General features: G+C 39.8%; 1 protein-coding gene and 1 long non-coding RNA gene across 3 annotated transcripts; one reads left to right on the top strand and one right to left on the bottom strand.

The window, feature by feature from the left end:
* Window positions 1–13,278: 13,278 nt before the first annotated feature.
* ALDH18A1 (aldehyde dehydrogenase 18 family member A1) lies at window positions 13,279–59,168 on the top strand. Of its 2 annotated transcripts, none has more exons than XM_053692526.1 (18): window positions 13,279–13,415; window positions 21,178–21,294; window positions 22,959–23,176; window positions 23,278–23,427; window positions 23,519–23,623; window positions 25,522–25,674; window positions 26,125–26,215; window positions 27,176–27,300; window positions 28,423–28,567; window positions 37,740–37,813; window positions 38,004–38,103; window positions 53,528–53,748; window positions 55,002–55,139; window positions 55,672–55,867; window positions 56,023–56,144; window positions 57,294–57,480; window positions 57,560–57,655; window positions 57,982–59,168. In XM_053692526.1, the coding sequence occupies exons 2-18, from the start codon at window positions 21,198–21,200 to the stop codon at window positions 58,161–58,163; spliced, it is 2,400 nt and encodes a 799-aa protein (XP_053548501.1). In that variant the 5' UTR covers window positions 13,279–13,415; window positions 21,178–21,197; the 3' UTR covers window positions 58,164–59,168. The 2 variants fall into 2 exon arrangements, with proteins under 2 accessions (XP_053548501.1, XP_053548500.1); XM_053692525.1 differs by having other exon boundaries at window positions 25,522–25,680.
* Window positions 59,169–86,401: 27,233 nt separating this feature from the next.
* Window positions 86,402–100,761, bottom strand: LOC128639600 (uncharacterized). Its single transcript, XR_008399227.1, has 2 exons — window positions 100,714–100,761; window positions 86,402–86,853 (listed from the first exon to the last, which is right to left on the bottom strand). It is a non-coding gene; the product is annotated as an uncharacterized LOC128639600 (long non-coding RNA).
* Window positions 100,762–122,500: the final 21,739 nt, after the last annotated feature.

The following is a 122,500-nucleotide window of genomic DNA, read 5'->3' as shown; positions in this document are numbered from 1 at the left end:
GGTAGGCGAACGTAACGCAGTCAGGGAATAATATTTCCCTCATTTTGCTTAACGGGATAGTCTAGTCAAAATTAAACTTTCATGATTCAGATTTAGGGGCCGAATTATCAATGTGCGGGCGGACATTGATAAATGCTGAAAGTATATGCAGTCGGCATTTAATGAAATGCTTGTGCAATGCCGCCCCCTGCACATGGGGTGTCAATCTGACATATACGATCGGGCTGATTGCTATCCGCCGCCTCAGAGGTGGCGGACTGGCTAAGGAGCAGCGGTCTTAAAACAGAAACAGTCAATTCGGGGCATGATAAATCAGCCCCACAGCATACAATATTAAGCAACTTTCTAATTTACTCCTATTTTCAATTTCTTTGTTCTTATGGTGTCTTTATTTGAAAAAGCAAGAATGTAGGCTTAGGAGCCGGCTTATTTTTGGTTTAACACCTGGGTAGTACTTGATGATTGGTGGCTACATTTAGACGTTTAATGTGACATTTCGGGGGGACACTCACCTTCCTCAGACAAACAAACATTACAAACAGTGTTGCTTAAATACTCATAACCCCAACCCTAGTGAGAAAAAAGGCGCCAAACTGTTGTTATGGTAACTCTTAAGATGGTCAAAAGTCAAATGCATGTGTTGCATAAATATCAAAATTGTGTATATAGATCAACAAAATTCTCACATAATATGTGTCTAGTATTACCTTGAACAAATATATATATATATATATATATATATATATATATATATATATACATATATATATATGCACACAGTGTTTTCCCCAAGTCCTTTCTAATGGATGCACCACCCTAGTGATTTTACTGATCACAGCCACTAATAATTAAAATTAGTTAATATTACCATTTTCAATAGTTATCGCACAAAATATCATTAAAACTTTAATTAAATTATGCAATTATTTTTTGCTTTGGATAGCAGAATGTTATAATATTAGAATATATTACACTACACCCACCCGGCTATATATATATATATATATATATATATATATATATATATATATATATATATATATATATATATATATATATATATATATATATATATATATATAATAACAAAACTTAATTATTTTTTAGTTGTTTAGTGGTAGTATTTACTATTTATCAAATATTAAAGGGACAGTCTATGTCAAAAATTTAATTTTATAGCACTGATACTACCTAATTGCAGCTCCTTTTATACTTGGAAGCTGCAATGCTTAAAGGGACACTGAACCCATTTTTTTTTCTTTTCTTTTGTGATTCAGATAGAGCATACAATTTTAAGCAACTTTCTAATTTACTCCTATTATCAAATTTTCTTCGTTCTCTTGCTATCTTTATTTGAAAAAGAAGACATCTAAGTTTTTTGGTTTAGGACTATGGACAGCACTTTTTATTGGTGGGTGAATTTATCCACCAATCACCAAGGACAACTCAGGTTGTTCACCAAAAAAACTTACATTTTTGCATTTCAAATAAAGATAACAAGAAAATTAAGAAAATTTGAAAATAGGAGTAAATTAGAAAGTTGCTTAAAATTTCATGCTCTATCTGAATCATGAACGAAAAAAATTGGGTTCAGTGTCCCTTTAAGGTTCCCAGGTGTGACTTTACGTAGGTGTTTAACCCTTTGAAAAATTAAATGATCTATGAAGTTAGAATGTGTAATGGTAGCATTAGAATTATATTATGAGTCACATCCTTGCATGACATTCATGGTAACAATTACCTAACACTCTTGTCATGTGATCAGGAATAACAGAACATAACATAATGCCAAACGTATTCCCAGGATTTGATGATGCCACAGTATGCCAGGCACATTCAGTGTACAGAACGCACTAACATCTGAATGTCATCAGACCGCTGCTTCCCTACCCTGTGTGTGCTTCACCTCTTAGGTGGAGTATTTAAATCTCCCCAGTCTCGTCCGACCAGGATGATTGACAGCTCCTGCCCACATGTGATTGGCTGTGTGCAGGCAGGGGGCGGGGTTGCATGCGAGCACAAAGGAGTGCTCGTGTGCAATGTTAAATTCGTCCGAGGCCTGTGTTTAACAAATGCAGCCCATAATAGACTTCTATGGGGACACTCAGTAAAATTGATGTTGGATGGTCAATGGTGCCGCGCTAAGCCAAGGTGCGCTAAGATTATGGAGCTCAGTCAGGGGTGTTGCTCATATACAGGTATATTACGAGTTGTGCGTTCGTCTTTTAACGCTGAAAAGATGGTAATTTCAGTGTTAAAACAGCAACGCAGCCATTACGAGTCTTGTCGGTATAGCTGTACCGCAAGCCTTTTAGCCTGTAATGCAACGTCAGTCCTGCACACGTAAAAATTACGTTTTTTTCATGGGACTTCCATAGCGCAGCCATTACAAGTTTTGCAGTGAGGCTAAAAAGCTTGCGTTACACCCTATACCGACACGATCCGTACCGCAATCGGAGAGCAGTAGTTATGAGTTTTACGCAACAAAATTGTTATATAAAACTCATAATTAAACTGTCACAAAGTACACTAACATCCATAAACTATCTATTAACCCCGAAACCGAGGCCCTCCTGCATCGCAAATATTATATTAAAGTTATTACCCCTAATCTGCTGCTTCTGACATCGCTGCCACTAATAAAATGTATTTACCCCTATTCCGCCGCTCCTCGACATTGCCGCTACTATACTAAAGTTATTAACCCCTATTCCCCCGCACCCCAAAATCGCTCACACTATAATAAAGATATTAACCCCTATTCTGCTGCTCCCTGACACCGCCGCCACTATAATAAACCTATTAACCACTAAACCGCAAGCCCACCACATCGCAATAAACTAATTTAAACTAGTAACCCTTAAACCTAACGCCCGCTAACTTTTTATTAAAATTACAATTTCCCCTATCTTAAATTGAATTAAAACTTACCTGTCAAATTAAAAAAACTAAGTTTAAACTAACAATTAAACTAATATAACTATTAAACTAAAATTAAACTAACTACCAATTAAACTAAACTAAAATACTCATTAAAAAATCATAACACTACTATTGTTATGTTCCTGTCCCTTTAAATCAGGATGTTCAGGTATTCACATCCCTATATAAGGCCCCTCCTCCAGTCTACCTATGCTTGGTAATTTGTATTCACTTAGCTATAAGCTGAGCAACAACGAAGACACCTTGCTGATATTCCTATCCAAGGAATTTACTCATAATATTTACAACTGCTGTGTGCTTTTCAACTTTGGATCGACATATACCAGTTTCCCTCGTTCTGTCTGGAATCCTTAAAGTATCTCTTACTTAATAATTCTGATTCTCCCGGCTTCTACATTGAAGCCGTGTATCGGCGTCTGACGTCACCGTAAGTCTCTGGAGCTCTCTCTCACTCTGGCTGCAAACAACCAACTCCTGTGCTTAATAGCAACTCACCTTGAAGCTGCGGTAACCGTTACTATTCCTTACTCTCTGAAGTTGGTAACGTATTATACCTTAATTCACTTACTACTTTGAAGGACTTTCCTGCATGTTTTGCAGTGTGACGCTTATGCAAATACAGCTACTGTTAACTATCTGATTGCCTGTAATATCTATCGATTCAGCTTGATGAACTGTGCTTATTTATTCTATGTGCTTTATCAAATAATCATACTGTTGGTTGTGAAAGACTGCCTGCTGTTATATGAATACTAACAACGTTATAGACTAACTAAGGACTGCCTGTTAACTAAAAACAACATAACCTGTTATAGAGCTCTCCTGATTACTTTATATAGAAACACCTCCTGGTTGCAACCTGTGTTTACTGAGGCTGACATTCACCTACTAATACCTAATCTTATCTAATCTTTCATTTATCTACTATCTCTATAATTATCTGCATATTGCAACCTGGTTTTGCAATCGGGATAATATACCTTTAAATCTCATTTCTTTCTCTCTGCATAATTATCTGCATATTGCAACCTGGTTTTGCAATCGGGATAATATACCTTTAAATCTCATTTCTTTCACTCTGCATCCATGCAGCAGTGACCCTCAGATCTATGAGCAAAAATCTAGGTTCTTGATTACATCTAATGAACCTAAAGGTTTGGTGTGAGACTGAGTGGTCCTGCAGTTAAGGATATAAAATACTTGCACTTATCATAACATATTACCAAGCCTTAACATATATCCTACAGCATGGATATTACTGAACTTACAAATCGTGTTGGTTCCCTTGCACAAAGCATGGACCATATGCTACAAGGCCTCAGAGAAATTAAAATTGAAAATGATCACATTAGGAAGTTTATTAATGAGCACTTATCTGATAAACCTGCTCCTATTGAATTAACACCTGAACCAACTGTATCTCCACCTGAAAAATTCTTTGGTGACAGGACTCAGTTTAGAGAATTTAAAAACTCCTGTACACTGTACTTTTCTTTAAAACCCCGAACCTATACATCTGATCGGGTCAAGGTTCTAACGGTCATCTCATACCTCAGAGGAGAGGCTAAATCCTGGGCTAACGCCTTCTATGAGAACAATGACCCCATATTGGACTCCTTAGAAGCTTTTTTTTCTGCCATGTCCCTATTATATGAAGACCATCATAAGCAGAATACTGCTGAGACTGCTCTTAGGAGCCTACGACAAGGTAAAAGAGCAGTAGAAGAATATATCACGGACTTTAAAAGATGGGCACCAGACACCCAGTGGAATGAACCTGCTCTGAGAAATCAGTTCAGAACAGGTCTTTCTGAAACATTAAAAGATGAATTAGCCCGTGGTGCAGTTCCTGTGGAATTAGAGAATCTTATGACCTTATGTATCACTGTTGATAGAAGGATAAGAGAACGTAGATCTGAAAGGGCACTATCTGATCCTATTGCCAAGAAAATCCCGGTATACCATCCTGTGGCCACTGCACCATCTAAATCAAATGATGAACCTATGGAAGTTGCTGTCATGAGGGGTCCTCTAAAACCAGAGGAAAAAGCCAGAAGGAAGCTACATAACTTGTGTTTATATTGCGCAGCAAAGGACCATGCTGTTAGAGACTGTCCTGTGCTTATCAGACAGAAGAGGGGTAAGAATCTTCAGCACCAAAATTGCCTTAATAAATTGTCTACGCTTACCACTCATTTACCAATTTCTGTTCTTTTGCAGTGGCGTCTACAGAAGACAAAAACCCAGGCCGTTATTGACTCTGGTGCATCTGGGAATTTCATTGACCAAGCATTCGTAACAAAACATAAAATACCCACAATAAAAAAAGATAGTGCACAAGCCATAAGATTGGTTGATGGTTTTCTTATGAATACAGGGCCTATCACTCATCACACTACACCCTTACAAGTTATCACACAGAAAGGCCATACTGAGACATGTACTTTTGACATTTTGCCCTCTAGTTTATACCCATTAATTTTTGGTATCAATTGGTTGATAAAGCATGATCCTGATATATCTTGGAAGCAAGGTGTTGTGAATTTTAATTCCACTTACTGTAAGGAAGTCTGTTTTCCCAAAGCTTCTGTGTGTTGTATGACTGATCATGTTTTACCTGAATGTTATAAAGAATATTCCGATGTGTTTGACAAAGTAGAAGCTCAGAACTTACCCCCCCATAGGTCTTATGACTGTCCGATAGACTTACTACCGGGCAGTTCTATTCCCTTTGGTCATATATACCCTATGTCAGAACCTGAATTGGTTCATTTGAAACAGTACTTAGAGGATAACCTTAAGAAAGGTTTTATAAGACCTTCCACCTCGCCAGCGGGTGCTGCAATGTTTTTTGTTAAAAACAAGGACGGATCACTTTGTCCTATTATCGACTATAGACAACTTAACAAATGCACCAAGAAAAACAGGTACCCACTTCCACTTATCCCTGAACTTATAGAACGGTTGCAAGGAGCTAAAATTTACACAAAATTAGATCTTAGAGGAGCTTATAACTTGATAAGAATGAGGAAAGGCGATGAGTGGCTAACAGCTTTCCGCACACGTTATGGACTGTATGAATATACAGTAATGCCTTTTGGGCTGTGCAACGCTCCTGCAACGTTCCAGTGTTTTATAAATGACGTATTTCATGACTTACTTGATGTCTGTATGGTCATTTATTTAGATGACATTTTAATTTATTCTGACAATATAACAAACCATCACACCCATGTCAAGCTTGTTTTGTCCAGACTTCGTTCACACCATCTCTATGCCAAGTTAGAGAAATGCATTTTCAATACCACTACTATCTCCTTCTTAGGATACCATGTTTCCCCTTCTGGTATCGCCATGGAAGCAAACAAAGTGGAAGCTATTACTAACTGGAGCACCCCCCGTACAAAAAAGGATGTTCAGAGATTTCTTGGGTTTGCAAACTTCTATAGGAAGTTTATCAAGGGCTTTTCTGAGATTGCTAGACCCTTGACTAAATTAACTCAGAAAAAACCTGGTTTCTCTTGGAATATCCATGCTGAGAACGCATTTAATATATTAAAGGAGAGGTTTGTAACAGCACCGATACTCAAATTCCCAGATCCCAGTTTACAGTACACGCTTGAGGTTGATGCTTCTGAGTACGCTCTTGGAGCTGTACTCTCACAAAGAGTTTCACCCAAGGAAGCACTGCATCCAATATCATATTACTCTAGGGTAATGAGCTCAGCAGAGCTAAATTATGCTATTGGTGAAAAAGAGCTTCTCGCTATAAAATCAGCACTAGAGTTTTGGAGACACCTCCTTGAGGGTACTAAACATACTATTCTTATACTTACGGATCATAGAAACCTTGAATATTTAAAAACCAGCAAAACGTTAACATCTAGACAAGTTAGATGGAGCCTCTTCTTTTCAAGATTTGATTTTACCATCACTTACCGCCCGGGTTCCAAAAATACAAAAGCAGATGCGCTCTCAAGGAAGGATCCAAAACCTCAACATTATATACCTCCAGATTCTATCATTCCACAAAATAAGTTCATTGGATTAACTTCAATCACTGAAACCTCTATAAAAGAGTATCAGAGAGCAGATCCAAAACTCCCATTAGCAGATCTACAAAAACACAGTAGTAATCTGTATTACCATGGAAACCAGATATACATACCAGAACCTCTACGTAATGAATTGATGCATTCTGCACATGACTCTCTTCTTTCAGGACATCCTGGACTTCATAAAACACTACGCATACTTCAAAGAGACTATTGGTGGCCCAATATGAAAAGTTCTGTCTCATCTTACATTCGATCCTGTTCAGTCTGCGCTACTTGCAAACATACTAGAACTCGTCCTTATGGTCTTCTTCTTTCATTACCAGTTCCTGAAAGACCCTGGAAGGACATAGCAATGGACTATATAGTGGAGCTACCCCCATCCTCTAACCATAACACAATTCTAGTCATTGTTGATCTGTTTTCTAAAATGGCACATTTTATTCCACATATGGGTTTACCAACCGCATCCGAAACAGCCATACTGTTCTTGAATCATGTTGTAAAGTTACATGGACTACCCGACTCCATCACATCTGATAGAGGATCTCAATTCACCTCTAAGTTCTGGACTCAGTTATGTTCTATTCTCAAGATTACTAGGAGATTAAGTACTGCTTATCATCCCCAGACTAATGGTCAGTGCGAAAGGACTAACCAGTCTCTTGAACAGTATCTAAGATGCTATTGTACCAACCAACAGGATAACTGGTTCGCTCTGTTGCCTACTGCAGAATTTGCACATAATAACATGACCAACGCTTCCACAAAAACTTCGCCATTCTATATTAATTATGGTTTTCACCCTTCATATCATCTTTTCCACAGAACCGATTCCTTGCTACCTACGGTTGATCAGACTGTCAATACTATTGCTGAGGGTTTTTCTGTTCTCAAAACAACCTTACAAGAAGCTCAAGCTTCACAGAAACATCATTATGACTTAAGACGCTCAAAACCCCCTCTTTATAAACCTGGGGATAAGGTTTGGCTAAGTACCAAACACCTGAAACTCTGTATTCCGAGTAAAAAGCTTGGAAGTCTTTTCATAGGTCCCTATGACATAGTTAAGGTTGTTAATCCAAATGCTGTGACTCTTCAGCTGCCTCCTTCTCTTAGGATACATCCTACATTCCATGTGTCCCTCCTGAAACCTTTCTCTTCGATAAGGGATCCCCCTCATCCTTCGTTGACTAACCCTCCAGTTGTGGATGAAGTTGAGTATGAGGTGGAATCTATTTTGGATTCTCGTTTATACCGCAATCAACTCCAGTACCTGGTACGATGGAAAGGTTTTGGGGCTGATGAGGACTCCTGGGAACCATACTCTAATTTGTCGGCACCCCGTCTTCTTTCAATTTTTCATCGGAGACATCCCGACCGACCCAAGCCTTGATCCGCGGAGCGGCTCTTTTTAGGGGGGCGTCCTGTTATGTTCCTGTCCCTTTAAATCAGGATGTTCAGGTATTCACATCCCTATATAAGGCCCCTCCTCCAGTCTACCTATGCTTGGTAATTTGTATTCACTTAGCTATAAGCTGAGCAACAACGAAGACACCTTGCTGATATTCCTATCCAAGGAATTTACTCATAATATTTACAACTGCTGTGTGCTTTTCAACTTTGGATCGACATATACCAGTTTCCCTCGTTCTGTCTGGAATCCTTAAAGTATCTCTTACTTAATAATTCTGATTCTCCCGGCTTCTACATTGAAGCCGTGTATCGGCGTCTGACGTCACCGTAAGTCTCTGGAGCTCTCTCTCACTCTGGCTGCAAACAACCAACTCCTGTGCTTAATAGCAACTCACCTTGAAGCTGCGGTAACCGTTACTATTCCTTACTCTCTGAAGTTGGTAACGTATTATACCTTAATTCACTTACTACTTTGAAGGACTTTCCTGCATGTTTTACAGTGTGACGCTTATGCAAATACAGCTACTGTTAACTATCTGATTGCCTGTAATATCTATCGATTCAGCTTGATGAACTGTGCTTATTTATTCTATGTGCTTTATCAAATAATCATACTGTTGGTTGTGAAAGACTGCCTGCTGTTATATGAATACTAACAACGTTATAGACTAACTAAGGACTGCCTGTTAACTAAAAACAACATAACCTGTTATAGAGCTCTCCTGATTACTTTATATAGAAACACCTCCTGGTTGCAACCTGTGTTTACTGAGGCTGACATTCACCTACTAATACCTAATCTTATCTAATCTTTCATTTATCTACTATCTCTATAATTATCTGCATATTGCAACCTGGTTTTGCAATCGGGATAATATACCTTTAAATCTCATTTCTTTCTCTCTGCATAATTATCTGCATATTGCAACCTGGTTTTGCAATCGGGATATTATACCTTTAAATCTCATTTCTTTCACTCTGCATCCATGCAGCAGTGACCCTCAGATCTATGAGCAAAAATCTAGGTTCTTGATTACATCTAATGAACCTAAAGGTTTGGTGTGAGACTGAGTGGTCCTGCAGTTAAGGATATAAAATACTTGCACTTATCATAACAACTATAAAAATTACAAACTATCTAGTTACAAAAATAAAAAATACTAAATTACAAAAAATAACAAACATTAAACAACGAAAAATAACAAACGAAATTATCAAAAATAAAAAAGAATTACACCTAATTTAATAGCCCTATAAAAATAAAAAAAGCCCACCCAAAATAAAAATAAAAACCTAGCCTACAATAAACTACCAATAGCCCTTAAAAGGACCTTTTGTAGGGCATTGCCCTAAGTTAAACAGCTCTTTTACCTGTAAAAAAAACACAAAGACCCCCGAACAGTAAAACCCACCACCCAACCAACCCCACAAAATAAAAAAAACCTAACTCTAACAAAAACCTAAGCTACCCATTGCCCTGAAAATGGCATTTGTATGGGCATTGCCCTTAAAAGGGCATTTAGCTCTTTTGCATTGCCCTGAAAAGGGCATTTAGCTCTTTTAAGAAAAGCCCAAACCCTAAACTAAAAAAAAACCCACCATCTTCACCCATCGCGGGACCGGCATCTTCTTCATCCCTGCGGAGGCAGAGCGACAATGCGCGGAGGCAGAAGACCAGGGGAAGGTCCAAGGTGGAGGTCCAGGTGGAGGTCCATCGATCCGACGTGGAGGTCCTCTTCTTGCGATCGTCCGCCGCACACTGAGGTTTGACATGCAAGGTACCCCTTTTATACTGGGGGTACCATAGCATTCCTATTGGCTGAAAAAAATCGAATCAGCCAATAGAATGAGAGCTGCTTAAATTCTATTGGCTGATTTGAACAGCCAATATGATTTTAGCAGCCCTAATTCTTATTGGCTGATTCAATTTTTTCAGCCAATAGGAATGCAATGGTACCCCCAGTATAAAAGGGGTACCTTGCATTTCAATCCTCAGTGTGCGACGGATGATCGCATGAAGAGGACCTCCACGTCGGATCGATGGACCTCCACCTTGGACGTCTGCCTGGACCTCCGCCTTGGACCTTTACCTGGACCTCCGCATTGGACCTTTTGCCTGGACCTCCGCCTCCGAGCATCGTTGCTCCGCCTCCGCAGGGATGAAGAAGATGCCGGTCCCGCGATGGATGAAGATGGAGCCGCCTGGATGATGATGCCGCCTGGATGAAGATGGAGCCGCAGGGATGAAGATCCATCAAGCGGGACTTCATCAACTGTGAGTACCTAAAGAGGGGTTAGTGTTAGGTTTTTTTAAGGTTTTTTAGGTGGGTTTGGGCTTTTCTTAAAAGAGCTAAATGCCCTTTTCAGGGCAATGCAAAAGAGCTAAATGCTCTTTTAAGGGCAATGCCCATACAAATGCCCTTTTCAGGGCAAGGGGTAGATTAGGTTTCTTTAGATAGTTTTTTTTATTTTGTGGGTTTGAGGGGGGGGGGTTGTAATGTTAGTGGGTCTTTGTATTTTTTTCAGGTAATATAGCTGTTTAACTTAGGGCAATGCCCTTTTAAGGGCTATTGGTAGTTTATTATAGATTAGGTTTTTTTATTTTGGGGTGGATTTTTTTTAAAATGGGTGTTAGAATAGGAATAATTGTTATTATTTTTGAAAATTCATTTGTTATTTTATGTATTTTTTTTTTGTTTTGGGGTGAATTTTTCTTTTTAGAATAGCCATTTTTATTTTTAATGGGCAGCAAAAGAGCTGAATGCCCTTTTAAGGGCAATGCCCATACAAATGCCCTTTTCAGGACAATGGGTAGATTAGGGTTTACTTTATTTTTATTTTGTGGGTTTGGGGGGTGGGGGTTTATATACTGTTAGGGGGTGTTTGGTTTTCTTTTGTAGAAAAAGAGCTGATATCTTTAGGGCAATGCCCTACAAAAGACCCTTTTAATGGTCCTTGGTAGTTTATTATAGATTAGGCTTTTTTATTTTGGGGTGGGTTATTTTATTTTTATTTTTTAAAAAGGGTATTAGAATAGGAATAATTTTTATTGTTTTGGATAATTTTGTTTGTTATTTTTTGTAATGGTATGTTTTTTTTTGTTTTTTGTAATTTTAGTGTTTTTTATTTTTTGTAATGGTAGTTTTTTTATTTTTTGTAATGTTTTAGCGTAAGGCAGCTTAGGTTTTATTTCACAGGTAAGTTTGTATTTATTTTAATTAGGTAGTTAGTAAATAGTTAATAACTATTAACTAACTAGTCTACCTAGTTAAAATAAATACAAACTTGCCCGTGAAATAAAAATAAAACCTAAGCTAGCTACAATATAACTATTAGTTATATTGTAGCTAACTTAGGTTTTATTTCACAGGTAAGTTTGTATTTAGTTTTAAATAGGTATTATTTAGTTAATAATTGTAACTTTAATTTAGCTCTATTTTAATTATGTTAAAGTTAGGGGGTGTTAGGGTTAGGGTTATGGTTAGGTTTAGGGGTTAATATAGTTTAATTTAGGTTGTTGCGTTGTAAGGGGCTGGTGGTTTAGGGGTAAATAGGTTTATTTAGAGGCAGTGATGTGGGAGGCCAGAGGTTTAGGGGTTAATAGCTTTATTAAGTGGCGACGATGTCAGGGAGCGGTGGAATAGGGGTTAATAGATTTATTATAGTGTGGGTGATGTTGGGGTGCAGGGGAATAGGGGTTAATAACTTTAGTATAGTGGCAGCGATATCGGGAACAGCAGATTAGGGGTTAATAGTTTTATTTTGGTGGTGGCGATATCGTGAGCGGCAGATTAGGGGTTAATAACATTATGTAGGTGGCGGCAATGACGGGGGCAGCAGATTAGGGGTTAATAACATTATGTAGGTGGAGGCGATGACGGGGGCAGCAGATTAAGGGTGTTTAGGCTTTATGTTAGGTTTAAACGTTACTTTTTTCCCCCATAGACATCAATGAGGCTGCGTTACGGAGCTTTTCATTCCACGCTTCAGGTGTTTTTTTTAAACCCGCTCTCCCCATTGATGTCTATGGGGAAAGTGTGCATGAGCACGTCAAATAGCGCTTGTATTTTGTGCTGTATGGAGCTCATCGCAACCATATTGCACGCACAACCCGGCTGTTTCAAAACTTGTAATGGCTGCGCTATAGAGGGTTAAATAACGCAACCTTTGTTGTGTTTGTTAAAAACCCAGAAGGGCACAAAACTCGTAATCTACCTGATAGTTCTGTGCTATACTATTTTAATGTAAGTTAGGCATAAACAATTTACACATACATGCATACACACACACATATATATATATATATATATATATAATATAGAGAAAATAACTCATTGTGTAAACCATTTACAAATCTAAACAAGTCAGAAGTCTTCTTGGCTTGTCTTCTGACTTGTTTAGATTTGTAAATGGTTTACACAATGAGTTATTTTCTCTATATTTTGTATTTAGTGGAGGATTTTAAACTCTCCTTTCGCCTCCCCATAATTTTAATTGTTATATATATATATAACTACCTTTTATTAATTAAATAAATCTTTCTTTTCTATGTATTTTGTCTAAAATTAACGTAAAACATTTGGCAAGTTTATGTGTTTTGTAATGCCAACTAGAAAGTGATAAATGGTTACTTCTCTCACAAGCAGCAGAATTTTACAACAATGTTACTGATAACTGACTGACAAGTCGCTTCAGCAATCACGACACACACAGCTAAAATCTGATCCCGCCCAGGATGCGTGCAAATCAAACACGCCACGTGGATCCTTACGGGTATACTGAAAAATTACTACGTAAAATACGTAGGGTAGACACGGTCATTCTCTTGTTGGTACGTATATAATTTAGTAGCCGGTGTGGTACAGTCGTCTTTTAGATACGTCGTTGTGTGTGCGGAAGCGTAGCGCCACGTTCTTACTGGCGCTCTGTGAATTGCAGGTGCTGCCTTAACAAGACGTCAATTAAAGAAACAGGACGTAGACGGCCGTAGAGATAGTAAAGGTAAAACTAGATGAGAGTGGTTTCGGGATATGGTATGAAGTGCAGGTGATGGCTGATGCAGTAGGGAATTAAATATACGATGGCTGATGTAATAGAGAACAGGATTTATAGTTGCTGATGTGAAAGAGTGAGGGTTGAAAGATGGCTGAAATTAAGATTGCTGGGGAAAAAGAGTTGATGGGCGAGTACTGGGGCTAAAGAATAGTTGATGCTAGAGTGCAAGGATTAAGTGATGGTTGGTGCCAGATTGCTGGGGGGTGTAAGGGATGGTTGGTGCCAGAGTACTGGGGGGTGTAAGGGATGGTTGGTGCCAGAGTACTTGGGGGTGTAAGGGATGGTTGGTGCCAGAGTACTGGGGGGTGTAAGGGATGGTTGGTGCCAGAGTGCAGGGTGGGGGGTGTAAATGATGGCTGGTGCCAGTGTGCAGTGGGGGGGGGGGTGTAAATAATGGCTGGTGCCAGAGTGCAGGGTGGGGGGGGGGGGTGTAAATGATGGCTGGTGCCAGTGTGCAGAGTGGGGGGGGGGTGTGTAAATAATGGCTGGTGCCAGACTTAGAATGCAGGAGGGGGTGACAGAGTATCTGACCTCTCCTCTCACCTAGGCACACTACACTCTTTTCACTACCCTGTGATTATATTTATTTTGTATAAACTTAACCTGATATGAAACCCAAAAAAATGTATTTTGTGATTCAGACAAAACATGCCATTATAAAAAAGTTTCCAATTTACTTCTATTACCAAATTTGCTTTGTTCCCATGACATTCTGTGTTGAAGAGATACCTAGGTAGGCATCTGGCGCACTACATGGCAGGAAATCGTGCTGTCATCTGGTGCTCTTGCAAATGGATAACATTATTGCAAAACTGCTGCCATATAGTGCTCTAGAAAAAAGCCGGCTCCTAAGCATACGTCCCTTCTTTTCAACAAAAGATACAGAAGAAAACTTTATAATAGAAGTAAAATAGAATAAGCCTTTTTAACAGCTTTCTATCTGAAAGAAAAAATGTGTTTCATATCCCTTTAAAGGGACAGTCTAAGGTGTAATAATCCTTAAAGAGACATTAAACCCAATTTTTTTTCTTTCATGATTTAGAAAGAGCATGTAATTTTAAACAACTTTCTAATTTACTCCTATTATCTAATTTGGTTCATTCTCTTGATATCTTTTGCCGAAAAGCATATCTAAATAGGCTCAGCAGCTGCTGATTGGTTGCTGCACATAAATGCCTTGTGTGATAGGCTCACTCATGTGCATTGCTATTTCTCAAACAAAGGATCTAAAGAATGAAGGAAATAATAGAAGTAAACTGAAATTTTGTTTAAAATTGTATTCTCTATCTGAATGAGACATTTTTTGGGTTTAATGTCCCTTTAAGCATTACCTTAGGTTGAGTAACAAACAGCCTTTCCATATATTGCAGCAGGAACGGTAAAAATAGTTCTACCTCTTGTATTCATTCCTGCCTCACTATTCTCCTTTCAGATGATTTCTTAAAGGGACATTATCATTTTATATTACCATCTAAAAGTGTTTAAATTGTATATAATAATACAACTCTGCAATATACGTTCATTATTTATTTTGTCCTATTTGCCTGTAATTCCATTCTGAAATTGTGAGCTTTTCAGTTCCTGTTAGAAATGGAAGTGCAGAACACTGTTAAATCCAGCACAACCATTGGCTGCACACTCTGACCTATTTATAACTGAACTTAATTGGCCACAGCAAAGAAGGTAACACAAGTTACATCATGGCAGCTCCCAGTGTTTTATAGACACTAAAACTTTACACTTATTTTGTCACTTTTTAAACAACTAATGAAACTTTAAAAAATACATCTACATGTTAGTCATGGACTAATCTTTTCTTTAAATGTATCATTCTATCTAGCATTTATTTAGTGTTTAATGTCCCTTTTAAATAGGGAAGAGAGAGTAAGGAAACTCAGGATGAGATACAGTATTGGTAACATCTGCTGGTGAGGATGTATGATGAGTCTGTGGAGAGAAGAGCATAATATCAGATGGGGTTATATAGGATGACAAGACAGAGAGAGTGTTGCACATGTCCTGTTGCATGCGCAATACATGCCCATAGATAGGTAGATGGTTGATAACAAGAGGTGTGTGGGCTGAGAATAGTGTTGTGGCAAATGGAGCAGAGGTGGGGAGGCATTGTGTACCAGTTATAAGGAATAAATTAGCAATTTTTTTTTTTTTTGTTATCAATACCTTCAGTTTGTAATAATTTTATATTTCTGTTGCATTTAAACATTACATACGTTAGTAAGTACATTTAAAGAAAGCTGGTAGTAAATGAAATGCTATAATGCAGGGCTTGACAAGCCCAGTTGCCAGTGAGCCATTGGCTGCTAAAATTTTACCCCTGGCTCCTAACATTTTGGGTTATTATTATCCATATATTTATGTACCAATACCAGTGTCTGGTTTCTAAATATTCTTACTGGCTCCTTAAAGGGACATGAAACCCACATTTTTTCTTTCATGATTTAGAAAGAACATACAATTTTTTAAACAACTTTCTAATTTACTTCTATTATCTAATATGCTTCATTCCCTTGATATAATTTGCTGAAAAGCATATCTAGATAGGCTCAGTAGCTGCTGATTGGTAGCTGCGCATAGATGCCTTGTGTGATTGGCTCACCCATGTGCATTGCTAGTTCTTCAAAAAAGTATATCTGAAGAATGAAGCAAATCAGATAATATAAGTAAATTGGAAAGTTGTTTAAAATTGTACCCTCTATCTGAATCAATAAAGAAAATTTGGGGGTTTACTGTCCCTTTAAGTTTTAAATAGATTTGTCGCCCACAGCTATAACGCATTAAAGCTTTTTATTGTTTGTGCTTATGCTCTCCCTGGACTATATGTATAAACCCCACAAAGGGGTTAAACACGCACAGCAAAGTCCTGCAGGACTCATCAGTGACTGGTGGCTGCTTTGGTATTTTTTTTTGCTCTAGCATGTCCATTTAAGCAACATCAAGATTTTGTGTATTTGAACTGAAGTGTTGTTCCCTCCACAAAAACCAAAACAAACTCTAGTTTATAAATGATCTCTGGTGTGTATTGGATACACATTTTCTATCTTTGTCAAGTAGCACTTTTTTTCAAAATTATCAGTGTTCCAATGTAACTAGCGCTATCTTTCAGGAATCCCTGAATATCCATTGGGATGTCTTCTAAAAAAAAATATATATACATGTCAAAGTATTGATCTAGGCCCATTTTAGTATATTTCATGCCACCATTTCACCACCAAATGCGATCAAATAAAAAAAATTGTTCACTTTTTCACAAATTTTTTCACAAACTTTAGGTTTCTCACTGAAATTATTTACAAACAGCTTGTGCAATTATGGCATAAATGGTTGTTAATTTTTCTTTGGGATCCCCTTTGTTCAGAAATAGCAGACATATGGCTTTGGCGTTGCTTTTTGGTAATTAGAAGGCCGCTAAATGCCGCTGCGCCCCACACGTGTATTATGCTCAGCAGTGCAGGGGTTAATTAGGGAGCTTGTAGGGAGCTTTTTGGGTTAATTTTAGCTTTAGTGTAGTAGACAACCCAAAGTATTGATCTAGGTCCATTTTGGTATATTTCATGCCACCATTTCACCGCCAAATGCGATCAAATAAAAAAAAAAAAGTTACATTTTTCCAAATTTTAGGTTTCTCACTGAAATAATTTACAAACAGCTTGTGCAATTATGGCACAAATGGTTGTAAACGCTTCTCTGGCATCCCTTTGTTCAGAAATAGCAGACATATATGGCTTTGGTGTTGCTTTTTGGTAATTAGAAGACCGCTAAATGCCACTGCACACAACACGTGAATTATGCCCAGCAGTGAAGGGGTTAATTAGGTAGCTTGTAGCGTTAATTTTAGCTTTAGTGAAGAGATCAGCTTCCCGCCTGACACCTCAGACCCCCTGATCCCTCCCAAAGAGCTCTCTTCCCTCCCCCACCCCACAATTGTCCCCACCATCTTAAGTACTGGCAGAAAGTCTGCCAGTACTAAAATAAAAGGTATCTTTTTTAAAAAAAAAAAAAAAAAAAAAAAAATCTTTTTAGCATATTTACATATGCTGCTGTGTAGGATCCCCCCCCCCCCCAAAAAAAAAATAGCTCTCTAATCCTCCCCCTCTGCCTTATTGGGGGGCCATCTTGGGTACTGGCAGCTGTCTGCCAGTACCCAGTTTGCAAATAAAAAGGGTTTTATTTTTTTTATTTTCGTTTTTTCTGTAGTGTAGCTCCCCCCCCCCCCCCCAAGACCAATCCCCCACCCCTTCTCAGATCCCTTAGATTACTTTTTATAGGGATTTTATTCCCCCTTTCTCCCACTTATAAAAAAAAAATGTCTGTAGTGTAGCGGTTCCCACCCGTTCCCTCCCCGTGCACGCGCACGCCCCCGGCGATCCCAATCCCACCCCCCTCTCTGACTTAGAAGCCATCGATGGCCGCCTACCCGCCTCCCACTTCAGCTCCCACCCACCAACGAATGCGGCCATCGATGTCTGGTGCAGAAGAGGGCCACAGAGTGGCTCTCTCTGCACCGGAGGGGTAAAAATTGTTATTGCAGGATGCCTCGATATCGAGGCATCCTGCAATAACCGGAAAGCAGCTGGAAGTGATCAGTATCGCTTCCAGCTGCTTTCTAGACCGAGGACGTGCAGGGTACGTCCTTGGTCGTTAAGTGACTTTTATTTGATGTGTACCCTGCACGTCCTCAGTCGTTAAGGGGTTAAAGGATACCAAATTAATAATGAAGCACATTCAATAGTAAAAGTAAAGTTGTTTAAAAATGTTGGGTTTCATGTCCCTATAATGTTGCTTTACAGTAAATAGTTGGGTGTTTTTTGTTTTTTCAATTTTACTGCCATCTTAGAATACTTAGTCTGCTGAGTATAATTATAACTTTCAATAACCCAGATTAAGAGTTTGTAAAGAATTGCAGTCATCTCTGGCAAATCAGGGTTAATTGCATGTTTCATTGCTCTTTAAGGGACCGTCATCACTTAAAGGGACAGTAAATGTAATATGTTACGTAATTGTGCATTATTTTTAATGTAGATCATTAACAATTCAGTCCTAAAAGGGACATGAAACTCAAGTTTTCTTTTGTGATTTAGGTAGAACATAAAATTGTAAACTTTCCAGTTTATTTCTATTATCAAATTTGGTTCATTCTCTTGGTATTATTTGTTGAAGGAGCAGCAATGCACTGCTGGTTTCTAACTAAACACATGGGAGAACCAATGACAATTGGGATATATATATATATCCCCTAATCAGCAGCTAGAACCTAGGTTCTTTGCTGCTCCTGAGCTTTCTTAGATAAACCTCTCGGCAAAAGATAATAAGAGAAGGAAGCAAATTAAATAATAGAAGTAAATTGGAACGTTGTTTAAAATTGTATGCTCTGTCTAATTATGACTTTACTGTCCTTTTTAATTGCTGATATGTACTAAACACACACACATATATATATATATATATATATATATATATATATATATATATATATATATATATATATATATATATATATATATATATATATATAATGTGTGTGTTGTGTAATATAACTCGACGTTTTAGTGGCAAATAACTATATACTTCTATTTTATATAAATGATTGCTGCTTTTAGTGTGGTATTCTGCAATTCTGCCTGAGGTTTCATCAGCCTGTGTACGTTCATCCCATCTACTGCCAGCATTCCTCTAAAAAAAAAAAAAAATAGAAGCGCTCTTATTGGCTGATGCTTTCCATTGTAGGCAGCCAATATGAACTCTGTAGATTTTGATAGAAACTTTAGGGACGTTTCTTTACATCACTGTGAGAAAAGTAACCCAATCTCTCTTCTGCCTGCGACAAAGAAGATTAAAGTTTTCTCTGTGTAAGGTGGCTAAAATATAGAGTTTGGTTTTAGAGAGTGAAGAATGTTAAGTATTTATTTGTATGTTCTGCCTCTTTAATTAAATTATATCTGTTTAGTTGAAGATTATTATAGCTGTAAGATGAGATTTTATTTATTAAATGTGATAGGGGCAAGTAGTCGGTACTATGAAGCAGGGTGGATTTCATTAGATTTGAAGCATGATTTAAATCACTAGTTAGTAAGATCGATTTTTAAATCATTGTTTTCATTTTTAGAATAATGACTTTTCAGATTATTTTTCCAGCTATATCAGACAATTACTAATTTGGATATATATCATTTTATGAATAGATGGATCATTGAAATTATTGGCATTTGAACCACCTCCAATTTAATAGCTTAATCATTCATATTTGATCGACTTTTCAGCTGTACTTTATTGGAAGGAGAAAAATATTGATGACCTTAAAAACAATTTAAATTTTCTTTAGTTAAATAAAACTATTACCTTATAATAATTAGTTTTATTTAACTAAAGAAAAGTATCAAATGCCTTAATAACTATTTAAATAGTTTTATTTAACCCCTTAATGGCCAGGACGTACCCTGTACGTTGTGTGTCCCTGAGGAGTGTTTAGCCCTGTAATACCGCGATTCTTGCCAAAAGTGGCGAGACAATGCTATTACAACATGCCTCCCTCCTGAAGGCATCAGACTATAGCTCGGTCTCAGAGCCGCGCAATGAAACCTCAACATACAGTGGATAAACTATCGGTAATGTACATCAGTCCTTAAAGGGTTAACTAAAAAAATAACATTTCATTTTTAATGCATGCCCCTCCCATCTCTCACTTAGGTCCTTGTGCAGATCTATTCCACTCCAATCTTCTATTCATTGAGCTTCTTGAAACTTAGTACTGGTTGATTCTGTGTACATAGATTTGCAGGGAGCAATGGCATTAAAGGGACCGTAAAGTCAAAATGAAACTTTCATGATTAAGAAAGAACATGCAATTTTTAACAATGTACTATTATCTAATTTACTTTGTACTTTTGGTATAGATTGTTGAAAAGCATATATAGGTAGGCTCAGAAGCAATGCACTACTGTGAGCTAGCTGCTTGTCACTGTCTCACCCAATGTGTTCAGATAGGCCCCAGTAGAGCATTGCTCTCCTTCAACAAAAGATACCAAGAGAATAAAGCAAATTTGATAATAAAATAAAATCTGAAATTTGTTTGCTCTATTTGAAACCCCAAATTTTTCATGATTATGTCCATTAAGGTTGATTTTCTCAACTCTGTATGTTAATTGTATAACATTTTGCTGTTAAGTGTCATGTTATTTCTGCAGACACAAATTCACAGTTTTGAGAACTACAAAACCAATAATGTGTGATCATATCTTCAAGATAGAAAGTTTGCCCAAAATAATCCGACAGAAACTCTGGGAGAGCACGACATTGTGAGTCGATGAATGGAATTAATTTACCAAAAACATTACAGCCATGAATATTCAGCATCTTGCTATATAATTAAAACATCATCTATATTTCAGGGCGACTAACCTTTTAGATTATAATCTATTTTAAATAGAAACTATCTTTAGATAGATTTTTCTGCAAAAAACATGTTATTTAAAAAAAATTCCTATTTAAATAAAAAAGGAGTCATTGATTTTTATCCACCCAGTTGTGAAGACCCAATAAATTCTCATATTTATGTCTATAGTTGCAATAGCCTAAAGTTCATTGTGCGTTGATAATATTGTGCTGTTCTTCTTGTAAGTCACTGCCTCTGGTTTTATGTATATTTGTTCATTTTCCAGACTAAATGGTCACTTGCTTTACTTTTCTTTAGGAGCCCGTCATTACCACAAAATGTTGTGTCGAGCAACTCTGTGTTCCCGCGTGAGCAGCAATGGACGCTATATCACCTCACGTGTTCGAAATACAGCAGCAGCTTCTCGCCTGCAATGTAAGTGACAAAAAAGCAGATATTGATATTAAAGGGACACTGAACCCAAATTTTTTCTTTCGCGATTTAGATAGAAAGTTGCTTAAAATTAAATGCGCTAATTTACTCCTATTATCAAATTTTCTTCATTCTCTTGCTATCTTTATTTGAAATGCAAAAATGTAAGTTTAGACGCCGGCCCATTTTTGGTGAACAACCTGGGTTGTTCTTGCTGATTGGTGGATAAATTCATCCACCAATGAACAAGTGCTTTCCATGGTTCTGAACCAAACAAATAGCTTAGATGACTTCTTTTTCAAATAATATTAGCAAGAGAACGAAGAAAAATTGATAATAGGAGTAAATTAGAAAGTTGCCTAAAATTGCATCCTCTATCTGAATCACGAAAGAAAAAAATTGGGTTGTGTCCCTTTAAATACTTATTCAGACTAACTTTATTTTAAAGGGACATTCTAGTCAAAATTTAAATTCACATAGATTACTTACATCTTTGAATAGAAACATATTTGCAGTATACTTGTATTGGCAAAAATGCTTCTAGTAAAAGTTATCACTGTTTTTAGTGTGAACATTTTTCTCTGCATGTGAAGCATAGCTAAATATTCTCAGTGCACCAGCATTTTAAAAGTGCAGCTGTTCAGAGATTCAGTGGGGCTTTGATTATGTTAACAATTTGAGTCTTTACCAGATGATGCAAGCACCTTATGCTCTCTGAGCAAGTGCTGTGTTTAAAATGCTGGTGCACAGTGTATACCTAAATAAACTTTAGAAGCATTTTTGCTAATAAATGTATATTACATACATGCTTCTAATTAAAACTGAAATGTATTCATGTGGATTATAATTTTAGTTGGAATGTCCCTTTAACATTCTTAAAGAGACCCTGTTCTGTAAAAGTTGTTTCTGCTTAATGGGACAATGTACTCTGGCCTGGCAAGCAGCTAATAAGAGTTCATTGTTATCAAATTTTGCTTTAGGAATGCCCTTTTATATGGTTCGATATCTGCTTTTAACTCTTGTTTACCTAGCTTTTCTCTAGCCTGTACTGCAATGTTGATGTTTTCAATATTGGTGTCCGTTTCAACAGAAAAAGCAGTTATTTTAAATGACAAAGGTAAAGAAGCTTTTAGTAAACTATTTATTACACCCCTTTAGGTTAAAAAGAATAATTGGAAGCATATTAAAGGGAAGAACATTTTAGTACAATGTCTCTAAGGATTAAACAGCCCCTAACCCTCTCTCCCCACTGCCTGGTCTGTAGCTAAGTGGCCTTGCAACATGCACTGTGCGCATAGGTCGCTCCGTGGTCTCCCACCCCTGGCTTCCTGGCCAAGATGCTTTGTGTGCACAGGTCGCTCTGCGGCCTTCCTCTGCTTCCTGCCACTGGTCTCCAGCAGGTGATGTGGCCCACTGATCCTGAAAAGCTGGGCAGGTTGCGGACCCCTCTTACCTGCGGGCCCCTCAGCTTTGCAGGGTCTGCAGGGCCAGGATTTCTGCCACTGCCTGGGTATGCTATTTTATTTTAGATCATTTGTAGAGGCATGCTCATATCTATCAACTTGCATAGTAGCCAGTCCCAAGCTGGGTTTTTATACCAGTATAATTTTAAGCAGTTTTATTTGTTTGTTTCTAGTAAATAATGTAATATTTTTGTGCACACCAAGACTTTCCAGCCTCTGGTGAGGTTTATCAGAATGTCCGTCGTTGGAGCAATATTCCTTTTATAACCATGCCGCTTATGCGATCACATGGAAAACCATTTGCCCATCGCAGTGAACTTAAGCATGCAAAACGCATTGTGGTGAAGCTGGGAAGCGCGGTTGTAACAAGAGGCGATGAATGCGGTCTAGCCCTTGGGAGGTTGGCCTCTATTGTAGAACAGGTACCTGTTTTATTTATTTATTAATTATTTATTTAGACCAAATTGTTACATTTTAAATATGTTTAATGAAAGTCTGATTTGAAGCTTTTGTTCTCTCTAAGGTTTCTGTCCTACAAAATCAAGGGCGAGAAATGATGATTGTAACAAGTGGGGCGGTAGCCTTTGGGAAGCAGCGTCTTCGCCATGAAATTCTTTTATCACAGAGTGTGAGGCAGGCCTTGCATTCTGGTCAGAACCAGTTAAAAGATATGGTCAGTTTATTTGCCTGTACAAAACAGTTATATACTAAACCTTCATTACTTTAATTCAGTATAATTGTTTTTTTTTCCCCTCTGCTTTCAGCAAGTTCCGGTGTTGGAAGCGCGAGCCTGCGCAGCTGCCGGACAGAGTGGGCTTATGGCGCTTTATGAGGCCATGTTCACACAATACAGTATCTGTGCCGCTCAGGTATAAGTATTAATACACATAATCACAGGATATTATCCTAGTAGTAGTTTGAATGTGTAACTAGCACTCTACCAGGAATGAACAACAGCTCATTTAGCTAGTTCTATGGCGATTTACCACCCGGAAGCAGCCTCTTTTAGACCAGTGTGCTTTTCACAAAGGAAAACTTTCCTTAAGTATATCAGTCTGATCCCGCCAAGTAAGGTTAGTCCAGCCCCGAAATACCAGGCAATTCTCCTCTGAACAAGGAACATGACAACCTCAGATGATCGTTTCGGCCTCCTATGGGCCTCGTCAGTGAGGTGCAGACACATTCCTCTTAAGCACACTGGGCAAAGAGTCCATGTCTGGTTCCCCCATCACCCATAGGGAGACTTCCCCAGGGTCATACTAATTTGCATACAAATTTTGCATATAGGGAGAGTATATTCCAGCTTGAATGAAAAAAAAAAAAAAATATATATATATATATATATATATATATATATATATATATATATAATATATATATATAATATATATATATATACATACATACATACATACATACATACATACATACATACATACATGCTCTCATGTAGTTTTTGGGAAATATCAAATCTGCTGGTTATAAAGGGAAGGTAAAGTAAAAATTAAGCTTTCATAATTTTAATAAAGCATGCATTTTTAAACAACTTTACAATTTACTTCCATTATCTAATTTTGACTTTCTCATGGTATCTTTTGTGGAAAAGCATGTCGGGAGCAGCAGTGCACTGCTTGGAGCTAGCTGTTGATTAGTGGCTGCACATAAATGCTTTTGTCATGGCTGACATTGTGTTCAGCTAGCTCCCAGTAGTGCATTGCTGCTCCTTTAACAAAGGATACCAGGAGAATTAAGCAAATTTCATAATAGAAGAAAATTGGAATGTTTAAAATTGTATGCTTTATCTGTATCATGGGAAAAAAGGGGTTTCATGTCCCTTTAATAGTTTGACAACTGACTATTTTCTAGTTTAGACTGTAGCAGACGGAGTTACAGGGGTGCGGGCAGCATTGTTTCTTTCTTGGACCTAAGCAAGACAATGAATTGAGCTAGTCCTAGTTTTTGGCGACGTCTAACTGAACTGCGTTATAGAACTGTGCTCAGGAATCTCATACAATGCAGTGTTTCTCAGTTCCTGTCTTTGGGGCAAGCTAACATGTCAAGTGTTAACGATAGCTGAACTAAATCACTGGTGAAATAATTAGTAGGTATGTGCAATATTTTGGATATTCATTTGAGTGTGGCTGTGTGTAGCAGCATTTGGCAATTCTCTGTTCCCGGATATAGTAGGATGTTAAAGTGCAACACACACATCTGTGCAAAATATCAACACTAATATATCCACCACTGAAAATAGCCGAATGCTGCTACACTCGGCCATATTTGGAACCTGTTTGTCAAACAAATATCCGAAATATGAATATTGCACATAGCTAATAATTAGCTGATCAATAACCATGGTTATTGACCTGCTCTCATCCAAGATAATCCTGAAAAAAGTCCTGTTAGTGTGCCCACCAGAGGACCGTAATTGAGAAACATTAATCAATCTACTTGGTGCATAAAAAAAAACTCTACCTCATTAGTAATGCACATATAGTGTAAGCTGCTGTACGTATAGTGCAAGGAATCGCAGATTAGTCTTACAGCACCTAGCTTATTTCATGTATTTACTTTGCCTTTCTGTACAGCTGAGTTCACCTTAAAAGACTTAAGCAATTCTGCTGAAGTTCAGTTGGCTTGATGCTCATTCAGCTTTTGGCACAGAGCCAATGAAAACATGCTGCCCGAGAAGCTTTTCATTCACAGGCTCATCTCTAGGAATGTTGTGAGACCGCTGATGCTAACATTTTCTTTTTTCCTTCCCTAGATTTTAGTTACTAACCTGGATTTTCATGACGAGCAAAAGAGACGGAATTTAAATGGCACTTTACATGAACTTCTAAGGATGAACATTGTACCCATTATCAACACCAATGATGCCGTTGTCCCTCCGCCTGAACCGAACAGTGATCTGCAGGGGGTAAATGTGGGTGAAGTATTCTGTGGGCTTGTGGTGCATGTGACAGCCCGGCCACAGTAGCCCATAACTGCATGTGCAGCTTGCTTGGTGTGTGCTAAGGAATTCACTGCATTACATTGATGTCCTTTTTATGTAGTTTAATGTAGGACCATGATGTCTAATGAATGTCTCCATCAGCTTGTTTCATTAAGTCCTGCTTTTGTTTACTTTCATTATCTTCTAACTCTATATCCGACAGCTTTTGCGCCTTTGTTTTTTCACCTTTATTGCAGAAAGCTTTGCAGATTTAGGCCTAAACTTGCTTCATTCTCCCCAACTGACTGAGCCATTGTCTGACTAATCAAGCAGAGGTCTTGCTTCGCTAAAAAGCTACTGTAGCTCATGTTGAGCTGGCCAACCTGTGGTTTAATTTGTATTGGCTGATTTTTGGATGTCATTTTGTTTTTCCAGGTAATCAGCATTAAAGATAATGACAGCCTGGCAGCTCGGCTGGCTGTTGAAATGAAAGCAGATCTAATCATCGTTCTTTCTGATGTAGAAGGTATGCAGTGTACAGTTTGATGTGCAGGAGTTTGAGATTTGAGAACCCCTTTGTTTTTCGGGTATTTGAATTCTAATTAGTTTGAGTTTTATCGTCAGAGATAAAGTCAGTTTTAGAAATATTGGAGAGCACAAATAAATATCAGTTGGGAATCTTACTCAGTCTCTAATGCATAGCTTATGATCAGTGAGATTTACATTGTTTTGTAGAATTTTTCATGTAAACTTAAAGGGCACACACACATTTTGTATGACTCAAAATGCTTAAAGGGGCAGTGTACTGTAAAACACTTTATTGTGTTACCAATTATATATTTTACCTGCTGGAGTGCATGCCCCTAGCAATAGCTGTTTGTACTGAAAATGTCAATATTGTAGTATAAACTTTAGAAAGGCTATGTAAACATGGCAGACAACAGCTTAAAGGGGCACTGAACCCATATTTTTTCTTTCGTGATTCAGATAGAGCATGCAACTTTCTAATTTACTCCTATTATCATTTTTTCCTCGTTCTCTTGCTATCTTTATTTGAAAGAATGCATCTAAGCATTTTTTTGTTCAGTACTCTGGTCAGCACTTTTTATTGATGTATGAATTTATCCACCAATCAGCAAGAACAACCCAGGTTGCATTTCAAATAAAGATACTAAGAGAATGAAGAAAATTTAATAGGAGTAAATTAGAAAGTTGCTTAAAATGGCATGCTCTGTCTGAATCATTAAAGACAAAATTTGGGTTCAATGTCCCTTTAACCATGCAGGTGAGGGAAAGATACCAGACCATTTGAAATGGTCTTCCTGCTCCTGCATTGATTCCAATGGACTCATATATGCTGTTTGCCTCAGTTGCCCCTTTAAGGTATATGAGGCTTGTCCATGAATATGTATGTAAAATGCATGTGGACCTTTAAATTGTGGTTCATCTTGATGCATTTTGTGATTTATTATTATTTTTTTTTTAGGACTTTTTAATAGTCCACCTGGGTCAGATGATGCAAAACTGATAGATATTTTCTATCCTGGTGACCAACAGTCTGTGACATTTGGAACCAAATCAAGAGTTGGCATGGGAGGTATGGAGGCAAAGGTATGTATAAAACATAATCTATTTCACTGTTGTGCCAAATGTAACACTTTGTAGAAACTTCAGTTGTATTATTTTTTATGTATTTAGTTTGAAAACAAAGATATCGTTTTCTTGAAAACTAGTTATGAAAAAGCAATAAATATATATACTCTGCACAGTATTTTGAAGGGGTTTCTAGCCCCAAGCTGTCATGGTCGGTGCACACGGCATAGAGTGATAGCTAGAAGCACTTTTGGTAGTACTTGTGCAAAGCAAACATGCTGCTAAATAAAACTGGTGTTCTGATCTGAATTTCAGATTTGACTGTAATATTCCCTCTAAATGACCTTCTTTCATAGTTCATGTGTTCTGTGACTATTACATTCACTTTTGTTTTCTTCTTGCAAATGAGGGGTTCTGTGTCTGTCCAGCTGCTAAGTTGCCATCGTCATGACAGTTGCCTCTTCTTTTTTTTTTTTTTCTTTTTTTTTTTTTTTTTTTTTTTTTTTTTTGGACAACTCTTAAAGGGAGATTAAATAATAAATACAATTTATAAGCATAGTATAGTAGAGGTTTCTTCTGCCTCCCTCTAGTCTTGGGTGTTACCATGTTGAAATCTAGCTTTTACTGCATTTCAGTCCTCTTATGTGTAGCAACTCTCCTTCAGATACCTGCAGTGTAATCTAGTTTCCATAATGGTAGCACTCATGATTAGAGGGAGGAGCATGAAATGTATTTAGTGTTGTCCCTTTAAAAGCGAGTTTTCCCACCAATCAGATAAAGGGGCTCATCTTAAATGATGTGCGTGCAGAAGGATTTCTGGCTATAGTCTCTTATTAATACTCACTAATAGCAATAGTTTTCTTATACTCAAACTAATTAAAATCACTCTCGGATAATCAACTCATGGGCATCTTGAAGGGGGCAGGGCAAGAGGGACAAACGCTCCCTTACATGAAATTTTGTGCTGTTTATTTATTTTAAAGAAGGAAAACTGTCAAACACATTTTAGAATTTAATAGGATAAACATTTGTAATCCAAGTTTACATGATTTTGACTGTAGCCTTTTAAGATTTTAGCTGATTGGAAAGATGAAATTTTTAGCCTGTTTTATAGTGTTGCTAAATCTTTCATCTGTGCAGGTGAAAGCCGCTCTCTGGGCCCTTCAGGGTGGTACCTCTGTTGTAATTGCAAATGGAACTCATCCCAAGATATCAGGACATGTGATCGCAGATATTGTAGACGGGAAGAAAGTTGGTACATTTTTTTCAGAAGTAAAACCAGCTGGTGAGTTTTTATAAGGTGGTGCGTGGGTAGAACTGAGTGGAAGAAATATGTGCCAACTATTTGTTTACAATAGCAGTTTACTTTGGTCTGAGATTTTTTTTCTCTGCACTTAAATTTCCATTGTGGTACATTTGCATGTTCTTTTTATTGCAAATAAGGGATACAGCCAGCAACATAACACACAGAATCAACTCAACAGTTTTAAAGGGACATTTCTTTTTTGATTCAGACAGAACATAAAATGTACTTCTATTATGAAATTTGCTTCATTCTTATGGTATTCTTGGTTAAAGGGATACTAAACGCACTTTTTCTTTCATGATTTAGATAGACTCTCTAGCATGCAATTTGAACCCCTTAACGGCCAAGGACGTGCCTGGCACATCCTCTGGATTTTCAAGCGCTGGAAGAGATCGTGATTGCTTCTAGGCACTTTCAGGGTATTGCAGTTATGCCTCAATATTGAGGCATCCTGCAACACCCTTTTTTTAGCCTCCGATGCAGAGAGAGACACTCGTTGGAGGGACTTCCGGATCCTGTCACTACAGTGAGTGTGTGCGCGCACGGGGTAGGCGGGGGTGCACGCGCACACTTTTATTAGTTTGGGAGAGGGAAAGGATCAGAGGGTGGGATGTGTCAGGTGGGAGGCTGATCTCTACACTAAAGCTAAAATTAACCCTACAAGCTACCCAATTAACCCCTTACCTGCTGGGCATAATACAAGTGTGGTGCGCAGCGGCATTTAGCAACCTTTTACTTGCCAAAAAGCAATGCCAAAGCCATATATGTCTATTTCTGAACAAAGGGGATCCCAGAGAAGCATTGACAACCATTTGTGCCATAATTGCACAAGCTGTTTGTAAATAGTTTTCTCCAACATTGGTGTGTCCGGTCCACGGCGTCATCCTTACTTGTGGGATATTCTCTTCCCCAACAGGAAATGGCAAAGAGTCCCAGCAAAGCTGGTCACATGATCCCTCCTAGGCTCCGCCCACCCCAGTCATTCTCTTTGCCGTTGCACAGGCAACATCTCCACGGAGATGGTTAAGAGTTTTTTGGTGTTTAAATGTAGTTTTATTCTTCTATCAAGTGTTTGTTATTTTAAAATAGTGCTGGTATGTACTATTTACTCTGAAACAGAAAAGGATGAAGATTTCTGTTTGTAAGAGGAAGATGATTTTAGCAGACAGTAACTGAAATCAATTGCTGTTTCCACACAGGACTGTTGAGATGAAGTAACTTCAGTTGGGGGAAACAGTTAGCAGTCTTTTCTGCTTAAGGTATGACTAGCCATATTTCTAACAAGACCATGTAATGCTGGAAGGCTGTCATTTCCCCTCATGGGGACCAGTAAGCCATTTTCTTAGTTAAACATAAAAGAATAAAGGGCTTCAAAAAGGGCTTAAAAACTGGTAGACATTTTTCTGGGCTAAAACAGTTGCTTTACTAGGCATATTATGCAGATTCTAACTAATTATTGGTATTATAATCTTGGGGAACGTTTAGAAAAACGGCAGGCACTGTGTTGGACACCTTTTTCAGATGGGGGCCTTTCTAGTTATAGACAGAGCCTCATTCTGGGACTGTATAGGGGTTAAATGTAAAAACGGCTCTGGTTCCGTTAATTTAAGGGTTAAAGCTCTGAAATTTGGTGTGCAATACTTTTAATGCTTTAAGACACTGTGGTGAAATTTTGGTGAATTTTTAACAATTCCTTCATACTTTTTCACATATTCAGTAATAAAGTGTTTTCAGTTTGAAATTTAAAGTGACAGTAACGGTTTTATTTTAAAACGTTTTTTGTGCTTTGTTGACAAGTTTAAGCCTGTTTAACATGTCTGTACCATCAGATAAGCTATGTTCTATATGTATGAAAGCCAATGTGTCTCCCCATTTAAATTTATGTGATAATTGTGCCATAGTGTCCAAACAAAGTAAGGACAGTATTGCAACAGATAATGATATTGCCCAAGATGATTCCTCAAATGAGGGGAGTAAACATGATACTACATCATCCCCTACTGTGTCTACACCAGTTATGCCCACACAGGAGGCCCCTAGTACATCTAGTGCGCCAATACTTATTACCATGCAACAATTAACGGCTGTAATGGATAACTCCATAGCAAATCTTTTATCCAAAATGCCTACTTATCAGAGAAAGCGCGATTGCTCTGTTTTAAACACTGAAGAGCAAGAGGACGCTGATGATAACTGTTCTGACATACCCTCACACCAATCTCAAGGGGCCATGAGGGAGGTTTTGTCTGATGGAGAAATTTCAGATTCAGGAAAAATTTCTCATCAAGCTGAACCTGATGTTGTGACATTTAAATTTAAATTAGAACATCTCCGCGCACTGCTTAAGGAGGTGTTATCTACTCTGGATGATTGTGACAATTTGGTCATTCCAGAGAAATTATGTAAGATGGACAAGTTCCTAGAGGTTCCGGTGCCCCCCGGCGCTTTTCCTATACCCAAGCGGGTGGCGGACATAGTAAATAAAGAGTGGGAAAGGCCCGGCATACCTTTTGTCCCCCCCCCCTATATTTAAGAAATTATTTCCTATAGTCGACCCCAGAAAGGACTTATGGCAGACAGTCCCCAAGGTCGAGGGGGCGGTTTCTACTCTAAACAAACGCACTACTAGAGGGTTTGCTTAAAAAGATTTTTGTACAGCAAGGTTACCTTCTACAACCAATTTCATGCATTGTTCCTGTCACTACGGCAGCGTGTTTCTGGTTCGAGGAACTAGAAAAATCGCTCAGTAAAGAATCTTCGTATGAGGAGGTTATGGACAGAGTTCAAGCACTTAAATTGGCTAACTCTTTTGTTTTAGATGCCGCTTTGCAATTAGCTAGATTAGCGGCGAAAAATTCAGGGTTTGCTGTCGTGGCGCGCAGAGTGCTTTGGCTAAAGTCTTGGTCAGCGGATGTGTCTTCCAAGACAAAATTGCTTAACATTCCTTTCAAAGGTAAAACATTATTTGGACCTGATTTGAAAGAGATTATTTCAGACATCACTGGGGGAAAGGGCCACGCCCTCCCACAGGATAGGTCTTTTAAGGCTAATAATAAGCCTAATTTTCGTCCCTTTCGCAGAAACGGACCAGTCTCTAATTCTGTATCCTCTAAGCAAGAGGGTAATACTTCACAACCCAAACCAGCCTGGAAACCAATGCAAGGCTGGAACAAGGGTAAGCAGGCCAAGAAGCCTACCACTGCTACCAAAACAGCATGAAGGGATAGCCCCCGATCCGGGACCGGATCTAGTGGGGGGCAGATTTTCTCTCTTTGCTCAGGCTTGGGCAAGAGATGTTCAGGATCCTTGGGCGCTAGAAATAGTTTCTCAAGGTTATCTCCTGGAATTCAAGGAACTACCCCCAAGGGGAAGGTTCCACAGGTCTCAAAATCTTCAAACCAAATAAAGAGACAGGCATTCTTACATTGTGTAGAAGACCTGTTAAAGATGGGAGTGATACATCCAGTTCCAATAAGAGAACAAGGAATGGGATTTTATTCCAATCTGTTCATAGTTCCCAAAAAAGAGGGAACATTCAGACCAATTTTGGATCTAAAGATCCTAAACAAATTTCTCAGGGTACCATCGTTCAAAATGGAAACTATTCGAACGATCCTACCTACTATCCAGGAAAATCAATTTATGACTACCGTGGATTTAAAGGATGCATACCTACATATTCCTATCCACAAGGAACATCATCAGTTCCTAAGGTTCGCTTTTCTGGACAAGCATTACCAGTTTGTGGCACTTCCATTTGGATTAGCCACTGCTCCAAGGATTTTCACAAAGGTACTAGGGTCCCTTCTAGCGGTTCTAAGACCAAGGGGCATTGCAGTAGTACCTTACTTGGACGACATCCTGATTCAAGCGTCGTCCCTGTCAAAAGCAAAGGCTCATACGGACATCGTCCTAGCCTTTCTCAGATCTCACGGATGGAAGGTGAACAAAGAAAAAAGTTCTCTGTCCCCGTCAACAAGAGTTCCCTTCTTGGGAACAATAATAGATTCCTTAGAAATGAGGATTTTTCTGACAGAGGTCAGAAAATCAAAACTTCTAAGCTCTTGTCAAGTACTTCATTCTGTTCCTCGTCCTTCCATAGCGCAGTGCATGGAAGTAATAGGATTGATGGTTGCAACAATGGACATAGTTCCTTTTGCACGAATTCATCTAAGACCATTACAACTGTGCATGCTCAGACAGTGGAATGGGGATTATACAGACTTGTCTCCGACGATTCAAGTAGATCAAAAGACCAGAGATTCACTCCGTTGGTGGCTGACCCTGGACAATCTGTCACAGGGAATGAGCTTCCGCAGACCAGAGTGGGTCATTGTCACGACCGACGCCAGCCTAGTGGGCTGGGGCGCGGTCTGGGAATCCCTGAAAGCTCAGGGTCTATGGTCTCGGGAAGAGTCTCTTCTCCCGATAAACATTCTGGAACTGAGAGCGATATTCAATGCTCTCAGAGCTTGGCCTCCACTAGCAAAGGCCAAATTCATAAGGTTTCAGTCAGACAACATGACGACCGTTGCATATATCAATCATCAGGGGGGAACAAGGACTTCCCTGGCGATGAAAGAAGTGACCAAGATAATTCAATGGGCGGAGGATCACTCCTGCCACTTGTCTGCGATCCACATCCCAGGAGTGGAAAATTGGGAAGCGGATTTTCTGAGTCGTCAGACATTCCATCCGGGGGAGTGGGAACTCCATCCGGAAATCTTTGCCCAAATAACTCAATTATGGGGCATTCCAGACATCGATCTGATGGCGTCTCGTCAGAACTTCAAGGTTCCTTGCTACGGGTCCAGATCCAGGGATCCCAAGGCGACCCTAGTAGATGCACTAGTAGCACCTTGGACCTTCAACCTAGCTTATGTATTCCCACCGTTTCCTCTCATCACCAGGCTGGTAGCCAGGATCAATCAGGAGAGGGCCTCGGTGATCTTGATAGCTCCTGCGTGGCCACGCAGGACTTGGTATGCAGACCTGGTCAATATGTCATCGGCTCCACCATGGAAGCTACCTTTGAGACAGGACCTTCTTGTTCAGGGTCCATTCGAACATCCGAATCTGGTTTCCCTCCAACTGACGGCTTGGAGATTGAACGCTTGATTTTATCAAAGCGTGGGTTTTCAGATTCTGTAATAGATACTCTGATTCAGGCTAGAAAGCCTGTAACTAGAAAAATTTACCATAAAATATGGAAAAAATATATCTGTTGGTGTGAATCTAAAGGATTCCCATGGAACAAGATAAAAATTCCTAAGATTCTGTCCTTTCTACAAGAAGGTTTGGAGAAAGGATTATCTGCAAGTTCTCTGAAGGGACAGATCTCTGCTTTATCTGTTTTACTTCACAAAAGACCGGCAGCTGTGCCAGATGTTCAAGCATTTGTTCAGGCTCTGGTTAGGATCAAGCCTGTTTACAGACCTTTGACTCCTCCCTGGAGTCTAAATCTAGTTCTTTCAGTTCTTCAAGGGGTTCCGTTTGAACCCTTACATTCCGTAGATATTAAGTTATTATCTTTGAAAGTTTTGTTTTTGGTTGCAATTTCTTCTGCTAGAAGAGTTTCAGAGTTATCTGCTCTGCAGTGTTCTCCGCCCTATCTGGTGTTCCATGCAGATAAGGTGGTTTTGCGTACTAAGCCTGGTTTTCTTCCGAAAGTTGTTTCCAACAAAAATATTAACCAGGAGATAGTTGTACCTTCTTTGTGTCCGAATCCAGTTTCAAAGAAGGAACGTTTGTTACACAATTTGGACGTAGTCCGTGCTCTAATATTCTATTTAGAGGCTACTAAAGATTTCAGACAAACATCTTCCTTGTTTGTTGTTTATTCTGGTAAAAGGAGAGGTCAAAAAGCGACTTCTACCTCTCTTTCCTTTTGGCTTAAAAGCATTATCCGATTGGCTTATGAGACTGCCGGACGGCAGCCTCCTGAAAGAATCACAGCTCTCTCCACTAGGGCTGTGGCTTCCACATGGGCCTTCAAGAACGAGGCTTCTGTTGACCAGATATGTAAGGCAGCGACTTGGTCTTCACTGCACACTTTTGCCAAATTTTACAAATTTTATACTTTTGCTTCTTCGGAGGCTATTTTTGGGAGACAGGTTTTGCAAGCTGTGGTTCCTTCCGTTTAGGTGACCTGATTTGCTCCCTCCCTTCATCCGTGTCCTAAAGCTTTGGTATTGGTTCCCACAAGTAAGGATGATGCCGTGGACCGGACACACCAATGTTGGAGAAAACAGAATTTATGCTTACCTGATAAATTACTTTCTCCAACGGTGTGTCCGGTCCACGGCCCACCCTGGTTTTTTAATCAGGTCTGATGAATTATTTTCTCTAACTACAGTCACCACGGTATCATATGGTTTCTCCTATATATATTTTCTCCTGTCCGTCGGTCGAATGACTGGGGTGGGCGGAGCCTAGGAGGGATCATGTGACCAGCTTTGCTGGGACTCTTTGCCATTTCCTGTTGGGGAAGAGAATATCCCACAAGTAAGGATGACGCCGTGGACCGGACACACCGTTGGAGAAAGTAATTTATCAGGTAAGCATAAATTCTGTTTTTAATGAGAAACCTAAAGTTTGTGTAAAAAAAAAATTTTTTGATCGTATTTGGCGGTGAAATGGTGGCATGAAATATACCAAAATTGGCCTAGATCAATACTTAGGGTTGTCTCCTACACTAAAGCTAAAATTAACCCTTCAAGCTCACTACAATCTACCTAATTAACCACTTCACTTCTGGGCATAATACAAGTTTGGTGCGCAGCAGCATTTGGCGGCCTTCTAATTACCAAAAACCAATGCAAAAGCCATATGTCTAAAATTTCTGAACAAAGGGGATCCTAGAGAAGCATTTACAACCATTTGTGCCATAATTGCACAAGCTGTTTGTAATTTCAATGAGAAACCTAAAGTTTGTGGAAAAAAGTGAACAATTTGTTTTTATTTGATCGCATTTGGTGGTGAAATGGTGGCATGAAATATACCAAAATGGGCCTAGATCAATACTTTGGGTTGTCTACTAAAAAAAAATATACATGTGAAGGGTTATTCAGGGATTCCTGACGGATATCAGTGTTACAATGTAACTATTGCTAAAAATAGCAAAGTGCTACTTGTACTTATTGCCCTGTAACTTACAAAAAAAGCAAAGAACATGTAAACATTGGGTATTTCTAAGCTCAGGACAAGATTCAGAAACTATTTAGCATGGGTGTTTTTTGGTGGTTGTAGGTGTGTAACAGATTTTGGGGGTCAAAGTTAGAAAAAGTGTGTGTGGTTTTTTTTTTTTCCATTTTTTCATGATATTATATAAAAAAAAAATTATAGTAAATTTATATGATATGATGAAAATAATGGTATCTTTAGAAAGTCCATTTAATGGCGAGAAAAACGGTATATATTATGTGTGGGTACAGTAAATGAGTAAGAGGAAAATTACAGCTAAACACAAACACCGCAGAAATGTAAAAATAGTCCTGGTCCTTAATGGTAAGAAAATCGGTCTGTTCACTAAGGTGGAAAGCAACTTTATAAGTTACTCCTATTAATTTTTCTTTGTTCTCTTGCTATCTTTATTTAAAAAACAAGAATGTGAAGCGTAGGAGCCAGCATATTTTAAGTTCAGCACCCTGGATAGAGCTACATTCTGGCTAACCAATAAGCGAGTGTGTAACCCAGGTTTTGAATAAAAAATGGGCCAGCTCCTAGGCTTTACATACCTGCTTCTTAAATAAAGATAGCAAGAGAATGAATAAAAATTGATAATAGGAGTAAATTTAGAAAGCTGCTTAAAATTGCATGCTCTATCTGAATCATGAAGAAAAATGTGGGTTTAGTGTCCCTCTAAGCGATATCTAAGTAGGTAGTGTGCAAATGTCTGGAGCACTACATGGCAAGAAAAAGTGCTGTCTAGTGCTCTCGCAAATATACAACATACTTGCAGACACATGAGCTCATAACCCTGCTTTTCAACAAAGGATTACCAACAGAACAAGGAAAATTTGATAACAGAATTAAATTGAAAAGTTGTTTAAAATTACATCTATCTGAATCATGAAAAAATGGAGTTTCATGTCCCTTTAATTTTAAATTGGCTTTGGCTTGAATGGATGGTAGAGCCTTATATTTTCCATCATGTACTTTTAACGTCTTGAAGAGCAAATTTTAAATATTGCCGTGTTTTTGTGTGTTCGTCGGAATAAAAGAGAAAAGTTAGCTTAGAAAAAAAGATATGACTTAAGGTAGACCAGGGCTCAACAAACCCAGGAGCCAGGGAGCCACTAGCCCCTAGAGTTTTACCCCTGGTTCTTAACTTTTTGGGTTATTCTCTCTATCTATATGCCAAGGTCAAAAAATCTGTTTAAAATTTAGTAGCCAGACAGTGGTATTTGCATATAGATATATGGAGAATAACCCAAAAATTTAGGAGCAGGGGGTAAAATTCTAGTAGCCAGTGGCTCCCTGGGTTTGTGAAACCTGTTATATACAACTCCCTACATTTTAAACAGATTTGTCATCCACTGGGGTAGATGATTTTAAATAATATTAGAAATGATAACTGAGCATGTGCAGTAAATTAGAGAATATACTATATGCATTTGTGATTGGTTGGGGGGAGGGGAGTCATAGACATGACTTTGAAATTTGTCAGTAAACAATCTATTACTCATTTGAAGTTCAGACTAAGGGGTCGGTTTATGAAGCTGCGACGGGCAGGGGTGAACATACGCCCCTGTCCACAGCTTGCCTCTGGCAGGCTGAATTCCGCTGCCTGAATTCAGCATTGCACATAAACGCTATTTTGCAATCTTGCCCACGCACAGCCAATCACGCGCAGGCAGGAGCTGTCAATCTCCCTGGTCGGACGAGATCAAGGAGATAGAAATTCACCACCTAAGAGGTGGTGAAAGGATAGGGAAGCAGCGGTCTAATGACCGCTGCTTGTTAAATACGGTCTGTAGGTTCTCTTGTGAAAACCAGAGGCTGGTGAAAGCCTTTGATAAATTGACTCCTATGTGCTATTGCATTGTCTTTTTACCATGCATTTGTTGTTAATGCAAATCTACTGTATTTACTGGTCCTTTTAAGTTTTGTTCATTTTTGGAACAAGTTCTTTCTCAGTGTTTCTTTTTAGGTCCAACTGTGGAGCAACAGGCAGAAATGGCTCGAGCGGGAGGCAGAACCTTGGCAACATTGCAGCCTGAGCAGGTAAAAGACATCTGACATAGCCACCATAAGTTTATTTTTATTTATTTTTCTTCTTCCCTGAAGTGCAAGGATTTAGAAAAACCATAAGTCTTGTTTTTCGATTTCAAAATTAGAAATGATTTGTAACACTCCATTCTTCCATAAAGGCAAAATGTCAGTCATTTTTTATTTATTTATTTCTTCTTGATAGAGAGCAGAGATCATTTTTCATCTTGCTGACCTGCTTACTGATAACAGAGATGAGATCCTGTTTGCTAACAAGAAGGATATGGAAGAGGCAGAGGATAAAGGTGCGCATTTTACTTCCAAGTACAGCAGTTTCTGTTTTAAAAATGAAGAATAATTATGATGATTACTTTGGATGAATTCCTAATGTTTAGTCCTATTTTATAATTCTACTGATGTTACCTGTTTTATAACGAACACCACAATAAGAATATAAAATTTGCAACACATAGCATAATATTGTATATTGCAATTAAAACTACAAATGGAATAAAAACAAACTTCAAGAACAAATCACCTCCAGGGACTGTTAAAACTGGACTTTTCTAGCTAGACTCTGTTTACTGTTACTCCACACTATAGGTCAGGAATCCTAGCATAAGTCAGTCACCAGGTTGTAAAGACATAAAGTACTATAAAATCTAGTCAATTAAAACAAGATGTAATTAGATTTAAAAACAATGTAGTAAGGAATAGCGGTAGACCATGTCTAGATTGGGGCCGGAGATAGCCCAGTATACATTTACAAGCTGAAACTTCTCCACTGCTCTTGGGTCATTTGAGGCTGGACAGAGTTTATCAGCTTCCACAGGGAAAGCAAAAGACAGCCGCAGTAAACACTTAGGTTAAAATTTCACTTTTATTGAGAACAATTGAGAAAGCGTCAGTCTGTGAGTGGGAAACATTTTGCGCAGTTGTAGTTCAGCCACTTAAAGGGACAGTCTACACCATTCCCCATTCATAAGCAACACAGTTATATTAATATTTTTTACCTCTGAGTACCTTGTATCTAAGCCTCTGCAGACTGCCCCTTTTCTCAGTACTTTTGACAGACATGTAGTTTAGCCAATTAGTGCAGACTCCTAAATAACTCCACAGAAGTGAGCAAAATGTTATCTGACACACATGAACTAGTACTGTCTAACTGAAAATCTTTCAAAATGCTCTGACCTAAGATGCAGTTTTCAACGGTTTAGAAATCACTAGAGCCTAGCTAGGTTTAGCTTTTCAAAAATACCACCAAGGGAACAAAGTAAATTTAATGATAAAAGTCAATTGGAAAGTTGTTTAAAATCACATGCCCTATCTGAATCGTGACAGTTTAGTTTTGTCTAGATTGTCCCTTTTTTAAATTTGATCTCAATAAAAGTGTAAAAAGTTTTAGTAAATTCATTCCACTGCTGGAGAATTCTGACTTCAGTGGAGGAGAAGTTTGAGCGTTGCTGCTTAACAGGTTTGAGTGTTTCCTGTGCACTCAGAAAAGTAAACGGCACAGTCCGTCAGTGCTGAGCAGAAAAGGCAGTTAAGGCATTCACTACAAAGCATTTACAAGGAGGGACATGAATCCCAAAATATTTCTTTCATGATACAGATAGAGCATATCATTTTAAACAACTTTCTATTAAACTTCTATAATTTTTCATTGTTCTTTTGTTAAGAAGCAGGGTGTTAAGCTCAGGAGCATGCACGTGTCTGGAGCACTATATGGCAACAATATTATCTATTTCCAAGGGCCCTAGATGGCAACACTATTTCCTGCCATTTAGTGTTCTAGACACATACCTAGCTATCTCTTCAACAAAGAGTACAATGGGAACGAAGCAAATTTGATAATGGAAGTAAATTGGAAACTTTTTACAAATTGTATGCTCTGTCTGAATCACAAAAAATTTTTGGGATTTCATATCCCTTTTAATGTTTTCAGTAGCATCGGGCAAAGCTTTAGTGTGGTAACTTTTTTTTTTTTTTTTTTTTTTTTTTGAGGTTTTAGTTTGGATCTATAATATTACAACAATAGTGACTGTTCTATCACCCACCGTTTTGTGCTAGACGGTGAGCCTAGCCAGAGCATGGCGGCGACCTCCTTAGTGTCAAAAGATTTATAATCAAGTATTTCTTCTTAAAGACACAATGAGTCCACAGATCATCTTCATTACTTATGGGATATTCACCTCCTGGTCAGCAGGAGGAGGCAAAGAGCACCACAGCAGAGCTGTTAAATAGCTCCTCCCTTCCCTCCCACCCCAGTCATTCTCTTTGCCTACGTTAGTGATAGGAAGAGGTAAAGTGAGGTGTTAGATTAGATTCTTCAATTAAGAGTTTATTATTTTTAAAGTAGTGCCAGAGAGTGCTGCTTTGTTCTAGGGTGTAGCCGTAGTCCATATCGGTCTACAATAGAGCTTTTGGTGGCTTTAGAGCAATGGGAACTTGTGGGACATAATTCTCACTGCGCCTCCCATATTTAGATGCTGCCCTTACACTGAAAACCTGAGGGATATTTACTCAGGAATTTCTTGTTCTTTTCAGGTCCATGGGAGGGAGAGGACCTCCTAAACCTGGGAACTGCCTTGCTGCCAGGCAGAAGATGAGGTAAGTGCTAACTTTATTTCTGTGGAGTAGAAATCTCAGAATAAGTTGGGGATATATATATATATATATATATATATATATATATATATATATATATATATATATATATATATATATATATATATATATATATATATATTCTATCTATCTCATGCTAATAAGGGCTCCTTTTAGGGGTTTCGGACATAAATTCTCCTAGCGTTCTAGGGGTTATTATGGCAGTGTGGATGCAGGCACTTGGGCTAATTGTGACTCTCCTCTCCCTGCAGTTCTCAATAATAGCAGCCGACCGGGAGTTTTTTTGCATTGAGCTGTGTTGCATAGGGGGACTCACTACTGTTATTTAAGGTGCTTCACTGTTGCATTTTATTAACGGACTAAGCACGGGACAGATAGCTCAATGTACTGTTAGGCATAGGGGGCTTCACTGTTAGATTGTTTAATGAACTAAGCACCGGACAGATAGCTCAGATGTTTCAAATCTAAGCAAGTTGCTGTATGTACTGTAATACCAGAACGGTGTTTCATTACTTCTTTATTAAGGAAGCAACTGCCTAAGAGGAGTACCGAATGTGGTTCTAATAGATGGCCTAGTTGTTTTTTTCCCGGTAACTTAATTAAACTAAAAATGGCAACCGGGAGACTTTTTTTTTTTTTTTTTAAACGCCCACGAGGGGCGGGACTTGTGTGGCGCCAATTTCTTTGCACATCTCTGTACTAGGCTCCTGGTTATCGGGAGGGCCAGTTACGAGATGTGTTTTACAGTCACACTCCAGCTCAGGCAATAAACCTGTGTGACAACTTCTGTTAATGGCAAGCCACTGACGCACGGCTTTAAGCAAACCTTCATGTCATATCTGCAGGTGAAAGTCTTCACTGTGGTCCCTGAAGGAAACAGGGAAAGTAACTAAGCGCCTTTTTCTTAGTATTAACGCATATTAAGTTTGACAGTAAATGCGCTTAAAGGTCAGTGCTTCAGCTAAGTCAGTATTGAGCAGTTGGGCCGAGAGGCACCTCAGCTGGGTTAAACTGAAGTGCAGATGGGGTCTGTAGCATCTACTTTTTCTGTTCAGCCTTTTCTGTAAAATGAAATAAAGAAGTTTCTCTTTAAAATTTAAAGAGATGGTACCGGTTAAAAATTTTAACTTTTATCCATATGTGACTCACAAAACTATACAAGGTCTTTCATTATGGTGTAAAGAGGACTTCTATGGGGTTAGAGAATTTTTCTCTCAAGTATCCAAAAAATTCTTGGCCCACATGCAGTGCCTGCACTTCCTTTCAATCTCCGTCTGGAGTTGCTTTGCTAAACTTCGCTCTTATTAGGTATGGCGCTATCTGTTACATTGCATCCTTTTCTCGTGACATAGCAGGGAGTCCATTGGATGTAGGTATTTAATTATAAATGTTTCTTCCCTAAAGCCTGGAAGCATATGGGGGAAAATTTAAGTCTCTCTGGGTAACTCCTTTATCTGAAGTTACTCCAGGAGTATCAAATAAAGTTTTTCTCAGTCTCTGATGAAGTTATTTCTTTACCTGTTCCTGAGTTTCTTTTTCTCATATTCTAGCTCAAATTTTTTCGTTACTTCTTAGTGGAAATTTTAGCTGCTCTGGGTCACCTTGTCACCGGTAGGTTATACTATATTATAGTTATAGTATATTTCTGTACTAGATAGGGCTATAGGGTACCTCATGTTTCTCTGTAACTTAGAGGGAGATACTATCACATGAAGGGACCCTATGGTGAGAAGCTGGATATAGCTTCTTCTTCCAGTACGACGGCATACTGGTGTCATCGTTTTTCTGTTTTCTTTTGGACAGACACCCCTCTCCCAAGAATAGGAGAAGGGTTTTTAAGTGAATAAATAACGTAAAGGAAGGATGAGATCATTTCATTCCTTTTAAAGATTACAGGGAAAATTCTTCCACTCCTTTTCCTAGGTATAAGCAGTTTAAACCTTTTGGAGTCCCTATCTGGTTTAAGATAAGGGAGAATAGCCTAATTAGCTTGCTGTTGAGTTAAGGATACCATCCATGAAACCTGCTGTTGATTTAAGACATGACAGTCCTCCCCCCGACCCGGGACTGGATCTCGTAGGGGGCAGACTTCACTATTTTCACTTAGACTTGGCTCGACATGTTTTGGATACCTGTGCTATTGATAATGGTTTCCAGGGATACAACTTAGAGTTCAAAGGTTTTCCTTTCAGAGGCAGGTTCTGCTTCAGAAGAGCCGGAAAGATAGCTCAGCATACTAAGACACTGTGGCTGATCTCTGTAGCAACCCAAGGGTTGCAGGTTTGATCCCCGGGAGGTTCACTCAGCTTTTCATTCTTCCACGGTCGGTAAAAGGAGTAGCCCTTTGAGACACTTAAGGGTGATTAGCCACGCTTTCAAGTACCCAAGTCATACAGTCTATAGGAATGTTTCTTTAAACCAGATGAAGAGAGAGGCATCTCTTATACTGCGTAAGAGACCTTTCCAACCTGGGAGTGATTGTTCCTGTTCTGTACAGGAACAAGGCCTGGCATGTTCTTACAGTCTTTGGGGTTCGTTCAGACCAATTTTAGACCTAAAGAGTCTAAGCAATTTTCTCAGGGTACCGTCCTGCGGGTTGGAAACTCATTCCACTCTTCCTTTGATTTCAGAGGGTCATTTAATAACTGTGGTTTTAAAGGACACATGCCTACATGTTCCCATCCACTGGGATCATCTGTGTTTCCTAAGGTTTGCCTTTTTGGTCGAACACTTCCAATTGGTGGTTCTCCCTCTCGGTTTTTCAGCAGCTCAGAACTGAAGATTATCAATACTTGTCTAGTCCTTCTGTCCACTCCTCGGCCGTCAGTGGCCGAGTGCATGGAGTTAATCGGGCTGTTAGGGGCGACAAGGACCTCATTCTGTTTGCTCGATTCCATCTCAGACCTCTACAGTTAATCATTCTGAGGCAATGGTACGGAGATAATGCGGATGGTCTCCTCACTTATTTCTTAAGCATTGACAAGGGATTCTCTTCACTGGTGGTTGTCTTTGAATCTTTGCTTCCAAGGGACCTGCTTACGCAGACCTTTTGGGTGATTGTGACAACACTTGCCACCCTTCTAAGGTAGGGAGCAGTCTGGGGCTCTCTAAAGATTTAAATGTACTCGGTCGGATCTGTTCTCCCATAACCATTCTGGAGCTGAGAGCGATTGACAATGCTCTTCTGGCCTGATCCCAGTTTGTCTCAATACAGTTTATCAGGTTCCAGCCAGACAACATAACGTCAGTGGCTCACATCAATCATCAGGGAGGAACAAGGAGTTCCTTGGTGATGGCTAAGGTCTCCGAAATAATTCAGTGGGCGGAGACCTATTCTTGTAGTCTGTCGGCAATTCATATCCCAGGGGTGGACATCTGGGAGGCGGATTTTCTGAGCAGACAGACCTTTCATCCGGGGGAGTGGGAACTTCATCCGGATGTGTTCTCCAGTCTGATCCTCAAATGGGGTTAGTCGGAGTTGGACCTCATGGAATCCAGGCAGAATGCCAAGCTTCCAAGTTACGGGTCCAGATCCAGGGATCCTCAGATGGCGCTGATAGGTGCTCTGGTGGCCCCTTGGTCCTTCAATCTAGTGTATGTTTTCTCCTTTTACTCTCCTTCCTCAAGTGATTGCCCGAATCTCGTAGGTTTCGTAGGGACCTTCTGATTCAGGGTTCCTTCCATCATCCAAATCTAGAGTCTCTAAAACTGACTGCTTGGAGATTGAACGGTTGATTCTAGCCAAGCAAGGTTTTTCTGACTCAGTCATGGACTCTTTGATTCAGGCCCGTAAGCCCGTCACTAGAAAAGTTTATCAAAAGATTTGGTGTGAATCCAAGGGCTACTCCTGGAGTAGGATTAGGATTCCTAGAATTTTATCTTTTCTCCAGGAAGGATTGGAGAAGGGCTTATCAACAAGTTCCTTAACCCCTTAGTGACCAGAGCACTTTTCCATTTTCTGTCCGTTTGGGACCAAGGCTATTTTTACATTTTTGCAGTGTTTGTGTTTAGCTGTAATTTTCTTCTTACTCATTTACTGTACCCACACATATTATATACCGTTTTTCTCGCCATTAAATGGACTTTCTAAAGATACCATTATTTTCATCATATCTTATAATTTACTATAAAAAAAATTATAAAATATGAGGAAAAAATGGAAAAAAACACACTTTTTCTAACTTTGACCCCCAAAATCTGTTACATATCTAAAACCACCAAAAAACACCCATGCTAAATGGTTTCTAAATTTTGTCCTGAGTTTAGAAATACCCAATGTTTACATGTTCTTTGCTTTTTTTGCAAGTTATAGGGCCATAAATACAAGTAGCACTTTGCTATTTCCAAACCATTTTTTTCCAAAATTAGCGCTAGTTACATTAGAACACTGATATCTTTCAGGAATCCCTGAATATCCCTTGACATGTATATATTTTTTTTTAGTAGACATCCCAAAGTATTGATCTAGGCCAATTTTGGTATATTTCATACCACCATTTCACCGCCAAATGCGATCAAATACAAAAAATTGTTCACTTTTTCACGAATTTTTTCACAAACTTTAGGTTTCTCACTGAAATCATTTACAAACAGCTTGTGCAATTATGGCATAAATGGTTGTAAATTCTTCTCTGGGATCCCCTTTGTTCAGAAATAGCACACATATATGGCTTTGGCGTTGCTTTTTGGTAATTAGAAGGCCGCTAAATGCCACTGCGCACCACAAGTGTATCATGCCCAGCAGTTAAGGGGTTAATTAGGGAGCTTTTAGGGAGCTTGTAGGGTTAATTTTAGCTTTAGTGTAGTGTAGTAGACAACCCCAAGTATTGATCTAGGCACATTTTGGTATATTTCATGCCACCATTTCACCGCCAAATGCGATCAAATTAAAAAAAACGTAAAATTTTTCACAATTTTAGGTTTCTCACTGAAATCATTTACAAACAGCTTGTGCAATTATGGCACAAATGGTTGTAAATGCTTGTCTGGGATCCCCTTTGTTCAGAAATAGCAGACATATATGACTTTGGCGTTGCTTTCTGGTAATTAGAAGGCCACTAAATCCTGTTGCGCCTCACACGTGTATTATGGCTAGCAGTGAAAGGGTTAATTAGGGAGTTTGTAGTGAGCTTGCAGGGTTAATTTTAGCTTTAGTGTAGAGATCAGCCTCCCATCTGACACATCCCACCCCCTGATCCCTCCCAAACAGCTCCCTTCCCTCCCCCACCCCACAATTGTCCCCGCCATCTTAAGTACTGGCAGAAAGTCTGCCAGTACTAAAATAAAAGAGTTTTTAAAAAAAAATGAATTTTTTTTTTAGCATATTTACATATGCTACTGTGTAGGATCCCCCCCTTAGCCCCCAACCTCCCTGATCCCCCCCAAAACCGCTCTCTAACCCTCCCCTCTGCCTTATTGGGGGCCATCTTGGGTACTGGCAGCTGTCTGCCAGTACCCAGTTTACAATAAAAAGTGCTTTTTTTGGGGTTTTTTTGTTTTTTTCTGTAGTGTAGCTTCCCCCAACCCCCCACCCCCCACAAACAAACCCCCACCACCTTGCTCATTGTATATATTTTATTTTGATTATATTTTTTATTTCCCCATTTTCTGCAGTGTAGCGGTTCCCACCCGCTCCCTCCCCGTGCACGCGCCCGCCCCCACCCTCCCGTGCACGCGCGCACGGGCGCGCGCGCGTGCACGCCCCCAGCCCCCCCCGCCCACGATCCCGCCCCCCTTCAGATCCACATGGCCATCGATGGCCGCCACCCGCCTCCCGGTCCGGCTCCCACCCACCAACGCCGGTAGCCACCGATCTCCGGTGCAGAGAGGGCCACAGAGTGGCTCTCTCTGCACCGGATGGCTTACAAACGTTATTGCAGGATGCCTCCATATCGAGGCATCACTGCAATAACCGGAAAGCAGCTGGAAGCGAGCAGGATCGCTTCCAGCTGCTTTCCACACTGAGGACGTGCAGGGTACGTTCTCAGGCATTAACTGCCTTTTTTCTGAGGACGTACCCTGCACGTCCTCAGTCGTTAAGGGGTTAAAGGGTCAAATTTCAGCATTATCTATCCTTTTAAACAGGCGTCTAGCTGTTGTCTCTGATGTTCAGTCTTTTTGTCAGGCCTTAAGCAGAATTAGGCCTGTATTTAGACCAGTTACTCCTCCATGGAGTCTTAAATGGAAACTATACCCAAACATTTTCTTTCATGATTAAGGTAGATAATATAATTTTAAACAACATTCCAATTTACTTCTATTACCTAATTTGCTTCATTCTTTAGATATACTTTAGTGAAGAAATAGCAATGCACACGGTGAACCAATCACAGGAGGCATCTATGTGCAGCTACTAAGCATATCTAGATATGCTTTTCAGCAAAGAATATCAAGAGAATGAAGCAAAATAGATAATAGAAGTAAATTAGATAGTTGTTTATAATTGTATGCTCTTTCTAAATCGTGAAAGCAAAAAAATTGGATTTCACGTCCCTTTAATTTAGTTCTCGGGGTTCTTCAAGGGGTTCCGTTTGAACCTATGCATTCCTTAGATATCAAGTTGTTATCTTTCAAGGTTATATTTCTAGTAGCTCTTTCTTTTGCTCGCAGAGTGTGAGCTTTCAGCGTTACAATGTGAGCCCCCTTATCTTATTTTTCATTCGGATAAGGTCGTCTTACGTACGAAATTTGGATTTCTCCCCAAGGTTGTTTTTGATCAAAACATTAATCGGGAGATTGTTGTACCTTCCTTGGGTCCTAATCCTTCTAAGAAGGAGAGACTTTTGCAAAATGTTGATGTAGTTCGTGCTTTAAAGTTTTATTTACAGGCGACTAAAGTCTTTCGCCAGTTTTCCTCTTTGTTTGTGGTATTTTCTAGCAAACGTAGGGGACAGAAAGCTACGGCTGTTTATCTATCTTTCCTTTGGCTGAAGAGTATTATACGTTTGGCATACGAGACTGCTGGACAGCAGCCTTCTGAAAGGATTACGGCTCATTCCACTAGGGCTGTTGCTTCCTCATGGGCATTCAAACATTAAGCTTTTGTGGAACAGATTTGCAAGGCTGCAACTTGGTCTTTTCTTCACCCTTTTACAAAGTTTTACAAATTTGATACTTTTGCCTCGGCTGCTTTTGGGAGAAAGGTTCTTCATGCAGTGGTGCCTTCCGTTTAGGTATCCTGTCTTGTCCCTCCCATATCATCCGTGTACTCTAGCTTGGGTATTGGATCCCATAAGTAATGAAGATGATCTGTGGACTCATCGTGTCTTTAAGAAGAAAAGAAAATTTATGCTTACCTGATAAATTTATTTCTTCTTAGACACGATGAGTCCACGGCCCACCCTGTTCTGTTAAGACAGGTTGTTATTTTTTGTAAACTTCAGACACCCCTGCACCTTGACTTTTCCTTTCTCATCCTAACTTCGGTCTAATGACTGGAGTGGGAAGGAAGGGAGGAGCTATTTAACAGCTCTGTTGTGGTGCTCTTTGCCTCCTCCTGCTGACCAGGAGGTGAATATCCCATAAGTAATGAAGATGATCCGTGGACTCATCGTGTCTAAAAAGAAGTACATTTATCAGGTAAGCATAAATTTTCTTTTTATTGATTAATATTAAAATAAATGTTATTTATTTTATAATTTTTTTTTTTTTTTTTATTTCTAAATGATGTTTTTATTTTACAAATTTGTTTTTTAAAGTGGGATGTGCTTTTTTTTTTTGCTTTTTTTTTTTTTTCCACGTCCACAATGAATTCATTCAGCATATTCCAGTACACTTTTCATACTGTTAGTAGAAGTTTTATTAACTAGTAAAATATTAAACTTAAATATAGATCAATCTTTTTGGTTGACTTTGGTCTGGACATAAATTCTTAAAGAGGCATTAAACATACATTTTTTAAACTTAGTATTTAGGTTACTCCCATCTCCCTCTAGTCAGGTCTGCCGCCATTTTGAAATCTAGCTTTCACATTCTAGTGCTGATGTGTTTGCACATGTGCGGCAACTCTCATTCAGATACCTGCAGTGTAACCTAGGTGCCAAAATAGTGGCACCCATAATTAGAACATAAATCATGCTTACCAGATAATTTCCTTTCCTTCTGTATGAGAGTCCACGGCTTCATTCCTTACTTGTAGAAATTCAGAACCTGGCCACCAGGAGGAGGCAAAGACACCCCAGTCAAAGGCTCAAATACCTCCCCCACTCCCCTCATATCCCAGTCATTCTGCCAAGGGAACAAGGAACAGTAGAAGAAATATCAGGGTATAAATGGTGCCAGAAGAAAAAAAAAAAAAAATGTAGGTTCGCCCATCAAATACCTCATACCGAAGGAAAGGAAATTATCTGGTAAGCATAATTTATGTTTTCCTTTTTTAATATGAGGAGAGTCCACGGCTTCATTCCTTACTTGGGGGAAACATATATATACCAAAGCTCTAGAGGACACTGAATGAAAAATGGGAGGGTAAAAAGTGAGGTAGAACCTATTCTGAGGACACCACAGCCTGCAAAACCTTTCTCCCAAAAGCTGCTTCAGCCGAAGCAAAAACGTCAAACTTGTAAAAATTTTAAAAGGTATGTAAGGAGGACCAGGTAGCCGCCCTACAAATCTGATCTATAGAGTCCTCATTCTTGAAGGCCCAAGAGGTAGCCACAGCTCTAGTTGAATGAGCCTTAATCCTCTGAGGCGGCTTATGTCCTGCTGTCTCATATGCAAAGCGAGTAATGCTCCTCAACCAAAAAGATAAGGAAGTGGAAAAGGCCTTCTGCCCCCTACACTTCCCAGAATAGAAAACAAACAAAGAAGAAGTCTGTCTAAATTCCTTCATAGCCTGAAGATAGAACTTCAAGGCTTGAACCACATCCAAATTATGAAGTAACAGCTCCTTCGAAGGAGAAGGATTAGGACACAAGGAAGGAACCACAATCTTCTGATTTTGCGATCTGTAACTACCTTAGGAAGAAAAACTAACCCAATACAAAGAACAGCCTTATCAGTATGGAATACTGGGTATGGAGGCTCACATTGCAAGGCAGCCATCTTAGATACTCTGCGTGCCGAAGGAATAGCCAGTAGAAAAAGAACCTTCCAAACAGTAATTTAATGTCAACTACATGCATAGGCTCAAACGGAGCCCTCTGCAATACTTTAAGAACAATATTTAAACTCTAAGGAGGAGCAATAGTTATAAACACCGGCCTGATTCTAGTCAGAGCCCGAACAAAAGACTGAACATCTGGGAGCTCAGCATGCCTCTTGTGCAGTAAAACAGGGCTGAAATCTGTCCCTTAAGGGAACTAGCAGAAAGGCCCTTCTCCAGGCTGTCCTGGAGAAAGGAAAGAATCCTGGAGACCCTGGCCTTTATGAATCCACGTTCTTCACACCAGAATAAGTAGGTCCTCCACACCTTATGATAGATGCAATGAGTAACAGGCTTACGAGCTTGAATGAGTGTCAATAACACTCTCCGAGAAACCCCTCTTGGCAAGGACTAAGCGTTCAATCTCCACGCAGTCAGCCTCAGAGAATCTAGATTTTGATGAACAAAAGGACCTTGTTCCAGCAGATCCCTGTGACAAGGTAACCTCCATGGAGGAGATAAGGACATCTCCACCAGGTCCGCAAACCACATCCTTCACGGCCACAATGGAGCAATTCGAATCACTGATGCTTGCTCCTGCTTGATGCGGGCCACTACACGAGGTAGAAGTGGTAACGGCTGAAAAAAGTAAATCAGATTGAACTGCCAAAGCACTGCTAATGCATCTATTAGCTCCGCCTGAGGATCCCTGGACTGCGACCCATATCAGAGTAGCTTTGAATTGAGCGGGGACGCCATGAGATCGATCTCCGGCGTCCCCCATCTGTTGCAAATCTCCGCAAACACCACGGGATGGAGAGACCATTCCCCCGGATGAAAGGATTGTCAGCTGAGGTAATCTGCTTCCCAGTTGTCCACACCCGAAATGTGGATTGCTGACAGCGAGCAATTGTGGGCCTCCGCCCATTCCAGAATCCGAAATACTTCCCTCATTGCTAGGGAGCTCCTCGTTCCCCCTGATGGTTGATGTCAGCCAAACGACAGGATGGTGCATGAACCAGAATACCGTCCAAGTTTGGCGCTACTGTTATACCTCTGGTTCTGGCCACTGCAAGCAGCACCCCTAGAACCTTCGTAAAAACTCTTGGAGCAGTAGCTAGACAAAACGGAAGAGCAATAAACTGGAATTGCTGGTCCAGGAATGCAAACCTTAGGAACTTTAAGTGTTTCTTGTGTATTGGAACATGAAGGTAAGCATCCTTCAGATCTATTGTGGTCATGAACTGTCCTTCCTGAACAAAAGGAAGGATGGACCTTATTGTCTCCATCTTGAATGTGGGGACAGATAGGAATTTGTTTAAGCACTTTAGGTCCAGAATCGGGCGAAAAGTTCCCTCCTTCTTTAGGACCACAAAAAGGTAACCCAGACCCCTTTCTGCTAGAGGAACCGGTACAAGGACTCCCAAGGAGGAGAGATCCCTTATGCACCCTAGAAAAGCCTCTCTATTTTCTGGCCTTGAAGATAGATTTGACAAGAGGAATCTGCCTCTGGGTGGATAAGACTTGAAACCTATCCTGTATCTCTGAGCGATGACCTCCAGGATCCACGGGTCTTGCACGTCCCTAAACGAAGCTTCCGAAAAGAGTGACAGTCTGCCCCCTACAAGATTCATAGGCCGTCCCTTCATGCCGACTTTGGCTCTGCGGGCTTCTTGTTCTGCTTGGATTTATTCCAGGACTGAGCCGGCTTCCAAGTCCCCTTGGATTGCTCAGGCTTTGCGGAGGGTTGCTGATGTTGGGATTTATCCGAACGAAAGGAACGAAAATTAGGACCTCGTCCCTTAGGTTTGTTCTTCTTATCCTGCGGTAAGAAGGCACCTTTGCCTCCAGTAACCGTGGAGATAATTGAGTCCAGGACCCGACGAAAAAGAATCTTAAATCCCCCTTAAATGAGAGGGAAAGTCTCGACTTTGAAGTCATGTCCGCAGACCAAGATTCAGCCAGAGCGCCCTACGGGCTTGAACAGAAAAACCTGAAGCCTTGGCATTCAGGCGAATAATCTGCATATTTGCATCACAAATAAATAAAAGAATTAGCCACCCTTAAAGCCTTTAATTCTTTCTTGGATCACGTCGAGGGGACCCTCGACCTCTATCAACTCAGATGAGGAGTCGCACCAGTAGGTAGCCGCTCCAGCCGCTGCCGGTTGAAACAAATATCCTGTATGTTGAAACATCTTTAACAGAGTTTCTATCTTCTTATACATGGGCTCTTTAAACGACTAACTATCCTCAAGTGGGATAGTAGTGCGCTTAGCAAGCGTGGAGATAGCCTTGAGAATGGCACCCCACAACTCCAATTGAGAGTCCGGAACCAGGAATAATTTTTTAAAGGAAGAAGGGGAAAATGACTAACCAAGTCTTTCCCATTCATTCTTAATAATGTTCGCCATCTTTACGGGAACCGGGATACTTTGTGGTTCAACCCTGTCCTCGTAGACCTTATCTAATTTAGGTTCTGGAACCTCTAAAGTAGCCAAAACTTCCTTTAGCAGAAAGCGTAAATGTTCAATCCTAAACCTAAAGTCCAGTTCCTCCGCAGCTGGAGGTTTAGAATCGGCATATTCTGACCCAGAAAGAGCATCCTTTGAAGTATCAGAAGCGTCTTCATCAACGGATTAATCTTGTATCAGATAAATCCAATAAGCTAGTAGATGACCCCTTGGAAGGATAGCAATATTTGACCTTTCATTTGCGCTTAGCAGGGCGAGGTAAAGCACTGAAGGCCGCAGGCACAGCCGTTTGTAACTGTTCAGTGAAGTCTGGCGGTAAAAAGGCCCCTCCAGATGGAGGATTAGGAGTGCTACGGGAAGCTGCATGTGTATTAGGAGATGACTGTAAGTTGCGAACCTCACGGGACGGAGACTCCTCAGAGGTGGACGGCTCAGTGGTACTAAAGATATTGACTTTCCTTGACATGATTCCCTTGTCAAGGCATGTGGAACATAATTGAGCAGGGGGTATACCGTGGCCTCCTCACAATAAAGACAGGTATTAGACTTGGGAAAAGAGGGAGTACCCTTTAACGTATCAGAGTCCTCCATAGCTTGTGCAGAGAAACCGCTTCGTCTCCGGTAAACTGCATGGTCAGGAAAAAGGAAATCAGTGTGATCACACCTAAATTATGTGATTAATCTCCCCCCCCCCCCCCCCCCCCCCCCGTTCAATAATCCTCTTCCGGAGATATTAACCCTTGATTCCACTGTGACCCTGTCTTCTTGCGTTATTTGTAAAAAAATGAAACGATCTTACCGGAATCCATGCCAAGGAACAGGAACACAGTCTCTCAAGTTTGACAGTCTTGAAGCATCGCTCCTGACATGGACTTGAGTGATGGAAGCAGGCAGTGAAACTTGTAAACACTGCTTAGGAGCTGTTAAGAGTCTGGATGGATTTGCAGAAAGACTCTCCCTGCATCTCCAGACTCTCTAACATTCGTCAATGCTCTCACTGAGAGGCTGACAAGACTACTTAAAACTCCTGTCCCATTCTGAAGGGTAGATACCCTCCATAAGGAACTACTCCCGTATCTTCTGACACTTCTCTGCCAACTTCCTGTGACGAAAGGCAAATAATGACTGGGATATGAGGGAGGTATTTGAGCCTTTAGCTGGGGTGTCTTTGCCTCCTCCTGGTGGCCAGGTTCTAAATTCACACAAGTAAGGAATTAAGCCGTAGACTCTCCTCATATTAAAAAGGAAAGGGAGGTTATAAAATGTATTTAGTGTTTTAATGTCTCTTGTAAGCTTTCTATATGAATGGAACTTTGAACTTGTCTACCCACTACAGTCCCTCGGGTGTAAAAATTACTTTTTAACCTGTTCACGCTTAATAACGGATAATACTAATTATTGTGGGACCCCCACATATTCTCCCCCTTATTTCTACTGCTTAAAAAATAGCATAGAAGTAAATTAAAATAGGGTTTTATTAGTAGGTCTAAAAAGGTTTAACCAATATTCATATTTAAATGTTAGTCATTCATTTCATCTTTTCTAGGAAGATTGGCTTCCCCTTTGTTGAAACGCTTAAGTTTATCAACAGCGAAGCTAAACAGCTTGGCTATTGGGCTTCGTCAGATTGCAGCATCATCTCAAGATAGCGTGGGACGTGTTATCCGCAGAACACAAGTAGCCAAAGATTTAGAGCTGGAACAGGTGACTGTACCAATTGGAGTGTTATTGGTGATCTTTGAATCACGACCAGACTGCCTACCCCAAGTAAGTTTTACAAAACATTCATATTCTCAATACATTATTGTAAATGTTGTTGTCTTTTTATATGTAAAATGAAAATATATATATATTAAAGGGAAAAGCACACAGAATATAGTCTATTAGGAGTGAACTTGTATAGTAGTCCCAGATGCAGTTAGGGGTAGGGTCAACCTTCACCTTTTATTCAAGTGCAGATATATCCCATTCAAAAAATGGCTGTAAGCTTACCAAATATTACCTCAATCTCATGAGGTAAGGCAAATGCTCAAAGAGAGGGAAATGACACCACCCTTCGTCAGCCAACCAGCAGTGTCCGGCTCAGATTAATTATCTCCCCCACAGATCTTCTGCTAGTTCTCTGGCTGTCTTCAACCTTCTGGGGACACTATTACTGCCCCTCTATTCTTGCAGCTGCTTCTCTGCTCATGCTCCACCTCCTCATAGCACAAGGAACGTTACCGGAGAGTAAGAGAGAGAGCAGGAGGCGGAGCATGAGCAACTACAAGAAGAGAGGGAGCAGTAATAGTGTGCCCAGAAGGTTGAAGACAGCCAGAGAACTAGCGGGAGATAATTCATCTGAGCTGGACACTGTCATTTACCTCATGAGATTGAGGTAATATCTGGTAAGCTTACAGCCATTTTTTGATTGGGATATATCTGCACTCAGGGGTCAAGTCGTACAAAAAAGTGTGAGAACTCACCAAGACTTTCACCCCCACCCCCCTCACAATTGTTTTATATACACACTGTATTTTTATGTATATAATCTATACACTTTGGTTAATGAAAGTAAATTAAATCAAATGAAGGGTTGAATGGTTGCCTTTGGGCCTGAGAATCCTCCTCTGTCAGTGTAGGGTGATCACACAGCAGGACCGCTGACAGGCTTGCATTTAGTGTACTGTAGGAAGTGTTACTGCCCATTACTAGATAATTATGAGTTTTTCTATGAATATTTGTATGTATTTTTGCATAGGAAATTTGCAGACTTTTATCTCCACCATAATAAATAAATATATATTTTTTTATATATATATATATATATGTGTGTGTGTGTGTGTGTATATATATATATATATATATATATATATATATATATATATATATATATATATATATATATATATATATATATATATATATATATATATATATAGAGAGAGAGAGATATATAGAGATATATAGATAGATAGATATCCATCTATCTATCTCATCACATGTTCTGCTGGCGACTTATATACTCACTTGTTGTGCAGGTTTCTGCTCTGGCTATTGCAAGTGGCAATGGATTGCTGCTGAAAGGAGGAAAGGAGGCATCAAATAGCAATCAGACGCTCTACCGCTTGACCCAGGAAGCTCTCTCCCTCCATGGTGTTAAGGATGCAGTGCAGCTTGTAAGTATTACTAGAATAAGATGCTTGGCTATTTTATTGTAATCTGTGCTACAAAAAAAATATTGCTGATAGATTTTATAGAGAGGAATAGATTTAACCAACTGAAAAGTGCACTTTTAATTTAAAGGTACATTAATCTATCAATTCTTTTTGTAAATGTTATAACTTTTAGTTTTCTTGCATCCCTCAGATTTCAGAAGTGACTATGCAACATTCTACACAGTGTCTTTTTGATCTTTGATGGTGCTTTATATGTCCCTAACTTGCCACAGCAAATCAGATTAGATAAACATAAAATTCTGGAGTATGCCCCTGGACTGCAACGCAATGTGAAATTTGCTAACAAAATTACATTTCTAAATTATTTAAAAAGATCAAATATATAGACTTAAAATCTAATAAAAACCTGGGCAGTCTCACTGCTGATGCTAGATTACGGTTTTATAGACAGTGTACAGATATTGTATTTCAGTATTAATAAGATTTGTCTGCACAAGTTTTTGAATTTGAAAATAAAAATATATTTTTGCAGGTGAACACTCGAGAAGAAGTAGAGGACCTGTGCCGTTTAAATAAGCTTATTGATCTGATCATTCCACGCGGCTCCTCCGAGCTAGTGAGGGACATCCAGAAAGCAGCTAAAGGAATCCCAGTCATGGGGCACAGTGAAGGCATTTGTCATGTCTATGTGGATTCTGAGGCCAGTGTTGAGAAGGTCACTAGAATTGGTAAGCTGAGATTTATGGCCATAATATAAAGGTCACTGTCGCTGATATTGGTAGTTAGAGTAAAGGCATTTTAATATATGGGTGGATGTATTCGTAACTTATGTTTCTGACACTTTAAACCATTTTTTTTTTTCTTTCATTCTTTGATTAAAAAGTGCGAGACTCAAAGTGTGACTATCCTGCTGCCTGCAACGCAATGGAAACCCTGCTAATACATCGAGATGTTCTTAGAACACCACTTTTTGACCAGATTATTGATATGCTGAGAGTTGAACAGGTTAGTTATGGGGTGTTATTCATATAACTACACTTGTGCCTATATTCTAGCTTGTACTGAAAATCTAGTGTAAGATATGTATTGCTCTCCACTGTAAATTTTACCAGCCAGGTGGCATTATGAAGTAGCCAGGTGGGGGCAGTTTAATACTTTGTAATATTATATTTTCTGTTATTTATAAATGTTAACCTATCCAAAGTACTTATTAATTGCATAATTTAACATAAATGTATTTAATGATGATTTGTGCAACAAACATTGAAACCATTTAATTAGCTAATTTTAGCTTAATATTGGCTTAAATTTTAGCCTGCTTAGTATAAAAAAGGAGCTAAAATGAGCTAATTAAATGGTTTCAATGTTTGTTGCACAAATCATCATTAAATACATTTATGTTAAAAAAAAAGTCTCAGCGAGCCCATTAAATAGATCCTGGGGAGAACACACTTTAATGGTGCAGATGCACTAAATATTGTATTAAAGGGATAGGAAAGTCAAACTTAAACTTGCCTTATTCAGATAGAGCATGTCATTTTAAGACATTATGAAAATCACTTCTATTTTTAAATGTGCTTCATTCATATCTTACACTAGTGGGAGCTAGCTGCTGATTGGTGCCTGCACACATTTCTTTCTTGTGATTGGCTAACTAGATGTGTTCAGCTAGCTGCCAGTAGTGCAATACTGTTTATTCAGCAAAAGATAACAATATAATGAAGCAAATTTGATAATAGAAGTACATTGGAAAGTTGTTTAAAATTGTATGTTCTATCCAAATCATGAAAGGAAATGTTGCGGTTTCCTGTCCCTTTTTAAATGTTATTATGGGCACTAATAATGAAATATTCAGGCTATTGCTGTGCAGAATAAGGATCTATGCCTCCCCTCACACACTGTGTTTATGCTACCTATGCTCTTTTTGCAATGACTTCTCACCTGTTTTTTTTTAATTCTATCTCCTCACAGCTTTCAGTGCCTTATATTTTAACTATTCTGTGTAATTTTGATGTTAACACAGAAACGCAGAATCCATATTTTTTTTTTGTATAGAAATATATAATATGTAAAACAATTAGTCATTAACATGTCTTGTTAATTATTTATTAAAAATAGACTGCAAATTTTTTTTTAATTTTTTTTTTTTTGTAGGTGAAAATTCATGCAGGTCCCAGATTTGCCTCCTATTTGACGTTTAGCCCCTCAGAAGTGAAATCCCTCCGTACAGAATATGGGGATCTTGAATGTTGCATTGAAGTGGTTGATAGTGTTCAGGATGCAATTGATCACATTCACAAATATGGCAGCTCGCACACAGATGTGGTTATCACAGAGAATGGTTAGTCCTCCTCACATACTGAGCCCTTTATATTGCTACACGAATGGCTAATTTATCTACTTATTATTTTGTTTTCTAGAAAAAACAGCAGAATATTTTCTACAGCACGTGGACAGCGCTTGTGTATTCTGGAATGCCAGTACCAGATTTTCTGATGGATATCGTTTTGGACTTGGTTTGTTTCTTTAAACTAAATTACTTATTACATTTATAACAGTATAGACTAAATACTGGAAAGTAAACATTTACCATAAGCATAGCTGCAGAATCTGTTGGCACTCTACAAATGAATGATAACGGCATTGCTCATTTTTTGTCTGTTTATGAAATGCAAATTTTCTTAAATCAGGTGGTCAATATAAATGGAAAATACGCTTATTGCCGTTATTGTGACTTTTTGCCAGGCTAATTATAAAGATAAAATTTGACTGTATATAGATTGAATCACATTTTTGTCTAGTGATGATTAATGTAAGATGTATTTATATATTTTATCTTTAGGAGCAGAGGTTGGCATTAGCACTTCTAGGATCCATGCCCGTGGGCCTGTAGGAATCGAGGGATTACTTACTACAAAGTGGTTACTACGAGGCGAAAATCATACAGTCTCTGACTTTTCGGAGCAAGGGACTATGAAGTACATACATGAGAACCTTCCTATCCCTCATAGAATAACCAACTAACTTTACTGGCTCACTAATTTATGATCCTAGAAAATGCTTTATCTTCAGACACACACAGACCTCTTCAAGTGGCAGAATTTATCAAATACTGGAAACTGAAAAAAACAAACTGTTGCTTGTTTCCAGATTGCATGTGACAACAGATTATTTGGAATTAATCAGACATTTTTGAAGGACATCTAGATATGCACTTAATATTAAATTACACACAATTCTAAAGCTGGCTATGTAGCTACCATATACAGAGGGATTTAGCAACTGTTCCATGCAGTATTTTAATCATGTTACTGGATAAAAAAAAACTAATTGTAGCACTTGCACTGGTTACTAATTCCTCTGTTTATAATTTGAGTCAGAAACTTGTACAGTTACGAGATGTGAGGCTTTGTGAGATTTCAATCTGTTTTATACATTTGGGACTAACATGTTTTCCTAGCTATGAAAAAAAAGTTTTTCCTTTATTTTTGAATCCAATTATTTATTCTCTTCAACAGTCTTTGAGTGTAAAGCTACAAATAGTTGTATTAAAATTATTACAATTGTACTTGTATGAGATTCGATCAGCACTTGTTTGTTAAGAATACTATAAAAAAATTCAAGTAAATTGCTGATATTGCCTAAATATACCTCTCTTATTTAGTTATTTTTTTATTTTTATCATTTTGGGTCCTGCAGATTAATAAAATGCAATTAGAGATTACATGTATGTGTAAGCTTTCTCAGGCAAGGAGAGTAGGAGATTCTCCTGGTTTTTATTGTAATGTGTCCCTTTCTTAAAAAATGAGATTGCTGTTTATGCATTTCCAATATTTTTGGTACTTGTTTCTTTTCATTTCTATATATTTGTAGTGGGATAGCCATACTTAAAGTTATTAAAGAAAGATATTGATATTTCAACTTGTCAATTTCCATTCAATAAATTTGTGAAACACTTGTTCTTAAACTATTATATCCCAGGATGTAAATTTAAAACTTTTTTGTTAAATAAAATAAACTTTAATTTTATTTTGTTTTGTTTATTGGAATGTTTAAACAATGCTTACATGCACACAGCGGTTAACTTTTCAAAACCTCATTGAGAGAAAATAAACTGAAATAAAATGTATTTTTAATTCTCCTACAAAATATTAGTATAACACACATTTAAGTTGTGTTTAACAAATCCCTTTTTATTTATTTTTAAAAAAAAAATCTGATTCTTGCTATGTCTTATGGAAGATGTATGACAACCAATTGCCTGCATCTTATATGTATAAAGGTATGACTTTGTTAGTCCTGTTTTATGCTACAGATATGGCTGCTGGATATTTTGAAAGGAAAATGGGGGGAAAAACAGTAATCGGGGAAGGTGACACAAGATTACTTGATGAGTTTTGGAGTAGAATGGAAAAAGATGAAGATGGTAATCTGGGGGAGGACTGTCAAATTTCCGACTGGGTTTTAATCACATATCAGCACATGGGGATATAGCACTAGCACAGTAAAATTATTTGTTTAACTAGCCAGACCTCCTATAATGGGGAAAATAGATGTAGAAATATGATGGGGAGGAGTTCGTTTTAAGTGGCTGAGGGAGAACAAAGCATTTAAATTGTGAGAAAGATGGAAGGTCAAGGGAATGAAGACAGAAGGCCCAGGAGCATATTAGATGGGTTTCAGAACACTGACTTAAAGGGACATTAAACCCTTTCAGATGGTAATCTAAAATAAATATAACTGTCCCTATTTGGCCACAGCAGAGAAGGTAACCCAAGTTACAACATGGCAGTTCCCATAGTTTTATAGACACTAAAACTTTACTTATTTTGTCAATATAAACAGCTAATGTAACTTTACAAAGTACATCTACATGTTATTCTCTGACTAATCCTTTTCTTAGAATGCATCATTCTATCTAGCAATTATTTAGTGTTTAATGTCCCTTTAATGAGTAGTAAGCAAATTTTTTTTTTTTTTTTTACTTTAAACTGTATATGAGGAATATTTGAGCAATGAAGGTCACCCATTATCTTTCACAAGGGTATGTATAAATCCCTGAGTCCTCAAAATAGATTAGACTCTATATAGGATCCAAATCAAAAGTGTTTAAAGAAGAGTGGAGTCCCGAGGAAAAATAAAGGAAATTTTTTTTCTGTTGGTAAAAATTAGGAGGCTGCAGGGAAAGACTATGGCAAACCTGCAGCCCCTATGTTGCTGTTTGGTACAAGAGTCTTTTTTTTATATTATTAGAACAATCCACTTAAATGTACAGTGTATTGTAATATTGTTCCTTAATGGGTTTTCAAAGCTGCAGAGTATACAATTATGAAAAGTTGCTTCTTTGGGTTTATTTTTTTATAGGAAATAGCTGGCTTTGAAACCACAACAAATTAAAATAGGTTGAGCTCGTAGGGGAATTGGATCCGCTTATTTTATTTTCTGTACAAACATGCTTCTTTACATTATCTCTGTCTGCATACCATAGTTCCATCCAATAGTTTCCAACAGATTTATTTGTGCAGTTTGCACAATGTGGAAGCCAGACCAACAAGCAGCAACGTTTCGGACCTAGTCCTTAATCATGCATGCATAAGCACTAGGTCCGAAACGTTGCTGCTTGTTGGTCTGGCTTCCACATTGTGCAAACTGCACAAATAAATCTGTTGGAAACTATTGGATGGTGCTGCTTCTTTTTTGTGATTTTCCATATTGTGGGATACAGTGCAGTATCCTTGAAGCTTGCACACCTTGTTACTTTCAGGTGCTGGATTCTTTGTTTGTTTCATTGCATACCATAGTTCAATACTTAGAGAAAATAGTTGAAATCTTATCGAATCTTTTAATCCCCACGAGAGTGTAATTTTGTCTGCTAGGTATGTTTAAACAGCTTTTCTATAGATAATACTTAAAGTGATGGTAAATTTTAGAGTATAAGAATGTTGCAATGAAAAATATATTAGTTTGCAAGTAAAACCACATTATTATTTTTTAATCTTTAATAATAGTTGAATATCATTTTAAAACAAGTTACATGATACATCTCTTGCGTTTTACATTACATTGCATATAACCGTAATTAGAACATCTATATGATTATCAGTTTGTTTTCACCATTTTCCAGATAAGGTTAGGCTTATATGTTGTATAAGTTCTTATCTTTCTACCCTTAAATCTAATACAAGCTATCAGGATAATTTAGGTGATATTACTCCCAGAATTTGTAGTTCTATGTGGGAATATCACTCCTGGCCAGCAGGAGGAAGCAAAGAGCACCACAGCAAAGCTGTTAAGTGTCACTCCCCTTCCCATAATCCCCAGTCATTCTCTTTGCCTCTGTCAATGGAGGAGGTGAAGTTTTGGTGTTTTGGTGTCTGAAGAAAATTGGATTTATTTTCGCTACAAGCAAGATATTTGGGTATAGCTGTAGTCCACGTCAATCTTCTCTGCAGTAGGGTAGTGGTGGCTTTAAAGCAGTAAGGGACTTGTGAGGTGGGCCTTACTGCATTTTCCTAACATATTTGCTGCCTATGTAGGTTTACTCTGTTCTTTCTCTTTCTACAGGTCTCTGTGAGGAGTGGCGTCCTCTCACACAGTGTAAGCGGTCGTCCTGCCTCAAGGCTAGATTGCAGGTAAGTGCCTTGTCTTCTAGGTTAGGAGATGGGCACTTAAGAAAATAACTGATTGAACTGTAACATTATTGGGACACATTAATCCTTTGGGAAGGATTTTATTTAGGCAGTGGCAGGCACTTTGTGTGAGACATGGAGGTTTTATTTCTTGTATTTTTGAAACTATCCCCTGAGGCTGTGTTTCTGTTTCAATTGCACTTTTTTGTATGATCTGCAGCTGTGGAAGTTTACTTCTACATGTGCATATCACCCCATTAGACTCTCTTTGCTAGTATATGGGGTAGCGTCCACCGTAGTGCAGGGAAGTGTTTGTTTGTTTTTTTTAGTTTGGGGAGTGGGAGATCCGGAACTCACTGGGTTCCCTATTTTTGTCAAGCTTGTTCTTTTACAAAGTGTGGGCTGTCGGTTGTGTACAACACAGATAAGGTCTTGGCAAACATAAATGTTCTGGGCAGTTTTAAAAAGTGTGCTGCTAATTCTAGCTACGCACTTGATTTCTTGCTGCCTTGTGTCTCCGCCTCCTTCTCTAGCTGAGAACGGAGAGGCACCATTTCTGGTCTTAGTTAAAAGCTCCATTATGCTAAGGTATTAGATCCCGTGTCCTTTCTCAGACTGAGGAGTAGTTCTATGTCTCTGAGTTTAAGAGACTTGTTGAAGGAATTGTTTGCTGTTTATGTACTTTGTTTTATCTCATTCATAAGGACTGTCAGAGCAATTTGCTGTGCTTTTGGCTGTATACTGCACTCGCAAGCAGGCACAATAACGGCGTGTTAACTCGTTTCTTTCTATGCCATGTTAATTTATATTACATATAAAGCCTATAATGTTATATCTTTACAATAGCCCCTATTACATTTATTTTTTTATTGTATTTTTGGAACAGGGTTCCCTTCCTATGAAGTAATGCTTTCATGTCAATTCTGTTTTTATTTAAAGTGACAGCTCTTTAAAAAAAAAAAAAAAAAGCATTTTGTGCTTTTTGTTTGGTTATGGGGCATGGGTCCTGCTCCTATAGACAAATGTCTGTTGTCCATTGATTTTAATTTGTGTTACTATGTTTTTTTTTGTTTCTCTTGTTAAAGAGAACTTTGAATTTTATTTTCTAAGCCTCATGTCTCTCATGATGATGCTGTTTAGGCATGACCACAGCTTTCTCCTCAAACGTCCCCGGCCTTAATGGCTACACATATAGTGCCCTGCTTTTCCTCTGTCACCTGGAGGAGCTTATTTTGTCAGCAGATTTTGCTGCACATGTATCTTCTGCGGCATTATCTGTTTTTCCTATGTTAAAGGGAAAATGCAAGAGGAATTTAGAGATTCAGATAGTAAGGTTTCTGTTCCGCCTACTGCTACACTGGTTGCCTTTCCTCATAAGTCTGATGAGGAGGATTTGCCGGTAGCCTCTAAGGTGAGATCTCAGATTCAGACAGTATAATTCCTTCATCTGATGCTGAAGTAGTAACCTTCAGATTTAAGCCTGAACACCTTTGTGTATTGTTAAAGGAGGTTTTGGCTTCTTAGGACGACTCTGATTCGCCTATTGTTGTCAACCCTAGGAAATCTAGTAAACTTAATAAATACTATGATGTTCCTTCCACTGTGGAAGTGTTTCCTGTTCTAGGCCATGCAACAGAGTTTTTTTTTTTTATATACAGGAATGGGAGAAGCCAGGGATTCCTTTTTCCCCGTCTCCTGTCTTTTTAAAAAGATGTTTCCTGTTGCTTACTCCATTAAAGATTCAGGTGCATGGTGCCTACAGTAGAAAGGACCATTTCTATGCTGGATAAGAGAACTACTATCCCTATAGAGGACAGCTGCTCTTTTAAGGACAAAAGCTGGAGGCTTATTTGAAGATCAATGGCAACCTGCAGTTTCTATTGCCCCTGTGTCAAGTACGGCATCTTATTGGTACAACGCCTTGTCTAATTCAATTTTGGTAGAGATTCCTTTGGAAGAGAACCAAGACAGAATTAAGGCTCTAGAGCTAACCAATTCCTTTATTTCTTGGGAGGATAGCTGTCTTCGCTGTGCTAGCCGCAAGGCTTTGTGGCTAAAATCTTGGTCAGCTAATGTTAACGCTATGTCCAAGCTTCTGGCGCTCTCTTGTAAGGGTGACTTTGGGCCTTGTATGACAGAAATAAGTTCGGATATTAAGGGTCTTTTCTACCTCAAGACTAGAAGAACAGGTCTAAAGGATGTCAAATTGGATACGGGATGTCCCAGATATTTTAGCTGGGGACATAGTATCTCAGGGTTTCAAATAGAATTCAAATATTTTCCTCCCAGGGGCAGGTACCATCTCATAATTATCTGTAGTCCAGATAAAGAGAGAGGCATTCTTGAAATGTGTTCATGATCTTTTCCCCCTGGGAGTGATAGTTCCAGTTCCTGTAAAGGAAACAGGTCCTAGGATTCTAGTCAAATCTGTTCGTAGTTACCATAAAAAGAGGGAACTTTTCGACTTATTCTAGACTTGAAGTGTTTCAAAAAGTTTCTCAGAGTACCATCCTTCAAAATGGAATCCATTCGTTCCTTTCTTCCTTTGGTCCAAGAGGGTCAGTTCATGATGACCATAGACCTGAAGGATGCATATCTTCATGTTCCCATCCACCGGGATCATCACAAGTTCCTGAGATTTGCCTTAGTTTATGGCTCTTCCATTTTGGCCTTGCCACAGCTCCTGTAATTCTTGTTGGATACTCCTCAATCAGACCGAACTTGGCCAGTAGCCTTGTTATCCCGGCGTCAAGCCGAAATGATAGGGAATATCCCAGAGCAGAGAAAGTTAGTAAGATGAGGAAGATGGCACTTACCACGGGTAGGACAGTTCCCAGTGGCAACGGATGGAATGGTCAGGCAGGCAGGATTTGGCAACAGTAAAGCAGTCCAAGGGCACACCACTAGAATGGTCAGGCAGGCAGGGTTTGGCAACAAAGAGGCAATCCAGAACAACAGGGGTTAATAAGCAGAGTAGTCAGACAGGCAGGGTTCAGCAACAATATATCAAGGCAGTAGTTAAGGGGTTTAGCAGGCTGAGTAGTCAGACAGGCAGGGATCATACACAAATTAATTCAACTGTCACACCCAGGAGCACACAAAGTAACACCTATACTTGGGCAGTGACAGATCATTGTGGGAAACTTACATAGGCGCAGGATTTGCGCCACAAAGGTCTGAACGGCATCCGGAGTGTGCAGCGACGACGTCAGCACCACACGTATCCAGACCTGACACAACCCCTGGCAACGAGCAGGGAAGGAGAAGCAAGGAGACCCGCCCCTAGCAACGGCTACAGCAACGCTGCGTGACAGGTCCCAGAATTCTCTCAAAGAGTTATGGGGGCTCTCTTGGCAGTGATCAGGTTTCTGGGAATTGCTATAGCGCCTTACCTGGACGACATATTGGATCAGGAGCTTTCTTTTCATCAAGCAAACTATCATTCAGAGATCTTGTTGTCTTTTCTATGTTCCCACAGATGGAAAGTGAATCTGGAAAAAGAGTTCCTTTGTTCCAGCTACAAAGGTAGTTTTCTTAGGGACCATAATAGATTCCCTATCTATGAAAATATTTCTGACAGAGGTCAGAAAATTAAAGATTCTTTCCTTTTGCCTCTCTCTCTGCAGTCTTCTGTTCGGCCATCAGTGGCTCAATGTATGGAGGTATTTGGTCTGATGGCCGCTTACATGGACATCATTCCCTTTACTTGATTCCATTTGAGAGCTCTGCAGTTATGCATGCTCGGACAATGGAACAGAGATCATGTGGATCTGCCTCAGAGGATAGATCTAGATCAGTTGACAAGACTCTCTCCCGTGGTGGCTTTCTCAGGAGCATCTGTCTCAAGGCACATGCTTCTGGAGACCTTCCTTCATATTGGATTTGATTGCGATTTATAATACTCTGATGGCTTGGCCTCAGAGCTATCCTTAGCCCGGTTTATCAGATTCTAGTCTGACAATATCTCCTCTGTGGCTTACATCAACAACTAGGGAGGAACTCGGAGTTCCTTAGCCATGAAGGAGGTGGCTCGGATTGTTCAGTCGGCAGAATCTCACAATTGTGATCTATTTGCCATCCTCATTCCAAGGGCGGACAACTGGGAAGCGGATTTCCTGAGCAGACAGACATTTCATCCTGGGAAGTGGGCTTTCCATTCGGAGGTGTTCTCCAGGTTTAACCCTCAAATGGGGGGTGCCGGAGTTGGATCTGATGGCGTTTTGGCAGAATGCCAAGTTTTCAAGGTACGGTTCAAGGTCAAGAGATCCGCAAGCCGCCCTGGTAGGCACTTTAGTGGTTCCTTGGGATTTCAGTCTGACTTTCCTGTTTCCTCCGTTTTCTCTCCTTCCACGAGCTCCTGCATGGCCTCGCAGGATTTGGTATGCAGACCTAGTGAAGATATATCTGCCACCTTGGAGGTTGCCTTGTAGGAAGGATCTAAATCAGGGTCCATTCCTTCATCCAAATTTCGTTTCTCTGAAGCTGACTGCTTGGAGATTGAACGCTTAGTTCTGTTTAAGTGTGGTTTTTCTGAGTCGGTCGTTGAGAACCTGATTCAGGCTCACAAGTCGTTTTCTAGAAAGATTTACCATAACATATGGTGTAAATTCCTTATTGGTGTGACTCCAAGGGCTACTCTTGGAGTGGGTTTAGGATTTCCTAGGATTTTGTTATTTCTCCAGGAAGGTCTGGAGAAGGGATTGTCGGTCAGTACTGTTGCTGTGGTGCTGTTTGCCGCCTCCTGCTGGCCAGGAGTGATATTCCGACTCTCCATATCCGGAAAGAAAGAAATTTATCAGGTAAGCATAATTTTTTTTTTTTTAAACATTTAAAATATCTTTTTGATTAACTTCAGGCAAGGTTTTTATATATAGAGACCATTTTTCCAAGAAAACTTCAATTCCATTATTAATATCCATTAACGCATCCATTTTTTCAATATTTATCTGGTGCCATATATTTCCCTTGAGTATACTAATCGTGGACTTTTCTTTTTCTATCCATAATTTAAATATATGTTTTTAGGCCAATAAGATAGTCGTTATAATCTTTTTTCATGACTTCTCTCGGTAGATCAAAGAGCATAATATTGCTAAAGTCCAGATGTAACTTAGCATCGTAATTTTTTATATCAAAGAGGATACCTGGCACCAGAATTGCTGTATTTTTGGACAAGACCATATGTAGTGTATGTCAGGAGCTAATTTACTACATTTCACACATAATGTTAATAATTTCACCCTTCTTGTAGGGGTTATATAGTCAGACTGAAAAAGTCTCATATTGGATTCCCTTAGTCCCATATCCAAGGTCGTATACTTTACGTTTTTAATACAACTGAGGACCATGTCTTCAGTTATTTGTGTTTCTATAGCTTTAACCCATCCCTCTGCTATTCCCCTTAAACATGTTTTGGATTCTTTTTTATTTGTTGTTTATATAATACTGCTAATTTATATTTCACTTTTTGACTTTCAATAATATTTAGCATTATATGTTCTGATTGATAATGCTTGATCGGTAGATATGGTAAAATCTGTCCTTGAAAAGTTTTGTACTGGCTAGATAGTTCAATTTTTTTATTTTATTTTAGCTTTTCCTATATTAATTGCATCTTTTTATATATTTAATCATTTTGTTTACTTCTCGTGAGAGAAAGGGGAATTCATTCCCTGGCATAAAGTTGGGGTTGCCTTGTATAGGCATATAAAGCTTAAGATCTGATCCGGTTTTTAACTTTTTATATACAGTACTTTTTTCCATGCCCATATGGTGTTATTTATAAGGACATTATTTTTTTGAACTATAGTTAACTCCTTTTTGTCTGCATATCGGAGATAAGACAAATCTACCTGATCTGCCATTTTCTGTTTTAGCTCTTGCCAAAGTGTCCACTTCCTGTAATCCATTCTGTTACATAACGTGTCAATAATGCCCAGTTGTAGTATTAGATATTCGGTAGTCCTAAACCACCCTGTTCTTGAAAGGCTTGCAGTTTATTTATTTTTATTCTGGGGTTTTTATCTCTCCAAATAAAATTCCTTATTATCCTATTCATATTCTGTAGGTCTATTTTATTCAGCAGGAAAGGTAACATTTGCATAGGATATAATAATTTAGCTAGTACAACCATTTTTATTAATTGAATTCTTCCCATTAAGTTTAAGTAAAGTTTACTCCAGATCTTCAAATCTCTTTCAATTTGTCTTATTACGGGGTGATAGTTTAGCTTGTATGTTTTAATTAGATCGTTATTTATCCTTATGCCTAAATATTTTATATATTCATCTTCTACTTCAAATGGGTATTTAAAACTTTCAATTTCTTTATATAGCCAGTAAATTTTTTATTTTATATCCTAATATCTCTCTGAACCTTAAAATATTTGTAATTATATCTTTTTGTGGGTTTGCCACAAACAATAGCAGGTCATCTGTGTATAAGGCTGCTTTAAATTCTAATTTCTCTATTTTAATACTGAATGATATTTGTTTCAGTAAGTGAACTAGAGGTTCTAATGAGAAGTTAAACAATATAGGTGACGGGGGGCAACCTTGACGGGTACTTCAATGTAAAGAAATAGGTTTGGATATTTCACCATTTATAATTATATGTTTCCGCTTTAGAATATAATTTTTTAATACATTTCAGAAAAGGTCCATTGAAATTCAATTTATCTAGTGTAGTTAGGATATGGGAACATTTGACTCTATCAAAGTCCTTCTCTGCGTCCAAGGACAACAGGAAGGCCTCCGGTAGTGTCTCACCATTCTCCGTCCACTTGTTCAGTCTATACTTTTCTAATATTTGTATTATAGTTCTCATGTGTGTTGTCGATGATCTTTCCTAGACAAATCCTACCTGTTCTCTGCCTATTATATCAGGTATAATTTTGTTAAAGGGATAGTAAAGTCCAAATTAAACTTTCATTATTCAGATAGGGCAAGTAATTTTAAACAACTTTCTAATTTACTTATCATCAAATTTGCTTTGTTCTCTTGTTATTCTTAGCTAAAAGCTAAACCTAGGTAGTCTCATATGCTAATTTCTAAGCCCTTGAAGGCCGCCTCTTATCTAAATGCATTTGACCTTTGTTTCACAGCTAGAGGGTGTTAGTTAATGTGTTTCATATAGATAAAACTGTGCTCATGCACGTGAAGTTATTTAAGAGTCAGCACTAATTGCCTGTAATACAAGTCTGTCAAAAGATCTGAGATAAGGAGGCAGTCAGCAGAAGCTTAGATACAAAGTAATTACAACGGTAACAAGTATATTTCTATAACAGTGTTGGTTATTCAAAACTGGGGAATGGTAAATAAAGGGGTTTTCTTTATTTTCAAACAATAACATTTCTTTCATGTAATTAGCAAGAGTCCATGAGCTAGTGACGTATGGGATATACATTCCTACCAGGAGGGGCAAAGTTTCCCAAACCTCAAATGCCTATAAATACACCCCTCACCACACCCACAAATCAGTTTTACAAACTTTGCCTCCCATGGAGGTGGTGAAGTAAGTTTGTGCTAGATTCTTCGTTGATATGCGCTTCGCAGCAGGCTGGAGCCCGGTTTTCCTCTCAGTGTGCAGTGAATGTCAGAGGGATGTGAAGAGAGTATTGCCTATTTGAATTCAATGATCTCCTTCTACGGGGTCTATTTCATAGGTTCTCTGTTATCGGTCGTAGAGATTCATCTCTTTACCTCCCTTTTCAGATCGACGATATACTCTTATGTACCATTACCTCTACTGATTCTCGTTTCAGTACTGGTTTGGCTTTCTACTACATGTAGATGAGTGTCCTGGGGTAAGTAAGTCTTATTTTTGTGACACTCTAAGCTATGGTTGGGCACTTTTTTATAAAGTTCTAAATATATGTTTAAACATTTATTTGCCTTGATTCAGGATGTTCAACATTCCTTATTTCAGACAGTCAGTTTCATTATTTGACTTACCTTAAAATTTGACTTTCTCCTGAGGGCTGTTAGGCTCGCGGGGGCTGAAAATGCTTCATTTTATTGCGTCATTCTTGGCGCAGATTTTTTTGGCGCAAAAATTTTCTTTGTCATTTCCGGCGTCATACTTGTCGCCGGAAGTTGCGTCATTTTTTTGACGTTTTTGCGCCAAAAATGTCAGCGTTACCGGATGTGGCGTCATTTTTGGCGCTTAAAGCATTTAGGCGCCAAATAATGTGGGCGTCTTTTTTGGCGCTAAAAAATATGGGCGTCATTATTGTCTCCACATTATTTAATTCTCATTGTTTATTTGCTTCTGGTTGCTAGAAGCTTGCTCATTGGCATTTTTTCCCATTCCTGAAACTGTCTTTTAAGGAATTTGATCAATTTTGCTTTATATGTTGTTTTTTCTATTACATATTGCAAGATGTCTCAGATTGACCCTGAATCAGAAGATACTTCTGGAAAATTGCTGCCTGATGCTGGATCTACCAAAGTTAAGTGTATTTGTTGTAAACTTGTGGTATCTGTTCCTCCGGCTGTTGTTTGTAATGAATGTCATGACAAACTTGTTAATGCAGATAATGTTTCCTTTAGTAATGTTCCATTACCTGTTGCTGTTCCATCAACATCTAATATTCAGGGTGTTCCTGTTAACATAAGAGATTTTGTTTCTAAATCTATTAAGAAGGCTATGTCTGTTATTCCTCCTTCTAGTAAACGTAAAAGGTCTTTTAAAACTTCTCATTTTTCAGATGAATTTTTAAATGAACATCATCATTCTGATTCTGATAATGATTCCTCTGGTTCAGAGGATTCTGTTTCAGAGGTTGATACTGATAAATCTTCATATTTATTTAAAATGGAATTTATTCGTTCTTTGCTTAAAGAAGTCTTAATTGCATTAGAAATAGAGGAATCTGGTCCTCTTGATACTAAATCTAAACGTTTGAATACGGTTTTTAAACCTCCTGTAGTTATTCCAGAAGTTTTTCCCGTCCCTGATGCTATTTCTGAAGTAATTTCTAGGGAATGGAATAATTTGGGTAATTCATTTACTCCTTCTAAACGGTTTAAGCAATTATATCCTGTGCCATCTGACAGATTAGAGTTTTGGGACAAAATCCCTAAGGTTGATGGGGCTATCTCTACTCTTGCTAAACGTACTACTATTCCTACGGCAGATAGTACTTCCTTTAAGGATCCTTTAGATAGGAAAATTGAATCCTTTCTAAGAAAAGCTTACTTATGTTCAGGTAATCTTCTTAGGCCTGCTATATCTTTGGCGGATGTTGCTGCAGCTTCAACTTTCTGGTTGGAGGCTTTAGCACAACAAGTAACAGATCATAATACTCATAGCATTGTTAATCTTCTTCAACATGCTAATAACTTTATTTGTGATGCCATCTTTGATATCATTAGGGTTGATGTCAGGTATATGTCTTTAGCTATTTTAGCTAGAAGAGCTTTATGGCTTAAAACTTGGAATACTGATATGTCTTCTAAGTCTACTTTGCTTTCCCTTTCTTTCCAGGGTAATAAATTGTTTGGTTCACAGTTGGATTCTATTATTTCAACTGTTACTGGGGGGGAAATGAACTTTTTTTCCACAGGATAAACAATCTAAAGGTAAATTTAGGTCTGCAAATCGTTTTCGTTCCTTTCATCACAATAAGGAACAAAAGCCTGATCCTTCCCCTACAGGAGCGGTATCAGTTTGGAAACCATCTCCAGTCTGGAATAAATCCAAGCCTTTTAGAAAGCCAAAGCCAGCTCCCAAGTCCACATGAAGGTGCGGCCCTCATTCCAGCCCAGCAAAGAAATTTGGATCAATTCGATTCACAATCTTTGGATCCAGAACATTGTTTCACAAGGGTACAGAATAGGCTTCAAGATAAGGCCTCCTGCAAAAAGATTTTTTCTTTCCCGTGTCCCAATAAATCCAGTGAAGGCTCAAGCATTTCTGAAATGTGTTTCAGATCTAGAGTTGGCTGGAGTAATTATGCCAGTTCCAGTTCTGGAACAGGGGCTGGGGTTTTACTCAAATCTCTTCATTGTTCCAAAGAAGGAGAATTCCTTCAGGCCAGTTCTGGATTTAAAAATATTGAATCGTTATGTAAGGATACCAACATTCAAAATGGTAACTATAAGGACTATTCTGCCTTTTGTTCAGCAAGAGCATTATATGTCCACAATAGATTTACAAGATGCATATCTGCATATTCCGATTCATCCAGATCACTATCAGTTTCTGAGATTCTCTTTCCTAGACAAGCATTACCAGTTTGTGGCTCTGCCGTTTGGCCTAGCAACAGCTCCAAGGATTTTTACAAAGGTTCTCGGTGCCCTTCTATCTGTAATCAGAGAACAGGGTATTGTGGTATTTCCTTATTTGGACGATATCTTGGTACTTGCTCAGTCTTCACATTTAGCAGAATTTCATACGAATCGACTTGTATCATTTCTTCAAGAACATGGTTGGAGGATCAATTTACCAAAGAGTTCGTTGATTCCTCAGACAAGGGTAACCTTTTTAGGTTTCCAGATAGATTCAGTGTCCATGACTCTGTCTCTGACGGACAAGAGACTTCGGAAATTGGTTTCAGCTTGTCGAAACCTTCAGTCTCAATCATTCCCTTCGGTAGCCTTATGCATGGAAATTCTAGGTCTTATGACTGCTGCATCGGACGCGATCCCCTTTGCTCGTTTTCACATGCGACCTCTTCAGCTCTGTATGCTGAACCAATGGTGCAGGGATTATACAAAGATATCTCAATTAATATCTTTAAAACCGATTGTACGACACTCTCTGACGTGGTGGACAGACCACCATCGTTTAGTTCAGGGGGCTTCTTTTGTTCTTCCGACCTGGACTGTGATCTCAACAGATGCAAGTCTGACAGGTTGGGGAGCTGTTTGGGGGTCTCTGACAGCACAAGGGGTTTGGGAATCTCAGGAGGCGAGATTACCAATCAACATTTTGGAACTCCGTGCAATTTTCAGAGCTCTTCAGTCGTGGCGTCTTCTAAAGAGAGAGTCGTTCATTTGTTTTCAGACGGACAATGTCACAACTGTGGCATATGTCAATCATCAAGGAGGGACTCACAGTCCTCTGGCTATGAAAGAAGTATCTCGAATACTGGTATGGGCGGAATCCAGCTCCTGTCTAATTTCTGCGGTTCATATCCCAGGTATAGACAATTGGGAAGCGGATTATCTCAGTCGCCAAACGTTACATCCGGGCGAATGGTCTCTTCACCCAGAGGTATTTCTTCAGATTGTTCAAATGTGGGGACTTCCAGAAATAAATCTGATGGCTTCTCATCTAAACAAGAAGCTTCCCAGGTTTCTGTCCAGATCCAGGGATCCTCAGGCGGAAGCAGTGGATGCATTGTCACTTCCTTGGAAGTATCATCCTGCCTATATCTTTCCGCCTCTAGTTCTTCTTCCAAGAGTGATTTCCAAGATTCTAAAGGAGCGTTCGTTTGTTCTGCTGGTGGCTCCAGCATGGCCTCACAGGTTTTGGTATGCAGATCTTGTCCGGATGGCTGCTTGCCAACCGTGGACTCTTCCGTTAAGACCAGACCTTCTATCGCAAGGTCCTTTTTTCCATCAGGATCTCAAATCCTTAAATTTGAAGGTATGGAGATTGAACGCTTGATTCTCAGTCATAGAGGTTTCTCTGACTCCTTAATTAATACTATGTTACAGGCTCGTAAATCTGTATCTAGAAAGATATATTATCGAATCTGGAAGACTTACATTTCTTGGTGTTCTTCTCATCATTTTTCTTGGCATTCTTTTAGAATTCCGAGAATTTTACATTTTCCTCAGGATGGTTTGGATAAAGGTTTGTCTGCAAGTTCCTTGAAGGGACAAATCTCTGCTTTTTCTGTTCTCTTTCACAGAAAGATTGCTAGTCTTCCTGATATTCATTGTTTTGTACAGGCTTTGGTTCGTATAAAACCTGTTATTAAGTCAATTTCTCCTCCTTGGAGTTTGAATTTGGTTCTGGGGGCTCTTCAAGCTCCTCTGTTTGAACCTATGCATTCGCTGGATATTAAATTACTTTCTTGGAAAGTTTTGTTTCTTTTGGCCATCTCTTCTGCTAGAAGAGTTTCTGAATTATCTGCTCTTTCTTGTGAGTCTCCTTTTCTGATTTTTCATCAGGATAAGGCGGTGTTTCGAACTTCATTTAAATTTTTTCCTAAGGTTGTGAATTCTAACAACATTAGTAGAGAAATTGTGGTTCCTTCATTGTGTCCTAATCCTAAGAATTCTAAGGAAAGATCGTTGCATTCTTTGGATGTGGTTAGAGCTATGGAAATATGTTGAAGCTACTAAAGATTTCAGAAAGACTTCTAGTCTATTTGTTCTTTTTTCTGGTTCTAGGAAAGGTCAGAAGGCTTCTGCCATTTCCTTGGCATCTTGGTTAAAGTCTTTGATTCATCATGCTTATGTTGAGTTGGGTAGATCTCCGCCTCAAAGGATTACAGCTCATTCGACTAGGTCAGTCTCTACTTCCTGGGCATTTAAGAATGAAGCTTCGGTTGATCAGATTTGCAAAGCAGCAACTTGGTCTTCTTTGCATACTTTTACTAAATTCTACCATTTTGATGTGTTTTCTTCTTCTGAAGCAGTTTTTGGTAGAAAAGTACTTCAGGCAGCTGTTTCAGTTTGATTCTTCTGCTTATAATTTCATTTTTTTTCATTATAAGATTTAAACTTGGTTTTGGGTGTGGATTATTTTTCAGCGGAATTGGCTGTCTTTATTTTATCCCTCCCTCTCTAGTGACTCTTGCGTGGAAGATCCACATCTTGGGTATTCATTATCCCATACGTCACTAGCTCATGGACTCTTGCTAATTACATGAAAGAAAACATAATTTATATAAGAACTTACCTGATAAATTCATTTCTTTCATATTAGCAAGAGTCCATGAGGCCCACCCTTTTTGTGGTGGTTATGATTTTTTTGTATAAAGCACAATTATTCCAATTCCTTATTTTTTATGCTTTCGCACTTTTTTCTTATCACCCCACTTCTTGGCTATTCGTTAAACTGATTTGTGGGTGTGGTGAGGGGTGTATTTATAGGCATTTGAGGTTTGGGATACTTTGCCCCTCCTGGTAGGAATGTATATCCCATACGTCACTAGCTCATGGACTCTTGCTAATATGAAAGAAATGAATTTATCAGGTAAGTTCTTACATAAATTATGTTTTTTGGTGTTTACTATCCCTTTAAGCCTATTAGTTATTATTGTCATTAATATTTTGTAATCTGTGTTAATCAGGGACAGCAGTCTATATGACTGGGGCAGTGTTGGATCTTTTCCTTCTTTTGGGATAACTACTGTATCAGCTGCTTTGAATAGTTGTGATATTTCTTCCCCGTTATAGATGTTTGTGTATATGTTATGAAGGGGTTCTGTTAACCTACTTTTTAATATCTTATAAAAATCTGATGGTAGCCCATCTGGTCCTTCAGCTTTGGCAGATAAAAAAAATAAAATAAAAAACACACCTTGCACCTCAGTGGCAACAAAACTATTTTCCATTAATGCCTATTATCATCATCTTTTCTTTCCGTTAAGACACTTAAGCTATGGATTCTGTGTCAGTCCATAGCAAATTTCTAAATCGGCATAACAGAAACATAGACATATCTAACAATCATATGTGTATGACTAAATTATTTGTCTTTTGTGAACATATATAAAAACATTTTATCAAAATTCTGTGACAGTCTATAGCAGACTTCTAATATCAGCAAATCATAAGCATTGTCATACAAAACAATCATCTGTGTATAACAAACATTATTTGCCTTTTGTGTCAAAACATTCTAAATATAAAAAAAAAAGTGAAATCTGTGACAAGCCTCTGAACTTAATATTACAGAGGCCTTGGCATTCACAGCAATATTAATGTCATCCACAGCCTTGATTTTCGCAACAGCTGTGTAAAATTAAAAAATAAATAAATAAAAATCGCCCTACACCCCTGTAACAACAAAATTATTTTAAATGTTTACCCATTATCCAGTATACTGTAAAATAGTGTTTCCCTTAATGTGTTTACAATTGCTTTTTTTTACCAACTGCAGAGTAAACATGTATGAAAATTAGCTTTTTAAGCCCACAGAAGGCCGAAAAGATCGTTTGGGGTTGTTGTTTCTCTTGTTCAGAGAAGAATTGCCTGGTATTTTGGTGCTTGACTGTCATTGGGCAGGGTCAGACTGATATGCTACAGGATATTTTTTTCTCTGTGAAGGGGCATAGTGTGCTAAAAGAGTATGCACCCTGAGTGGCACCCTAAAATGAACAGGCACAGAAGTTTTTCTAGCTTTTGTTCTGTCTCAGCTGAGTGCATCTCTCTCTCTTTTTATATCAATTCCTATTTCAGTCAATTCATCATATTTTGATCCATGTTTATCAGCAAAGTGTCTACCTATGGGGCTGTGTCTATGTTTGCATACTTAATATCATATCTAGACTTCCTTATTCTTTCTTTTATCTCTCTCTTCGTTTTTCCAACATAGAACAGGGGACATAAGCAATACAGAAGGTAGATCACCTCTGTGTAATTGCAGAAACTGGAGTTCACAAGTGTTTTGTGACTCATGTGTTGTTTCCCTTTAAGGTTCAGCTTAGGTGGTGTGTTACCTGGGCCGTATTAGATTGTTTGCCTTATGCATTTGTTATGGTTTTCTATTCAATTGATTCTATGCAGACAAGATGCTATAATAACGATAAGTAATATTGCCTTCTCATCTATTTGTATATATAGGTTAAGGTAGAGATGTATATAAAATATGTGCACTAACAATGTTTTTCTCACTCAGTAATGCTATGCTGTTTACATAACAGAGTGAGGTAATTATCACAATGAAACCCAGCAATAAATGTGTTTTAAAAGGGCTATTTAAGCTCTAAGATTGTGTGTGGATGGCATCTGACAAAGCCCCTAAAGATGGCCCACAAAGGGGAGGGGCGAAACGCGTCATCAATCCTGCAGTTGAGTCCAACCTGTATGCTGTTCAGTCAGATGTGAACCGGGCCCTCCACTTCTTGCCTTAGTTTGTTTGGCAGTACGATCCAGCTTGAATGAGGCTTTTTAGGAGGTGAAACTAATCACAGCAGAAAAGGATGCACAGCCTTTGAGCCCTTGATGCACAGCACCATTAGCAATTTTGTGACCCGGACAGGGAACCTGGATACAAGGCCTCTGGAAGTGAGGTATCAGGAAGTTTCTCCCATTACAGAGGATCAGTAAGTGAATGGTTTAAGTGTGTGAAATGAGGACATTCTGTTTCTGTTACTTTCTAGCCAAGTTTAGAGCGTGCGGATGCACTAAGTGCTCTTTGTACAGGCTATGATCATCTACCTCTGCATGTTAACATTGGGAAAATTTCAAGGGAGTGTGCCGGAGCACTAAGAGCCCCTTAGAACTTCTTCAGTGACTGGTTACTCAGTTTCTTTTTTTCCCTGGCTAAGCATGCTATGAATATGTTTGTTTTTTTGTAAATATATATATATATATATATATATATATATATATATATATATATATATATATATATATATATATATATATATATATATATATATATATATATATATATATAGCAAAACAGGAAACAGCACTCTCTGGACTTAAGTTTTAAACAGATAGTTTAATCGGTAACGTTTCGGGGAATGCTCCCCTTCATCAGACCAACAACATACAAGTGAATCAAACATTTAAGCATACATAAACCCCTCCCCTATGTGCAAAAACCGCCAAAAACTGATTGCCATGGCAACCAAACATACAGTGCAAAGTAAATAATGTGAATCAAGCAACAATCACATCAAAGAATCCAATTAGGAATCTATTCATGATTATTAAGTTCATGGTTAATTAGCAAATGGCCATCTAATCACAACATTTGGTCCATATATCGCATATCAGTGAATCCAGACAAATATCTAGTAACAATGTGTCATATACATGGTAACAACACAAACTAATAAACAAAGTCAGAAACATCAGATCAAGTGAACTTCCGCAGTTAACTACTTTTAGATGCGCTTATTATCGTATTTCAAAGCTTATAGTCAAAGTATTTCATTATAATATACCATCCGCAACGTTTGTGTAAACATCAGCTATCACAAATCACACAGGTTAGCTACAATGTGGAAATCGTTCTAGTGAATAACTAAGGGCCCTAATCCCCTAGTGAGGGGGTCCTCAGTATCCCTATGTGTACCCCACGGGCTAAGTCTAACATGACCTATACGGAGTGTATGTAATACAGGAGCAGTAGTGCAGTAGCCTATTCAAAACTTGTCATACCGTGTGTCTGTGTCTGGCCGTGGACCGCACTTGCGCTTACACCTTGCAGTGTCCATAGCGTAATATCAGAGGTTGTGCGCATGCGTATCTGCCCAGAGCGGCCCGCCCCTATTGAGCCCAGCTAAGATTCTAATAGGCTGTAGGAAACAAGCCCCTACATCGGTGTTGGAAAAATGTAAATATTGGGCAATATGTAACGTCTAGGGGACCCTGTATTGATATGCATGTATCTGGGCAACCATAAGTCTGGGTAATAAGCTAGCACACCGGGGCCATAACGGAGGTTCAGTGCTACATGTGGGCGGCCAGAAACTTATAAACCATATCTAACCCGCTACAATAATCAGGGACCCGTACCCTCATGTGCAAAGTTTGTAACTCAGTACACAAGGTAACACAACGACTAGTAGTTAAGCTTGAATGAAAAAAAGAAAACAAAGGCAAAAAGACTGTTACTGCCAAAGTAGTGTAAGCGCTAAGCCCAGGAGATAATTTAGATTGGCCCAATAGGACAGGCCCTACTCCAAATCTAAGTAGCGTATAGAAGTATAAATATAAGCAAATATAGCCCAATGTTTCGCAGACCTCTGGCTACTACAACTAAGTCACAAAAGAGTGGATCAAATATCGTGTGTACCATATACATGAAATATAAACCATATAAACCAGACCCACGGAACGAATTGATTCCCCCTAGACACTCCACATAAAGGGTAACCAAGGGATAGGTGCCTGTATAAGGACAATATGTGGTTTTAACCTGCACATAAACCTCAAGTACTAAGGATGTAAAACACAGTACATTCAGACAAATAAATAATAGAAAAATAAAAAATATATACAGTCAAATTAAATCATAAAAAACAATGCCAGTCTATTCCCATATTCAAACCTCTGGGGTGAATAGTGTCCAGTTTGAAGATCCACTCAGCCTCTTTCTGTAGGAGACGGGTGTCCCTATCCCCTCCCCGAGGAAGAGGGGGTACGTGATCAATTAGCTTGAATCTTAGGTCAACCACAGAGTGACCCTTCTCCATGAAATGCCTGGCCACCGGCTGATCACTCTTCCCTTTATCAATTGCCGTCCGAATGGCACTCCTATGGTTAGCCATCCTTTTCTTGATGTCATCTGAGGTTTTACCTATGTAAAATAGGCCACAGCTGCAATTCAACATGTATACTACAAATTTTGTGGTACACGTAAGGTAGTGCTTAATCTTGTAGCTTGTATTATTGTGTGGATGTCTGAACTGCTTGCATTGCAGCATGGAGTTGCACGTGACACAGCTTGGACATTTGTAGGAACCTCTTTTGGTAATTGGTGTGGCCTTGTTGTAGCTGTCAGTCGGATCAGTTTTCATTAGAATGTCCTTAGATCAAGGAAATCCACTTCATTGTAACTGGAAACTTCTTTAAGTTGAACCTGTCCCCCCATTTCATTCAGGGATTTGACCCACTCACCAAAGGACTCAATTGTTCCTCGCCAGACTACAATGATATCATCTATGTAGCGCTTGTAAAAATGTACTTGTTGGTTGTCATATACCTTGAATGTGTTTTCTTCAACATGCTCCATAAACAGATTTGCAAATGCAGGTGCCATATTCGAGCCCATGGCTGTTCCCATTAGCTTGATCTTCGAATTTATAAAGTTGACAACAGACTTGGCACAACTTTATTCAAGAAGACCACCGATAGGAATACACTGTTGCACACTTCTAGTTACCATCCCAGATCACTCATAAAAGCAATCCCCAAGGCACAGATGCTGAGAGTCTACCGCAACAATACATCGGACGAGAACCGTGAGTTGCAACTAAAAGAAATGGAATTAAGATTCTACAACAGAGGATACAATGGCAGCATTATAAGGGACGCAAGGTCCCAGGTGAACATGGAGACGACTAAAGGAGACCACCAGAAGAGGATGAATTTCATCACGACATACACTCCTAGCACAAGAACACTGGGAGTAACTTTAAAAGAAAAATGGGATATTGTTCAGACAGACCCATCATTGCCTTACCAGAGCTATGGACCACCCAGAATTGGGTACAAAAGAGGAAGAAACCTAAAGGAAATTCTAATGAAAACTGATCCGACTGACAGCTACAACAAGGCCACACCAATTACCAAAAGAGGTTCCTACAAATGTCCAAGCTGTGTCACGTGCAACTCCATGCTGCAATGCAAGCAGTTCAGACATCCACACAATAATACAAGCTACAAGATTAAGCACTACCTTACGTGTACCACAAAATTTGTAGTATACATGTTGAATTGCAGCTGTGGCCTATTTTACATAGGTAAAACCTCAGATGACATCAAGAAAAGGATGGCTAACCATAGGAGTGCCATTCGGATGGCAATTGATAAAGGGAAGAGTGATCAGCCGGTGGCCAGGCATTTCATGGAGAAGGGTCACTCTGTGGCTGACCTAAGATTCAAGCTAATTGATCACGTACCCCCTCTTCCTCGGGGAGGGGATAGGGACACCCGTCTCCTACAGAAAGAGGCTGAGTGGATCTTCAAACTGAACACTATTCACCCCAGAGGTTTGAATATGGGAATAGACTGGCATTGTTTTTTATGATTTAATTTGACTGTATATATTTTTTATTTTTCTATTATTTATTTGTCTGAATGTACTGTGTTTTTCATCCTTTGTACTTGAGGTTTATGTGCAGGTTAACACCACATATTGTCCTTATACAGGCACCTATCCCTTGGTTACCCTTTATGTGGAGTGTCTAGGGGGAATCAATTCGTTCCGTGGGTCTGGTTTATATGGTTTATATTTCATGTATATGGTACACACGATATTTGATCCACTCTTTTGTGACTTAGTTGTAGTAGCCAGAGGTCTGCGAAACATTGGGCTATATTTGCTTATATTTATACTTCTATACGCTACTTAGATTTGGAGTAGGGCCTGTCCTATTGGGCCAATCTAAATTATCTCCTGGGCTTAGCGCTTACACTACTTTGGCAGTAACAGTCTTTTTGCCTTTGTTTTTTTTTTTTTCATTCAAGCTTAACTACTAGTCGTTGTGTCACCTTGTGTACTGAGTTACAAACTTTGCACATGAGGGTACGGGTCCCTGATTATTGTAGCGGGTTAGATATGGTTTATAAGTTTCTGGCCGCCCACATGTAGCACTGAACCTCCGTTATGGCCCCGGTGTGCTAGCTTATTACCCAGACTTATGGTTGCCCAGATACATGCATATCGATACAGGGTCCCCTAGACGTTACATATTGCCCAATATTTACATTTTTCCAACACCGATGTAGGGGCTTGTTTCCTACAGCCTATTAGAATCTTAGCTGGGCTCAATAGGGGCGGGCCGCTCTGGGCAGATACGCATGTGCACAACCTCTGATATTACGCTATGGAAACTGCAAGGTGTAAGCGCAAGTGCGGTCCACGGCCAGACACAGACACACGGTATGACAAGTTTTGAATAGGCTACTGCACTACTGCTCCTGTATTACATACATGCCGTATAGGTCATGTTAGACTTAGCCTGTGGGGTACACATAGGGATACTGAGGACCCCCTCACTAGGGGATTAGGGCCCTTAGTTATTCCCTAGAACGATTTCCACATTGTAGCTAACTTGTGTGATTTGTGATAGCTGATGTTTACACAAACGTTGCGGATGGTATATTATAATGAAATACTTTGACTATATGCTTTGAAATACGATAATAAGCGCATCTAAAAGTAGTTAACTGCGGAAGTTCACTTGATCTGATGTTTCTGACTTTGTTTATTAGTTTGTGTTGTTACCATGTATATGACACATTGTTACTAGATATTTGTCTGGATTCACTGATATGCGATATATGGACCAAATGTTGTGATTAGATGGCCATTTGCTAATTAACCATGAACTTAATAATCATGAATAGATTCCTAATTGGATTCTTTGATGTGATTGTTGCTTGATTCACATTATTTACTTTGCACTGTATGTTTGGTTGCCATGGCAATCAGTTTTTGGCGGTTTTTGCACATAGGGGAGGGGTTTATGTATGCTTAAATGTTTGATTCACTTGTATGTTGTTGGTCTGATGAAGGGGAGCATTCCCCGAAACGTTACCGATTAAACTATCTGTTTAAAACTTAAGTCCAGAGAGTGCTGTTTCCTGTTTTGCTACATTTCATATACTCTAGCACCCTGGCCCTTGGAGAACTGTTTGTGAGAGTGCAACTGACTCTTTTTGCCTATATATATATATATATATGTATATATTTTACCAAAAAAAACCCATCAGATATATATACAAATATGTATTTAAATATAAACAGAACATATTATGCTGTTTGAAGAACATTGGAATGTTAAATATTGATATTTTATGTCGGGTTAGGGCACTCTGGAAAATGCGATTGGGCTTGCGCAACTTGTAGGGTTTAGTTTTTTTGAGCTCCATTAAAGTCTATGGTGGAATACGTTAACGCGGTTGGGATATTCTAGGTTTGGCTCTTTTGTGTGTGCCGGGTTAGCGCTCGTTTGAAATTTTTTTACTTTCAACTTGTAATATACACGCTACACGACACGCAAAAAGCTTACTTCTAGCAGAGTTAACGGGAGAGATAAATAGCGCTCCACTCGTAATCTAGCCCAAAGTATGTTTATGTATTGAGATCTAATAGAAAGTTCATCCTCTTTTAATTTTTTGTTATCATATCCATTCCCACAATTTCTTTACTGATTAATATTAATGTGTAAGAGCCCTGCTATAAGGTATATTTGATTACTTGGGGGAAGAATTTCTTTAGTTGCTTTTTAAATATGTCTAAGCATGGGGCATCTCAGATTGTACTATGAAGAACATTCCATATGACAGTGATGCTAATAGAAAGGTTCTGCCCTATACGTAGATCAATATATTCTTGTGGTTAAAACACATTTTCATCTTGTGATCTAAGTGTACAGGTGAAACGCGAAAAATTTGAATATCGTGCAAAAGTTCATTTATTTCACTAATGCAACTTAAAAGGTGAAGCTAATATATGAGATAGATTCATTACATGCAAAGCAAGATAGTTCAAGCCGTGATTTGTCATAATTGTGATGATTATGGCTTACAGCTCATGAAAACCCCAAATCCACAATCTCAGAAAATTATAATATTACATGCAATCAATAAAACAAGGATTGTACATACCTGTAGAACAATATCGGACCTCTGAAAAGTATAAGCATGCATACTGTATGTACTCAGTACTTGGTTTGGGCCCCTTTTGCAGCAATTACTGCCTCAATGTGGTGTGGCATGGAAGCTATCAGCCTGTGGCACTTCTGAGGTGTTATGGAAGACCAGGATGCTTCAATAGCGGCCTTCAGCTCTTCTGCATTGTTCTGTCTCATGTCTCATCTTTCTCTTGGCAATGCCCCATAGATTCTCTATGGGGTTCAGGTCAGGCGAGTTTGCTGGCCAATCAAGCACAGTAATCCCACGGTCATTGAACCAGGTTTTGGTGCTTTTGGCAATGTGGGCAGGTGCCAAGTCCTGATGGAAAATGAAGTCTGCATCCCCATAGAGCTCATCTGCGGAAGGAAGCATGAACTGCTCCAAAATCTCCTGGTAGACGGCTGCGTTGACCCTGGACTTAATGAAGCACAGTGGACCAACACCAGCAGATGACATGGCTCCCCAAGTCAACACAGACTGTGGAAACATCACACGGGACTTCAAGCAATTTGCAGTGTGTGCCTCTCCATTCTTCCTCCATACTCTGGGTCCTTGGTTTCCAAATGAGATGCAAAATTTTCTCTCATCAGAAAAGAGGACTTTGGACCACTGAGCAACAAACCAGGTCTGTTTTTCTTTAGCCCAAGTAAGACGCTTCTGACGTTGTTTGTTGTTCAGGAGTAGCTTAACAAGAGGAATATGACATTTGAAGCCCATGTCCAGGATCCGTCTGTGTGTGGTGGCTCTTGTGAAAGTCCCCAACACTTTTGAATGGCCTTTTCCTGATAATCCTCTCCAGGCTGCGGTCATCCCTGCTGCTTGTGCACCTTTTTCTTCCACACTTTTCCCTTCCACATAACTTTCTATTATTGTGCTTTGATACAGCACTTTGGGAACATCCAACTTCTTTTGCAATTATTTTTTAGGCTTTCCCTCCTTATGGAGGGTGTCAATGATGGTTTTCTGCACAACTGTCAGGTCAGCAGTCTTTCCCATTATTGGGATTCCTACTGAACCAGACTGAGAGATCATTTAAAGGCTCAGGAACCCTTTGCAGGTGTTATGGCTTAATTAGCTGATTAGAGTGGGTCACTTTGAGCCTAGAATATTGCACCTTTTCATAATATTCTAATTTTCTGAGATTGTGGATTTGGGGTTTTCATGAGCTGTAAGCCATAATCATCACAATTATGACAAATCCCGGCTTGAACTATCTTGCTTTGCATGTAATTAGTCTATCTCATATATTAGTTTCACCTTTTAAGTTGCATTAGTGAAATAAATTAACTTTGGCACGATATTCTAATTTTTCGAGTTTCACCTGTATATTTAGTATATAGGCTAAATGGTACCCTGATCACACAGAGCTTTGTACATCAGCACTGTATGCTTGAGCTAAATACAGTAGTTAATGGGAAACCAGTGAAGGCCATGTTCGTATGGTAGCAGGAATATGGAAGGTTTGTTAGTTTTCTGGCTGCAGAATCATGCACCATATGCCAATGGTGTAGCTCTGTATTTGATAGAACTAGATAGGGAATCTGCAGTAGTTCAGTTGTGAGGGCACAAAACAATCAAAACAATATTTATATGCCTTTTTATTGTACCTGGTGCTTTATCTGGGCTATGGGGCCGATTTATCATGCCCCAAATTGACTAGGAGTTAAGAAGCAGCGGTATTAAGACCGCTGCTCCTTAACTCGTTCGCCACCTCTGAGGCGACGGACAGCAATCAGCCCGATCAGATACGATTGGGTTAATTGACACCCCCTTCTAGCAGCCGATTGGCAGAGAATGTGCAGGGGGCGGCATTGCACAAGCATTTAAGAAGAAATGCTTGTGCAATGATAAATGCCGACAGTATATGCTGTCTGCATTTATCGATGTGCGGCGGACATGATCCGCTATAGTGGATCATGTCCGCCCGCACATTGATAATTCTGTCCCTATGTCTTCAGGTGAAGAAATAACATTTGATTACAACTGGCACCTGACTATACATTGTCAGACCACTCTCTGGAACTAGTCTACGGTTCAGATTTTTTTTTAGTGTGATAAATTCAAATTCAAAATAATAAATATTAAAATGTGCCTTGGTACATATAATAACAATATAAAAATATAAAAAAGGAAAGAAAAAATAAAGGAATAAAATGAAAATTGCCAGAAAGCTACAAATGCCTATGCAAAAACATTGGTCGTGTATAAAATTTCATCTAAAGTAGTCCACAACCGTGAACACGAACAAGGCAGGGAACAGCAACCTAATGGAAAGGCACCGAGTAAAGGGTGAGCCAACCCCTCAGTATAAATCAAATGTAGAAAAGTTCACTCCGGCCTCAAAATTAAATAAAACAGACCATAATTGCTTCATGGTCCAAAGTACAAACAACGTTTCAGACCTATTACAGGTCCTTAATCATGTCTCCACAACCGTATCATATTAAAAAGAAAGGTTATCAATAAGTACAACAGGGATGTAAGTTGCTGAAATAATCAAGTTATGATGTGGTTATATCAGGTGAGGTTGCCCTAACTCCATTCCAATAGAATTGTAGGGAGGGGGAATCTAATTTTGTCCGCTTTAATATAATAAGGTTTTTCCAATTGGAGCACTCGTGTGACTGAGCATTTCCAATCAGAGATGGATGGGCATATTGTCTGCTTCCAATAAAGAGAATTAAGGCGCTTGGTGCAGTTTAGCATCATTTTAAATGAGGTTGTTTTATATTTACATGTTATTAAAGGAGGATAATTTAAAAAGGTAATTAATGGGAAAGATCCCACTAAATTGATTAACCTCTGCAAATGAGTTACACACATAGTTAAATTACTGCTCAGGATCTGCAGACCACTGCTGGTTCAGAGCGGAAATCTGGTCACCCAATCAGCAGTGGTAGTCACACAGCTGGGTCGAGTGACTACTTCTGCTAATTGGGTCAGCGGCCATGATCACTCGTGACTTGCAGTTCCTGAACAGTACTTTAACTATGTGTGTAACATGCAGGGTCACTAGTGTTAAAATGACTTGCCCTAATGTTTCCACTATAATACTCCTTTGAATATTATGTTGATGCATAAAAAGTATTTCACACTAATCAAATGCCCAAATTGAATTTTTGAGACTTTGCAATTCTGTTTTTACCACTTTATTTCTTAGTTTGAAAACATTCTAAAGCTGAAACAATTGAAGCTAAGATCATACAAAATGTTAATAGCCTGAATAAACATTTATACCTTAGGCATGAAGAACAGACTATGCCACTATAATAGTTCTAACTTATAAAATGAAATGCATTTGGCAGATACAAATTAGAGCATACTGGGAAGCAATAGTGGATAGTCTTCAATTTATGTGTAGGGCGCTGGTTCGATCTTCATGCGGTTTGACTTCTCAAGGTGATGTTTTGGGAATCTTCTGTATAATGAAGGCACCGTACACTGATGCCCAATGTAAGAAACTTGATAATTTGTTAAACCATCCAAGTAGTTAAGAGGATTCGCCAACGGTTCATGGTATAAAACTCTGACGTTTTTAGAACTTTGCAGATTTTTTTCATTTAGTACTTTTTTGCGACCAAATCCCTAAAACAGGATAAAAAAAAAAAGTCCTATAATTTATCTTTTATCTACAATATACAAATTTGTATCATGATGATAACTATTTATTTTCAGTTAAAGAAGAAGTTTCACCCAAACCTAAATAAAATCAGGAGTGATGCTCAGAAACTTATGTATATTGTAAACAAGATAGAGAGATGATAGTTCATTTTTACTTTTTATACTATAGAAACAGAAACATTTTAGGCTCAATTTGACCGGTTTACAGCATTAAAATTCCATTCCAATAAATCTGTGATTGAAATGTGTAATTTCCTGAATAGTTCACAACTAACATCATCAAGCAGAAATCTTAGAGCAGGGGTCAGCAACCTTGGCACCCCAGATGTTTTGGAACTACATTTCCCATGATGCTCACTCTTTAGGCTAGCTGAGTATCATGGGAAATGTAGTTCCAAAACACCTGGGGTGCCGAAGTAGCTGACCTCTGTCTTAGAGGAATGACAGGGTACCAATTTGCATAGTTAGGTACAACTTATCCTAATAAATTTAAAGGGACGAACATCTCTCAAAAAGATAATGCTCTAATTTCTTACAGTTTTAATACTGCGCTGTTGCCTGCATTTTACTATATGTTTAACCCCTGCAACAGTAACGTCAGCGTAGAAATTTACTATTGGGAGCTAGCTTGCTCATGATTGGTAGCTATACATACATATGCCTCTTGTCATTGGCTCATCAGAGGTGTTCAGCAAGGACCCAGTAGTGCATTGCTGCTCTGAAGCTGACATTAACACTGTGTTTAATCCCATTAAAGGTGTAAAACAAATAGTTATAAGCATTCAACAGTGCAGTGACACATCACAACACATTAGAGTGTTCCTTTTGCACTTGTATGTATGTCCCTTTAAGTTCAAAACTGAATTTATTTAAATGTTCAATAGGACATGAAATTCAAAATAAAACTTCAGATAGAGCATGAAGTTAAAATGGACTTTTCAATTTATTTATTATCAAAATAATTTCTTGGTTTCCTTTGTTGAAAAGAATATCTAGGTATGCTCAGGAGCAGGACTGCACTACTGGGAGCTAGCTGCTGAATGGTGGCTACACACATTTGTCTCTTGTCAATGGCTCACCAGATGTGGTTAACTTTAGTGCATTGCAACTCTAGAGTGGACCTTCATTTTGCATAGATTACACACAGCTAGATTACAAGTTTTGAGCGCTATAGGGAAATTAACAACTGCCACAAAAGCGGCTGTATTTCACCTCCCTATAGCGCTGCTATTACAGGTTTTAAAAAACCCGGCTTGCGCGGGCGATATGGTGGCGTTGAGCTCCATACCTCACCCAAATACAAGCGCTGCTTTGACGTGCTTGTGCACGATTTCCCCATAGACATCACTGGGTAAAGCCGGCAAAAAAAAAAGCCTAACACCTGTTGTGACGAACCAAGGTTATCCAACCCTACGCCAGTCACTTATTTGGCACAGAAAGGGTTATCAGCCCCCTTTTCTGTCACCAAAAGGTCACAATCTAGCCACACCAGGCAAGCTTGTGATTCAGTTTAGTGGGTGCAAGGGTTAATCCCACTCCCTAGTCCAGTGCTTTCCAAACTGTGTGTCATGACACATTAGTGTGTCAGTGGCAGTGTGTAGGTGTGTCCCTGCTTCAGCATAATTTTTTGTTAATTTAAAATTCTTTATTTTAAAAAAAAATTTTGGTTTCCGACTTTCCCCCTGCCTGCTACACATATCACGTGGTTGACACGTGATTGATACCTAGTGGGTCACAGATCATCTTACCCTATTGGCGCAGCTTAACGGGAACTGAAACTATTCCCATTGGTGACACATTGGCTCCTGACTGCACGTGTAGTCTCCTCAATCGGCTCGTGACTGCACGTGTAGTCAGTGAATGGTACAGCAGTGTGTTTGCAGCATGGGCAATAGTCAGTTGGACTCGCAGAATTCTGAGGGCAGCAGCTTAAATACTGAGCTGAAGTCAGAAGTCAAAGTGTTTTTTTTTTTGCAGCTAGCTCCCAGTAGTGCATTGCTGCTCCTGCTCTTGATATATGGATACGAAGTGGAAGCTTAAAAATGCTTGATGATGAAATGCAAGTGTCTTCTCATACATCTAATTAAAATAGTAAGTAACTATTGGTGTTATTAAACTTTTTTTTTGATTCTTGCACATACATACTGTTACTTGTAAATACATTTCGTTATTAAATAATTTATGTTTCTGTCAGTATATCTTAATCAGAAATATTAAAAAGTCCTACACACCATAAACAAAACTTTTGTGACTCGATAGGCCTACTCACTGTGTCCGGTCCTTGGGGGTGATCTGTTCCCGTTCTGGCTTCTGGACTTCTGAGGAGGGTGTGGTCTGTACAATGACGTGTAGCTGGCAGAACCGAGGAGTTCCTGGGCACCACGGGTGACAAGGCATCGCAGGATAGAGAAAAGGTCCCAGAGGAGCAAGGACCGTCAGCATCCTAGCTGTTTGGCACCTTCTATCACCACTTTGGACAACCAGCTGCTGTCAGTGTCTATCGAGCACAGCTTAGAACAGCTTATATTTATAACCAACGTAATTTGTGCTATATTATACTTAGCGTTATTGTGGAAAATAAACGCTATTATTTCATCTACCGGTGCTCCTGTCTCCTATACTTTGTTTCTATTGTCAATTGGATTCCCTCACAGTGAGCACGGACGCAGGCTTTCCCTACAGTGAAGCGCCTCCTCCCCTCCCCCTCTCCCGGATTGGACCAGCGATATACCAAGCAGTGACGTCCAGGGTTGTCGACCAATCAAGTGAGCCGCACGTGTCTGAGGAGGGTGTGGTCTGTACAGTGACGTGTAGCTGGCAGAACCGAGGAGTTCCTGGGCACCACGGGTGACAAGGCATCGCAGGATAGAGAAAAGGTCCCCGAGGAGCAAGGACCGTCAGCATCCTAGCTGTTTGGCACCTTCCATCACCACTTTGGACAACCAGCTGCTGTCAGTGTCTATCGAGCACAGCTTAGAACAGCTTATATTTATAACCAACGTAATTTGTGCCATATTATACTTAGCGTTATTGTGGAAAATAAACTCTATTATTTCATCTACCGGCGGTGCTCCTGTCTCCTATACTTTGTTTCTATTGTCAGTATATCTTAAAACAAGTTTGTTTAACCTCCTGTTTGCTAGTACAACTGAATTACTGTGTCACAAAATTATGTAGGTCTAAAAAGTGTGTCACTAACATGAAAAGTTTGGAAAGCTCTGCCCTAGTCTGTACTAGACGTAAGAGAAATGCCCTAAACTCCCTTTTAATGCCACCCACACTAAACCAACAATCCTATAGCTCAAATACTGCCACCACTTAAAATTTATTAAAAGGAAAATCCTAAGGAAAAACCCAGACTTTACACATTAACTCTAGAAATACAATTTAGCAGAAAATAACCTAAATTATACAGTTCTAATATTCCAGTCTCTTTCAGTAACGTGGTTCAATTATTAGACAAAGGCCAAACTTAATAAAGGAATTATTTATTATGCCAAAAATATTATGCACAATGCATTATTAATAAAAAGTTGTTACAAATAAAATTACACACGCAAACAGTGTTTTAAAATAAAAAGGAGAAAAATAACAGACCTAATACTTCACTAGCTTATGAGTCTGCCCCCAGGGAGATGGGCAAGAAGAAAAGTTGTCACTCACGCTGTAGCACGCAGCCTCCCATGTAGAATGAACAACTTCAGTGTTAACACCCAAGACCCTTATACCTTTTTTCCCCTAGATCAAATTCCTGACCACACCCTCCTGGGCAGGCTAAGACACCCCCCTGTCTTTAAACACATATAGGCATTAGACCAATGTCCTTTTATTGGCCTCATCAGGATGTGGGGGAGAAGCACTGTGGTATCTCTGGAGCTGACAGATTGACTCAATGCATACCCAATAACATTTGGAGGAAGGTTTTTTTTTTTTTTTTTTTAGAACTATTTATGATGGGTTCTGGCACTTCAAAGAAAACACAAACAAACCCAGTGCACAGCTATTTCTAAAAAACAAACAACGGTTCTTAGTTCACCACTACACAGAATTAACCCCTTTCTCAGCTAACTCCTGAGGTATTCGTGACACCTCCCCCAATAAGAGACGCAAAAGGGGGTGGCTACAAGCCACTCCAGCTGCGTATCAAAGAGGACACTCCTCCTGGCGTGAAAGACCATCAGCGTTACCATGCATACTGCCCTTTTTATGGTAAACTCATGTTGTTGTAGAGCTAGGCTCCACCTGAGGAGTTTACCATTTGAGCCAGCTACCCTATGTAACCAGTGTAAGGGGTTGTGGTCAGTTATCACTGTAAACTGGCGTCCATACAGATAAGGCTGTAGCTTTTACAAGGCCCAAACTATAACAAGGCACTCTTTTTCCACAGTGGCATATGCCACTTCTCGTGGAAGCAATTTCCTGCTGAGGTACACAATGGGGTGCTCCTCACCTTTCTTATCCACTTGACTCAGCACAGCCCCTAGCCCATAGTTAGAAGCATCCGTTTGCACTATGAATCTCCTGTGGAAATCAGGGGCCTGTAGTACAGGGGAGTCCGTAAGGGCAATTTTCAATAAATTAAAAGCCCTGTCACACTCAGGGGTCCATTTGACTGTGAGAGGTAGGCTTTTTTTTTGTAAGGTCTGTTAGGAGTTTGGCTATGGTACTATAGTGTGGCACAAACTTTCTATAGTACCCTGCGGTACCCAGGAAGGACATAACCTGTTTCTTTGTCTTAGGGGTGGGCCAGGCCATTATGGCTTCAGTTTTACTTGGCTCAGGGCGCAGTACCCCTCCTCCCACCAGGTGACCCAAGTACTGGACCTCCCCCATGCCCAGCTGACACTTATCTGGTTTTATAGTTAGCCCAGCAGTGGCTATTCGGTCCAATACACTGGCTAAATGTGTGAGGTGTTCCTCCCAGGTATCACTGAACACTGCAATATCATCCAGGTATGCAACAGCTTGCCCCTCTAGCCCCTCCAATAAGTGGTTAACTAGCCGTTGGAATGTGGCAAGGGCATTTTTCATCCCAAAGGGCATCACTTGGAATTCATACAACCCAAAAGGAGTGATAAAGGCAGACCTCTCTTGTGCTTCTGGGGTCATAGGGATCTGCCAGTATCCCCTGCTGAGATCCATGATACTCAGAAACTTGGCCCCTGCTAGCCTGTCCAGTAGCTCATCTATGCGAGGCATAGGATAAGCATCAAATTCAGTCACCAAGTTTAGCTTTCTGTAATCTACACAGAACCTAGTGGTTTTGTCCTTTTTGGGGACTAGTACCACTGGGGAGGCCCAGGGGCTGTGGGACTTACAAATCACTCCAAGCTCTAGCATCTCCTCTATCTCCCTTTTTATGTCAGCACTGACCTGCAAGGATACCCTGTAAGCCATTTGTCTGAGGGGATGGTGATTCCCAGTATCTACATGATGTGTGACTAGGTGTGTCCTGCCAGGCTTCCCTGTGAACACGCTGTAGTAAGGCCTAAGCACCTCAGACAGCTGATGCAGATGATCCCCAGTTAAGTGGGCACTAATCTGGGCAGCTTCTAGGGTGTTGTTTTTCCTGGTGGGGGCCAGTAAATCAACAAGAGGGTCAGTCTCATGCTCTTCCCCAGGCAAACTACACACAGTTAACACGGTGGGTTCTCTGTCATAATAAGCTTTTATCATATTTATATGATAGATTTTTTGCCTTTTACCCTCCTCATCCAGAGACACCACATAGTTCACATCATTCATCCTCTTTAGGATAGTAAATGGACCCTCCCAGGCAGCCTGTAGTTTGTTCTGTCTCATGGGTATTAAAACAAGCACTTTCTGTCCCACATCATACACTCTCTCTCTGGCATTCCGGTCATACCACTGCTTCTGCTTAGACTGGGCAGCCTTTAGGTTTTCCTGTACCTCCCCCACTAGGCTATGCATTCTGTCCCTGAACCTTATCACATAGTCTACTACTGAGGTCTCTTGAGCACCCAATTTCCCTTCCCATCCCTCCCTGATCAGATCAAGGGGGCCACGCACTCTGCGTCCATATAGGAGTTCAAAGGGGGAGAAACCAGTGGATTCCTGGGGCACCTCTCTATAAGCAAATAGGAGGTGTGGTAGGTAACGCTCCCAGTCCTTTCCCTGTGACTCCACAAAGGTTTTAAGCATCTGCTTCAGCGTTCCATTAAACCTTTCACACAAGCCATTGGTCTGGGGTTGGTATGGGCTAGTCACTAAGTGTTCTACCTGCACCTTTTTACATAGACTCTGCATCAGGCCAGACATAAATTGCGTGCCCTGATCAGTTAGCATTTCCTTAGGGAAACCTACCCTTGCAAAGATACCCAATAAATCATCAGCCACTTTATCAGCCCTGATAGATGACAGGGCCACTGCCTCTGGGTAGCGGGTCGCATAATCCACTACTGTCAGAATGAATTCTTTCCCTGAACTGTTTGGGATAGCTAGAGGCCCTACTATATCCACAGCCACCCTCTCAAAGGGCTCAGTCACTATGGGGAGGGGAATTAAAGGGGCACGTCCCACCTCTCCAGGTTTCCCCACTTTCTGACATGCAGGACAGGAGCGACAATAATTAGCAACATCAGTACCCATCCCCGGCCAATAAAAGTGATGGGACAACCGGGCTTTGGTTCTCTGTACCCCTAGATGTCCTGCCATAGGAATTTCATGGGCCACTCCCAACAGTTGCGCTCTAAACCGTTTAGATACCACTAACTGTCTCTCACCTAGCCAGGGATCCTGTCCCTCCACTGGAATGGACTCCCGGTACAACCTCCCTTTATCCCAGTACACTCTCTCTTTATCAGAGTCAGCAGGCAGCTGCCTAGCTAGGTCCCTGATCTTCTCTAGTGTGGGATCGGTCCCCTAGGCCTGCTGAAAATCCTGACTCTGGCCAATTATTAGTGACTGTGCTGTTTGAGGCCCCCACCTTCCTCATCAGTGTTCTCCCCTGGGTCCTCAGGCTGAAGCACCCCCTGCTCCCTAATCTGGGCAGACTGCTGTCGGGTCACCACTGATACAGAGGGGCCCTCCCCCTCTGGCACTACTTCTACACACTTTTGGTACTTAGGGATGATTGGTTCACACACCAACAGACTGTCATTCTCATTCAGCTCTCTCTCTCTCTCTCTCTCTCTCTGTCAGTGCATCCTCCCATATTTTCACAGGGCCCTACAGACATGTCTGGTTCAGGTAAAGGCTGCGTCACACAACACCCTGCCCCCCCTCCCCTTCAGCACATATCTGAGCATAGTTACACATGGTCTCTTGTACATTAGGACCCTTATCTTGTTTACCTAGGTCACAGGTATCATGATCAGGTATATACTGTGACAATAATCTACCCAAATCAGTACCAAGCAATACATTTGTAGGAATATTATCTGACACTCCCACATCTCTTAACCCTCTTCCTGCTCCCCAATCTAGATATACTTGTGCCATAGGCACTGCAGGTTGTACTCCCCCAATCCCTTTTACTGCTAGAGTCTTTCCAGGGATAATGTCCTCCGAGCTAACTAGCTCTGGACACACAATAGTCACTTCTGCACCCGTGTCTCTGAGCCCTAATGTTACCTTATCTCTAACAGTCACAGGTTGTTGGTTCTCATTGGTAATTTCCTATGGCCGGGTTACAAACAAAACAGAAGATGATAATCCTGAGGAGCGGCCTCCTCCTGCTGATGCTGAAGGTTTCTTCCTCTCTGGGCAGTTAGTGCTGATGTGACCCATTTTTTGACAAGCAAAACACTTGCGAGTATCTCCCTGCCCAGATGCAGCACCCGCCCCTCCTTTCCCAGAGGGAGCAGACACACTAGATAAAGGCACAGCAGGTTTTGTGAAGGGGGTCGTGCAGCAGCTCCATTCCAGGTGGATCCCCCCTTGGAAAAGGTTTTTCTCCCATTCCCTGGTGACCTGTTGGCTGTGTAAAAATCAGCCAGCTCACCAGCTTCCAATGCTGTTATGGGCTTCCGATCCAACACCCATTCTTGAACTCCGGCTGGGCACAGCTGCATAAATTGCTCCTTCACCATCAAATCTTCCAGCTCCTCCATAGTGGCAACTTTTAATCCTCTGACCCACTGTTTAAAGGCTGTCATCAAGTTCCCAACAGCTGTAATATAGCTCTCTGACAAACCTTTCTGCAGAGAATGGAATTTCTTTCGGTAAACTTTAGGAGTAAGATTGTATCTCCTCTGCAGTGCAGCTTTAATGGAATCATAGTCCTGATCAAACTCTGGGGGTAGTTCAGCAAACGCCTCCAGTGCAGGACCTTTCAGGCCAGGGGTAAGGTACTTGGCCCACTGCTCCCTTGGCAACTGGAACTGTCTGCAAACTTTCTCAAAGCTACGCAGGAATACATCCACATCTCCATCTTTCTCCAGGGTGGGAAAATTCTCTGCACGCACTCTGGGAGCAGGGGGGTCTCTAGGTTCACTAACAACAGGTGAGACCATCCCTCTCTCCAACCGTGCAAGCTGTAGCTGATACTCTCTCTCCGCCTGTCATTCAGCAGCCTGTCTTTCAGCTGCCAGAGCCTCTCTCTCAGCTGCCAGAGACGCCTGTCTCTCAGCCACAGCAGCCTGTCGTTCAGCAGCCTGTCTCTCAGCTGCCAGAGTAGCCTGTCGTTCAGCAGCCTGTCTTTCATAAAACTTTGTAATCAGTTCCATGCGCAAACTTGCATCCACTGAGCCCATATGTTTAAGAACAGTTTGCAAATAACAGTCCAATGGATCCCCAGATCCTGATGAATCACCGCCAACAGCTGCAGACATCTCTCCTGAGACTTCAACTGGTGTGATTTGGCTGTTATCATATTCAACAAGAGCTTGTATTAGTAAATCTTTGTTCTTTGAACGTATTGGAATATCCCGCTCCTGGCATAGGAGTATAAGTGCCTCTCTAGATCGCTGCTCGTATGCCTCCATAGCAAAAATAAAATAGAAAAGAAAACAGAGAATAGGGAAGGGGACTGTTTGCAATGTGTGACTATATATTGCACTGAGTTTTAGCCTTTGGAAATTGTAAGAAACAATTTCTTTTAGTACTGGGATTTTCACACTAGCAAATCCACAAGCACTAAAATCTAATAATAAAAAGAATTATCTACACCGCTGCCCACCAATTTGTGACGAACCAAGGTTATCCAACCCTGCGCCAGTCACTTATTTGGCACAGAAAGGGTTATCAGCCCCCTTTTCTGTCACCAAAAGGTCACAATCTAGCCACATCAGACAAGCTTGTGATTCAGTTTAGTGGGTGCAAGGGTTAATCCCACTCCCTAGTCTGTACTAGACATAAGAGAAATGCCCTAAACTCCCTTTTAATGCCACCCACACTAAACCAACAATCCTATAGCTCAAATACTGCCACCACTTAAAATTTATTAAAAGGAAAATCCTAAGGAAAAACCCAGACTTTACACATTAACTCTAGAAATACAATTTAGCAGAAAATAACCTAAATTATACAGTTCTAATATTCCAGTCTCTTTCAGTAACGTGGTTCAATTATTAGACAAAGGCCAAACTTAATAAAGGAATTATTTATTATGCCAAAAATATTATGCACAATGCATTATTAATAAAAAGTTGTTATAAATAAAATTACACACGCAAACAGTGTTTTAAAATAAAAAGGAGAAAAATAACAGACTTCACTAGCTTATGAGTCTGCCCCCAGGGAGATGGGCAAGAAGAAAAGTTGTCATTCACGCTGTAGCACGCAGCCTCCCATGTAGAATTAACAACTTCAGTGTTAACACCCAAGACCCTTATACCTTTTTTTCCCCTAGATCAAATTCCTGACCACACCCTCCTGGGCAGGCTAAGACACCCCCCTGTCTTTAAACACATATAGGCATTAGACCAATGTCCTTTTATTGGCCTCATCAGGATGTGGGGGAGAAGCACTGTGGTATCTCTGGAGTTGACAGATTGACTCAATGCATACCCAATAACATTTGGAGGAAGGGTTTTTTTTTTTTTTAGAACTATTTATGATGGGTTCTGGCACTTCAAAGAAAACACAAACAAACCCAGTGCACAGCTATTTCTAAAAAACAAACAATGGTTCTTAGTTCACCACTACACAGAATTAACCCCTTTCTCAGCTAACTCCTGAGGTATTCGTGACACCTGCGATCGCGGAAACAAAAGCTCTGTAACGCAGCCCCATTGATGTCTATGGGGAAAGAAAAAGTTATGTTTAAACTAACATAAAAAACATGTCTAAACACCCCTAATCTGCCGCCCCCGACATCGCCGCAACCTACATAATGTTATTAAACCCTAATCTGCCGCCCCTAACATTGCCACTACCTACATAATGTTATTAACCCCTAATCTGCCGCCCCTAACATCGCCGCCACCTACATTACAGTTATTAACCTCTAATATGCTGCCCCTAACATAGCCGCCACCTACAATACAGTTATTAACCCTTAATCTTGCCGCCCCCAACATCACCGCCACCTACATAAATTTATTAACCCCTAATCTGCTGGCCCTAACATCGCCGCCACCTACCTACACATATTAGCCCCTAATCTGCAGCCCCCAATGTCGCCGCCACTATACTAAAGTTATTAACCCTTAAACCTCTGGCCTCCCACATCACTAACACTACAGAAATATATTAACCCCTAAATCTAACCCTAATGTAACCCTAACACCCCCTAACTTAAATATAATTAAAATAAATCTAAATAAACGTTACAATTATTACCTAAATAATTCCTATTTAAAACTAAATACATACTTACCTATAAAATCAAACCTAAGCTAGCTACAAAATAACTAATTAGTTATATTGTAGCTATCTTAGGTTTTATTTTTATTTCACAGGTAAGTTTGTATTTCTTTTGCAAGATGTACCGAGTCCACGGATTCATCCTAACTTGTGGGATATTGTATTTCCTGACAGGAAGTAGCAAAGAGAGCACCACAGCAGAGCTGTCTATATAGCTCCCCCTTAACTCCACCCCCCAGTCATTCTCTTTGCTGGCTCTAAGCAGGAAGGGTAAAGAGAAGAGGTGTTAAACTGTTAGTTTTATTTTATCTTCGATCAAGTGTTTGTTATTTTTAAATGGTACCGGTGTTGTACTATTTACTCTCAGGCAGGACACAGATGAAGATTTCTGCCTGGAGGATGATGATCTTAGCATTTGTAACTAAGGTCCACTGCTGTTCCCACAGAAGCTGAGGAGTACAGGAAAACTTCAGTGTGAGGAACGGTTTCTTGCTATACAGCAATGAGGTATGTTCAGTCATATTTTCTGCAGGGACTGTGTTAACTCAGAAAGGCTGACAGTGTCCCCATTAGGGGAAGGGGAAGCAGTAATCCTAGTGTTATCAGAGGTTTTTACTAGCTTGCATAAAGGGTTAATTTTTTGTGGGCACTCAGTTTGTTATGTGAATTTGGGACAAACGTTTTTGTGTCTGGGAGTAACATTTTCTGTTTTATGGGACATTTGCTTGAGGGTTCTTTGGGGTTGTTTATAACCCACATGGCTTTCAGGCAGGGTTTGTTAGTTTTGTGTAGGCCCCAGCAACATCGAGTGAGGTGGGCGGGGCCTACATTTACAAGCAGCAAGCAACTTCTCCTGAGGTCCTTATAGTCTTCTGAGGGACTAATTGAAGCTTTAAACCCTATATTATCGCTTCCTAAGGGCAGGTAGGGCAACAGCAGAGCTGTGGCAAGGTGCTTTAGGGGTTTTTAACCGGTTTTAGACAATTATCAATCCGTTTTTTTAATTTGGGGGTCTATTGCTTTTTTACTTGTGGTGCAGTCCTTCTAAAGCTTAGTGGGTACACTGTTAAAATTTCGTAATTTTTTAAGCAATTTTAACCTGTTTTGCAGTTTGTGTATGCCTTTTTTTCTCTTAAAGGTACAGTACCGTTTTTGCAAATTGTGTTTTTTTCATTAACCCTTTCGTGACAGGGTTAAAGTGCCTACATCGGAACAACTGTTCCGATGTAGACAAATTGAAACTACGCGATCGTGCATACGATCGCGAGATTTCAATTATTGGATCGCATCTGGGGGGCGTCCCTACAATCCTAGGAACGCCCTCCAGACCGCGATTAAATCCCTGAAGCACAGAAGGCTTCAGGACAGCCGTTAGTTATGACGTTCCATTCCGTCATAACGGCTTTAAAGCCCAGTCTAATTATGACGGAATGGAACGGCATAACGGCTTTAAAAGGTTAAATAAAGTGTTTTCCAAGCTTGCTTGCTTCATTTCTAGCCTGTTAAACATGTCTGACACTGAGGAAGCTCATTGTTTAATTTGTTTAGAAGCCATTGTGGAACCCCCTCTAAGAATGTGTCCCAATTGTACTGATATGTCTATAAATTGCAAACAGCATATTTTGACTTATAAGAATTTGGCATTAAATGATTCTCAGACAGAAGTAAATCAGGTTTCGCCATCTAGTTCTCCCCAAGTGTCACAACCAGTTACGCCCGCACAAGCGACGCCAAGTATTTCTAGTGCGTCTAATTCTTTCACCTTGCAAGATATGGCTTCAGTTATGAATACTACCCTCACAGAGGTTTTATCTAAACTGCCAGGGTTGCAAGGGAAGCGCAGTAGCTCTGGGTTAAGAACAAATGCTGAGCCTTCTGACGCTTTAGTAGCCGTATCCGATATTCCCTCACAATGTTCTGAGGTAGGGATGAGGGATTTGCTGTCTAAGGGAGAGATTTCTGATTCAGGAAAGATGTTCCCTCAGACAGATTCAGATATGACAGCATTTAAATTTAAGCTAGAGCACCTCCGTTTATTGCTCAGGGAGGTTTTAGCTACTCTGGATGATTGTGACCCTATTGTCGTTCCCCTTTGTTCAGAAATAGCAGACATATATGGCTTTGGCATTGCTTTTTGGCAATTAGAAGGCCGCTAAATGCAGCTGCACACCACACTTGTATTATGCCCCAGCAGTGAAGGGGTTCATTAGGTAGCTTGTAGGGATATTTTTAGCTTTAGTGTATAGATTACCCTCTCACCTGACACATCCCACCCATTGATCCCTCCCTAATCCCTCTAAAACAGCTCTCTTCCCTCCTCCACCCCACAAGCTAAGGCTTTTTTTTATTATACATATTTTGCAGTGTAGGATCCCCCCTTAGTCCCCAACCTCCCTGATCCTCCCAAACAGCTCTCTAACTCTCCCCCTCTACCTATTTGCCGCCATCTTAGGTACTGGCAGCTGTTTGCCAGTACCCAGTTTGCTGAAAATTAGTTTTTATTTAAAAAAACAAATTTTTTTCTGTAGTGTAGCTGCCCCCCTCAATACCCTCCCCCCCTCCCAGATCCCTTTCCCAACACTTATCCCCTCTCTCCCTCCTTCCCATGCATTAAAACATTTGCCGTAGTGTAGTGGTCCCACCCGCTTCTGCCCCCTCCTGCTCGCTCCCGCCCTCTCACGGACCTCCACGATCGGCACCATTGCTGGCTGAGGCAGAGAGGGCCACAGAGTGGCTCTCTCTGCATCGGTTGCTTACTAGAGGGTATTGCACGATGCCTCAATATCGAGGCATTGCTGCAATACCCTGAAAGCAGCTGGAATCAATCACAATCGCTTTCAGCGCTTAAAACCCCTGAGGACGTGCCAGGCACGTCCTTGGTCGTTAACAACCTTTTATTGTAGTATGTGCCTTGCACGTCCTTGGTCGTTAAGGGGTTCAATAAGACTTTATTATCAAACAATTGGACAATCATCTGGTATATTTGTGTCATGCTTATTTATTAAATAAATACATACTAATCAATATAATGTCAATTGGTTATTTTGCATTACTTACAATATCAAGGCATTCTCCTGCTCTCTCCAACGAATACCTGTTGTCATGCAATGAAAATGGGAAGCAATTTCTTCCACCCGTCTAAAAAAAATTAAATAAAGTATAATTTTACTTATGTGTGTGTATGTGTGCATGTATGTGAGTGTATGTGTGTATGTGAGTGTGTGTCTATGGATATGTGTGTATATGTATATGTGTAAGTGTATGTGTGCATGAGTGCGTGTGTATGCGGGTTTGTGTGTATGCGGGTGTTCTTACAAGAATATTAGAAGAATGTTACAGGGAAGTCAGAATTAAACTTGAAGGGACAGTAAAGTACAAATTAAACTTTCATGATTCAGATAGGGCATTCAATTGTAAACAACTTTCCAATTTACATCTATCATCTGATTTGCTTTGTTCTCTTGATATTCTTTTTTGAAAGCTAAATCTAGGTAGGGTCATATTTTTATTTTTAAGCCCTTGAAGGATAAAACTGCATTTTGACAGTGTTTCACAGTTAGACACTGCTAGTGCATGTGTGCAATATAGATAACATTGTGCTCACTCCCATGGAGGTGTTTGAGTCAACACTAATTGGCTAAAATGCTTTAGTCTAAAATGTAAGTCTGTCAAAAGAACTGAAGTAAGGGGGTAGTCTGCAGAGGCTCAGATACAAGGTAATCACACAGAGGTAAAACGTATATTAATATTACAGTGTTGGTTATGTAAAACTGGGGAATGGACAATAAAGGGATTATCTATCATTTTAAACAATATAACAGATTTATTTCTCTTGGTATTTTTTTGTTAAAACACAGCTCCTTTGCATAAGAGTATACTAAGGTAGGCTTTAGGAGTGTGCATGTGTCTTGAGTCCTATATGACAGCAGTGTTTGCAACAACGTTTGTAACAATGTTACTGTATACATATAGTGCTCAAGACATGTGCATGTTCCTCAGGCTATCTCAGTATGCTCCCAAGGAAAGCAGCTAGGTTTGAACAAAGAAAGATTTACATTTGATAATAAGTAAATTGGACATGAAACCAAAAACGTTTCTTTCATGATTCAGATGAAGCGCTCAATTACACAAAAAAAAAGTTTCCAATTTACTTCTATTAACAAATTAACAAATTAGTTTTGTTCTTGTGGTATTCTTTGTTGAAGAGGATACCAAAGTAGGTAGCGTCCTTGTGTCGGGAGAACTATATTTTAGCAATTTTTGCCACATGGTGCTGCAGACACATATATAGTTCTAAACCTACCTACTTGCTTTTCAACAAATGATACTGAAAAAATTAAGTAAATTTGCTAATAGAAATATATTGGAAAGTTTTTAAAATGTTCTCCTGTATCTGAATCATGAAAGAAAATGTTGAGTTTCATGTCCAGTTAACTCCCATGCCCCTTTATAGTAGGTTACCTGCAGTGCCAGATTGGCCCACTGGGACACCGGGAGATTTCCCGGTGGGCTGCAGCACTGGGCCGGCTCTCCATAATTTAGGGATTGTTTCCTGCTGTGCTTGGATGTGGATGTGTATGTGTGTGTGTGTGTGTGTGTGTATATATGTATGTATGTATATATATATATATATATATATATATATATATATATATATATATATATATATATATATATATATAAGTTTTTAGCCTCTAAATTCCAATGACGGAGTTATGGAACCATTGAACAAACTGAAGCTGTGTCATAAAGGGGTTAATTCTTCCAGGGCTGCTTTTTATTCTAAATCTGGCCTTGGTTACCTGTCGTGTCACACGTATGGGAGGCAGTCTTAGTTCTCTAGTTGCTATTTTTGATTGCTGAAACATTTCTTGAGTACATGTCATGGGCAGTGTTTTTGTCTCGCCAGTGTGTGTGAACTAAAAGAAAAATACAAAAATAAATAAATAATTATAACTAAAATCAACAAAACATTTTTCCTACTAACAACAATCAAAAATAAATAAATATATATATACAGTATGTATTTCAACAATATTAAAGAAGATTTAGTGATTTTTAATTGAAACCACTACAAAGACTGGGGATTCAGCACTCTCTTAAACATATCACAAAAAACTAAGCAATACTTGCTACATTTTAAACAGAGTTAGGTTTATTCCTACACTGTGCCAAGTGCAGGCTCGTCAAAAATGACAGCATCCAATTCTATTGGATAACGTGAATGTCGTGGTTAAAAATGACATATACAAAACCAACAATTCAAGATATATTGTACATATACTTAAAATTATTATTAGGACCGGTCCTGGTGAAGTGACATGCAGTTTGAAAGACCTAGATACTTCCTAAAGTACAAAATGTGCTAGTAAATAAACAACAATGCCGCAACTGAGTAAGCATACAGGGAGTGCAGAATTATTAGGCAAGTTGTATTTTTGAGGATTAATTTTATTATTGAACAACAACCATGTTCTCAATTAACCCAAAAAACTCATTAATATCAAAGCTGAATAGTTTTGGAAGTAGTTTTTAGTTTGTTTTTAGTTATAGCTATTTTAGGGGGATATCTGTGTGTGCAGGTGACTATTACTGTGCATAATTATTAGGCAACTTAACAAAAAACAAATATATACCCATTTCAATTATTTATTTTTACCAGTGAAACCAATATAACATCTCAACATTCACAAATATACATTTCTGACATTCAAAAACAAAACAAAAATAAATCAGTGACCAATATAGCCACCTTTCTTTGCAAGGACACTCAAATGCCTGCCATCCATGGATTCTGTCAGTGTTTTGATCTGTTCACCATCAACATTGCGTGCAGCAGCAACCACAGCCTCCCAGACACTGTTCAGAGAGGTGTACTGTTTTCCCTCCTTGTAAATCTCACATTTGATGATGGACCACAGGTTCTCAATGGGGTTCAGATCAGGTGAACAAGGAGGCCATGTCATTAGATTTTCTTCTTTTATACCCTTTCTTGCCAGCCACGCTGTGGAGTACTTGGACGCGTGTGATGGAGCATTGTCCTGCATGAAAATCATGTTTTTCTTGAAGGATGCAGACTTCTTCCTGTACCACTGCTTGAAGAAGGTGTCTTCCAGAAACTAGCAGTAGGACTGGGAGTTGAGCTTGACTCCATCCTCAACCCGAAAAGGCCCCACAAGCTCATCTTTGATGATACCAGCCCAAACCAGTACTCCACCTCCACCTTGCTGGCGTCTGAGTCGGACTGGAGCTCTCTGCCCTTTACCAATCCAGCCACGGGCCCATCCATCTGGCCCATCAAGACTCACTCTCATTTCATCAGTCCATAAAACCTTAGAAAAATCAGTCTTGAGATATTTCTTGGCCCAGTCTTGACGTTTCAGCTTGTGTGTCTTGTTCAGCGGTGGTCATCTTTCAGCCTTTCTTACCTTGGCCATGTCTCTGAGTATTGCACACCTTGTGCTTTTGGGCACTCCAGTGATGTTGCAGCTCTGAAATATGGCCAAACTGGTGGCAAGTGGCATCTTGGCAGCTGCACGCTTGACTTTTCTCAGTTCATGGGCAGTTATTTTGCGCCTTGGTTTTTCCACACGCTTCTTGCGACCCTGTTGACTATTTTGAATGAAACGCTTGATTGTTCGATGATCACGCTTCAGAAGCTTTGCAATTTTAAGAGTGCTGCATCCCTCTGCAAGATATCTCACTATTTTTTACTTTTCTGAGCCTGTCAAGTCCTTCTTTTGACCCATTTTGCCAAAGGAAAGGAAGTTGCCTAATAATTATGCACACCTGATAAAGGGTGTTGATGTCATTAGACCACACCCCTTCTCATTACAGAGATGCACATCACCTAATATGCTTAATTGGTAGTAGGCTTTCGAGCCTATACAGCTTGGAGTAAGACAACATGCATATAGAGGATGATGTGGTCAAAATACTCATTTGCCTAATAATTCTGCACTCCCTGTAGATCGTAAGCCTTGTATTATATTGTCAGACCTATTTAGGTTTTAGTAAAGAACTGAAATAATGAGGTTTACTCAAATTGTGCATAGTCACTTGTCATATTATAGACAATAACACATAACCGCCTTGAGACAGCTTACAAGATTTTGTGTTGCTAAGCATAACATAAGCACTAGGAAAATATCATGGAAATGATGCATGCACAAATGCCAGTATTACTAGTTAAACTGGCGGATATACAGTGAAGTAATACACAAAAAAAACAGGAAAGGCTAAGTATAGTATTCAAAAGTACTCATAGCCTATTAAGGACTTGTTAATGATAAGTCTTTCCGTTGTTGTCAGCCTTCTCAAAATTGCATAGATCTTATTAATGGAGTCCTACACAAAGTGAGTGGAGCCAAGAAAGCAAGGATTTTATGCAAGCGTGCCACTGATGTTATTACGAGCCAAGAGAGTATGTAGCAAAGCACATAAAGCGTGAAAGTTAGTAATGCAACAGGACAAAGCAGAGACCAAAACAAAGATGCAGGAGGATACTCTTATAGATGTAAACATACCCTTCTGTCAACTGCACCTGTCTTGTGTATATAGCAACGCCCATGGGACACAGATAGAAACAGTGCTGCGTGTCAGATAAAGCAGAACATAGATGCAGGAGGGGTACCTCATGTGTAGATTCGTACCCCTCTGTCGACTGCACCTGTCTGCTATGCACATATCACCTTTACCGGACTTCCATGTTTTTCCATTTAGACGTATCGTCTGGAGAATGCTTTACAGGTGTAATGTCAAATCCGCTATGCAAACCATAGATTGTGTTGATGTCCTCCAAAGTTAATTGCCTTGCTTAGACTCCTAAAGTTAGCATCACGCTCAAATTTTCCGCCACTCAGTCAAACAAACCAGCGTGTCAGGTCACGTGGAGCGGTCAGTCAATGCCAACGTGCGTTTCACCCCCTCGTCACTAGACGCTTTATGTGCTTTGCTACATACTCTCTTGGCTCGTAATAACATCAGTGGCATGCTTGCATAAAATCCTTGATTTCTTGGCTCCACTCACTTTGTGTAGGACGCCATTAATAACATCTATACAATTTTGAGCAAGCTGACAACAACGAAAAAACTTATCATTAACAAGTCCTTAATAGACTATAAGTACTTTTGAATACTATACTTAGCCTTTTCTGTTTTTTTTTGTGTATTACTTCACTGTATATCCGCCAATTTAACTAGTAATACTGGCATCTGTGCATGCATCATTTCGCATGATATTTTCCTAATGCTTATGTTATGCTTAGTGTCAGGGTATATGAATATTATAAATGAAAATTGTATATATATATATATATATATATATATATATATATATATATATATATATATATATATATATATATAAACTATATACATATATATAGTTGGTGAGACCACAGAATTAATTAAATATGAGGCTATTTACAACAATGCTATTTCACTATAAATCACAAACCCCCCCTGTCAAACGGTTTTGACTGGGTGAAGACATGTTTATCCTAATTGTTTATAGCATTCTGGCAATTCTCTCTTTCATTCCAGGAATCTAAGAAGTAGATATCTAATTGATATTTTAAATGATATCCTGTGTATTTTATCCTCTCAAAGAGAGATATACAGATATTTTTTTTTAGACATATGATAACAAGATGTCCTATGAATATGAACCATAGACAAGATTCATGCACTCAGGATTTATTAGAAATATGAAATATATTATATTCCTATTGAAATGCAATGCAATGTCAGGATACTGAATGCTATTTTTAAATGGATTTTAAAAGCTATAATTTTGGAAATTAGCAGTATAATTGCTTTGATATAATCTAATGTTAAAAACATACTGTGTTTTATATTAAAATAATCAGAAAATTCACATGATGCTATCCTGCCTGGAATTCGGAGTGTAAGTAATTAATGCAAGAAATTATGATGATTTTAAATTATCATTATATGGAAGACATTTAAATTGTAGCAAAGATACATGTTAAAAATGAATCTGTGTGTTTGTCATTTGCCCCCTGGTGTTGTGATGCGAGAATTACAGCCAGAAGGCCTTTTGGCTGTTAAAAATGAAATTTCCCAGGGCCAATCCGATAAGATATCCCAGATATCCAATTCATGCTCAGCTCCGTAAGGGCCAATAGCAAAGCAGGTGTTCTGAAAGGGCCTCCCATATTCTCACCTATGATGGAAACATACATAAGCTTAATGCAATATGGGAGAGGAGGACATATGCTGCTAAGCTGACTTGTATCTGGCTACTGGCCGTTTGAAATACCATTACTCTAGCTTCTCTCTGTGTATTTAGTCTCCCTATGGGAAAAAGGGGAAACCAGACGTGTTCTCCTTGCTCAGTGTGCTTAGAGGAATATGGCTACACCTCACTGATGAGGCCCAATGAAGGATGAAACGATTGTCTGGGGTTGCTGTGTTCCTTGTTCAGAGAAGAATTGCCTGGTATTTTGGAGCTGAACTGACCGTAATAGGGGGGATCAGACTGATATACTACAGGAAAGTTCTACTCTGTGAAAGGCATTACTGGGCTAAAAGAAGCTGCACCCAGGTGGTAAATCGCCATAGAACAGGCTAACAAGGGTATTGAGCCAGTTGTTCGTTCCTGTGAGTGTGCTTCTCTGTGTGTGTGTATATATATATATAATCCAATTTTCAGAGCTAAATTACATTAAATAAGTAAATTATTTTGCAAAGTTGTTATGCTACACACAACAAAATATTTTATATATACAGTATATAAATATATTGTACACATACATAGAAATACACAAACTGGTTTTATATATATATGCTAATTCTCAAAGCTGGAAATGTACACTGCTCTGCTCTGCTACACATATGTATCTAATATACAAATATAGTACGTTATTCATAAAAGTAAAAAAATAGAGGGGATGAAAAGCCAAAACATTTCCTGACATGATTTGTACCCCAGTTGTTCGCTATCACATACATTTTTAAAGGAGGAAAAAGCCAATCAAATTCAAAGATTAACCCCTAAGTTACATACAATACATTTCACTATAATAATGTTATTTTGGGTCATAAAACCCAAAATGTTCCTTTCATGACTCAGATAGAACATACATTTTTAAACAACTTATCATTTTACTTATATTATAAATGTTGCTTCATTCTCTTGGTATCCTTTGTTGAAGTCGAAGTAATGCATTACTGGGAGCAAGCTGAACACATTGGTAAGCCAATGACAAGAGGCATATATGTGCAGCCACCAATAAGCAGCTAGCTCCCAGCAACTGAGCATAGCTAGGTATTATTTCCAACCAAGAATACCAAGAGAACTGAGCAAATTGAATAATTGAAGTAAATTGGAAAGTTGTTTAAAATTGTATGCTCTTTCTGAATCATGAAGAATACATTTCAGGTTTCATGTCCCTATGAAGACAGGCCGTACCATTAATTAAATTATTTTGTTTATCTGGTCAATCTTAAAGGGACATGAAACCCAATTTTTTTTCTTTCATGATTTAGAAAGAGCATACAGTTTTAAACAACTTTCTAATTTACTTCAATTATCTAATTTGCTTTATTCTTTTGATATTCCTAGCTGAAAAGCATATCTAGATAGGCTCAGTAGCTGCTGATTGGTTGCTGCACATAGATGCCTCGTGTGATTGGCTCTCATTGCTCTTTCGTCAACAAAGGATATCTAAAAAATGAAGCAAATTAGATAATAGAAGTAAATTGGAACGTTGTTTAAAATTGTATTTTCTATCTGAATCGTGAAAGAAAAAAATTGGGTTTAGTGTCCCTTTAACTCTAAAAATCATCAGAATGATGAAAAAATATCATACAGACTCTCAGATGGGCAGTCCTCATGGAATGATATAAAAAAGGGGCTAAAGCAGGCATTTCCCTGTGAGTCGTGAGCTTGCCTCCATATAAAGCAATTAAGCTTGCTCCAATGCAGTTTATCACAGGGGAGGGCAAATGTGACAGGGTACAATGTCCCTTTAAATACCACAAAAAAAAAAAAGAGCGCAAAATATGAACAGGCAATGGAAAATTAGTCATATCATGAAAACTGACAAAAAAAGGTGTTAAAATATTAGCCAGGAGTGTCATTTACCACTGAGACTCATAGACAGGAGTGTCATTTACCACTGAGACTCATAGACAGGAGTGTCATTTACCACTGAGACTCATAGACAGTAGTGTCATTTACCACTGAGACACATAGACAGGAGTGTCATTTACCACTGAGACTCATAGACAGGAGTGTAATTTACCACTGAGACTCATAGACAGGAGTGTCATTCACCACTGAGACTCATAGACAGTAGTGTCATTCACCACTGAGACACATAGACAGGAGTGTCATTTACCACTGAGACTCATAGACGGGAGTGTCATTTACCACTGAGACTCATAGACAGGAGTGTCATTTACCACTGAGACTCATAGACAGTAGTGTCATTTACCACTGAGACACATAGACAGGAGTGTCATTTACCACTGAGACTCATAGACAGGAGTGTCATTTACCACTGAGACTCATAGACAGGAGTGTCATTTACCACTGAGACTCATAGACAGGAGTGCTGCCACCAATAAGCAGCTAGCTCCCAGCAACTGAGCATAGCTAGGTATTATTTCCAACCAAGAATACCAAGAGAACTGAGCAAATTGAATAATTGAAGTAAATTGGAAAGTTGTTTAAAATTGTATGCTCTTTCTGAATCATGAAGAATACATTTCAGGTTTCATGTCCCTATGAAGACAGGCCGTACCATTAATTAAATTATTTTGTTTATCTGGTCAATCTTAAAGGGACATGAAACCCAATTTTTTTTCTTTCATGATTTAGAAAGAGCATACAGTTTTAAACAACTTTCTTATTTACTTCAATTATCTAATTTGCTTTATTCTTTTGATATTCCTAGCTGAAAAGCATATCTAGATAGGCTCAGTAGCTGCTGATTGGTTGCTGCACATAGATGCCTCGTGTGATTGGCTCTCATTGCTCTTTCGTCAACAAAGGATATCTAAAAAATGAAGCAAATTAGATAATAGAAGTAAATTGGAACGTTGTTTAAAATTGTATTTTCTATCTGAATCGTGAAAGAAAAAAATTGGGTTTAGTGTCCCTTTAACTCTAAAAATCATCAGAATGACGAAAAAATATCATACAGACTCTCAGATGGGCAGTCCTCATGGAATGATATAAAAAAGGGGCTAAAGCAGGCATTTCCCTGTGAGTCGTGAGCTTGCCTCCATATAAAGCAATTAAGCTTGCTACAATGCAGTTTATCACAGGGGAGGGCAAATGTGACAGGGTACAATGTCCCTTTAAATACCACCAAAAAAAAAGAGCGCAAAATATGAACAGGCAATGGAAAATTAGTCATATCATGAAAACTGACAAAAAAAGGTGTTAAAATATTAGCCAGGAGTGTCATTTACCACTGAGACTCATAGACAGGAGTGTCATTTACCACTGAGACTCATAGACAGGAGTGTCATTTACCACTGAGACTCATAGACAGTAGTGTCATTTACCACTGAGACACATAGACAGGAGTGTCATTTACCACTGAGACTCATAGACAGGAGTGTCATTTACCACTGAGACTCATAGACAGGAGTGTCATTTACCACTGAGACTCATAGACAGGAGTGTCATTTACCACTGAGACTCATAGACAGGAGTGTCATTTACCACTGAGACTCATAGACAGTAGTGTCATTTACCACTGAGACTCATAGACAGGAGTGTCATTCACCACTGAGACTCATTGACAGGAGTGTCATTTACCACTGAGACACATAGACAGGAGTGTCATTTACCACTGAGACTCATAGACAGGAGTGTCATTTACCACTGAGACTCATAGACAGGAGTGTCATTTACCACTGAGACTCATAGACAGGAGTGTCATTTACCACTGAGACTCATAGACAGGAGTGTCATTTACCACTGAGACTCATAGACAGTAGTGTCATTTACTACTGAGACTCATAGACAGGAGTGTCATTCACCACTGAGACACATAGACAGGAGTGCCATTTACCACTGAGACTCATAGACAGGAGTGTCATTTACCACTGAGACACATAGACAGGAGTGTCATTTACCATTGAGACACATAGACAGGAGTGTCATTTACCACTGAGACTCATAGACAGGAGTGTCATTTACCACTGAGACATATAGACAGGAGTGTCATTTACCACTGAGACTCATAGACAGTAGTGTCATTTACCACTGAGACACATAGACAGGAGTGTCATTTACCACTGAGACTCATAGACAGGAGTGTCATTTACCACTGAGACACATAGACAGGAGTGTCATTTACCACTGAGACACATAGACAGGAGTGTCATTTACCACTGAGACACATAGACAGGAGTGTCATTTACCACTGAGACTCATAGACAGGAGTGTCATTTACCACTGAGACTCATAGACAGGAGTGTCATTTACCACTGAGACTCAGAGACAGGAGTGTCATTTACCACTGAGACTCATAGACAGGAGTGTCATTCACCACTGAGACTCATAGACAGTAGTGTCATTCACCACTGAGACACATAGACAGGAGTGTCATTTACCACTGAGACTCATAGACGGGAGTGTCATTTACCACTGAGACTCATAGACAGGAGTGTCATTTACCACTGAGACTCATAGACAGTAGTGTCATTTACCACTGAGACACATAGACAGGAGTGTCATTTACCACTGAGACTCATAGACAGGAGTGTCATTTACCACTGAGACTCATAGACAGGAGTGTCATTTACCACTGAGACTCATAGACAGGAGTGCTGCCACCAATAAGCAGCTAGCTCCCAGCAACTGAGCATAGCTAGGTATTATTTCCAACCAAGAATACCAAGAGAACTGAGCAAATTGAATAATTGAAGTAAATTGGAAAGTTGTTTAAAATTGTATGCTCTTTCTGAATCATGAAGAATACATTTCAGGTTTCATGTCCCTATGAAGACAGGCCGTACCATTAATTAAATTATTTTGTTTATCTGGTCAATCTTAAAGGGACATGAAACCCAATTTTTTTTCTTTCATGATTTAGAAAGAGCATACAGTTTTAAACAACTTTCTTATTTACTTCAATTATCTAATTTGCTTTATTCTTTTGATATTCCTAGCTGAAAAGCATATCTAGATAGGCTCAGTAGCTGCTGATTGGTTGCTGCACATAGATGCCTCGTGTGATTGGCTCTCATTGCTCTTTCGTCAACAAAGGATATCTAAAAAATGAAGCAAATTAGATAATAGAAGTAAATTGGAACGTTGTTTAAAATTGTATTTTCTATCTGAATCGTGAAAGAAAAAAATTGGGTTTAGTGTCCCTTTAACTCAAAAAATCATCAGAATGACGAAAAAATATCATACAGACTCTCAGATGGGCAGTCCTCATGGAATGATATAAAAAAGGGGCTAAAGCAGGCATTTCCCTGTGAGTCGTGAGCTTGCCTCCATATAAAGCAATTAAGCTTGCTACAATGCAGTTTATCACAGGGGAGGGCAAATGTGACAGGGTACAATGTCCCTTTAAATACCACCAAAAAAAAAGAGCGCAAAATATGAACAGGCAATGGAAAATTAGTCATATCATGAAAACTGACAAAAAAAGGTGTTAAAATATTAGCCAGGAGTGTCATTTACCACTGAGACTCATAGACAGGAGTGTCATTTACCACTGAGACTCATAGACAGGAGTGTCATTTACCACTGAGACTCATAGACAGTAGTGTCATTTACCACTGAGACACATAGACAGGAGTGTCATTTACCACTGAGACTCATAGACAGGAGTGTCATTTACCACTGAGACTCATAGACAGGAGTGTCATTTACCACTGAGACTCATAGACAGGAGTGTCATTTACCACTGAGACTCATAGACAGGAGTGTCATTTACCACTGAGACTCATAGACAGTAGTGTCATTTACCACTGAGACTCATAGACAGGAGTGTCATTCACCACTGAGACTCATAGACAGGAGTGTCATTTACCACTGAGACACATAGACAGGAGTGTCATTTACCACTGAGACTCATAGACAGGAGTGTCATTTACCACTGAGACTCATAGACAGGAGTGTCATTTACCACTGAGACTCATAGACAGGAGTGTCATTTACCACTGAGACTCATAGACAGGAGTGTCATTTACCACTGAGACTCATAGACAGTAGTGTCATTTACTACTGAGACTCATAGACAGGAGTGTCATTCACCACTGAGACACATAGACAGGAGTGCCATTTACCACTGAGACTCATAGACAGGAGTGTCATTTACCACTGAGACACATAGACAGGAGTGTCATTTACCATTGAGACACATAGACAGGAGTGTCATTTACCACTGAGACTCATAGACAGGAGTGTCATTTACCACTGAGACATATAGACAGGAGTGTCATTTACCACTGAGACTCATAGACAGGAGTGTCATTTACCACTGAGACTCAGAGACAGGAGTGTAATTTACCACTGAGACTCATAGACAGGAGTGTCATTCACCACTGAGACTCATAGACAGGAGTGTCATTTACCACTGAGACTCATAGACAGGAGTGTCATTTACCACTGAGACACATAGACAGGAGTGTCATTTACCACTGAGACTCATAGACAGGAGTGTCATTTACCACTGAGACTCAGAGACAGGAGTGTCATTTACCACTGAGACTCATAGACAGGAGTGTCATTCACCACTGAGACTCATAGACAGGAGTGTCATTTACCACTGAGACTCATAGACAGGAGTGTCATTTACCACTGAGACTCATAGACAGTAGTGTCATTCACCACTGAGACACATAGACAGGAGTGTCATTTACCACTGAGACTCATAGACGGGAGTGTCATTTACCACTGAGACTCATAGACAGGAGTGTCATTTACCACTGAGACTCATAGACAGTAGTGTCATTTACCACTGAGACACATAGACAGGAGTGTCATTTACCACTGAGACTCATAGACAGGAGTGTCATTTACCACTGAGACTCATAGACAGGAGTGTCATTTACCACTGAGACTCATAGACAGGAGTGTCATTTACCACTGAGACACATAGACAGGAGTGTCATTTACCACTGAGACACATAGACAGGAGTGTCATTTACCACTGAGACTCATAGACAGGAGTGTCATTTACCACTGAGACACATAGACAGGAGTGTCATTTACCACTGAGACACATAGACAGGAGTGTCATTTACCACTGAGACACATAGACAGGAGTGTCATTTACCACTGAGACTCATAGACAGGAGTGTCATTTACCACTGAGACTCATAGACAGGAGTGTCATTTACCACTGAGACTCATAGACAGGAGTGTCATTTACCACTGAGACTCATAGACAGGAGTGTCATTTACCACTGAGACACATAGACAGGAGTGTCATTTACCACTGAGACACATAGACAGGAGTGTCATTTACCACTGAGACACATAGACAGGAGTGTCATTTACCACTGAGACACATAGACAGGAGTGTCATTTACCACTAAGACTGATAGACAGGAGTGTCATTTACCACTGAGACACATAGACACGAGTGTCATTTACCACTGAGACACATAGACAGGAGTGTCATTTACCACTGAGGCTCATAGACAGGAGTGTCATTTACCACTGAGACACATAGACAGGAGTGTCATTTACCACTGAGACTCATAGACAGGAGTGTCATTTACCACTGAGACTCATAGACAGGAGTGTCATTTACCACTGAGACTCATAGACAGGAGTGTCATTTACCACTGAGACTCATAGACAGTAGTGTCATTCACCACTGAGACACATAGACAGGAGTGTCATTTACCACTGAGACTCATAGACAGGAGTGTCATTTACCACTGAGACTCATAGACAGGAGTGTCATTTACCACTGAGACTCATAGACAGTAGTGTCATTTACCACTGACACATAGACAGGAGTGTCATTTACCACTGAGACACATAGACAGGAGTGTCATTTACCACTGAGACTCATAGACAGGAGTGTCATTTACCACTGAGACTCATAGACAGTAGTGTCATTCACCACTGAGACACATAGACAGGAGTGTCATTTACCACTGAGACTCATAGACAGGAGTGTCATTTACCACTGAGACTCATAGACAGGATAGTCATTTACCACTGAGACTCATAGACAGGAGTGTCATTTACCACTGAGACACATAGACAGGAGTGTCATTTACCACTGAGACACATAGACAGGAGTGTCATTTACCATTGAGACTCATAGACAGGAGTGTCATTTACCACTGAGACTCATAGACAGGAGTGTCATTTACCACTGAGACTCATAGACAGTAGTGTCATTTACCACTGAGACACATAGACAGGAGTGTCATTTACCACTGAGACTCATAGACATGAGTGTCATTTACCACTGAGACTCATAGACAGGAGTGTCATTTACCACTGAGACTCATAGACAGTAGTGTCATTCACCACTGAGACACATAGACAGGAGTGTCATTTACCACTGAGACTCATAGACAGGAGTGTCATTTACCACTGAGACTCATAGACAGGAGTGTCATTTACCACTGAGACTCATAGACAGGAGTGTCATTTACCACTGAGACACATAGACAGGAGTGTCATTTACCACTGAGACACATAGACAGGAGTGTCATTTACCATTGAGACTCATAGACAGGAGTGTCATTTACCACTGAGACTCATAGACAGGAGTGTCATTTACCACTGAGACTCATAGACAGGAGTGTCATTTACCACTGAGACTCATAGACAGGAGTGTCATTTACCACTGAGACTCATAGACAGGAGTGTCATTTACCACTGAGACTCATAGACAGGAGTGTCATTTACCACTGAGACTCATAGACAGGAGTGTCATTTACCACTGAGACACATAGACAGGAGTGTCATTTACCACTGAGACACATAGACAGGAGTGTCATTTACCACTGAGACACATAGACAGGAGTGTCATTTACCACTGAGACACATAGACAGGAGTGTCATTTACCACTAAGACTCATAGACAGGAGTGTCATTTACCACTAAGACTCATAGACAGGAGTGTCATTTACCACTGAGACACATAGACACGAGTGTCATTTACCACTGAGACACATAGACAGGAGTGTCATTTACCACTGAGGCTCATAGACAGGAGTGTCATTTACCACTGAGACACATAGACAGGAGTGTCATTTACCACTGAGACTCATAGACAGGAGTGTCATTTACCACTGAGACTCATAGACAGGAGTGTCATTTACCACTGAGACTCATAGACAGGAGTGTCATTTACCACTGAGACTCATAGACAGTAGTGTCATTCACCACTGAGACACATAGACAGGAGTGTCATTTACCACTGAGACTCATAGACAGGAGTGTCATTTACCACTGAGACTCATAGACAGGAGTGTCATTTACCACTGAGACTCATAGACAGTAGTGTCATTTACCACTGAGACACATAGACAGGAGTGTCATTTACCACTGAGACACATAGACAGGAGTGTCATTTACCACTGAGACTCATAGACAGGAGTGTCATTTACCACTGAGACTCATAGACAGTAGTGTCATTCACCACTGAGACACATAGACAGGAGTGTCATTTACCACTGAGACTCATAGACAGGAGTGTCATTTACCACTGAGACTCATAGACAGGAGTGTCATTTACCACTGAGACTCATAGACAGGAGTGTCATTTACCACTGAGACACATAGACAGGAGTGTCATTTACCACTGAGACACATAGACAGGAGTGTCATTTACCATTGAGACTCATAGACAGGAGTGTCATTTACCACTGAGACTCATAGACAGGAGTGTCATTTACCACTGAGACTCATAGACAGTAGTGTCATTTACCACTGAGACACATAGACAGGAGTGTCATTTACCACTGAGACTCATAGACATGAGTGTCATTTACCACTGAGACTCATAGACAGGAGTGTCATTTACCACTGAGACTCATAGACAGTAGTGTCATTCACCACTGAGACACATAGACAGGAGTGTCATTTACCACTGAGACTCATAGACAGGAGTGTCATTTACCACTGAGACACATAGACAGGAGTGTCATTTACCACTGAGACTCATAGACAGGAGTGTCATTTACCACTGAGACACATAGACAGGAGTGTCATTTACCACTGAGACACATAGACAGGAGTGTCATTTACCATTGAGACTCATAGACAGGAGTGTCATTTACCACTGAGACTCATAGACAGGAGTGTCATTTACCACTGAGACTCATAGACAGTAGTGTCATTTACCACTGAGACACATAGACAGGAGTGTCATTTACCACTGAGACACATAGACAGGAGTGTCATTTACCACTGAGACTCATAGACAGGAGTGTCATTTACCACTGAGACTCATAGACAGTAGTGTCATTCACCACTGAGACACATAGACAGGAGTGTCATTTACCACTGAGACTCATAGACAGGAGTGTCATTTACCACTGAGACTCATAGACAGGAGTGTCATTTACCACTGAGACTCATAGACAGGAGTGTCATTTACCACTGAGACACATAGACAGGAGTGTCATTTACCACTGAGACACATAGACAGGAGTGTCATTTACCACTGAGACTCATAGACAGGAGTGTCATTTACCACTGAGACACATAGACAGGAGTGTCATTTACCACTGAGACACATAGACAGGAGTGTCATTTACCACTGAGACACATAGACAGGAGTGTCATTTACCACAGACACACATAGACAGGAGTGTCATTTACCACTGAGACTCATAGACAGGAGTGTCATTTACCACTGAGACTCATAGACAGGAGTGTCATTTACCACTGAGACTCATAGACAGAAGTGTCATTTACCACTGAGACTCATAGACAGGAGTGTCATTTACCACTGAGACTCATAGACAGGAGTGTCATTTACCACTGAGACTCATAGACAGGAGTGTCATTTACCACTGAGACTCATAGACAGGAGTGTCATTTACCACTGAGACACATAGACAGGAGTGTCATTTACCACTGAGACTCATAGACAGGAGTGTCATTTACCACTGAGACTCATAGACAGGATTGTAATTTACCACTGAGACACATGGACAGGAGTGTCATTTACCACTGAGACACATAGACAGGAGTGTCATTTACCACTGAGACACATATACAGGAGTGTATTTTACCACTGAGACACATAGACAGGAGTGCCATTTACCACTGAGACTCATAGACAGGAGTGTCATTTACCACTGAGACTCATAGACAGGAGTGTCATTTACCACTGAGACTCATAGACAGGAGTGTCATTTACCACTGAGACTCATAGACAGTAGTGTCATTTACCATTGAGACTCATAGACAGTAGTGTCATTCACCACTGAGACACATAGACAGGAGTGCCATTTACCACTGAGACACATAGACAGGAGTGTCATTTACCACTGAGACTCATAGACAGGAGTGTCATTTACCACTGAGACACATAGACAGGAGTGTCATTTACCACTGAGACACATATACAGGAGTGTCATTTACCACTGAGACTCATAGACAGGAGTGTCATTTACCACTGAGACTCATAGACAGGAGTGTCATTTACCACTGAGACTCATAGACAGGAGTGTCATTTACCACTGAGACTCATAGACAGGAGTGTCATTTACCACTGAGACACATAGACAGGAGTGTCATTTACCACTGAGACACATAGACAGGAGTGCCATTTACCACTGAGACACATAGACAGGAGTGTCATTTACCACTGAGACACATATACAGAAGTGTCATTTACCACTGAGACTCATAGACAGGAGTGTCATTTACCACTGAGACTCATAGACAGGAGTGTCATTTACCACTGAGACTCATAGACAGGAGTGTCATTTACCACTGAGACTCATATACAGGAGTGTCATTTACCACTGAGACTCATAGACAGGAGTGTCATTTACCACTGAGACTCATAGACAGGAGTGTCATTTACCACTGAGACTCATAGACAGGAGTGTCATTTACCACTGAGACTCATAGACAGTAGTGTCATTTACCACTGAGACACATAGACAGGAGTGTCATTTACCACTGAGACTCATAGACAGGAGTGTCATTTACCACTGAGACACATAGACAGGAGTGTCATTTACCACTGAGACTCATAGACAGGAGTGCCATTTACCACTGAGAGACAGAGACAGGAGTGTCATTTACCACTGAGACACATAGACAGATGTGTCATTTACCACTGAGACTCATAGACAGGAGTGTCATTTACCACTGAGACACATAGACAGGAGTGTCATTTACCACTGAGACTCATAGACAGGAGTGTCATTTACCACTGAGACTCATAGACAGGAGTGTCATTTACCACTGAGACACATAGACAGGAGTGTCATTTACCGCTGAGACTCATAGACAGGAGTGTCATTTACCACTGAGACTCATGGAATTAAAAATGAAACAATGGGTTACAGTGTGTATTAGTGGGGGAACTGTATATTTTAGCAATTCACCTAGTAGGGTTACCAAGTATCCAGCATTTAAACTGATAGTTCAGAATTTCCACTGTTTCCCCAGTAATGTAAATAAACCAGACACTAAACTGATTGTGTTTGATCTTAGGTATAATATGGACATATGTCTCATGGGGGCTGCAGGTAATGAGTTCCCCTGTGGGGATATAACTCTTAGGGGCTGCATGTAAAATGATGTGATATGAGGTACCAAGTGTTCAGATAACTCACTGGGGCTGCAGGGAAACAAAATCTGACAAAAACATTGTAACAAGGTAGGTTTACTGTGGACATTTAACTTACAGAGGTAACAGGTAATGGGGTATGATCTGAGGTCCCCTGTGATCAGATAACTTACAGAACCTGAAGGTAATAAGATCCCCTATGGCAGTTATGGCGAACCTTGGCACTCCAGATGTTTCAGAACTACATTTCACATGATGCTTGACTGGACAGCAGAGTGCCTAAGTATCATGGGAAATGTAGTTCTGAAACATCTGGAGTGCCAAGGTTCGCCACCACTGCCCTATGGGCATTATTATTATTATTATTGGTCATTTTTAGAGGGCCAACAGATTCTGCAGCGCTATAAACAAATGGGGAATACAACAAAACAAATATAGGGATCAAATGGGTAGAGGGCCCTGCCAGGAGTTGCACTGTTGTAGTCAGCTCTTAAGAAGGTGATCTACAAACAGCTGGACTCTTAGGCTTACATGCTAAGGGGGTTCAGGGGATAGCAATCGAGGAGTGGAACTGGTATAAAGTAAGGTTAGCATAGGTTGTAAGCATCCCTGAACAGTAGAGTCTATAGGGAGCGCTTGAAGATTTCAAAACTAGGGGAGCGAGGCAGAGATTTCCACAAGATGGGGGCCAGTCTGGAGAAGTCCTGTAAACGGGAGTGCGAAGAGGTAACCAGAGAGGAGGAGAGTAGGAGGTCATGAGCAGGGGACAGGAGGGAGAGTATCTGGAGACAAGGTCTGAGATATAGGGGGGAGCAGTGCAGTTGAGAGCTTTGTATGTCAGAGTCAGAATTTTGTGTTTGATCCTGGAGGCAAGAGGAAGCCAGTGAAGGGATTGGCAGAGAGGTGCAGCAGATGAAGAGCGACATGTAAGGAAGATGAGTCTGGCCGAGGCATTTATTATGGATTGTAAAGGAGCTAGGTGGCAGGTGGGGAGATCAGAGAGGACAGAGTTGCAATAATTGAGGCGGGAAAGAATGAGAGAGTGGATTCAAATCCCAGTTGTGTCTTGTGTAAGGAAGTGTCGAATTTTCGAGATGTTTTTAAGGTGGAAGCGGCAGGCTTTAGCCAAGGACTGAATGTGAGGAGTGAAAGAAAGATCTGAGTCAATTGTGATCCTGAGGCATGCGGGGTAGGGGTAATGATGGAGTTGTCGACAGTTATCGAGAGATTGTGGGGGTAGAGATTTTGGAAGAAGGGGGGGGAAATGAGGAGCTCAGTTTTGGAGAGATTTAGCTTGAGGTAGTGAGAGGACATCCAGGAAGAGATGTGAGAAAGACAGTTAGTGACACGGGTTAGCAAGGAAGGAGATAGGTCTGGTGCAGAGAAGTAGATTTGGGTGTCGTCGGCATACAAATGATATTGGAAACCGTGGGACTTTATTAGGGAACCTAGTGATGACGTGTAGATTGAGAAGAGAAGGGGACCAAGGACAGAGCCTTGCGGTACTCCGACAGAAAGTGGTGACGGGGCAGAGAAGGCCCCATAGAAGGCTACACTAAAGGTACAGTTTGACAGGTAGGAAGGAAGCCACGAAAGGGCTGTGTCACAGATGCCGAAGGATTGGAGGGTTTGGAGCAAGAGAGGGTGGACAACAGTGTCAAAGGCTGCAGACAGATCAAGGAGGATAAGCAGAGAGAAGTGGCCTTTTGATTTTGCTGTAAGTAGGTCGTTCTTAACCTTAAGCTGTCTCTGTGGAGTGATATGGATGAAATCCAGATTGCAATGGGTCAAAAAGGGAGTTTAATGTAAGGAAATGGGATAGGCGTGCATATACTAGTTTTTCGAGAAGCTTTGAGGCAAGAGGGAAATAGGGCAGTAGTTGGATGGGGAGGTATGATCAAGGGAAGGTTTTTTGAGGATAGGTGTGACCAGTGCATGTTTCAGCGATGAGGGAAATATACCGGTGCTGAGGGAGAGGTTGAAAATGTGTGTAAGTATAGGGGTAAGGGTAGCAGAGAGGGAGGGAAGTAGCTGTGAGGGGATAGGGTCAAGGGGTCAGGTAGTGAGGTGAGAGAGCAGTATAAGTGCCGAAACTTCTTCTTCAGTAACAGGGGAGAATGTGCTAAGTTTAAGGTTATGTGGGTTGTGGTTGAGTGAGAGCATTTGAGGGGGTGAGAGAATGGAATTATGTTGAGAGCTGATTTCATTTCTGATGGAGTCAATTTTGTTATTGAAGTGGCTGGCAAAGTCCTGAGCTGACAGAGAAGTTGTATTAGGGGGTGGGCGGAGAAGAGTATTGAAAGTGGAGAACAGACGTTTTGGGTTTGAAGAAAGATTAGAGATAAGAGTAGAAAAGTAGAGTTGCTTATGGAGATTAAGGGCAGAATAGTAGGAGTTCAAGATGAATTTGTAATGAAGAAAATCAGCTGAACTCAGAGATTTTCTCCAGTGCCGCTCAGCAATACGGGAACATCTGCGTAGGTACCGTGTCAGAGGAGTATGCCAGGGCTGAGGATGAGTGTGTGATTTCCAAGCTATGGTAAGAGGGGTGAGATTGTCAAGGACGGATATAAGGGTGGAATTATAGTGGTAGATTGATTGTTCAGGGCAGGAAAAGGAGGAGAAGGATGAGAGGAGAGGTTTGAGGGAATTAGCAAGCTGTTGCTGATCTAATGACATAATGCTTCTGTGAAGTTTGTTGTGAGGAGAAGAAGGAGGGAGAGTTGTAGGGAGGGATGATATGTTGAAAGTAAGGAGATGGTGGTCAGAAAGAGGAAAGGGGGAGTTTGTGAAGTTTGAGAGAGTGCATTGATAGCTAAAGATCAGGTCAAGAGAGTGACCGTCTTTGTGAGTGGGAGAATCAGTCCATTGTGACAGACCGAAAGAGGAAGTGAGTTGCAGAAGTTGTTTTGCAGATGAGGCAGTGGGATTGTCAAGAGGGAGGTTGAAGTCACCAAGAATGAGGGCAGGGTGGTGCGGGCTGGCCATGCTTGGCTGCTATTATCCACTATCTAATTGTATACTACATCTTGACTGTACTTTATACACTATGTTAGTTTTTTGGGCACAGAATTAGGTTCCACTATACCAGAAATATCATTAGTCCGATGTGTAACCAGTTT

The sequence above is a fragment of the Bombina bombina genome, chromosome 9, assembly GCF_027579735.1.
Source record: "Bombina bombina isolate aBomBom1 chromosome 9, aBomBom1.pri, whole genome shotgun sequence".
NCBI lineage: Eukaryota > Metazoa > Chordata > Amphibia > Anura > Bombinatoridae > Bombina > Bombina bombina.
Note: the sequence above shows the minus strand (reverse complement) of the source record. Positions and strands in the feature narration are given on the sequence as shown.

What these genes read in the sequence shown, in the direction of transcription:
- ALDH18A1 (XM_053692525.1), top strand. Translation starts at nt 21,198, where the DNA reads ATGTTGTGTCGAGCAACTCTGTGTTCCCGCGTGAGCAGCAATGGACGC. An exon ending in AGCAGCTTCTCGCCTGCAAT is followed by an intron (nt 21,295 to 22,958) that starts GTAAGTGACAAA and finishes GTGCACACCAAG; the next exon opens with ACTTTCCAGCCTCTGGTGAG. An exon ending in TGGCCTCTATTGTAGAACAG is followed by an intron (nt 23,177 to 23,277) that starts GTACCTGTTTTA and finishes GTTCTCTCTAAG; the next exon opens with GTTTCTGTCCTACAAAATCA.